This window comes from Vigna angularis, chromosome 1, assembly GCF_016808095.1.
Source record: "Vigna angularis cultivar LongXiaoDou No.4 chromosome 1, ASM1680809v1, whole genome shotgun sequence".
Taxonomy (NCBI): Eukaryota; Viridiplantae; Streptophyta; class Magnoliopsida; order Fabales; family Fabaceae; genus Vigna; species Vigna angularis.
In genome coordinates, this window is record NC_068970.1 from 55,841,266 (window position 1) to 55,985,444 (window position 144,179).

At 33.3% G+C, this 144,179-nt stretch overlaps 11 protein-coding genes and 1 long non-coding RNA gene across 28 annotated transcripts in view; 6 read left to right on the forward strand and 6 right to left on the reverse strand.

The window, feature by feature from the left end:
* The window catches only part of LOC108346471 (probable LRR receptor-like serine/threonine-protein kinase RFK1), a 14,345-nt gene extending 12,099 nt beyond the window's left edge, over window positions 1-2,246 (forward strand). For all 14 annotated transcript variants that reach the window (XM_052871947.1, XM_052871953.1, XM_052871946.1 and 11 more), the window contains 5 exons: window positions 336-454; window positions 551-761; window positions 1,051-1,285; window positions 1,368-1,518; window positions 1,649-2,246. In XM_052871947.1, the coding sequence (XP_052727907.1) occupies window positions 336-454; window positions 551-761; window positions 1,051-1,285; window positions 1,368-1,518; window positions 1,649-1,978 (1,046 nt within the window). In that variant the 3' untranslated portion in view covers window positions 1,979-2,246. The remainder of the gene's footprint in view (window positions 1-335; window positions 455-550; window positions 762-1,050; window positions 1,286-1,367; window positions 1,519-1,648) is intronic.
* A 529-nt stretch (window positions 2,247-2,775) lies between these two features.
* On the reverse strand, window positions 2,776-5,137 carry LOC108338983 (dynamin-related protein 4C). Its single transcript, XM_017576090.2, has one exon. It carries the CDS (start codon window positions 4,988-4,990, stop codon window positions 2,963-2,965), a length of 2,028 nt encoding a protein of 675 aa, XP_017431579.1. The 5' UTR covers window positions 4,991-5,137; the 3' UTR covers window positions 2,776-2,962.
* Window positions 5,138-16,578: 11,441 nt separating this feature from the next.
* Window positions 16,579-19,740, reverse strand: LOC128195035 (uncharacterized). Its single transcript, XR_008246589.1, has 2 exons — window positions 17,373-19,740; window positions 16,579-17,041 (listed from the first exon to the last, which is right to left on the reverse strand). It is a non-coding gene; the product is annotated as an uncharacterized LOC128195035 (long non-coding RNA).
* A 5,417-nt stretch (window positions 19,741-25,157) lies between these two features.
* LOC108325878 (dynamin-related protein 4C) lies at window positions 25,158-27,396 on the reverse strand. Its single transcript, XM_017558993.2, has one exon. It carries the CDS (start codon window positions 27,192-27,194, stop codon window positions 25,158-25,160), a length of 2,037 nt encoding a protein of 678 aa, XP_017414482.2. The 5' UTR covers window positions 27,195-27,396.
* A 2,823-nt stretch (window positions 27,397-30,219) lies between these two features.
* LOC108323912 (MACPF domain-containing protein CAD1) lies at window positions 30,220-36,067 on the forward strand. The gene is made up of 6 exons (XM_017556738.2): window positions 30,220-30,710; window positions 31,862-32,100; window positions 32,695-32,890; window positions 33,081-33,264; window positions 34,526-34,680; window positions 35,181-36,067. Exons 1-6 carry the CDS (start codon window positions 30,222-30,224, stop codon window positions 35,820-35,822), a joined length of 1,905 nt encoding a protein of 634 aa, XP_017412227.2. The 5' UTR covers window positions 30,220-30,221; the 3' UTR covers window positions 35,823-36,067.
* Window positions 36,068-39,563: 3,496 nt separating this feature from the next.
* Window positions 39,564-41,880, forward strand: LOC108325871 (protein NRT1/ PTR FAMILY 4.5). The gene is made up of 4 exons (XM_052871957.1): window positions 39,564-39,633; window positions 39,732-40,094; window positions 40,169-40,740; window positions 40,844-41,880. Exons 1-4 carry the CDS (start codon window positions 39,631-39,633, stop codon window positions 41,709-41,711), a joined length of 1,806 nt encoding a protein of 601 aa, XP_052727917.1. The 5' UTR covers window positions 39,564-39,630; the 3' UTR covers window positions 41,712-41,880.
* A 10,192-nt stretch (window positions 41,881-52,072) lies between these two features.
* LOC108325865 (protein NRT1/ PTR FAMILY 4.5) lies at window positions 52,073-55,541 on the forward strand. Its single transcript, XM_017558971.2, has 6 exons — window positions 52,073-52,141; window positions 52,216-52,354; window positions 52,704-52,921; window positions 53,588-54,031; window positions 54,146-54,273; window positions 54,561-55,541. The coding sequence occupies exons 1-6, from the start codon at window positions 52,139-52,141 to the stop codon at window positions 55,435-55,437; spliced, it is 1,809 nt and encodes a 602-aa protein (XP_017414460.2). The 5' UTR covers window positions 52,073-52,138; the 3' UTR covers window positions 55,438-55,541.
* A 9,590-nt stretch (window positions 55,542-65,131) lies between these two features.
* LOC108319291 (cyclic phosphodiesterase) lies at window positions 65,132-95,469 on the forward strand. 2 transcript variants are annotated; one of them, XM_052871958.1, is made up of 5 exons: window positions 65,132-65,233; window positions 91,026-91,145; window positions 91,735-91,953; window positions 94,459-94,904; window positions 94,985-95,469. In XM_052871958.1, exons 4-5 carry the CDS (start codon window positions 94,568-94,570, stop codon window positions 95,188-95,190), a joined length of 543 nt encoding a protein of 180 aa, XP_052727918.1. In that variant the 5' UTR covers window positions 65,132-65,233; window positions 91,026-91,145; window positions 91,735-91,953; window positions 94,459-94,567; the 3' UTR covers window positions 95,191-95,469. The 2 variants fall into 2 exon arrangements, with proteins under 2 accessions (XP_052727918.1, XP_017405859.1); XM_017550370.2 differs by lacking the exons at window positions 65,132-65,233; window positions 91,026-91,145; window positions 91,735-91,953 and having other exon boundaries at window positions 94,414-94,904.
* Window positions 67,148-70,738, reverse strand: LOC128195389 (uncharacterized). The gene is made up of 6 exons (XM_052872688.1): window positions 70,539-70,738; window positions 70,215-70,466; window positions 70,096-70,123; window positions 69,401-69,714; window positions 69,209-69,319; window positions 67,148-67,354 (listed from the first exon to the last, which is right to left on the reverse strand). The coding sequence occupies exons 1-6, from the start codon at window positions 70,731-70,733 to the stop codon at window positions 67,148-67,150; spliced, it is 1,107 nt and encodes a 368-aa protein (XP_052728648.1). The 5' UTR covers window positions 70,734-70,738.
* A 10,566-nt stretch (window positions 95,470-106,035) lies between the features above and the next one.
* Window positions 106,036-112,262, forward strand: LOC108319296 (floral homeotic protein AGAMOUS). Of its 2 annotated transcripts, XM_017550383.2 has the most exons (9): window positions 106,036-106,155; window positions 106,521-106,759; window positions 109,261-109,342; window positions 109,514-109,575; window positions 109,725-109,824; window positions 109,961-110,002; window positions 110,644-110,685; window positions 111,619-111,785; window positions 111,992-112,262. In XM_017550383.2, the coding sequence occupies exons 2-9, from the start codon at window positions 106,530-106,532 to the stop codon at window positions 111,993-111,995; spliced, it is 729 nt and encodes a 242-aa protein (XP_017405872.1). In that variant the 5' UTR covers window positions 106,036-106,155; window positions 106,521-106,529; the 3' UTR covers window positions 111,996-112,262. The 2 variants fall into 2 exon arrangements, with proteins under 2 accessions (XP_017405872.1, XP_052727919.1); XM_052871959.1 differs by lacking the exon at window positions 110,644-110,685.
* Window positions 112,263-118,038: 5,776 nt separating this feature from the next.
* On the reverse strand, window positions 118,039-120,407 carry LOC108319281 (GDSL esterase/lipase At1g29670). 2 transcript variants are annotated; one of them, XM_052871961.1, is made up of 5 exons: window positions 120,099-120,407; window positions 119,515-119,639; window positions 119,048-119,266; window positions 118,699-118,951; window positions 118,039-118,463 (listed from the first exon to the last, which is right to left on the reverse strand). In XM_052871961.1, the coding sequence occupies exons 1-5, from the start codon at window positions 120,349-120,351 to the stop codon at window positions 118,240-118,242; spliced, it is 1,074 nt and encodes a 357-aa protein (XP_052727921.1). In that variant the 5' UTR covers window positions 120,352-120,407; the 3' UTR covers window positions 118,039-118,239. The 2 variants fall into 2 exon arrangements, with proteins under 2 accessions (XP_052727921.1, XP_052727920.1); XM_052871960.1 differs by having other exon boundaries at window positions 119,048-119,293.
* Window positions 120,408-134,451: 14,044 nt separating this feature from the next.
* Window positions 134,452-141,692, reverse strand: LOC108325847 (GDSL esterase/lipase At4g18970). Its single transcript, XM_017558940.1, has 5 exons — window positions 141,440-141,692; window positions 136,648-136,772; window positions 136,182-136,427; window positions 135,833-136,088; window positions 134,452-134,660 (listed from the first exon to the last, which is right to left on the reverse strand). The coding sequence occupies exons 1-5, from the start codon at window positions 141,690-141,692 to the stop codon at window positions 134,452-134,454; spliced, it is 1,089 nt and encodes a 362-aa protein (XP_017414429.1).
* Between the last annotated feature and the right edge of the window lie 2,487 nt (window positions 141,693-144,179).

Below are 144,179 nucleotides of genomic sequence, written 5' to 3' on the forward strand. Positions count from 1 at the left end.
AATTCTTGTCATTGTTATCTCATTAAGGCGTCCTTAAATTAGGAAATATAATTAATACAACATCATGAATTTGTGTTCATTAATTTGAACTTCCTTTGCAAATTGCAATAATTAATGTCGTAATCAAATTGAATGGTATGCTGTACCTGAGTTTCTGACCTATGTATAGCAAAAAGTTTGCTGGGTTTCTTTTGATAATCTGTATGCATTCACTTATAGTATTTATGGTGACAAGTATGTATATTGGTACATTAGAAACATTTGTACTTGCCTCAAATAAATTCAGATATGTTGTTTCTCTGGAACATGTATTTTATGGTTGACTTATCCAACAGGTACTGAAAGACAAGATTCTAAAATGGGGACATTTACATTAGAACAAATTAGAGAGGCCACAGAGGATTTCAGTCCAGTTAACAAGATTGGAGAAGGTGGATTTGGTCCTGTATACAAGGTATTAGATTTGAAGTGAACTCCCAACTTTCTTCTAAGAGTAAAAATTTATGGTCATGCCTAGCATTTAAAATTCCAATTAACTATTGGATTGCAGGGTCAATTATTTGATGGTACACTGGTAGCAGTCAAACAACTCTCATCAAAGTCACGACAGGGGAATCATGAATTTTTAAATGAGATAGGCTTGGTATCTTGTTTGCAACACCCTAATCTTGTGAAACTTCATGGATGTTGCATTGAAGGGAATCAATTAATGTTGGTGTATGAGTACATGGAAAATAATAGCCTGGCTCAAGCTTTGTTCAGTGAGTTTCTACCCAGAAGTGTGAACTAATGTCTCTTTTTGTCTTCTGCCTTATCATTTATTAAATGTTCTGTGGGATAAGATCCCAAGTGGTCACTATGAGAAATCTCTATGAGATCTGATTAACTTGAGGAAGTTTGTCGTCATGGAAATTTATCCTTTTCCCTTTTTGTGGATACAAAATAGGGAGTGAATGTTATTTCTAATTGTTTTTCTTCCTCTTTTGGTTGAGAGAAACTAATTCAGTTATTATGATTCATATTGTTAAACTTTAACTTGTTTTTGCATAGGCTCAAAAGATCAACTTAATCTTGATTGGCCAACAAGGCTTAGGATCTGTATTGGCATAGCAAAAGGTCTTGCATTTCTTCACGAAGAATCAAGACTCAAGATTGTTCATCGAGACATCAAGGCTACTAATGTGTTACTGGATGGGAATTTAAACCCCAAAATATCAGACTTTGGGTTGGCTAGGCTTGATGATGAAGAGAAGACCCATATCACCACCCGAATAGCTGGAACAATGTCAGTTATCTCTCCTTTGATAATAAGACTAAAAAAAAGTTTTCTTGATCATGAATTGGACTCTGTTGACTTTGTTTTGCAGAGGGTACATGGCACCGGAATATGCATTATGGGGTCGCTTGTCTTACAAGGCTGATGTTTACAGTTATGGGGTTGTGGTCTTGGAAGTTGTTAGTGGGAAGAGCAATAACAATTACATGCCTAGTGATAATCGTGTTTGCCTTTTAGACAAGGTTATCTACTATTGCTTCAATCCCTTATCCATTTTTTGCATTATTATGAATCCCTTTCTTTGGTAGTTATGTAATCCAAATATCTGTACTTTCACCACGTAAAAGAGAGGTAATAGAATTTCCATTGCAGGCATGTCATCTACAGCGTACTGAAAGCTTAATAGAACTGGTGGATGAAAGGTTGGGATCAGAGATAAAACCAACAGAAGCAATAATTTTGATGAAAGTTGCTCTTCTGTGCACGGATGTATCACCTTCACATAGGCCTACAATGTCTGAGGTTGTAAGGATGCTCGAAGGAAGAGCAAGAATTCCAGATAAAATCCCACAGTCAAGTGACTTTAGTGAAGATATAAGGTTTAAATCCATGAGGGATATCTATCAGCAAAGGGAAAACCACAGTTTAAGTTCAAGTCAATTAGACAATTCAACAGGAGTTCTCACACTTACCTCGCCTTAAACATTTGGCAAATGATTTGGTGTTGGTTCATAACTTCTTTGTTGCTGAGAGTAATGCAACAACATGAGACATCCTTAGAGCATAGACGCTTAATCTTTTAGGGAAACCAACCTTAATGATCACTATTTTAGGACATAGTAATTTTAGGACCCCTCTAAAACTCTAACTGCTCATGGAGATATTTAAATTACTAGCTTAGTCCTTCAACTGTTTAGAAGTTTTCAGGTAAGTCTCTAAATAAATAAATAAATGGATCATTGGTAATGAATTTTATTTTCTTTGATGCTTAAATTTTTATAAATTAATCCAAAGAAAGAAATATTTTGCTTACTTAGACCTCACTAAATTTTGTTTTAATTAAGAAGTTCGCAAATAATTTAAGGACAATCTAACCTACATTCTACTATTTTTATTTTTCTTTTTCCCTATTTCATTTCGGGAAATTATTGAATGTTTCTAATCATTTGATTTCAAATGACATAATAATGAAGGGTTCATGAAATAAAGTAAGCGTGATTGGTAAACTCTAATTTGTTTTTCATGCAAGTGTTACTTCTGGGATTTGGCTTGATGTTTTTGCATTCATTTTTACTTGCGCACTATGCTTTTCTTTTTAAATTCTAAATCGACATGGTACTAAAATTGAAATAATGGCTGGTTAAGAAAAAGTTAGTAAAACCTTAATTTAGTTAGTACTGAGTGCTTTCTCTTGCTGTTTGTGAAAAAATGATCAGTATCCACGACAAGATTCAGCAATATTTATTTAGTGTATATTAATAGTAAAAATATATTAAAGATTGCACAAATGATTGTAAGTAAAAGATAAGACACAAAACACTGGGAAATAAACAGCAAACGTTCATTGATTTTACTAAAACGTAAATTATAAAACTCAAAGCATATTGCATAGTTCAACAAAAGGAAATAAAAAACAACTTAGACTCTTAAAGCTTCGGACTGAAAGCTAACCAACATAAAACACTTTTAAAAATCAGCATAGTTTCCGATGCTGTCTATTATATTTCCAACGGTTACCTTGCTCTCTCTGAGCACTCTCACACTTCTAGACAGCCTTTCCCGCTTCCCAGCGATGGAAGGCGACTCCTCCAACAGCCTCTCAATCCCACCACCACTTGGTGATAACAGATCTTTCACAATCTCTTTCTGCAAATCACAGTTAACAAGACGATGGATACTTAGCATCAGATGCAAGGCTATTGTATCTATTAGCCTTTTCTGAACTATTTTCCAGTATGAAATCATCCTCACTTTAAGGTCGAATGCTTGATTAAGAACAGAAAGTGGGTATTGTCTCAGATGAGCAACATCAATTCTTCCCACACCTTCCAGATTCACATGCAATGGCTGTTGCTGACTCAAAACTTCATTCACAAATGCTTCTTGCTGAGACATTAGCCTATTGTATTCTTGTGAAAACTCAGAATTACACGTGTAATCCGTGTATGTTTCCATTTCAATTGCTTCTTTAACATGATTACTTGAATTTTGCTTCTTCTTGGATATTAGAACTTGGGCAGCACGCTTTGCAGATACCAAAAGCTGATAGTAGTTATGACAATGACGAGTGATAACGGTAATCAACACATCCTCCAGATAGTCCCACACATTTTCAACAAAGCCTATAGGCATATTTCTAATACCACGGACTTTCTTCTGCAGAATAGTGAGAAACGCAATGCGAGGCATAAAATTCGGAAGTCCAATCCACTTTGCTTCTTCTAACACCTGTATCTCGTCCATAAGAAATTGCATGGTCTCATCACCATAAAGATCATGCGAGTAAGAATCTAACATCTCCACCAATCTAGCAGTGCAATGCATGTTTCTTTCCTCAGGATACTCATCAAATTCTCCTCTGAGAAGAATTTTTATGAGTGTTTCCCTCGTCAGTCCTACAATTTGCATAAATGCAGTCATGGCGTCAGCCACCGAAGTCAAGTTTGCTGGCAAATTTTCTAACTCCGACAAATTATTTGCCAGTTTCTCATTGATCTTTTTAATGATCTCAGGAAGAGTTTTTGAAATGCTCATGGCCTGGACTTGAACCAGTTTCTGAGCCAAAACTGGAATTCCAATAATAGACTTATCGATTTTCGAGAGCAATTTATGAGAATCAAAAAGCATCGCTTCTTGAATTCGAGCCTCCTCATAAGACTCATCACCGATTCTGTTTCTGACACAAACATAACCCAAACCGATGTTGACGTCATCAGCAGTCACTTTCTCTAGCAATCCCTCTGGAGACTTATCAGCCTTTGTCACCACAGCCAATGTTCTCAACCCAGTTTTGTCAACGCTCTGAGACATCCTAATGGACTCACAAGTAGTGAAATCAACACTGGCAGAAAGAACATTCAAGATGATACTTTCTTCTGGCTTTATGTACTCCATGATAATGTCCTTGATCTGGTCATAAATATTCTCAGGTTGCCCGTGAACAGGAACCCGGGTTATACCAGGAAGATCAACCATTGTGAGATCCGGAACACCATTCTTCTTCACCACTAAAGTCAAGGGGTTATTTGAAATCCCTTTGCCATGGCCAGCAAGCTCTTCGGTTGCACAATTGATGGCATGAGAGACGTTTGCTTCATCGGTCATGATGCTTTTTCCATTGTACTCCAACACAAGCTCTGGACTTGGGAGAGGATGGTTTTGGAGCCTCATGATCAAGGGTACCCTAGTACAAATACCTTGGCCACGTGGCAAGCTAATACCAGCCAAGGATTCAAGAACACTGGACTTCCCAGATGATTGATCACCAACAACTACAATGGAAGGAAGCTGAATTCCCTCCTTTGCAATGTTAAGACGCCTTAGATTTTCCATAGCATCCAGAACTGGACGTATCCTCTCATTGTACGAAGACACAATTGGTGCAACCATGGCAAGAGCATCTGGTTGTTCTACATGGACTAAGGCAAGTGACTCATTATTACCACGTTGAGAAAAAACAGCAGCATTATCGTTACGCTTTTTTCCTCCACCCATATTTTAGTGCAACAAACTCGAGATTTCAAAATTATGGGCTAATGAGGAAGTCCTTAGCTCAAGCGCATATAAATAGGAAACTTGGGGGAAAATGTAATGAAAGGAGAGTTTGAAATCTTAAAAGCACGTTTGAATATATTTAGCTTTTCTTGGGAATCGGAGTTAAGTTCAGTCTCTGGGGTCTTCCAAGTTTAGATAATCGAAAGATTCCTGCTAAATGCATGCTCTAATTAAATATTATGGAAAATAGTTCTGAAAAAGGGAGTTTCTTAAAAGAATTAATCGTCAAAACAATATATTATTGGGATCTTACATATGAATTTTCTTAAAAAAATTGAAGAACTGGTTTATATAAAAAAAAATCTTTAATTTAAATATAACTATGCAATTCTTATTGAATTCATATAATCAAAAGGTTGAAAGAAATTATATTAGATATGTTCTATAGCATACTGATTAAAATCTCTTTTCGTGCTCTTCTAATTCATCTGAGGAGGCTGTAAAGTTGTAATAATCATTCCCTATAAAATGTAAAGTTTCTATGGATAAAGTTTTTACTTCTGTCGTTGGGAAGAAAAACAATTTATTTAAATATGGAAAATGATGAATATGCGCTCACTTTTCAATGTTTTGGAAGTAAGATAGTCGAAAAAATATGGTGTGATTGTTCACATCCTTCGAAATTTATATTACCATCGTATAACTATTTTATCAATTTTTTATTTGATAATTTAATTTATATTTTAATTAATAGTTTTATTAAATATTTTGTTATTATTATGATTATAAGTTGCTAGATTTTGTTGGAGGCTAATGTTTGGATTGAATTAGATTTTTTTTAACGAGATTTTGTTTTTAAAATGTTATATCTATTATAATGGTTAAAAGGAAAACTAGAAGATAAAAATCGGTGCTTACTATTGTGTGGAGTTTGTGAATTGGAGTGTAGCTTTTATACAGCAATCAAATATTGAGTTGTTGTTGTGTGGAGTTTGTGAATTGGAGTGTAGGTTTTATATAATGATCAAATATTGAGTTGTTGTTGTTGTATGACTTATAACACATCTTTAATTCCTTCGATATAAGAATGATATATCATCTTTGATTAACCACTCTTTCTTTTTTTTTAAATGATTTATCAAGTAATAATTAATTTGTAATTGTTAGAATTACCTTTCCTATGTTGAAATTAGAGAAATCTGATTATGAAAGTAGTGAGCTTTACGAAAGATTACATGCCTTTTATATTGATTCTCAACTAACTATTAATAGAAATTTAAGCTAACTCTTTATGATGACAACAGACACCAATAATGTTTATCCACTACTCCATCTGCAACAAAAAAAACTTATTCATTATATCTCTGTTATTTCTGTTATTTGTACGGATATCTATTTAAAAATTACTTATTTTTAAACTTGCAAGTATTCATGGATACATGCCAATATTTAAAAAAATTTATAAGTTTTTAAAATAAAATTTAAATAAAATTATAAAAAATATAATATAAATTAAAATTTAATTTTAATTAAATGTAACCTGTTAAAATATAAATTGATTTTAATTTTAATTAAATTTAATTTATTAAAATATAAATTAAATATTTATTTTAACTTTTGCGAATACTCAGTATAATACTCATATTTAACCCGTTTATAAGTTGGTATTAAAATACCCTGTTAGTAATAAATATTCACAGATATCAAATATCTGTCGCGAATTTTATGTACATAAAGGATATTTTTGTCATCTTTGTAGCTTCTAACTATTGTAAGAATTTTAACTACATATTCTACTTACTTAAGACGTTAATTATTCATCTATGTCAACACTTACCCTTAAATCAAATCAAGTACTTAAGAGATACAATGTTAATCTTCAACCTCACGTCCCATATCTCATTTTTCAATATTTTAGTAAGCACATAAACAAGACGTAACACAGTCACCTTTAGCCTTATTCACCAAGTCTCAAAGGATTTTTTTTTAATTAGCTTTAGATGAAATGGAGCTCAAGCGTGGGATGTGCCTTTGAGAGTGCCTCGTGAGTCTTATGTAAATGGATGGATTATGATGGGGTTGTGCATTTGTGAGTGGAGATTGAATAAACAGAGAACATGGCGGTGGAGGCAAACAAGATTGCGTTGCGAGGGCCATTCTTTTTGGAAAACTTAGTTTTCAGATCTTCCCAAATCTCGCGAGCAGTGGAGGCAAACAGGATGTTGGTGACGATATCCTTGGAAACAATTATACAACTAAGAGATGACGATGTTGTTGGTGTGCGACCAAGATGCAAAGAATGATCAATCGAAGGGGGAGTGGAAGACTCCCATCAACTAACGACAACTTTGTTTTTGACATAAATGGCCACATGCATGACACGATTCCAAGTCACATCACTAGTAGAATGAGGCCAGGGCCATCAAAGTGATGCAAGAAGAGAGTATCTTAGGAAATGTCTTTGGGTGTTGGTGTTGGCAGTGTAAGGAGTGGCCATGACGAAAAAAAGAAAAAAGGGAAATAAATCAAGCGGAATAAATATGTTCTTTTGATACCATATTAGAATAACACAAACACAAAAGTTAAGATGAGGAGGTAGTCCAATTGGCTAGAGCTTGTTGGCATTGTAAATCATGAGTTCAATCCTCATCAAGTACACCTATTAGAATTATTTTTAATAAGCATGAAATGAGGTTAAAGTGTATAATTATATTCATATTATTAAGTCAGGTTTATGACCAATTGATTTCGTAGTTTAGTTGATTATAGTGTTTGTTCTAAATATATATAAAGGTGTGATGGGTTTCAATCTTGTCTAGTCCAATGTATATAATTTATATTTAGGTCTTTAAATAGAGGTCAGGAGAGTTAACTCTAATTATTATTTTCGTATAATTTAAACTATGGTGTGACTATATAATATTTGACTTTATTGTTTTGTAATGATTAGAGGTGCGTGTTATTTTTTTTTAGAGATGAATGATTATCCATATTATTTTAAGACTAAAAATATGGAAGTATCTAGTTTCTAAAACAAGTATTTTAAAACTGAAAATATGAACAAGTTTTGTTCTTGTTATACATAAAAATGTTTATGGTATTTTTATACCATATAAGGTATATGATATAATATACGCATAATATATGGCAATTGCCTTTTTGGTAAATTTATAAGGTATATTATATTGCAAATAAAAGTGAAAGTATTGGTTCATTAGTTTGCTATTTGTGGTTATTATATTTATTAGGATTAAATTATGTTTCCAAAATTACAACAATAAGGTTATATTATGTGTAATCATGTTTTGACTGTTAAAATATATAAGGTATATAAAAGTTGGATTTTTTTTCTTCTTTAGGTTTCCTTCTTCATCAACGGTGGTTTCTCTCCTTTTGAGGTTGAAGAAGAATATGGGTTGTAGATTAAAGGTGGAAATGCAAAGGAGAGACACAATTGAAGCTTGGAGTAGGTGCTACGTGTCTTGGGAAAGGACCTTCATCTTCATTTTTGTTTCAATTTCTTTTCTATCTCTTCAATTTGTAGAACCCTAAGTTTTCCACCATAAAGGGCTAATCCTTTTTGTTAAATTAGTTGTAAAACATGGAACTCTTGTGTAATTTTGTACTATTAATGATATATGTTTTTCCAATTCATGTTAGTATTCAATTTCCATGCTTAATGCTAGATGTGGATCCCATGCTTGATTTATGATTCTTGAGGTGATGGGAAATATCTTTAGAATCTAGACTTGAAATTGAATGCCTAATAAATCTTTCTGTCTAGGAATAAAGCTTGATTCATTAATAATTTTAGACTCTTGAACTTAATGCATGATTGTTTGTTGAAGATTCAAGGAATTGAAACTTGATAAGTTATCATAGGCTCAAAGTCACTAGGGATAAGATTTGAGTATGCTTATGAGTTGATTTTGAGATGAATATGAAATTGAGATGTTTTTCAATACATGAGAATGAAGTGTTTGAACTCTAGTCTCAACAAATTATAAATATTCTATGATACATTTCCTTGCATACCAAATTATTTGATAAAAGTACAAGAATGAGTTTCTTGTGTTTTTATTATCTTTTTGTCTAATTAAGTTGTGAATTGTGAGAGTTGTCAAGTGTTGCACAACTCTCTTGCGAGAGAATGATATTTATCACTTGCTATGTTGCGACATGTGCACTTACCGTTGGTTTTGTAGCCAAGAAGTTGTTGGACGACTCTAGCTCTTTTGAATTTTGTGTTTTAGGCATTGTTTGTGCTTTGATTAAGTTTTAATTTTATTTGGATGGTTTGAAATGATGATGACGAGTTTGAAGGGAATACATGCATGTGTTTGGTTTTGTTTGGTTGAGAAATGTATGAGTATCAATAAAAGGTGACAAATTTTTGAGAGCTGACCCTAAGGGGCCTTAGGAGCTAACCCTGAGGATTGCTAGTGTGGTATCTGGCAGAGCAACAAGAAGTGGTAGACTCAACAAAGTTGTACCGAAGGTGAATTTTGTCGACGAAACTTATGAGGAAAGTGATGGGAAGTGACACTTGTGTACTTCAGTATAAAATTTTTTAATGGTGCGAAATAAATGTTTTTTAGTTACAAATAAAAAAAATCAAGTGGTTTACGTAGTATCTTGACAGGATGCTACATCACAGAAACGTGAGAAAGGTGATAAAGTTTTTTTATGAATAAAAGTACAAAAGTAATTTGTCACATTACAGGAAAAAGGGAACCACTCCTTATAAGGAAGAAACAAAAATTAAACCAAAAACAAACAAGTTAAACTAAATTATAATTTAAAGCCAACCTAGCTAACACATGTCCAATAAGATTCAAGTTAAATTAACTTAGGCTAGAATGAATGAAATTGATATGTGCTCAACTCAAGTCCAGTTAACCCAGACTTGAGTTGCACTAAGTCAGTCCTAGCCTAAGTTAAGTTGAGTCGTATTAGGATTGTTGTTAGGAAATATTTACGTTGACAAAACCAAGAAGGGGGTGATTTGGTTTCTTAATAAAAATTATACTTTAAAATTTTCCCTTTCAAAATCAAAGTTACAATAAATAAAATTCCTTTATAACAACAATAGTTAAATCAGGAGAGTAGGGAAAGAAAAAAATGCACAAGTTATTTTATACTGGTTTAGATCAAAAGATCATACATCCAGTTGTTAATCACTTTTAAAAGAGAGATTAACTAGTCACTAAAAATAACCTGGGATTACAAATAAAAGTAAGAATAATTTAGGAAAGAAAACACAACTCTTGAAGCCACAAAAGATGAAACACACCTTTGATAATGCTAATTTTTACCATTATCTAAGCATCAATTTAGTAGCAAAATCAACTCCTTTCTAACTTATAACTTGTTAAATCCTCTTCTTTTGTCTTGTTTTCTGAATAATTGTGTTTTTGGCTACTTTGATGTACTTTCATCAATAATCCCTTATTTTGTAGCTAATAATGAGCTTGGAAGAGTCTCCAACAATGTATAGAACTGAACCAAGAAGTTAGCACGCAGAAACGCTCGTCAACCAACGAAAGAACTCTCACCTTGTGGACGACAGAGAAACGCTCGCACAGAGCTAAGAGGACGCTCGTCCAGGAGCTCATGGAGGACGCTCGTCTAGAGAGCTAAGAGGACGCTCGCCAGCGAGAAGAGGACGCTCATCCAGCGAGACACGCAGTGGACGCTCGTCCAGTGAGGACTCGCAGTGGACGCTCGTCCAGCGAAGACACGCAGTGGCGCTCGTCCAGCGTGGACGCAATGGACGCTCGTCCAGCGAAGACGCGCAGTGGACACTCGCCAAGTGAGAAGAGGACGCTCGTCCAGCGAGGACGTGAGAGGACGCTCACACAGCGAGAAGTGGACGCTCGTCCTGGACACACGAAAGGACGCTCGCACAAAAAGAAGAGGACGCTCGTCCAGCGATCAGGCGCGACTTTTCCAGAGAGGTTCACGCCCGGGCGCGCCAGGAGGGGCGCCGGGCGCGATTTTACAGAGAGTCTCGCGCCTGGGCGTGAGAAATGGGGCGCCCAGGCGTGACTTTCCAGAGAGTTTCACGCCCGGGCGCGACTGAGAGGGCGCCGGGCGCGACTTTTGCTGATGTGTCAGACTGAGCTTATTTAACCCTAAAACGCGAAGGGGAAAGGGTCTTTGGTTCTTTGGAGGTGCGATTCACTTCGAGGAGCTCATGGAGGGTGCGAGGAGCTTGTGGGAACATCTCCTCCTCTTCCTTTGGGTCTCCTTCTTCTTCCATCTTCCATGTTTGTAAGGTTTAGGGTTCTCCATGGAAATGGAGAACCAGATTCATCTTGTTAGGGATAGATGTAGCCTCTGAATTCTTGTGTAATTGTTGAATGATTTGAATATATATATGCCTTTTCTATCAATTGTTAGTATTCTTGTTTCCGATCTTAAAGCTTGCATGTAATGGAGACGTTCATGACTTGATTTTGGGGTTTCATGGGTTATGGGGATGTAAGATGAAATCTTGAACTGAAATAAGAGTCCTTGTGGTTCATTGATTCTAGGGATGGAAGATGATTCACATGTTGTCTTAGATCCTAGTTCTTAATGCGGGTTTGCTTGTAAAGTTATTTAAAGAGGAGGAAGATTTTAGTAATTAATACTCCATAAGAGCAAATTAGTGAGTGCTCCCTCTTCCTCTTGGATTCTCTTAGACATGGCTCTTGTTAAAGGTCCTATGTTGAGCTTGGATGGTCCTCCATCAGTCCCTCCCTCTTGAAAAAGATCTGTCCCCAGATCTTGGGAACCCTGTTGGGCATCTCCTATGAAAGGAATTAGATCACAAATGTTAAAAGTAGGACTGGCGCCATAACTTTCAGGAAGGTCTAACTGATATGCATTATCATTTATCTTCTTGATCATTTTGAAAGGACCATCACCTCTAGGGCTTAATTTGGATTTGCGTTCAGAAGGAAATCTATCCTTTCTCAAGTGAAGCCAAACTAAGTCTCCTTCTTTTAAGAGTACTTGTTTTCTCCCTTTGTTGTTGTATTCAGAATACTTTTGAGTTTGTTTTTCAATATGTGTTTTAACCTTCTCATGCAACTTTTTGATGAACTCCGCTTTAGAAAGACCTTCTTTATGAAGAAAAGAAGATGTTTCTGGAAGGGGAAGTAGATCAAGAGGTGTGAGAGGGTTAAAACCATAAACAACCTCAAAAGGAGAAAGTTTAGTAGTTTTGTGAACTACTCTATTATAAGCAAACTCTATATGAGGTAGATGATCATCCCAATTTTTAATATTGCCCTTCAACATTACCCGTAATAGAGTAGATAGAGACCTATTTACTACTTCTGTTTGCCCATCAGTTTGTGGGTGACATGTAGTAGAAAATAGTAGTTTAGTTCCTAGCTTAGCCCAAAGTGTTTTCCAAAAGTAGCTAAGAAACTTAACATCTCTATCAGAAACTATAGTTTTGGTAAACCATGCAATTTAACAACTTCTTTAAAGAAGAGTTTTGTTATATAGCTAGCATCATCTACTTTGTGGCAAGGTATAAAATGAGCCATTTTACTAAATCGATCAACCACCACAAAGATAGAATCAAAGCCCTTTTGAGTTCTTGGTAGACCTAAGATAAAATCCATACTAATGTCTTCCCAAGGGGTACTAGCTATGGGAAGAGGAAGATAGAGTCCATGAGGCATTACTTTAGACTTAGCTTGTAAACAAACTATGCAACTAGAACAATGCTTTTGGACATCTATTCTCATGTGTGGCCAATAAAATTTGCTTTTCAAAGTATGAAGAGTTTTATCAACTCCATGATGGCCCATGAGTCCTCCACCATGACTTTCTTTGATAAGAAGCTTGCGAATAGATCCTTGGGGTATGCATAGTTTTCCTTTATTAAAAAGATACCCCTCAGAAATATAAAATCCATCGAATGGCTTCTTAAGACAAGATGCATAAGTAGATGCAAAGGTAGGATCAGATTCATAAAGTTGTGTAATGTCATCAAAACCTAGTATTTGGGATCCTAGAGTAACTAGCAATGCATGTCGTCTAGATAAAGCATCCGCAACAACATTAGTACTCCCCTTTTTATGTTTGGACGTATTGAAACTGCTCAAGGTACTCAATCCACTTTGCATGTCGCTTGTTCAACTTTCCTTGTCCTTTAAGATACTTGAGAGATTCATGGTCAGTGTTTATTATAAACTCTTGAGACACTAAGTAATGCTCCCAAGTTTTCAATGCTCGAATGAGGGCATAAAGTTCTTTGTCATAGGTAGGATAGTTCAAAGTAGGTCCCCTAAGTTTTTCACTAAAATAAGCTATTGGATGACCTTCTTGTATAAGAACAGCGCCTATTCCTACCCTAGAAGCATCACATTCTACTTGAAAAGCTTTGGAAAAATTAGGTAAATGTAGAATGGGTGCATGTGTTAACTTATGCTTTAAGGTCTCAAAAGCTAGACTTTGTTTCTCATCCCATTTGAATGGCACATCCTTCTTCAAAAGTTTATTAAGGGGAGCAGCAATAGTAGAAAAATTTTCTACAAAGCGTCTATAGAAACCTGCTAGACCTAGAAAACTTCTTACTTCTCCCACTGTTTTGAGGATAGGCCATTCTTGGATAGCTTTGATTTTGCTAGGATCAACATGTACTCCTTCTTTCCCAACTTTGAAGCCTAGAAAAATAACACTCTCTTGACAAAAGGTACATTTGTCAAAGTTGGCAAATAAATGGTGTTGTCTAAGCAAAATCAATACTTTCCTCACATGATGAAGATGTTCTTTAAGACCTTTGCTATAAATTAAAATATCATCAAAGTAGACTACAACAAAACTGCCTATGTATTCCTGAAGGACATGATTCATTAATCGCATGAAGGTACTAGGAGCATTGGTTAAGCCAAAAGGCATGACTAACCATTCATAAAGGCCAAATTTGGTCTTAAAAGCGGTTTTCCATTCATCTCCTTCTTTAATTCTGATTTGATGATACCCACTTTTAAGATCAATCTTGGTGAACATGTTTTCTCCATGTAATTCATCTAGCATATCGTTCAATCTAGGAATAGGGTGCCTATACTTGACTGTAATGTTGTTAATAGCCCTGCAATCTGTACACATTCTCCAAGATCCATCTTTCTTAGGTACTAACAACATTGGCACCGCACAAGGGCTAAGGCTTTTCTGTATCCACCCTTTTCCCAATAAATCATTAACCTGCTTCTCTATCTCTTTGGTTTCTGTGGGGTTAGTCCGATAGGCTGGCCTATTAGGAAGACTGGCTCCTGGAATTAAATCAATTTGATGTTCAATTCCCCGAAGAGGTGGTAAACCACTTGGAACCTCTTTAGGAAATAAATCATCAAACTCTTTCAAAAGCTTTTGTAACCCCTTTGGATGAGAATCAAGTGGATGATTTATGGAAAGAAGTGCCTCCTTACAATAGAGAAGAAAGTGAGGTTGTCCAAGGAAAAGATTTGTGGAAGTGTGTGGTGGGACAACTTCATTGGTTGAGGCACTTGCAACCAAACTCAACTTCTTGTCTTTGGAAACTTTATTAGAGTAAAGTTTCTTCTCACCATCCAACTTCTTCTTAAGTATTATTTGATCCTCTCGCACTTGTGATGGTGTAAGAGGACTCAAGATAATCTTTTTGCCTTTATGTTGAATGGTGATCTTGTTGGTGACTCCATCATGCAAAGTCTGCTTGTCAAATTGCCAAGGCCGTCCAAGTAAAATGTGACCCGCTTCCATTGGAACAATATCACAAATGATTTGGTCTTCATACTTGCCTATGGAAATGGGAACACTTACTTGTTCCTTAACAACTATTCCTTCATCCTCTTTTATCCATTGAAGTTTGTAAGGGTTAGGATGAGGAGTAGGAGTTAAGCCTAGCTTTTCAACCATTCTAGTGCTACAACAATTACAACAAGAACCACTATCCACAATCATAGAACATGTTTTATCAAGAACTTTGCAGCGAGTGTGGAATAGGTTTTCTCGTTGAGTTTGTTCTAACTCAACATGCTTTGCCTCAAGGAGTCTCCTAACCATGAGAAGATCTCCATCGCAAGGTGGAGCGTCATGTTCCTCTTCAGATGAGGACAACTCAGACACACTAGAGGATGACTCCTCACTATTACTTTTATGTTCAAGGATATAGGTTGACTTTTTAAAGTGACACTCAGTTGAATAGTGTCCTCTGGCCCCACATTTGAAACATCTAGTCTCCCTACCCCTGGTATCTCTGGGTGGCTCTCTTGGAATTCTTTGTTCTTTTCCTTTAGAGCTTTCTTTTTCCCTTTTTAGCTCTCTATCTTTGCTTTTGAACTTATCTTGTGTCCTTTCTTGCTCTCTCTCCTTTGTTTCCTCATATCTTGGAAAGCTACCCTCCCTCTTAAGATCTCTCATATATGATGATGTGGAAGCTTTTCTCCTGTTTTGTTCTTCCACTCTCACACATAGCTGGACAAAATCTTTTAGGTCTAAGTAAGGTAAGAGTTCGACCTTATCTCTAATCTCATAGTTTAATCCACTCTGGAATCTAGCTATGGTGAATCTCTCCTCCTCTTTGATTCCTGCTCTCAACATGAGTAACTCTAATTTTTGCCTATATTCTTCAACACTCATGTTTCTTTGTTGAAGTCTATGTAGCTTGTCCATGACTTCTCTAGCATAATAGGCTGGGACATGTCACCTGTGTAAGGCTGCTTTCAACTCATTCCAATATTGGATTTTGTAGTCGCCATTCATCCTTTGGTCCCTTATGATGGATGTCCACCAATAAAGGGCTGCACCTTGAAAGGTTAAGGTGGCTAGGGTCACTCTCCTCCTATCATCTATGTTGTAGCATTCAAAAATTTGTTCAACCTTCATCTCCCACTCAAAGTATTCTTCAACATTATCTCTACCATAGAAAGGAGGAAGGTCAAGCTTAGGTTCTACATGATGTTCTCTATGGTTGTGATGTCGCCTAGGAGGGTGTTGATAGTGATCATAAGGTTGGTAAGTATGGTGATCACTATGGTGGGAATGATCATCTTGATCATAATTTTGCCTATGAGAGTGAGTTCCCTGTGTGTGCCTGCTTTGATTGATAGTAAGAGTGGCGACTATTTGCCTTAGCTCATTCAACTCAGTCTTGGTTCTATTGAGCTCTTCTCGCAACTCTATGTTCTCTTGATCTTGAGTGACATTACCTTGAACACTAGAGTGACTCATGCTTGTGAAGTAGAGAAATTGTTTTCACAATGATTTGAAAACCTTGCACAAGTATGAATCAAAACTTTTGAAAAGAGAATTTGAGGTGTTTTTGGTAAATGACTTCTATAGAGATTCTAAAGGTGATGAAACCGAATAGCTCCCAGGAAGGAGAGGTGAGTCACAATGGACAAGCTTAGAAACCTTGTCCTTCCTTAGCCAGAGTGTCTCCTGACGCTTCTCACCCAAGTTTCTAGATAGAAGTCTTTCAAAACCTTTTTGGAATGCAAAGATGTTATGCTCCTAGAAACCAAAAGAAGATTTAACTATGTGAAACGTGCTCCTAAGTATCACAGAGACTTAAAACATAAAAGACAATCAAGCAAGGAAATAAATGAATGGAAATGGAAGACAATGATAACCGGCCCTATGTGAAAGTGCAAGTGACACTTGGAGCCCCTTGACACACTTTCACTCTAATAAGTGGGAACTAACTATTACAATGTTGCTTAGTAGACTTGGAATTGCTTGGATAACATTTTTCCAAGTTACTTTAAGTTTGAGAAATGTAAAGCAATTAAACTTCAAAGGTTTCGTGATACAAAGCTGAAAAATGGAGAAAAATGAGCTATTCTATGTATACAAGGGAGGCTACCAAATCTGAATGTAGTTTAGCTCCAAAAGTATGTGAAATTTTTTGTGTGAAGGGTGGGGAAATGCTGCTGAAAACTGCACAAGAATGCAGCTTGGAGAACAACCTTTGTAGCCAATTCTACAAACTCTCCACTTCCTAGTATGCTACCCTCTTGGAGGAAGCTTGTTGGAACTTGGATCACCTCAAAATGAAGTCACACTCCACTGTCAAACACTGAAACCGTGAGGTGATGGAAAATCTGCTGCACTAGAAATTAGTTAACCAAAAACCAGTTTTTAAACATAGTTTGGAAGCCAAAAATGATGAATGCAAGTGATATACGGCTAGAAAAAAAGGTAGCACTCAAAAGGAACCTAGGATAGGGTCTAGAACAGATTATAAAAGCAAGAAAAGATTCAAAACAGTGAGGAAAATCTGTACTGTAAAACTGTTTGATGTAATTTCCAAATTGTTTGTCAAAATGCCACAAAGAACTGTAGAACTTTGTGTTTTCTGGTTTTTGATGTGTAAACTGGATTGCAGGGATTTAATTACCTTTTTCAGATTGGTTTACACCTGTGTAAGGATTTAATTGTGTTTGGGACAAGATCCCCAGCTTTTGCCAAACCAGTTTACAATTTGAATATAAGATGGTGGCTAAAAATATGACAACAACAGTATGAAAGTTGAATGGCAGTGAAGTCAACTGCTCAATGACACTTCAAGCAGCTTTATATCATCATAATAGGTGTGTCCAAGCACTCAATCAGCAAAGAAATTGACTGCTGTAAAAGATGACAAGTGCACTACTTAAAAAATGAGGAAAATTTGGTGATGCAGCAAGTCAATACCAATTTGGCTCAAAATTTACCATATGAACAGTAACCAACCAATTTCAATTCACCAAAAATGACTCCAAACTCAATGAAACTGATCTAAAACAGACAAGATCTCAATATGAGGTGTGCACTTGCATATTTCAAGTAAAATGATGGTTCAAGATGTGAAATGATACCTTGGCTATGAAAAGAGCAATTGGACAGTGCAAACAGGTTTTAAATGATCAAATGAATGTGTTCAAACAGTTGCAATGCACAGAAACATACACATGCTCGAAATCATAGTCAGAGTTGCTAATTATGCAGCAAAAAAAAACTACAAATCTGCATTAGAATTGAAAAAATTGCATAGAATCAAGGCTGGCTGGATCAAACAAGATAGAAGAATGGTCCTATGCATTAGATCTAGCTTAGAAAAGATGAGCTAGAAGATTAAAATGGCCTAAGACACAAGCAATGATATCAAGTACGGTGCAAAACTTGAAAGTATTGTGACATTACCGAAACAGAGTTTTAAACAACTCAACTACTCTTTTTGTGATTCATTGTTGATTTGTAACTGTTAACACTTGAAACATGTATAAATGCATCAAAGAAACTTGTCTCAAGTTTTACAATCAATAAATCTGAACAAAAAGGAGATGCACATGATGAAATCAGACATGCCTCGTATTGCAAAATCTGAAATTAAAGTTGGAGGAACTCAACCACACATTTTGCAATTCTGTGAGTATTGTGAGTTGTTATACTTCTAGCAATGCTTAAGAACATCACAAAAACTCGTACAAAGCTTAAGAATCACTAAATCTGAATCAAAACAGATTACAAAATATAAACCCAGAACTTGACTTCTTTTTTTTTGCAGAATTTGGAACCAAAAACAGTGTGCACTGCTGTTAACTCAAATGATCAAGCTGATTTGATGTCATTGCTTTATAGGATCAACATAGAGCTTAGTAGATGCACACGACTCAAAGAAAACGAAAAAAAATGAAGCTGAAAACAGTAGCAATTACTTGACGGAATTAAAACTGCAGTGATTTTCTGCACATGACTGTGATACAAAACGGAAATGATGAATTTAGATGAATTGGATTCAATTAAAAGAAGTGCACCGATTAAAATGAAGAACAAACACTAACGAACAGTGAATAGAATCAAACATTCACTCAAACACAGAATCAAACCAGAAAAACAAAATGGAACAGTGACATATATGAACAGCACAAGACGAAAAAAAAAACAGAGGAATGGATACGAGACACTTAGCTCTTGAAGCGTGACTGAAACGACTGGCTCTTGATGCCAAATGATGGAATCATCCTTGCAATTCAATCACGAGCACTTCCAAAACCAGAGAAGGCAGCGGTTAGTTGGATGACGATGAGGCACGGTAAGTGTTTGATGAGTGTTTCAATGAAAGTGTATGAGTGGATCAAGGAATCTCAAGCTCCGAAAGCCTTCCAAGAGGGAAGGAAGCTAGAGGAGGATGTGCAGAATAGGCACAAAGTGTTTGAACTCTGAAAGAATGTTTGGAGAAATCTCAACAGCATTTCATTATCAATTCAAAGTTGAATTTACAAAGGATGAAGCCCCCTATTTATAGATGAAGGAGAACTTCTAAGACGTGTTATGCAAGCTATTCTAAAGGCATGTGATGCAATGAAAGGAAGCTTGGGAAGCAAGCTAAGTTTGCCAGTTAAGCAGAACTACAGAGGAAGATGGAGTTGCTGTCTGCGGTGACGCTGGGCTGTACAGAATTCATGCATCTAAGCGGTAACAGCGACATCTTCAATTTTAGCTCCTTTGCTTTTCCTTGCTTGGTTACTCCTCCAAGTGTTTGCCAAGCTTTATTTAATGACCTACAAAACAATGTAAAGTTATTTAAAGAGGAGGAAGATTTTAGTAATTAATACTCCATAAGAGCAAAGTAGTGAGTGCTCCCTCTTCCTCTTGGATTCTCTTAGACATGGCTCTTGTTAAAGGTCCTATGTTGAGCTTGGATGGTCCTCCATCAGTTTTAGTGGATTGACTTTAGTAAATTGATAGAGAGGAGATAAAATTGGTTATACACAAGAGTGCATTGGTGAAAACTAGTCTTAACAATGTCATTTCATACCATTTCTAGTCTTTTCCATTTTCAAGTGCCTTCAATACCAAAGTCCAACCTTGTAATTACTTGTGAATTTATGTTTCTGCACTTGTTTGTAAATTGTTGAGTTGTTCTTGAGTCTAGATGAGTTGTTAATCGCACAATTCTCTAGTATTACGAGTCTCTTGGGAAAACAATACCTGGTCTTACCGGTTTATTACTTGAACGATTCAGTACGCTTGCCGAAATCGCCCAACAACTTCCATTGAAATCCATAAGGGAACAACAACTCCTTTAGTCTCACAAAGGATGAAGACACTTTTCTTGAGTAATACAAGAGATAAAGAAACACCTTTGAATCCATAAGGAATGAACACATCCTTTGAATCATACAAAAGACGAACAATTTTATTTAGCAAAAACAACAACACTCACTCACTTAAGATCACACTTCATGAAAGCTATTGCTCTACCCACACTAGGTTTTCAAAGCATTTCCATACATAGTTATAACCACTGATGAAGTACATGTAGTATGTCTCTTGGTTGGAGTAGAAAATATAAATTATGAAGAATTTAAAGATGTTAGTAGAAAATATAAACTATGAAGAATTTAAAGATGTTAATCCACGAATACAAGTTGATTGAAATAAAGAAAGAATTTAAGTTTATGGGAGAGTTTTGTTAAATAAAATTAAATTAAGAAAGGGGCTTATTTTGTAATTTTGAGAGAATTTTAATGTTGTGTTGTTTTGGTTAAATGTCAATAGTTATATTTTCTTTTTTATTGATATATTTGTCTAGCTGTGTGTTAACTTTCTGGCAAGTGTACCAAATCGTTCTAAGTAATAAACCGGTAAGACCGGATATCGTTTCCCAAGAGACTCGTGTAGCACTTTACAACCGTATAATAATTTAACTCACTTAGACTAAGAATAATCTCTTTTTAGTATGACTCAAGTACAATAAAATTCCAATTCATATATACGTGATAAAAATGAACTTCTTAGAGACTAAAAGATTGAAAGTGGTTAATGGATGATGAAACAATATGGATTTGAGATGTTGGAGAATGATTGTAATTACTACGCTATCATGCAAATGCACATTACTACTTCATCAATTGATTGTGTTTGCAAACCTTCCTATTATACTCAGACCCAATTCCTTGGTAGAAAGAGCCTAGACTCACTTTTGCAGTTCCAATCCCTTGGTAACCTAGAAAGTTCATCTGCATTACAATTAGAGGTTTATGACAACTAAAGGATCAAGCTCCATTCCTAGATACAATCTCCTATAGGTGTTAATTCCAGTTCAAGATCCACATAATATTTCTCAATATCTAGCAAATCTCATATTCATGCTATGGTTGATCAAGTCACAACAAGCTTTAAGAGAAGGAAATTAAACACTCACAATCAAATGAAAGAAGCTTAAATTCATTAAACTCTAGTGCATTTACATGAAAGTTTCGTAACTACATCATTCCCCAACAAATTGAAATTAGTTCTCCATAGTCATGGAGAACTTGAGCTTACAATGGAGAAAAATGGAAGAATGGGGATCCAAGGAGGAAGAATGGATAGTTTCCACTGCCCAAAACCAGCTTCCTGAGGTCCAAAAATGGTGTTCCAAGCTTCAGCCGCCAAGAGAGGAGCACCCTCAGTTACAGAATGCTTTAAATAGATCTAGGGTTCCAGGTCAGCAGAGGTCGCGCCCGGCGACCCTCCTCAGTCGCGCCCAAGCGCGAAGGTCTCGCAGAAGGTCGCGCCCAGCGCCCTCTTGGTCGCGCCCGGGCGCAAGGCTTGCGCAGAAAGTCGCGCTCGGCGCCCTCTTGGTCGCGCCCGGGCGCGAGGCTTGCGCAGAAAGTGGCGCCCAGCCCCTTTCTTCTAGGGCGCCCAGGCGTGAACTTCCTTCCCTGCTCCATCAGATCCTGCTTTTGTATCTTTTCCTTGCTCCCATTCTTGGTAATTACAATACTTCTCCAACAACTTGCAAATCGCCTACGAATTTGAGGAATTAATGACGAAAACTTAAATATAAAGCTTAAGCTAGACTTATTCACAAACTTAGATAAAAAGGGAGGATTAAACATGTTTCAAGCTTAAAAAGGGTAGATTTGGTACGAGAATTGGTTCAAAGATAATGGTAAAAATTACCGTTATCACTGTGGTATTTGTTAGGTGCAGCTGTTGTTATTCTACTTATAGAATATGACTAGATAAATAGTTTTATTCTCCTTCTAATTATTATTACGTTTTGTATAAATGATCTTTGGCATTTACGTGGCTATTAAAGGCATCAATACTGAATAAAAAGATCAAGACTCAATTTTACGAAAATATTAGAGTGTGTGTGACTTGAGATTTTAACATAAAGTGATAGGGTTCATCAACCTCAAAACCTTGGTGTTTTTATTACAACCGTCTAAATTGATCAACAAGACAAATTTGATTCTCCTTGATGTTTGTCTTTCTTTTTCGATAGAGGATTCATCAGAGAGTGACGTATAAATGAGATATTGTAAAAATATAAAGACAAGAGAGCTCGGCCATCCAGGTAGGAACTCGATTTTCTTTGAAGGAGTTTGGCTAGTCAGGTAGATAACACCAACCTCACGTGTGTGCTGCGTATGAAGACGACGCAACGAACTCACGAAACTTTTGGATCAAGACAAAAAGATGACAGTCGGGTAGACAACACCAACCTCACGAACCCGTGTGTTGTGTATGAAGACAACGCAACAAACTCACAAAACTTTTGGATCAAGACAAAAAGAAGACGACGACCGGGTAGACAGTACCAACCTCATGAACCTGTGTGGTGTTTATGAAGACGGTGCACTGAACTCATGAAACTTTTCGAATCAAGACAAAAAGAAGATGACGGTGAAGATTTGATCATCCACAAGAGGTGTTTACTCCAACCCCAAGATAGCCACAAGAAACAACACTAGAACCTAAGAAAAGACCACGGTTCAGAGACCAAGCTCTGATTTCATGTCAAATTATCAAGACAAGAAAGAGTATATGAGAGATTTATTTGCTTAAAATTGTTTGTTTGTATTCTACAATGCTCCTTTCTTAAATAGGCATCATAGAATATTTTTACATTAATATTGGAGATTGCAAGATATATGCAATAAAAAAAGGATTACATGAGATTTCCTATTTAGCAGAGTGAATATAGATAAATTTTAACAACAATCTATTAAAGGTAGAAAATAATAATCTAATAAAGACATAATCAAATACATTAACATATATGAGTCCAACCTATATAAGAAATTAACATCGCTCTTAAGTTAAAACTTTAAAGTAATGAATATTTGGATCTTCTTTTTAAATGACGTTTAATACTAATGTAGAATTTAGACTTACATTTGGAGTTCAAACATCCATACACATAGAGTAAGAAGCAATGGTGATATAAATAAAAAGTTAACGTTCAAAGATATAATAAGTAACTAAACTTTTCACAGAAATAATTCATTCAATAAATCAGTTTTGATGGTTTTAATCCTGGGATTGCTTGTTCTTGTTAAAGATATTCGTTTTCCTATTTACCTTTTCAGCTCCAGCAGTTGACATGAATATGATACCATGACAATTCTAAACGATGTCACTTTCTCTATAAGAATTTATAGTAAGATTTACCTTTTTTGGAGTATGAATATCTCTCTTCTCTCTTTAAAAGTTTCTTAGATTTTGCTATTAAACTTTTATACCAATAAATTCTTGTGTACAATTGTCAATGACATTATGTTCACAGTTCAAACATCTAAACCTCTTTGATTTGAAGACTTTGCCGCTTTTTCTAGTTGGTGGCCTGACCCCAACACCACTTAATCGCTAATTGAAATGTGTTTACTCTATCATGGTCAATATCAAGTTAGACAGTGAATCTCTGGTGTCAGTTCTCCTGATTATATATATGGAGATACCTAAAGGTCTAGCTTTATTAAACTCCTAGTTCAAACATTGATTGATGTTGTTTCCTTTTCTTCCATATTGATTTGTTATGTTACAATGACTGTCAAAAAAATTTCAGTTAATGCTCTTAAGGAAATCGCTAGCACGATGGGGGCCACCTATTGGGAGTTTGATAGTGATTATTGTTCTGTTAAAATGCTGAGATCAACACCAGATCCACCTAAAGAATCTGAAAGGAGAATTGTCAAGTGACTTTAGTGAAGATATAAGGTTTAAATCCATGAGGGATATCTATCAGCAAAGGGAAAACCACAGTTTAAGTTCAAGCCAGTTAGACAATTCAACAGGAGTTCTCACACTTACCTCGCCCTAAACATTTGGCAAATGATTTGGTGTTGGTTCTTAACTTCTTTGTTGCTGAGAGTAATGCAACAACATGAGATATCCTTAGAGCATAGATGCTTAATCTTTTAGGGAAACCAACCTTAATGATCACTATTTTAGGACATAGAAATTTTAGGACCCCTCTAAAACTCTACCTGCTCATGGAGATAATTAAATTACTAGCTTAGTCCTTGAACTGTTTAGAGGTTTTCAGGTAAGTCTCTAAATAAATAAAAAAATGGGTCTTTGGTAATGAATTTTATTTTCGTTGACTTCTTAGCTTAGTCTCTAATCCAAAGAAATCTTTTGCTTACTTAGACCTCACTAAATTTTGTTTTAATTCATGGACTTCCTAAAAAAATTCTCAAACAATTAAAGGACAACTTAATCTACATTCCACTATTTTTATCAATTATTAAATGATTTCAAGTAATTTTCAAGTTACATAATATTGAGGGGTTCTTGAAATATCGTAAGCGTTGGTAAACTCTAATTTGTTTTTCACGCAAGTGTTAATTTTGGATTTGGCTTGATGTTCTTGCATGCATTTTTACTCGCGCACAATGTTTTTCTTTTTTAGGATCCTTCACTGCTTAAACTCCAAATCGACATGGAACTAAAAAACTGAAATAATGGCTGGCTAAGAAAGTAAGTCAAAACTTAATTTAATTACTACCGAGTGCCTTACTCTTGCTGTTTGTGAAAAAATTATCAGTAACTAAAATGAGATTCAGCAAAATTTATTTAGTGTTGTTACAAAGAAAAGAGGAGAAAGGGTGAGAGAATGAGTAATGAATTACTTGCGGTGATGTATTAATAGTAAGAAAATTTAAAGATTTTGCTCCATGTAAAACCAATAATTGTCAAGAAAAATTCTCAACATAAAATCGGTAAGTATTTTTTAGTTTTGGGATAAATATTATGTACTAGGTAATAATGTAAGTATAAGATTAGACACAAAAAACACTGAAAATCAAGAGCATTATTTCATTGATGTTACTAAAAACAGAAACTATACTCAAGATACTTCAACAAAACCAAATAAAAAAACTGCTAAAGGTTCGGACTGAAAACTAACGAACATAATACACTTTTAAAAATCACCGTAGTTTCCAATCCTGTCGATTATATTTCCGACAGTTTCCTTGCTCTCTCTGAGCACTCTCACACTCCTGCTAAGTTTTTCACGCTTACCAGCGATGGAAGGCGACTCCTCCAGCAGCCTCTCAATCCCACCACCACTTGGTGATAACAGATTTTGCACAATTTCTGTCTGCAAATCACAGTTAACAAGACGATGGATACTTAGCATCAGATGCAAGGCTATGATATCAATCAGCCTTTTCTGAACTATTTTCCAATACGAAATCATCCTCACTTTAAGGTCAAATGCTTGATTAAGAACAGAGGATGGGTATTGTCTCAAATGAGCAGCATCAATTTTTCCCACACCTTTCAGATTCACATGCAATGGCTGTTTATCACTCAAAACTTCCTTCACAAATGCTTCTTTCTGAGATATTAGCCTAATGTATTCTTGTGAAAACTCAGGATTACACGTGTAATCCGTGTACATTTCCATTTCAATTGCTTCTTTAACATGATTCGTGGAATTTTGCTTCTTCTTGGATATTAAAACCTGGGCTGCACGCTTTGCAGATACCAAAAGCTGATGGTAGTTGTCACAATGACGAGTGATAACGGTAATCAATACATTTTCGAGGTAATTCCATACATTTTCTACAAAGCCTATAGGCATATTTCTAATACCACGGACTTTCTTCTGCAGAATACTGAGGAATGCAATGCGAGGCATAAAATTTGGTAGTCCAATCCACTTTGCTTCTTCCAATACCTTTATCTCGTCCATAAGAAATTGCATGGTGGTATCACTTTCAGGACAGCCATAAAGATCATGCGAGTAAGAATCTAACATCTCCACCAATCTAGCAGTGCAATGCATGTTTCTTTCCTCAGGATACTCATCAAATTCTCCTCTGAGAAGAATTTTTATGAGTGTTTCCCTCGTCAGTCCTACAATTTGCATAAATGCAGTCATGGCGTCAGCCACCGAAGTCAAGTTTGCTGGCAAATTTTCTAACTCCGACAAATTATTTGCCAGTTTCTCATTGATCTTTTTAATGATCTCAGGAAGAGTTTTTGAAATGCTCATGGCCTGGACTTGAACCAGTTTCTGAGCCAAAACTGGAATTCCAATAATAGACTTATCGATTTTCGAGAGCAATTTATGAGAATCAAAAAGCATCGCTTCTTGAATTCGAGCCTCCTCATAAGACTCATCACCGATTCTGTTTCTGACACAAACATAACCCAAACCGATGTTGACGTCATCAGCAGTCACTTTCTCTAGCAATCCCTCTGGAGACTTATCAGCCTTTGTCACCACAGCCAATGTTCTCAACCCAGTTTTGTCAACGCTCTGAGACATCCTAATGGACTCACAAGTAGTGAAATCAACACTGGCAGAAAGAACATTCAAGATGATACTTTCTTCTGGCTTTATGTACTCCATGATAATGTCCTTGATCTGGTCATAAATATTCTCAGGTTGCCCGTGAACAGGAACCCGGGTTATACCAGGAAGATCAACCATTGTGAGATCCGGAACACCATTCTTCTTCACCACTAAAGTCAAGGGGTTATTTGAAATCCCTTTGCCATGGCCAGCAAGCTCTTCGGTTGCACAATTGATGGCATGAGAGACGTTTGCTTCATCGGTCATGATGCTTTTTCCATTGTACTCCAACACAAGCTCTGGACTTGGGAGAGGATGGTTTTGGAGCCTCATGATCAAGGGTACCCTAGTACAAATACCTTGGCCACGTGGCAAGCTAATACCAGCCAAGGATTCAAGAACACTGGACTTCCCAGATGATTGATCACCAACAACTACAATGGAAGGAAGCTGAATTCCCTCCTTTGCAATGTTAAGACGCCTTAGATTTTCCATAGCATCCAGAACTGGACGTATCCTCTCATTGTACGAAGACACAATTGGTGCAACAACAAGAGCCAGTGATCGTTCTTCATGGACTAAGGCAACTGACTCATTATTACCACGTTGAGAAGAAGCAGCAGCCTTAGTGATCGCCTTTCTTCCTCCAGCCATATGTGAGCTTATGGTTGCGATTGATGAGGAAAGCGTAAGCTCAAGTTCATATAAATAGGAAACTTGGGGGAAAATGACATGAAAGGACAGTTTGGTATCTTAAAAGCACGTCTGAATTTATTTAGCTTTTCGTAGGAATCGGAGTTAAGTTCAGTCTCTGGGTCTTCCAAGTTTAGGTAATCAAAAGGTTCCTGCTAATTGCATTCTCTAATTAAATATTAAGGAATATAAAAAGTTACTTTTTTTCTTTAATTTTGAAGAGTTGTGTTTCTTAATTGGATAATAATAATCATTATAAGGACTTTAATTTACTTAACACTGTACGTCTTCTGAGATGTTATTAAAAGCAATATATTTCCATTGAACAAATGATAAATAAAAAAATAACTAAAACTATCATACATTAAACCTATAAGATGGTTGATTGAAGAAATATCCTCTATATATTAACCCTTTACATATTTTCCTGAATTTGAATTTGTTGATCTCATTGCAATGTGTAATTGTGGTAAATGATTTAGGTGTCATTCTAAGACACATGTCACAACTAAAATAATTAATTACATTATAAAAGTTATATTTCTGAATATCCATAATTACCTCAATCAAATAATTTTTTATTTTTAAGAATGAAAATAATGATAACCTTCTTACAATAAGTTAAAAGTACAATGTCCAGTTAAAAAGATTATTTTCGTTATTATGATTCAGGGTGGTTTAGGCTGAAAATTTTAGAATTTCTGTACAAAGTCATCAAGGTTTACAATAAATGAAAATGGATAATGCTTTTAATTATACATGAATAAAAAATTAGGTTAAAGAATTTTTTAAGTCTAACTTTGTCAGAGTAATATTCAACATTTACTATTGACTATTAATATAATTTCATAACTTAAATTACTTGAACACCAATGATATTTCGAAAATAATGATTGGAGATATTAAAGGAAGGATGATAAGTTTTATCACTCATATCTAACAAAATTGAGAAACAATATATAAAAAAGAGGTAAAAGAATATTGAGGTATATATTGAGAACTTTGAAATGTGTCCACATTCATAATTGAGGATGTATTAAAAAAAAATCAATGTTAGGTGTTCATATATTAGCTTAATTGTAGATGATAGTTTAAAAGAGTTTCACAATAATTAGTATTAAAAATATTATTAGATTTGTAAGATGTTCACTGTAAAAATAGTAAGGGTGCATAGAATTTTAATGTTATCACAAGATAAAACTCTACCTATATGATTAAGTAGATTCTTAGAAGTATGAAATTAGTTTATTATTCTTTCAATTGATTAGGTAGCAATGTTGGTGTATTTATTATTAATATTTGGTTTTTATTAATTTTAGAATTCAAAGATTACACAATTGGAAAATTGGAAAAGGAGAAGCAACATTTAAAATTTGTTCATCAACTCAATCACAACCAATGTTAGAATTGATAGGTTATGATTTCAATAAGATTTAATTGGATTTTATTTTGGTTTTTTGAAGTAATTTGTTAGAGGCAAATGTTTGGATTGAATTAGATTTTTTTTAAAGAGATATCTTTGTCACTTGTTTTTAAAATGTTCTATATATTATAATGGTAAAATGGAAATTTAGATGACAAAAATCGGTGTTTACTATTACATGAAGTTTGTGTATAAATTATATTCATATTATTAAGTTAGTGTTTCGGTTTATAAGGTTGAGATTAAGTCTTCTTACATAACTAGTCTCCAAATTCTCTATTTAGGTCACCTCTTTGACCTAATTATGATTAGTGTTGACCTAATTATGGCTCAATTCAATAATGACCAAGATTAGGGTTAACATGATTATTCTTATTACTAATCTTTCTTGTGAATTGACTGACAGACCGAACATTTCTCGATAGATCAAGGGGTATGTTGACCGCTCGGTCCGTGACTAATTGGATGGTCATAATGTGCACGGGCCCCAAGCCCGAGTACGTCTTTTGTTGAAGAGGTACAAAGGGGTTTGTTGTTGACGAAGATATGACCATACATGTTGTTGTGAGATGGATTTCGTTGTGTCGCTCATTCAGGAATAGTTGGTCGCATAGGCAATTATCGTGGCGGTTACAAGAAAATTTAACTGGTGCAAGTGGGACACATGGTTCTCTAGGACTTGTGCGCTTTCTTGAAACAAAAGGTCACATATAGCTGGTTTCAACTATTGAGATTCACTAGTGAAAACCACTTTTTCAACTATAAATAAAGAGTGGTGTCATTTTTCCATCGTTTCATTCACTTCTTAATTCTTAAGATAATAATGTTGACCATAGAACTTTGTTTGTTTGAGGACTCCGTTGGGAGGGGAGGTCGAAAGTATGTTGATTATCAAAGTCGTCGTCCTCCGTTGACAGAGGAGAGCCCATGCACATAAATAATAAGGCTACTCCGATCGATGTCGTCAGTGAATGGACAAGGTCGTGTGCCCTGTTGCCGCACATTCTAGGATATGATAAGGCTCCTCATAAGGTAGGGAACTATATTTCCTACTTCAACATTGGTTCATCCTTGGAGGATATCAGAGACTACGTTAATCTGGTGGCGGAAGCCGGGGTGTTTCAAGCTTTCCTGATCATGATTTGGTTCTTGACTTAATGAAAAATACTCAATCTAACAATTGATATAAGAATATTAATCTAAAAAAAAAAATTATTACATGTTTACGGTAACTTAAACTATTGTAAGAAAAGTAATTATCATATAAAAAATAGTTAAATACTTATATAACATAAAATAAATTTTATAACGTTTTCAAAATATTTAACCTGTAAATATTTTATTACATTCTTAGCAACACATTTTTAGAAAGTACAAAAAGTTAAAAAAGAATTTTTATTATTATGGTGTAATGGGGGAGAGGTATACGAAGCAATTGTGGACGGTGGCAAAAGCATTTGGAGTGACTTAATTGATAGTTGATGGGCCAGGCAAAAAATTCAAAAGTTAAGAAAATTGCAGTCAACTCCGAAAGAGGTCATAATAAAAAAGACGCGTTTTGAGAGATGATTGTTATTAAAGTCAAACGCACGTCTCTTTTGAAGAAAAGGAGAAGAACAGGCAGAACAAAAGCAACACAATCTAATCTTAATCTACTCTACCCAACAAGCCAAGAACTTCAGGTTCCATGTTGTTGTTGGACACATAAAACTGTTACTCAGAACCAATCAACACAACCCATTTCCTGTTCTTTCTTCTGTTCATCCCACCCACACATTTCAATGGAAAACCCAACACCAACACCCTCAGATTCTCTCACTTCTACCCTTTGCAACTCAATCCAAGCACTGGGGCGTGGCTTTGATGTCACATCTGATTTCCGCCTTCTATACTGCAAAGGGGCGCCTGGCTCCAGACTCGTCTATCTTGATGAGGAACATGCCACCGATCTTGTTCTCTCTCGTACTCTAGTTCTTCCTAATGTCCCTTCTGACATTTGTTGCTTCCCGGGGCAGAGTTCTATGGAGAAGATCCCTGTCTGCACCTTCCATGAGGTGATTTGTTTTTTGCAAGTTGTCGCGTTAGCTAGATTTTGATGGGGTGTAGTAGTTAATGCAGGGTTTCCCTTTCATCTCTCTATGTAGCTCCTTTTTTCTTTGCTATTTTGTTAATTTTATTTTTTGCTTTTGGGAGAGTATGTTTGATGGGGGAAACTTGCAATGACAGTGCTGTTACACTGTTCCTAGTTTCATGAGATAGAGATTATGGTGAATCTTTTCTGAATTGTATTTTCTTTTTGGCAAATCTTGGGCCAGTAGTTATGTAAACTGCTTATATTAAGTGGTGCCAGGGATTAATTTGTGATCTAGGGTAACGTTATGAAAATCTTGTCAGGGAGTTGGCCAAAACGTGCACTTTAAAAGGATAAGGCCTATTTCGTTACTTGAAAAAAATGGACCATTTAGTTCTAGCTTTGGATGCATTTTATATGCAGTTGTATGCTTTCCCATCATCAGCACGCCAGATTTTATCTTACAACCTTGTCATATTTCTACTATGGTCCTCTTAGTGGCACTAATTTTTCCATATGGTCCTCTTAGTGACACTAAATTTTGGAACTAGCATCTCAGCTCTAGATGCTGTTGAGATACTTCTAAAGATTATTCAAAGGATAGAATACAATTCTTTTTGGTGGATAAAAAAATTGAATTCATTTTTAAATGCTCAATTAGCTGAAGAATGATGTAGCAAATTATTCCAAAATATGGGAATCATATTGTAGTTGACAAGTTGGGAATTGGGATTTTTGTACTCTACTAGTAGAAACTGTTTCAAGACAGCTTCTTTAAAACATATTGCAGATTTAGCTTTTCTAAAAATTGTGGGTCACTTACAACATCAAATGAAGTTTGGACTGTCGTAAAACATTTTGGATGGGAAGAATCACTGTACAAGTGCAATCTGCTTTATTTGAGTTGTCTTCAAACATGAAATATAAGGAATTCCTTCTTTTCAATTTTCTTTTGTTTGTAACTTGTCAAAGATCTCATCCGAGATAAGATAGATGAACTATAGCTATGTAGTTGGTGTAGGAGCCTGTATTTTTCACAGACTATGTTATACTTGCATATTATAAACTTTGTGCCATGTTTCAACAAAATCTGACCATCTTTTTCTTTACTGTATTTGATAATTGGTTTTCCAGATGGCAAAATGTTTCAATGAGAAGTCAGGCCTGGCAGAAAAATTTCCACTAGGAAGCTTCAATTCAATGTTCAATTTTACTGGCTCCTGCATTGTCGATGCACCAGCCACGAAATCCCTTGCCATGGTTGGGTATTTCATTCGACTGTTTGAAGTTAAACTCACCAATCCAAATTTAGTCTTGAATGAAGAAATTAGGCGTTCTGTTCCTCATTCTTGGGATCCAGCATCCTTGGCTAGGTAATCATGTTTTATTGTTTGCTGTAAATAAGTTTTATTCAGTTGGTACTTTATTATAGAAAATGGCTTTGATTTGGTATTTTTGAGTATTTAAAATTATGTTTGTTCTGTATTTTTGAATACTGAGAATTTTTCTGAGTAGATTTTATGCATACACGCATACTACCAAATATGCACTTGTGTCAGGTTTCACTTCTTGCATTAAAGCGAAGGAAAAATGTTTTTTTGACATAGTTATTGGTAGTGGACAATAGTGCTGTTATCTTGGGTTAGCTCTTTCCAGTCCTGGCCTTTTAGGCCCTATTTTGATTAGATTTTCTTTCCAACTTACTTTAGTAATTCTAAATCCTAAAACTTTATTTGGAAATCAATACTAATTCATTACTGAAGTTGTGATTACCATTTCAACTGTTAAATGCATTTGCCGCTGCCTCCCAATATTTTATGTACTGGACACAGAAATTTACCTAGTTGTGGTACAATAACAGTAAAGATTTGTACAAGCCAGTTTTGTAATTTGACTTGTATATTTTTTTGTTAGATTTGATGTGCAGGGACAAGTACTAATACAAATTTTCTTTCCTTTCGTCTCAGTTTTATTGAGAATTATGGTACCCATATTGTTACATCAGCAACAATTGGCGGGAGGGATGTCATATATGTCAGGCAGCACCAATCATCTAGTTTGTCTGCCTCAGACATTGAGAACTATGTAAAGGACATTGGAGATGATAGGTTTCATGATGGAAAGAATATATCTGGTCCTGGTCCTTTAAAATACAAGGAGAAGGTTTGTATAAGAAGTGCCTTTTTCCCATTATTACCCACCAAGCACACAATATTTTTCTACCTGTAATTAGGTGTTCAATTTCTTCTTTATGCAAATTAGGTTCTGGCATATTGGTTGCATCATTTTTTTTTCTCACTACTGCACTCTCTATCTCATTGGCTACCTTTTAGTCACTAATTTCTTGCTGCAGGATGTTACTGTCATTTTTAGGAGGAGAGGCGGGAATGATCTTGAGCAAAATCACTCTAAATGGGTGGAGACTGTAAAACTGGCACCAGATATCATTAACATGACATTTACTCCCATTGTTTCTCTTCTTGAAGGAGTACCTGGGGTTAACCATTTGACCCGTGCCATTGATTTATATCTTGAATGTAAGTTCTAATCCAAATATTAAATATTAAGAATGGTGTTAACTTAATTTGTTGGTTATAATAAGTATTCAAAGGTAATGCACTCTGTGACCTACATACAAGCTGTTAAATACATAAACTTTGTCAAAACACATCTAGATTTACTTAAATGCCTTAAATTGGTAAACTTTCAGGGGCATGTTAGTTTGTCTAAATATACATCAATGTCTCAATTAGTAACTATATTTTTCCAATAAAGTTTATTGTCTAATGAGTAAAATAAATATTCTAGAAAACTCACCAAATAATAACTAAATCTTATGCCACCAAGTGAGGTTATTAGAATCAATTAATGCCTTTGGGCATAAAAATCCAATATTTCAGTAAAGCTATTTAAACAAGGTATTTTTATTGGTTTATTGGTCTCTCCCAATGTTTTCTTCATTCAACCTCTGCTACTTTTGATAAGCTATCTTCAGTTTGATCCACTTTGTTCATTGGAGAGATTTCTTAACCTCAACCAAAACAGAAAAGTTTAAAATAATACATAACTAAATTTATAAAAGAAACAACTTGTGGATAATTTGATGACTTTTACATTTTAGATATGCTGCCCCATGTTGGCTTGTCAGTGATGGATATTTATTAAATTCATTCAAATTAGTCTTTTTTAAACTATTCATTGCTTAAAGTGAGTACCAGATCATGATGGAGATTTAATAATATTAAGATGATGGATATAGCTTTCATGAAGACAACATTTTGAAGACTTTCTCTCTTGCCTGTGTATATGATGTAGTCCCCATTATGTTTGTGGAAATTTGAAAATTGTCATTTTCCTATATTTGTTATCTTGGACTTGCATGTTAGATATATTATCTTTATTTTATATTTATCTTTACTTATTTTGTTATTATTTTTTATTTGTATTTTGGACTTAGTTCATATTTCTTATATTTCTTCTATTATAAATAAAGGACTTATGTATATATTCAACACAAAGAAGATTAATTCCATACATAATTTTTACTATATTATATTGTGGTATACAGGATTTCTACCTGCATTGTTAGAATTTTGTAGTAATTGTTTTTCGATTCAGTGAATCACAAGACTAACTATAAATACACAGACTGGCTAAAAATAGACTTGAAATCTAAGGACATTCACGTCTAACATGATTTCAAGACAAGTTTGACAAATAATACTGAAAAAATATAGCTGTATGTTTTGGGCTGTTTGATATAGTGTATATAATTCACATGTCTGCTATATCCACCAGACAAACCACCCATCGAAGATCTACAGTATTTCTTGGATTTCCAGATAGCTCGAGTTTGGGCGCCTGAGCAGAGTAATCTACAAAGAAAGGAACCTGTCTGTCCATCCCTCCAGTTCAGTTTGATGGGACCAAAACTTTTTGTTAGTTCAGATCAGGTAATTTTAACTAAGCTTGATTGAACTCATCCAAATTAGAGGGCGTGTGGAAGAGCTTCTGTGGAGCTTATTTTAGCTTACGAAAGTGCCTTATAAGTTATGACCTTCCTATATGTTCTATTTGACTTATTTGAAGAAGCTTCGTAGAGAACCTTGTCAAAATAACTTTTTTTTTTGAAAGCGCATTTCAGTTAAGTTTCACAGTCACAAGCATATGAATAAATTCTCATGTAGTAAGTTCCTTTTGTATAAGTACTAAAATAAGTTCTTTTCCGAAAGATGCTTATTCACAAGTTTCTTATGCAAAATATTCGTGGAAGTCTTAAAACTGACTTTCTATTCATAATGGAGAGAATTAAAGCTATTTATCAAGATGGCTCAGATTCCCCTGCGATCTACTGATAGTATTGCTATCTTTAATAGTAGCAATAGTTTTCCACAATTAATGTCATTTAATAATTCAACAGTTCTAAATATTTATGATATGATTTGATATGCAGGTAACAGTTGGACGCAAGCCTGTGACTGGACTGAGACTTGGTCTAGAAGGCAACAAACAAAATCGACTTGCAATTCATCTGCAACATTTTGTCTCCCTCCCAAAAAATCTTCTACCTCACTGGGACACACACGTGGCCATAGGTGCTCCCAAGTGGCAAGGTCCAGAAGAACAAGACAGCCGTTGGTTTGAACCGATCAAATGGAAGAATTTCTCCCATGTAAGTACTGCACCAATTGAGTATACTGAAACTAGTATTGGAGACCTCTCTGGTGTTCACATTGTCACTGGAGCTCAGCTTGGTGTGTGGGACTTTGGAGCCAAAAATGTGTTACACCTCAAGCTCCTCTTCTCCAAAGTACCAGGTTGTACGATAAGACGGTCTGTTTGGGATCATAACCCCTCCACTCCTTCTGCTGCACAGAGGCCTGATTCTTCGTCATCATTGACAAAGAAAGGCTCCGATGACAAAAAGGAGGATACTTCAACTCACATAGGAAAACTGGCAAAAATTGTGGACACGACAGAAATGTTTAAGGGGCCTCAAGATATTCCTGGCCATTGGTTAGTCACAGGGGCTAAGCTTGGAGTGGAAAAAGGGAAAATTGTACTGAGGATAAAGTACTCTTTACTTAACTACTGATTGGTTTTTTCTTCTTTTATTGTTTTGTTATTTTTCCCCTCCTTTCCAGCAGAAACTGTAGTCTAGCATTCTTTTGCACAGAAAATCTTTTGAATTGCTTTTTAAGTAGATTTATTTGTCACTCAGCAGCTTAGTTGATATACTTTGAACTCAATTTTGTTTATTTATTGTACATAGTGATATTGTTGACTGATGTTCACATTTTCTTATATAATATACCTTTTTCCGCCGGAGGATTTGGATTATTTTGTTGACTAGCAGACATGAAGAAAGAAAAAGGAAAAAGCTTTGCATCAGTGAAAAATCTTATGAATTTTGATTGGATAAAAGTCTCTCTGGGTGTGAACTAAGAGGAAGTTCAATGGAAGATCAGGGTAAGGTTAGAAAGAGAGATCGATTAGATTCCACCATAAATATAATTTTTTTATTTGATATTGTTTTCAATGAAAATATCAAATGGGTTAATAAAACTATTACCAAATTATGTCAAAGATAATTATTTCTACAACACAAGTTGATTCTATCAATAATATATTTATTAATAAATTTACAAAAGATTTATTTTTTCAGAAATACTTTAAATTATCATCTTTTATTTTATTCATTTAAAAACATCGTCACTCTAAAATACTTCAAATCCAAATTATATTTATTTTATATAGTAAATACAATTTATATTATCATATATGTTATTTAAAATTTTATAGACTTAAGATAGAAAGGATATTTATACTCTTTATTTGGAAGAATTAAAACATTTGCAAACAAATTCTATTGATATAAATTGTAGAGGTTTAGGTAATTTTATTTTCTTTGATTATGGAATTACAACTAAGGTGAAAAGAGGATTTTTTATTTATAAATTTTAGTTTTTGATAAAAATCTAAAAGGTGATACTAATTGTTATTTTTCTGAAATGTGGATCCATTAAAAAATGGTAAACTCGTGAGGCCTAAAGAATTTAGCCTTTTATAGTTTCTTTTTCTTTTTCACTCCTACAAACTTTTGGGTATTCATTTTGAACAACTTTTTATTTGAACAATGATACTTGAACTTTTAAGCAACTTATATAGCTATAATTTCTTTGTCCCTTTCTTCTTATAAAAAAATTATACATATATTTTTTTCTGATTATCATTTGAGTTCCATTTTTTTTAATTCAATCCAAAATAAACGCATGTTTTTCTTTAGCTACGCATCTTGTTTTAGTTATCTAATTACAATTATTAGATGCATTTGAATCCAATTACAGCTATGATGTGCAGTATGCACAAATATACAAAATTGCTATTTTCTGAATTAATCATATATATGCAGTATGCTATAACATGGGGCTTTACCCATCCATTATCAAGTTCCATACCTTCATTTTAATTAATACAATCTCATAATCAACTTAATCATCAGTAAAAAAATTATAGCTTATTAATTATAGGATTAACCAAATGTCAAGCGTATAAAATCGACTAAGCTGATATATAATTCCTTCGTATGAATAATATAGTTATGTTTTTACATACTGAAAATAAAATATAAATACAGAAAACTTTTTTTTTAAACTCCGTAGTATTAAGAAATGATGAAAGGTTATATCATTAGTTGAAGTTTTATTTATTCCTTTATTATAATCTCTAAGGTTTTTCATGCTTGAAAAAGAGCTGTTTTAAGAGTTACTATATTTATCATTTAATAATTTACTTCTTTTTTATTTGTTAATTTTTATTTTTATTTCTATTTATAATATTTTTTTCTTTTAAATATTATCACTTGGTTTTAGATTTGATTTTATTTAAATTTCAACTCTAAATCTTAATTCACTATTCCAAACTAAAAATGGTCTTATAGATAACTTTAATTTTGAAGTAAATATAATTTTAATTTGATCTTATTTAATATAAAACTATATATTAATGATAAAACCATCTATTATTCTCCTTAATTTGTTTTCAGCGATAAATTTATTTAAATTTACGAGTAATAATACACTGCTAAAGAAAATAGTAATATTTCATCCGTCGGTACAGAAGAATAATTTAAATATACTCCCATTTAATTATAAATTATTTTCTTGCAATAAAGTTGTTAACTTTTGTAATACTTTTTTACATTGATAACATGAAAGAAAAACACACTCAAAATTACAGGGAGTAATTTTCTATAAAAATTAAAAGTAAAATCATAAAATTTCTAGGATAGAAGAATAAATAAATTTTCTATAAAATTAAAATTAGTTAACTTATAGAAATTAAGTTCTTATTCTTTTTGTTTTTAACTCATACATAAACAACCTTTTAACTTATAAAAAAATATTTTTATTTATTTATTTTCTTATTTTTCTTATATCATGAAAAAAATGTGTTCCGTAATTATATCTAATTACTCATCTTGACAGTAATACAAGTAATTTGCCGGCTGGCTAGCTAATTCTATTTGTAATTGTTTCAAACACCATGGCTTCAAGTAACAAGTGGGGTTCTGCTATACCCTACCTCAAAAAATAATCTACAAATCAAATTATTGGAATTTAATTCTCATCACCATCATTGAACTTTATATATTGTATGATATGTCAATATCTGTTGGCACTCTTTTACATTTTATGTAAAATGCAAGAACAAACTTTTGACAACATGGTACACTCGGTTTCTAAGTTAATGTGTTTATTGCTGAGTCAGTGTTACTAAACAATTTGTCTTCAGCCAAATGTTTATTTTTAATAAACACTCTCCAAAGAAGGAGTTTGAGTGTTCTATATTTTAACCTTGAGTGTGTGCCAACTATTAAGACAGTGCCTTGGAGTTGTTCAAGAAAGGTGGAAAAAGTTAAATAGAAAAACTCAAACGTTGGGAAACTCTTGGATGGTTTCCAAGTCTTTTTCTTGCTGAGACTTGCTTTGCGACATGCATCCATCATCTTGAGTGATTCAAAGTATTAGCTAAACAGTTGTACTGTTGAAATCTATCATGCAAAGATACTTTAGTTTATGTAATGTATCTATGTTTAACATACATATGTATTCAATCCTTTAGGATATTTTCTTATCACATCCAATAATTCGAATGTCTCTAAAAAGGTGAAATCTAAGATAATTTAAATATTTTTCTTTCTTTCATTGATATGTTTTTTAAAGATAAAACCGTGATATATCTTCACTTAATACTGTGATTGTTCTTAAATATATCACTCATTAATTTAGATTCACACAATAATAATATGTTTATTATGCTTTTAAGAATTTTTATATATCTCTCAACATATTTATTATTTTGAAAATAAATGTAAAGACTTATCATAATAGTTTGAAATCCTACTAAACATGCTTAGAAGTAAAAGCAATTAACAGTAGTATTATTCTTAATTTTTTCTGATTTCATTGTTGAGATTCACTTTGCTACGATCATAATAGTTTTGAGTGAATTTGTAAGAGGTGGTTTCACACCAATAATATATATATTTTTTCATAGGATAGCCATTTTGTACTCGTCATTTTGCATCTTGCTGATGGCAATTGAAAACTACCTTCGAATCTTCCTGTTCTCGAGACGGCGAATTCCATGCAGCTCAATTTCGCAATCGACCAAAAACAGTGCATTCTTCAGAACTGGTCATTATCAAATGAATGACAGTGACCTTATTAATTATGAGGCATTTGGAGTGTACATAATTATCTTTTACTCATACATTGCTCAATTAGTTGGATCATGAATGTATATATATAAGCGATGAGAATGGTCTTTCCATGCTGTATTTTAGTATACACTACTTCCATTTCTTTTGAATTGGCTATTCAAAAATTTTCATCAGAATCATGGTACTATATTTGCTTTGTTTACTACTACATGCATGCACCGATTTTTAGTTTCTTGCATGCCCCTTGCATATTCATCTCATGTCTTCATTTGCAAGCAGGAAAATCGAGTTGCTGATGGGAATGTAGAGAGGATGCAGCGGGAGGGAGAAGATCAGCTGGTGGTTGAGGGAAAGGTTGATTGGAAAGGAAGAAAAGCTTTGAAATACAAACATGGAGGGATGAAGGTTTCATTGCTGATAGTTGCAGCATTTGGTATGGAGAACATGGGAACTCTGTCACTGGCAGTGAACTTGGTATCATACTTCAATCAAAACATGCATTATGAACTAGCAGATGCAGCTAACATGGTGACCAATTACATGGGTGTTAGTTACATGCTCTCCATTGTGGTGGCCCTTCTTGCTGACACTTGGATTGGCAGATACAAAGCCGTTGTCATTTCTGGATTCTTCGAGTCTTTGGTAAACTATCTCAACACTCTTTTTCAGTGATTCAACACAACGTAGTAATATTTATCAAGTGAATTCTGTTGTAGGGACTAGCATTGCTTACAATACAGGCACACAAGGCTAGCATAGAGTCACCGGTTTGCAACGTGTATGTGAAAGGTGGAGGTTGTGAAAAGGTCAGTGGGAAGCTGGAAGCTTTTCTCTTCATAGGGCTCTACTTGTTGGCCTTTGGCAGTGCAGGTGTGAAAGCTTCCTTGCCCTCACATGGTGCTGATCAGTTTGATGAGAGAGACCCTAAAGAAGCAATGCAAATGTCCAACTTCTTCAACTGTCTCTTCTTAGGACTCTGCATTGGTGGTGCAGTCAGCTTAACGTTTAATGTCTATATAGAAAACAATAATGGCTGGGTCTGGGGCTTCGGAATCTCCACAGCTGCTATTGTTTTCGGCACCATAATCTTTGCCTTAGGGTTACCACTATACCGAATTCATGTTGCACGCATAACAAACGGAATCATGGAGATATTACAGGTCTACGTTGCTGCAATTCGCAACAGAAACCTTCCCTTTCCTGCAAATCCTAGCCAACTATATGAGATTGATAAGGACAAAGAAGCTGCAGTAGAAATAGAGTATCAACCTCATACAGATATTTACAGGTTCAATCCCACTTCATGTCTAAAATTAGTAATAGTTGATGCTTCTTCTGGCTGCTATATTGTATATAGCTAGTTTTAAACACATGAAATTTCCTTTGCACAGGTTCTTGGACAAAGCAGCCATCCAAAGGAATTCTGATGTTGAAGCCGAGAATCAAAAGACTCCAAACCCATGGAAACTATGCAGAGTGACACAAGTGGAAAATGCCAAAATCATTCTGAGCATGCTCCCTATATTCTGCTGCTCAATCATAATGACCCTTTGCTTAGCACAACTCCAAACCTTCTCTATTCAACAGGGCTCCACCATGAACACCAGGATCGCCAAGCATTTTCACATCCCACCTGCATCCATACCAATCTTCCCAGTTGTCTTCTTAATAATTTTTGTCCCTTTCTATGATCGCATCTGTGTGCCCTTTCTAAGCAGATTCACTGGTATCTCCACTGGGATCACGCACTTGCAGCGCATAGGAGTTGGCCTAATACTCTCATCCCTCTCCATGGCAGTTGCAGCAATCATAGAGGTGAAGAGGAAAGGAGTTGCAAGAGACAACAACATGCTTGATGCATTTCCAGTACTGCAGCCATTGCCATTGAGCATATTCTGGCTTTCTTTTCAGTATTTTTTATTTAGCATAGCTGACATGTTTACCTACGTGGGACTTCTTGAGTTTTTCTATTCAGAGGCACCAAAAAGCCTTAAATCCACGTCTACATGCTTTCTGTGGTGCGCCATGGCCGTTGGCTATTTTCTGAGCTCCATATTGGTGAAAATCGTGAATAGAGCAACCAAGAATATTACTGCAAGTGGAGGCTGGTTAGCAGGGAACAATATTAACAGAAACCATCTTAACTTATTCTACTGGTTACTTTCCATATTGAGCTTGATCAACTTCTTCGTCTATTTGGTCGTTTCAAAGAGGTACAAGTACAGGCCTCAACACTCTGCAGTTACTGGCGGCAGATAAAGGTTTAACTTAAATATGATTAATGTGTAAGAGTGAAAATTACTGTGGCTTCTACTTTTCTTTCTTTTGTCAAATGTATAGAGCTGCACATTTCTCTTCCTTGTACTGTCTTCATTTAGAGCCCTAGTTTCCAAGAAATTCGAGTGAAGTTTTTAATTTACCTCAGTCATATCATTTCTATATCTTTATTTTTATGAGATGTTCTAAAAATTAATGGAAAAAAACAAAACAATCATGAAATGTATCATTTTACAAAATTGTGTAAGTATAAAAAGTTATATATGAAAAATGTGTGTTAAAAGTATTTGTTTTCATTAAAAAAGTATGTGTTAATGACGTATTTTTTCATTAAAAGACACAAAATAATATATAAATAAAATTAACTTGCATGAAAAAAAAAATGTATGAATGCTCCTTAGAAACGTTAGTTGGTTTCTTTTACTATCAATATTATAATAAAATATAAATAATTATTATAAATATTATATATTATTAATTATTTAGGTTTCAAATATTGCATATGATTAATTTCTTTTTCTTTTCAGCTAGGCAGTATATCTTTGTTATTATATATAATTTTCACTTTTTATACATTTGATTACTCAATGAATTTTTTATATTAATCTTATAGATATGTCAAGGACTCTTCTGAGTCGCTGAACTCATTAAGATATATGAATCAATACCTATATTGAGAAGTTTGTTTGTACACTTGTATGCTTCTTTAAAGGTAGTAATCCTAAAGTTTATGCATCTAATTTGTAGAACACCTTCTCCATTTGTTTCTTATGTACTAAGGTACAATTTTGTGATTTCTGTTAACAAAATAGAATGGCCACCCTTTTTCCAATACACGTTTTATTGCAAAAGTGGTTCCAATAAGCTCAACTTCAATGACACACACATTGTCAATAAAAGTAGTGAAACCTATAATTCACCCGTTCCACAAAAGATCCCAACAGAGGCTGTAGAACTAGGTCTACTCCATCAATGTTGCATTTGATCATCCCAATACTAAAAGCCTCTAATGAAAATTCTAAATTTAAATTTTTCTCTACTAAAAATATGTGAATAATGTTAGTCATAGTTAAACATTATGAAAGAAAAAGTTTTTTGGGTCCACTGAAAAACAAGCTATTGTCACTTAGTCAAAATTGGAATTAGTGTCACATCCAAACTTTGATTCAATTTAGTCTTCCAATTTTAAAAATATGTGAAATTTAGTTATTTTAATCAAATTTAACTCAAAAACATGTTTGAAATTTTAAATAAACTTAACAAAATTTGATTAAAAAATTAAACTCACATAGTTAAAAGGATGGATGATTAAATGATCCAAAATTTCAAAAAAAAAAAAACTAATTTCAATTTTTGCGTTTGATTCTAAATTCTAAGCATTAATAGCTTTGTTTGTTCTAAAAAATGTTGTAAATATTTTCGTCTCGGATTCAAGAAAAGATTCTAGTAGTGAAAATGAATCAATAATTCTAGAAATGAGAGTTCTTTCACTACACAACTATTGTATTAGATTCCTAACTGATCTTTTATTAGATTGGATTAAGAATAAGTCGGATAGGAAATTCCATTTATAGGAAGAGAAAAGGAGAAGAAAAATCTGCTATACAGACGGATTGAATTAAAAATTGATGAGTGCTTTCACATTTTAGCAATATTATTTAGATAAATTAGATTTAATAGTTTTAATTTAGCTAATTCGCTTTCGTAATATTAAAAAAAAGTATTCTTTATATTTTCATATTCTATATTATAATAAAATGAAAAAGTTTTGATTCTAAAATCGAATTAAAAAGAATTTTTTTTATAAAAATATATTTAACATTGCGTTATATATCAACTCAAAATCTTAAATTATTAGTTAAGTCTTTGCAATGTTATTTAAGATGTTCACTATTTAATAGGAAACATTTTACTCAGATTTAGACTTCAACGACTTAGTCTCTTTTATATTATACTATATATGAGGAACATGTACACTTTTAGCATAATTAATTATATTATTTATCATTCTTTAGTCTATAAATATTTCTTCTTATAATTTAGTTTTAGCATAGAAATATAAAAGAGAAATTAATTAGAAATAATCTTAATTATTTTTATTTTTATTAATATTGATATTTTTTTAAGTATGTCGATGAACGCGTAAATTTGAATAAAGTGTTCCCAAATATAAAGAATTTGTTGGAAATATTTCACAATATTTATTTGTATCCAACATGAGAATCCGTATGCACTGCAAAAAATAAGAAAATAATGAGAGACTCATATACCAGCAAATTATTTTTATAAATATTTTTTATTATAATTTCTCCTTTTATGTTTTAGTAATTGTGTTTTATTATCATAATAGTTATATTAAATTTGTAATTATATGTATTATTCTTTTGTTATCATAAAACGTATATATATAAATTTTATAGCGTCTATGCTTTTATTAGTTTATGAAAAATAGTAAAAGTCATGAAAGTTTGATAGAAGGATATTGTATTTCTTTGCAATGGACAACTACAAAATATGGTCGCTGTTAAAAACAAAAAGATTTATAAATTAGTTATTTTAATTTAAAATCAAAAGGCGTTTTATTCTCAATTTTTTAATCTCTTAAATAGTAATTATTATTTTTATAATAATTTGATTTAAATTTTTAAATCTAAATCTCGATGAAATATTTCAAATTAAAGATGTCGTTCTTTTATAGTAAACTTGAATTCTAATATTGTTGTAATTTTAGGTCATCTTAATTTAAAATTTTAGCATGCTATTCTAATAATAAAGATTGTTGCATTTTTAAAAGTTTTATACATGAAATTTTAATATAATAAAATATTTATTATTAATTATAAAAAGACCGAAAAATAAATTAAAATTACACTATATAATAAGGTAATTTATCCAATTAAGTGTTGAGAGTCAACTCATTATAGTGCGCTGGTCTTTAGCAGCCTTAGCCGGCTAGTTATGTTGAATTTGTATCAGATTGAGACATCAACAGTGGCTCCAAAAAACCAACAAATGGATCTGCTACCCCACCACAAAATATAATCAGTAAAGCAAATTTAAATTATTCTAATTTTAATCGTCATCAATATATATATATATATATATATATATATATATATATATATATATATATATATATATATTTATGTGAACACTTGACCATTTACTCTTTTATTTAGATTTTATTTAAAATGTAACAACAAAACTTATTTTCTTGTAATGATATTCATGATACACTTTTTATGTTAATTTATTGCTCAGTTAGAGTGCCCAGGATTTATTACAAGAAATGGGCAATTAAACAGAAGCACTAACTATTAAAATTAACTATTTTTTTGTTGTTGTTAAATTTGATTTTTATATGATTTATAGTTTTAAAAAATAGTCCCTATCTCATGACTTTCATATAGTAGTATGATTGAGATTTAATGTTTGGATAGTTGTTAGAATTGAGATACGGAAAATTTATAATATATAAGCTATGATATATAAGCGAGTATTAAAATCATCTTATAAACTAATTTATAAAAAGATGAATTAGATTTAAAATAATATCATATTATTATAGTATTATATTTTTTTATATGTACTAATTTTAATATTTTAAAGTATATTAATTTTTTAATATATTTTAATAAAAGATTGAAAAGAAAAATCTAACACGTGTATTTCATACATATCCATTAGGTATATTTAGTGTTTCCATTGTGATTGGTGCGTAATAATGAATTTTGGAAAAATTTTGAGTGAAGAATTGAAAGTTATTTTAAGTGTGATCCAGGTCATAAGATGTCTTTTTATGGGACCACAACAGGTTTACTTCATCATTACATAGCTAAATAGTCTTTAAATAAATAATTTTACTAAAAATTTTAATAAAAAAAAAGCTTTATAAGTTTCATCATGGAATTAACAAATTTCACAATCTTTGATGTGAAATTCACTTTCTTTTTTTTTTTTCTTTTAGCGAGGGCGTTCCATTTCACTAGTATATAAAATAGTGACATAATTAAAAATAGAACAATTAAACTAGTATATTTACATGCTTTGTTAATTATTAAATTTACGTGAATATTTTTAGAAAGGTCAATTTTTAATCATTATATTAAGTATTTATTGTCTTAGTTTTAATTAATAACTCAAGTAAACTCATAAGGATGATTTTAAAAAACAAAAGGAAGTTATCAATCCTTCAGAACAAACAAAAAGAAGTTATGATGCAATGTAACTAATTATTGGGAGACAACATATAATTGGCACTTTGTGAAAATATAAATAAATTGGGAGATAACATCTTCAACTAGATATGTCGTAAGGGCGGTTAATCTTCTGGTTTTATTTTTTCTATGGATGTTTTTTTATATTTTTATTAGTATTGATATGTTACATGAATTATAGCAGTGGTAAGTATTTTTTTTATTAACTTTAAATAAAATTTATTATATTTAATAAATTATTTAAAAATTATATATTTTTACAATATTCAATGTATTTATATCAATTATGTAAATAAAGGAAGATTACATACATATGTGTATTGTTATTAGTAAGAGTTTAAAAAATTGTGTTTTAGAATTAATAATGTGTTTAAAGTGTATTCTTATTCGTAAGAGTTTAAAAAATTATGTTTTAGAATTAATAATGTGTTTAAAATGTTGACTTGAGTATTTTAATATTAAAAGTTTAAAATATAAATAAATTTTTTATAATACAGTTTTATTATTTAAAAATACATATCTCTTAAAAAAATTCTCCTAGATCTTTCTTTCTTCTCTTAGAGGTTTTCTCACCTTTTGTTCATTTGTTTGAAGATCGGAGACGACTAGAGTGATTCTTGTGGTGACTTTTTCATTTATGTCCAATCAATTTTTTTAATAGAGTAAGTTGGTTTTTTTCCCATTTTCTTGGTCTGTATGTTCTTTTTGTGCATGTGAATCATCTTGGTTCGCATGTGTTTGAGTCTTCTATATGAGTCTCTACTAATGAATGATTCTAATGATGTGTCCTAATCGTTTTTGTGTGGTTCCTAAATATAGATAGGACATCCTCATATGCTTCCTCAAGGATTAGTTTATCTGTCATACTTTTCGAAGATTGGGAGATCAAAGGTATGAGAGTCTCCATGATAGCTGGTGTAAAAGGCAGCAGGTCATCCATGTTGATTATTTGCACGAATGGGTTTTCCTTGCTAGGCCCCGTGTTGTCCTCGTGGTCAGTCTTGCATGAGTCTTCTATAGGTTTAGTTGTGGCAGACTTAGTGAGGTTGGGTTGGTGCATGGGACACTGAATGTTGAGTGCTTTGCTCTTGACGCATGACCGCATTCTCAGCCTCGAGGGATCAACTTCTCATCATAACTCCTTTGCATTTCCTCCATATGGTTTTGTATGTTCCTCATCATCTCTAGCTGGTTCTGTTGGTTCTTTAACTCTTCTATCGCGACGTTGCTCATCATATTCCTAGTAGTCATCATAGGGGTTTTGTTCGTTGAATACTCGACTTCAAGATGGGTGCCAAAATGTTTTTGGGTGTAAGGTTGAGGTCAACGGTCCAAAGTCTGGTGAGTCGTTTGGGGTCCAAAAGTTGTCTTGAAGTCCAAGTACTAGTGCTTCCACTCGGAGGGTATCTATAGAAGGCACTTTGATACCAAAGTCAGCTTAATATTGATAATTCAAATATTAATAGTGTAGTAAACGCAAATCTCCTACTTCTTTACCTCAAACATATATTTATAGATTTTTTAGTGGGCTTTTGATTAACATCGGCCGAATTACAACCAATTGTGAGTAATCACACTTTACTTCTAAGTTAGTCAACATTAATATTAATTCTCCTTATTCATGACCGACCGATTCATTTCCATGACTATCCAATCTTGATTATGGCTCGCATGAATCAAGTAAAGGCTAATCGTCCAATCCGTAGTTGACCAGACAGTCATACAATACGATTGCAAATTGTTTCTAAAATAACATAAAAGATACAAAACCATGACACGTAATATTATTAAATCTAATACAACGTGCATTGCTATATATAAATATCATTTCTAATTATATGCAAATAGTTTGAGTGATAAATGTAACATCCCAAATTTAGTAGTATAAAACCACTAAAATAAGAGCTACAAAGATGATAACTTATAAAAGAAACTTGAGATTTTTTTATAGAAGAAATATCTACACTTAAAGAATTTCAAGAGCTATTTATACTGTTGCTTCTCCGTCACTCCCATGCTGAGATAATTGGAGATATGTCCTCCGTAAGCATCGCAAAAGAGAAACATACACAAAGATAAACAATAAAAAAAACAAGGGTAAGCTAGAATACAAACAATTAATGATATATATATATATATATATATATATATATATATATATATATATATATAAACATTTAAACATTATACACATGATACACATATCACACCAACCAACTAAATACTTTATGCATGACTATACTTTGACTAAAATGTTCGGACTTAGAACGAATGTCGAGCTATGGCGGGTTGTGCACTTGTGGTGACTTCTACTGCTTTACAAAGTCATTGCCAATGGGTTTTACCCTACCACACTCACAAGGTTAGTTTGTTCCACGTCTTAGATCATACTGGAAGCACCCAAGACTAAGACCTCCTACTACTCTCACCACATGTGTCAATCTTCTATATGTGAGAATGAATGACCATTAGAGTGTCAGGATAACCCTCAAGACTGAGCTCCCTGCATTCAGAATAAAGATACTTGAAACTACACCAAGAATTCCACCTTGGAACTCACTTTCACAACTTTGAAACACTTTGAGCCCACATACATCTCTTCAATTTTACATTGCATAATAATACATGAAAATAGTGATCATACATTAAATAACTAGAAACACCATTACAAGTCATTATGAGTCACATAATAACACAATTTTTCTTTATAGAAACTTGGTACTTACACTTAGGCAAGGAAAACATCTTTAGAACCCTCACCAACAGCTCCAGAAGGGTCCAAAACTCCCAAAACGATCTAAAGAACGTCGAAAACGGACATCTAGAATCTTGAAAACTCTTCAACCAGGTTTAGTGGTGATTTTCGAACAACAATAATCGATTATCATATGTGATAATCGATTATTGTCGAGAGCTTTGAAGAAAATATGACCCTATGACTAGAATTATCGATTATCAAGTGAGATAATCGATTATTCTTATCAGTATTTTATAGCAACTTGATTTTTCTGGTTTTGACGCATCTTAGACATATCCAAATGATCAATTTAGAATCTGTAACACTAATATTGATATGAAAACATGTTTATAGATGAAAGTAGAGTATTGCATTGATCATTTGGATAGGAATTAGATGTGCCAAACCAACTCAACAACTCAAAACCCCCAAAATGGACTAAAAACCAACCTAAGATGCAATTCTCACCTTCATGACAGATTTTCACTGGTTTGAACCTCTATCCAAGTCCTAATTAGTCTCATAACTTGTTTCAAACTATCCAAAACAGATTAAACCCCTTACTTCAAAATCTCACTACTTAAAACCCCATTTTTACACTAAAAACACTCTAAACTTCAACTATACACTACCTTTTCGTTACAGATCAAATTTCAATCACATTATACCTCCAACAACTCTTAATTTACCTCATGACAACACCTCAATAACAATTTTCCCACATTAGCCCCAAATTCTCAAACTCACATATGACCCCCCCCTCCCTTCCTCCCCTTTTAGGCTTAAAACTCAATAATTTGACTAGCTCTCACTCCAAGCACTTATGTTCAGTTTTCAAATACCAAATCAACATTATCACACACAATCATGACAACATAGAACATCAATTTCACACCATTCCAATCATACACACATCATACTATCAAGATCACAAATTAACATACATACTTATTTATCAAAATCATCTATAACTCAAAGAAACACTAAATTTATAATACCAACACAACTAAACTTGGTCTAGCTTCCCTTACCTTATACTGAAGCAACGAAACTCTATAAACATCGAACTCTTGCTTAGAGCTCAAGGAACTCTAGAAACACAAACAAAACGTTGAACAAATATCAGAGAGAGCCCTTAGGACCTTTGATCAATAGGAAACTAGGAAAGGACATTACAACTCACATGCGACAAGAGATCATTAAGCATGATCTCAATTAAGAACAAAAAGAGAAAAAGGAGCCGAAATTTACTTGCTCTATTAAAGAGATTGATCGGGTAGAAACATAGACATCGTTGTCATGGTTGATTAAGTACCTCCTGATCGTCAAAGAGATGACTTAGAAATTAGAACTCTTAGAAAAAAGGTAAAGAACTCTAGAAAAGTGGTTTCTAGATAGATGATACATTTTAAAATAATGAAACTCGTTTATAACAAAATTATTTATAATTAAACCATTTAATATTAAAATAAGTGAGTTTCACTATTTTTAAACTATTATCACTTTTAAAATACCATTTTATGGAAAATACTCTCGAAGGTCTCACTTGCAATCCTTCAAATGGTTGGTGCAAGAAGTCAAAGTGCAACTTTTTCTTAGTTCAATTTTTCTATTTTTGGTTTTCCGTCTTTCATGTGTAACTAATTTGTTGCAGTTAAGGGATGAAAAACCCCAAACCCGAGCTAGATAAATACAAAATTTTTCTATAATTGAAGTGTAGTTCTTTTAAATTGATTATTCATCTTTGTTTTGTTTTTGATGCGTCTATATTACTCACTTTTAGTTGATCTTGGATTTCTATAAATGATTGAAAAATTGTAAAAGTAATTAAATTTTGGATAAACCTTGTATAATTTGTGTACGTTAAGGGTGAAAGAGTTCATTCCCGTTGGACGATATCATAACGGAATAATTTTTTAAATATAATTATCATATTAACATAAAACAAGATGTCTTAGTGATCATGATTCATTATAATATTGTAAATATGATATCATTTACGAGATACACATTTTTCATTGATTACTATATTTATTATGTATCTTATATATTTTGTTAAATTAAGTGTCAAAGTAGTGTGATTAAAGACATCCTCATATTATATAATAAATTTTAAATTTAAGTTAACTCTACAAAACTAACTTATAAGATAAGGTTTGTACTTACTTATATTAAAAAGTCGTTTTATCTCTAATTGATAGACATCTAATACATCCCATTCAATTAGAGATAAGATGATTTTATAGTATATAAGTAAATGTAAACTTACCTTATAAATCGATTTTATACTAAGTTTTCATTCAGTGATTTATATCAATGTTGAATCCTTTTGTTGAAGTCCTAGTGAATTTTGGTCCATGAAACAAACTAAGGAATGTTTCTAGGCATACAAATATGTACAAATTATTGGGGGAGGGGTTGTTGTTACAGTCTCTGTAGAACTTAGGAGATTTTATTTTTTTGCAAAGGCTGTGAGAGTATAAGAAGATGTTAACGAACCATTCACATCTACAAGACTGACAACTAAGTACAAATTGCAGAAACACCAGAAGGACGTTTATTTCTTACAGTGTTTCTTAACGCAAGAATTCTATGTCTGCATTCCTTCACTATCATTATAACAAAATTCTTGTGAGTAGATGATTGATGAAATAATATGTAAATAGATTGTTTTGGAAAACATCTTTTGTGATTGTATCAAAGTTACTATATGGTATTTGTTTATGCATGTAAAAAGTGTACATATTGTAAGATGATATCGTGTATTTACCTGTAAAAGGATTAGAACACTTCAAATGTTCTACTTTAATTTTATCACATATTTTGCTTATAAAAAGAAAAAAACAAAAACTCGAGAAGAACTTTAACTTAAAATATCTGCGCGTCGACAACAAAGGTCCTTTTAGCAACATTTGAAAAATATCGCTACATAGACAAGTGTAGTATAAACTGTATATGTTGGGGACTTAGCATTTTAAAAATATATAGTAATAATTGAGACATTTTTGTAAAACTTAAAACAAGTGGAAGAAAAACTTGAACTTAGTCATATGTTGTGACGAATGCTGATATCCTGAGATGATAAAAGACCTTGTGACGTAGATAATTAAATAAGAAAGAATTTTGTACTCTTCATTATGCTTCTTGTGTTGATGCTGTTAGAAAACTTGCTTAGAATCTTACTGTGGGAGAGTCGGCAAATTCCATGTAACTCAATTCGCTATCAACCAAGAACAGTGCACATTCTCCTTCCGTAGAACTGGTCATCGGCCAACATATATGATGGTGACCCTATTATGAGTCACCATCGCTCATTTGGTGAGTGCATAGTTATCTTTTATACATGTAAATCTCTAAGGATGAAGCTTATATAAGGAAGATAATGGTTTTATAGTGTTATACCATACTTCTCTTTCTTTTTGAATTGGCTATATTCAAAACTTTTCTGCATAGCCATGGTATTTCATTTTTATTTTCCTTTGTTAGTTATATGCATAGCATGCCACTTATTCTGATCATCATTTGCATGCAGGAAAATCGTGTTGTTGATGGGAATGTGAAGTGGATGCAGGAGGAGAGAGCAGAGGTGGTTGATGGAAAGGTTGATTGGAAAGGAAGAAAAGCTTTGAAGCACAAACATGGAGGGATGAAAGTTTCATTGCTCGTACTTGGTAAGCTAGAACAAGTGCAGTATGAGTTCACGAACATTTTCCTAAAGAGTAACATGAAAATGAAACAATACAAATTAAGGTTTGTGGATTAACCAAGAGCAAGGAATATGAATTCCATCTTCACTTTTTCTCTTGGAGTCAAAGTCTAGTTAGCTGCAACGTGGGAGCTAATAATTGCTGAAGTGATACCATGGTTACTTATACCACTAAGAAAAACCAAACAGAAAAAAGAGAAATCCTTAATTGAATGATCACTAACCATGTAACTTTCATTACATATATACTGTGATATGTTTGATGCTTAAATAGATTAATTAATTGTACATAGTGTATTTGGGTTTGGATGCAGCCGCAATTGCTATGGAGAACATGGCAACTCTATCACTAGCAGTGAACTTTGTGTCGTACTTCAATGGAATTATGCATTATGAACTAGCAGATGCAGCTAACATGGTGACCAATTACATGGGTGTGAGTTACATACTCTCCATTGTGGTTGCTGTTCTTGCTGATACTTGGATTGGCAGATACAGATGTGTTGTTATTTCTGGATTTTTTGAGTCATTGGTAAGATCCAAAATTACCTTTCCTTTGCATAATAGTACAACTTATTAATCATTCATTATATATATTACGATTGGGATGTTAAAAAAACACATATTTTTTCAAATATGACTGTGAAATTACAAGGTTTGATAAGGAATAATGGCCCTTTGACTCTAAGAGTATAGTGGGAAGAGATAGATAAAAGGAAAAGAGAACAATGAGAGAAGTAAAAGACGAAATGATTGGAAACGAAAATAAAGATAAAAATAGTGTACTATAAATATGAAAACCTGAGTGTGTGAAAAGATATGTAGCCACTGCTAAGTAAGAAGCGTAACTAAGGAATTGCGTATTGAATCGAATTGCATCGTAAAGTTGATTTTAGTGTGGAATAGAACTGATTCTTCTGGTTTACAAATAGTTTTCTATATTTATTTCACTGTTCCAGGTGCTCATTTTACTGTAATGTGTGACTCACTATTTCTATACACGTTAATTGTTCAGCAAATTCTTCTTCCACCTTCATATATTTTCGTCCACTATCTTATGAGTATATAAATTCTCATTTTTGTCCTTTTATATAAAAGTATAGTTCCCAAATGAGTTTTGTGGATGAGCTCAAAAGCTCTTTTATTCTGGCTCATTAAAATCTTAAACAGATGAGTAATGTTGTGAATTATAATGTAGGGACTATCATTGCTTACAATTGAGGCACACATGAGAAGCCTGAAGCCCGATATTTGCAACGTGTATGTGAAAAATGCAGATTGTGAAAAGCTGAGTGGGAAGCAAGAAGCATTCCTCTTGATTAGCCTCTACCTGTTGGCATTTGGCAGTTCAGGTTTGAAGGCTTCTCTGCCATCACATGGTGCAGATCAATTTGATGAGAGAGACCCCAAAGAAGCAATGCAAATGTCAAGCTTCTTCAACAGTCTCTTGTTAGCAGTTTGCATTGGTGGAGCAGTGAGCTTAACGTTTAATGTCTATATTCAAGACCACAATGGTTGGGACTGGGGTTTTGGAATCTCCACTGTTGCTATTCTTCTCGCCACCATAATCTTTGCCTTTGGATTGCCACTCTACCGAATTCATCTTCCCAATACCAAAAACGGCATTATCCAGATCATACAGGTTTAGATAGACTACACAAATTCTTGATATCTCTGTCTAAGTACTTCAAACTTTGATCATTGTTGCATTGATCAAACTGTTTGTTTTAAATTGTTGGCTTCTATTTTTTTACAGGTCTACATAGCAGCCATTCGCAACAGAAACCTTCCCCTTCCTGAAGATCCTATGGAATTGTATGAGATTGAACAGGACAAAGAAGCTGCAGTGGAAGTAGAGTATCAACCTCATACAGATACTTTCAGGTTTAATCTCACTTGTGACTAAAATTAGTGATATGTGCATATTTTACTTGATGAAAGCCAAAGCACTAACATGATACATGGTTAGAGTAAAAGGCCTTAGATTTCATCTTTTATAAAATAAAAGCTTCTTCTGCCAGCTATATATATATATATATATATATATATATATATATATATATATATATATATATATATATATATATATATATATATATATATATATATATATATATATATCTATATCACTCCAATTCCACTGCATTTAGTTTTAATATTCTTCTGCATAGGTTCTTGGACAAAGCAGCTATTCAAAGAAAATCTGATGTGCAAGATGAGAAACAAGAGGCATCAAACCCATGGAAACTATGCAGAGTGACACAAGTGGAAAATGCCAAAATCATTCTGAGCATGCTCCCTATATTCTGCTGCTCAATCATAATGACCCTTTGCTTAGCACAACTCCAAACCTTCTCTGTCCAACAAGGCTCCACCATGGACACAAGCATCACCAAGCATTTTAACATCCCACCTGCATCCCTACCAATCATCCCAGTTGCCTTCTTGATCATTATAATCCCTTTCTATGATCGCATTTGTGTTCCTTTTCTACGTAAACTCACTGGTATTCCCACCGGCATTACTCACTTGCAGCGCATAGGAGTTGGCCTAATCCTTTCCTCCATCTCCATGGCCATTGCAGCAATCATAGAGGTGAAAAGAAAAGGAGTTGCTAGAGACAACAACATGCTTGATGCATTGCCAGTAAAACAGCCATTGCCACTGACCATATTCTGGCTTTCTTTTCAGTATTTTGTATTTGGCATAGCTGACATGTTTACCTACGTGGGGCTACTTGAGTTTTTCTATTCAGAGGCACCAAAAGGGCTTAAATCCACATCGACCTGCTTCCTCTGGTGCTCTATGGCCATTGGCTATTTTCTAAGTTCCATGTTGGTGAAAATCGTGAACACTGCCACCAAGAATATTACTGCAAGTGGAGGTTGGTTAGCAGGGAACAATATTAACAGAAACCATCTTAACTTGTTCTTTTTGTTCCTTTCCATACTCAGCTTCATCAACTTCTCTGTCTATTTGTTCGTTTCAAAGAGGTACAAGTACAGATCTCAACACCCTGTAGTTATCAGTGGCAATTCAGAGGACTGAATACTAACAGTTCTTCTGGTTTAACCTTTGAAATAATGTTAAGGCTTATTGAGATGAGTTAAATTGTGGGGTCAATAGTTTTTCATTTTTAAATTTAAAATGATTAGTGTAGGATTTTATATTTCTATTTCATTTTGGTATGAAAGTGGTGTTTTTGTGATTTAATATTTTAAGTTAAGATATTATGATTGAAGTATCTAAGTTAATATTTTGTTTGAGAATTTTTGAATATAATAAAATAAAATTAAAAAAGGAAAAAATAAGTTTAATAAATTTTCAACTTTACTTAATAGGAGAAGTATTTGATTTAAATTTGTTTTTCAATACACTAATGTTAAAAAAGAAAACAAAATTATATATATATATATATATATATATATATATATTTGTGAAATGAGTCTTTTTTTGTTCTTTTATAATATCAAAATATCATCACTCTTATAATAGTTATCGGTTCACAATTAAAGATACATAGTACCTCATAAGATGTTTCAATTTTAATTTGATTTATAACTCATGCGTTAATTTTAAACTCCTTTTAAATTAAGTTTCATTTTATTGGTGTTTGAAAAATCTCTAATACTCGTGTATTTAATATATGAACATTGGAGGAAAAAATTCTAAAACAACATACCAACAAAACACCATAGTAAACTAACACATTTAAAAAAAGAGTAAGGAAAAAAAAACAAGTATGAGAAAATTTTAAATATGTAATAAATAAGTTATTTAAACAAATAGCTTTCATATACTAACGTGAAGATCAAGAAATTTTGTTCAATTAAAAATTGCATGATTAAATTTTGTATGAAATTTATTTTGTTATACATGTATATTGTCTTCTTTTTTGTCATCAATCATTACTTAATTACTCACAATTTCTATAAAATCCAACCAAAAATTATAATTATTCATATTTATTACAATCAACAATTCAACATTAGTCCACACAATTCTACTCCAAAATCTCAATCACATTTTTGTAACATAGTTTAATCAAAGGCATATATCTAGACACTGTTTGGAAAAGATTAGTGTATTGAATGGACTTATGAAACTCTATATCTGTCATACTTGCTTTCAAATCCTCTAATGTCCCAACATTCAAAACCAATGTCTTCAACCAAGTCATGAAAGGGTTAACCCTACTAGCTACGTAAGTATGATCCTCTTTTATATCATATTATGTGTCATGTGAAGCCTCCCTCGGCTCACACTGCCTAGATATCTGACTCTATGCGAGTGAGATACTAGTTGAGTCAAGATAATTGTTAGTGAAAAATGACAAGTGTATTAGTTGCACGTAGCAAGTAATAAATATCGTTCTTTCCACAAGAACTTGTACAACACATAACAACTCTCACAATTCACAACTCAATTAGACCATAAATATCATAAAAACATAAAGCAATTTTTTTTTGTATTTTTATGAAACAGTTGGTGTGCAACAAGAAATTTAACCTAAAGTATTTACAATTGTTAAGACTAAATTTCATCCACTTCATACCCATTTATACACAATAATCTCAATTCTAAATTCATGTCTAAATCAACTCACAAGTTTACTCAAATCTTATTCTTAGCGCCTTTGAGCCTATGATAACTCATCAAGTTCTAATTCCTTGAATCCTTAATAAGCAATTATGCATTAAGTTCAAGAGTCTTTAAGATTACTACTGAATCATGTTCTATCCCTAGATACAAAGGTATTTAATTTCAATTCTAGGTTCAAAAGACATTTTCAAACACCTCAAGCCATGAATGATCAAGCCACAAGAAGTATTAAGCATAGAAATCAAATACTAACTTTGAAATGAAAAAACATATGTATTAACATAAAAAAATACATAAGATTCAGTTTATTGCATCTAATATCAACAAACAGAGTTAGTTCTCCACGGTGGAGAACCTAAGGTTTACAAATTGAAGAGATAAGAAAGAAATTGAAACCAAATAGAGATGCATGCCCTTCCACAAAGTTCTTTGCCTCTACTTCATGCTCCAATCACACTTTCTCTTCGCATTTCCATCTCGAATTCTTAACCCATCTTCCTCTTCAACTCAAAAGGAGCAAAATCACAATTGATAAATATTGAATCCCAAGGAGGAGAAGGGAGAGCTTCCCAGCACCCCAAATAGCCTATAAGGGTCTCTCCGAGTCGCTCTTGGTAAAGAATGAAGTGTGGGAAGAGAGAATTCCAAAAGCCCTTGCAAAACATGATTAAATACGCACTTTTGTGTATTAGGGCTAACAAACTCGCCCAACAGCTTCCTTCTCACCTACTGAAGCCTAAAACGATGCTCTCCGACTTGTAACTTGTTGGGCAAGTCATATTTTTTCCTAGCAACTTGAATACTAGAGGTTTGAGTTGCCATTTTTGTCCACCAAGGAGCTAGCTCGCCCAAAGAGTCAGTCTGGCACCCAATGGTGATATTTTTTTCGTAGGGGGGCGGTTTATAGTAATATAACCCTACAGGTGAGTCTTTTCTTAACATTTACAACATTGGGTACGATTCTTTGGAGTGTGTATTTGTCTAAAAATCACTCTTTCTTATCCAATCATGCTTCCTTGAGTTTCAACTTGTTTTTCTCTACCAGAATTGCTTCTTATTAACTTATTTTACACATTCAAAATAGAGATTAAAGGTAAACAAACGTAAAACAACTAAAATACAAAAATAATGCAAAACAAGATAAACTTGAGGATTAAATAAGATAAAAACTATAGAGAAGTTGATTTTACTAATTGAAACAAACACACAAAATAGGTCAAAATAAATGTTATCGATAGTCTCATCCCCCAAAGGCCCCGCCAATACACTTGAAGTCAACCTAGGTTAGCATTTCCCCTTAAAAATAACTAATTAGACAACTATATGATACTAAATTTTCACAAATAATCATACATTATAACATAACCTAATATAATCCTAAATATAATTTCTGGCATCCAAAGAAAAACTATTTAGTAAAATATCAATTACTTTTTTTAGAAGAAGTTACTACGCGATGCTTGGTAATCGTTGCCAATGATGATACAACAAAAACTAATTTTAGTACAACGTAAGATATTTTCATTTAATTTTAAATGATTTTCATCCCCATCTAACCATCAATCACAATTTTCCCAGGTCATAAAACACATTTTTCATGAATCAAATAAGGTTTAGATACTAGCCAAGTTTTAATTAGATTTTCTATGCTTCAAATCTAGTTAAGGGTCATAAATAAAATCACCTTAGTACATCAGAAACACTAACATTATCCAAAGAAATCACTCAGTTACATAATCGTAGAAATCACACTCATTCATCAAAGTTTTTACTAAGTTAACTCTTTAATCACCATTTTCATACCAATTTCATAACATTATCAATATTAACCATAATTCAACGAGTCCAATCGAAAATTTCACCTACACTTGATAATTTCACAATACATAACAAATTTTCTTCCTCACAAATTTCTTAACTTTCTCCATACAAAATAAAATATCACAACTACTAACATTATTTATTAAACTTACATTTATCGTAAGGAATTTTCATGCTTTAACAACATTCTTTCACTATAATCATACCACCATTTTTATCTTTCAACAACAAAACAATAAATTTACAAGGAAATTAGCTTCTATCAAGAATTGATCTATATAACTCTTTTTATATTCAATTCTAACCTAAAGCCCCAACCCTCTCAATACCATTACAATTATGCCTTAACATGTTCTCAAAACATACTATATAAATTTTATTTAGCAAAGTTCTTACAGGCTAACAACTCAAATGTTTCATTATCATGCAATACACCATAAACTAAAGCATGTCCTTACCAAGAACAATATAGAGCATAAAAACAAAAACCACAAAGTTACATTCAATTAGACTCCCAAACAATTTAATTTTTATGTAGATTATAAACTCTCAATTTAAATAAATTTAAATGATTAGTTTTCCTCAACTATTTGATGACCTCCTATAATGGCTCTATTATTCTCGCACACAATCCTAACTCAAAGCATCCTCTGTCTACACCAAAAAACATAAATTTGACGATTGGATTATATCACTCAACTTATAGGAGGACATAAACTCCGTTTGGGCATAAAAACACTACATGCAACCAAGAGAAGTTACACGCAATCAAATCAAATTAAAGTTCAAATGAAGAAAAAAATTGACTTACTCAAACAAATAAATTGATGGGGAGCTTTTGTAGTATTCACTAAGAAGAACACTTCTACGATCTCCAATCTTTAAAGAGATGAAAGGTGTTGAATAAACCAAATGGGTAGGACCCATTAGTGGTGGAAAGTTGGAGAAATTGTCTCCAACACATTGCTTGATTTACGGAAATGAAGTGCTCCACTACACCAACCATTTTTTTTTCTTGCATCTTTCTTCCTTCATAAATAAGGAATGCAGCGTGAAGATTCAAATATACAGAGAAGCAAAGCCACTCAAATTTGAGTGAGGAACCATAGGAGAAGAAGGAAACGTGAGAGAGAAGTGAAGCCACAGTTGTGTGAGAGAAAAATAGAGAGAGTCTATTTTGTAAGTGTGTGACATAGAGAGAGTTTTGTATACCATCCGAGAGGGTGAGATTAATTGAGAGATCCTCAGAGAGTGAGAGAAACACTGTAATCCTACTTTCATAGTGGAGATATTTTTCTGGACTAGGTCCCGTGGTTTTTTTTCCGAGAGGATTTTCCACGTTAAAATTTCAGTGTTAATTTTCTCTTTTCCTACGCTTTAATTTTTACGCTTCCGCACAGTGCCCATTTTGGGGTTCGCAGAGGAGGGAACAAGTACCGCTGTTTCCCAACAGTGGTATCAGAGCTACCGGTTCAAAAAAAGTCAGAATCCTGTAAAACTCAAAATGGAAGGAGACATGTTCAAGCTAACTGCGGATAATTATTCCTACTGGAAGCCGATGATGGAAGATCATCTATACTGCAAGGATTTGTATGAGCCGATCACAAATCCGAAAATTCCAGAAGGGAAGGCTGAAAAAGATTGGGAGATTCTGAATCGTAAAACAGTGGCTATGATTCGGAAATACATCGACAAAAGCTTGTTTGAGCATGTATCGACTTATACCGATACGTATGAGTTATGGACAAAGCTTGAATCTTTGATTCAAAAGAAGACTCCCAGAAATAAAGCTCACCTTGTCAGACGACTCGTAAAGTTGGAGTACACTGACGACCAGAATATGATCGAGCATCTCAACACCTTCAAAGGTATTGTGGAAGCATGATTGTTGCTCGAGGCAAGAAGGAAGGCTCCTTGTACTGCATGCAAGGAAAAATATACAAAGGAGAGACGAATGTTGCTCAAGAAGAAAGTAAGGAGTTGTGGCATAAAAGACTGGGCCACATGAGCGAGAAGGGATTAGAGATCCTCGCAAAAGATCATCTCCAAAGTATAAAAGGACAACCACTTGAATTATGTGAAGACTGCCTAGCAGGTAAGCAGCATAGAGTATCTTTCCATAAATCTGATAATAGAAGTAGAAGAGAGCATATTTTGGATCTTGTGTATTCAGATGTCTGTTCAACATCCGAAAGGTCCCTTGGTGGTGCTCAATATTTTGTTACCTTCATTGATGACCACTCCAGAAAATTGTGGGTCTATCCATTGAAGAGAAAAGATGAAGTTCTACGAATCTTCAAGGAGTTTCACGCCTCTGTTGAACGTGAAACTGGTAGAAAGTTGAAATGCTTGAGAAGTGATAATGGTGGAGAGTACAGAGGTCCATTCGAGCACTATTGCAAGACTCATGGGATCAGACATGAGAAAGTACCTCCCAAAACACCTCAAATGAACGGTGTAGCTGAAAGATTCAACAGAACGATTGCCGAGAAGGTCAGAAGCATGTTGTCTCACGCAAAACTTCCCAAGACATTCTGGGGGGAGGCAGTGCTAACAGCAACTCAATTGATCAACTTATCACCATCAAGACCATTGAATGGTAAGATCCCAGAAGAAGTATGGTCTGGTAAAAAGGCCTCATATCGCAACTTGAGAGTCTTCGGATGTAAGGCATCAGTTCACATTCCGAAAGATGAAAGAGCAAAGCTCGATGCTAAGGCGAAAGAGTGCATATACTTTGGTTCTCCAAGAGATGAATTTGGTTTCAGATTATGGGATCCTACAAACAGAAAGATTGTTCGAAGCAGAGATGTGGTGTTCTTTGAAGATCAGACAATCCAAGACATCAAGAAAGTGGAGAAACCAACACTTAAGCTGATAAGTGATCAAAGCCCTATTGTGATGAACAACTCAGGGGGAGAGACTCATCAAGCTGAGCCAAATCAGGAGTTACAACTTGATGAGATGACTGAAGAAGCAGATCAACCTAATCTGACGGTGGAAGATCAAGCAATTGAGGATGCTCTACAAGAATCCCAATTGAGACGATCAACAAGGCAGAAGCAACCGTCAAGAAGGTATTTTTCAGATGAATATGTTAATTTTACTGATGAAGGTGAACCTCAAAGCTTTGTAGAAGCAATGAAGACGAAAGACAAAGACAAATGGTTGCAAGCCATGGAAGAAGAGATGCAATCCTTAAAGGAAAATCAGACTTATGATTTGGTAGAATTACCAAAAGAAAGAAGAGCATTGCAGAACAAATGGGTGTTCAAGCTCAAGAATGAAGAGAACAACCCAAGCCCAAGGTACAAAGCACGAATTGTCGTGAAGGGGTGCAACCAGAAGAAAGGAATAGACTTTGATGAAATTTTCTCACCAGTGGTGAAGATGACATCCATTAGAGCGATTCTCGGTCTGGCAGCAACACTAGACCTGGAGATTGAACAACTGGACGTCAAGACAGCATTCTTACATGGAGACCTAGAAGAAGAAATTTACATGAAGCAACCAGAGGGTTTTGAAGAACCAGGCAAAGAACACTTGGTGTGTCATCTGAAGAAAAGCCTCTATGGTCTGAAGCAAGCTCCAAGACAATGGTACAAGAAATTTGATTCCTTCATGATCCAACATAATTTCAAGAAGACCTCCGCAAACCATTGCGTGTTTGTGAAGCATTATGAAAATGGTGAGTCCATCATACTTCTCTTGTATGTTGATGATATGTTGATTGTAGGGAAGGACAAAATTAAAATAGCTGCTCTCAAGAAGGCATTGAGCAAGTCTTTTGCCATGAAAGACCTGGGTGCGGTAAAGAAGATACTTGGAATGAAAATCTCTAGAGATCGTTCTAGAAGAATGCTATGGGTATCTCAAGAAGATTACATTGAGAAGATTCTCAAAAGGTTCAACATGCACAATGCCAAATCTGCTCGTGTTCCAATTGCTGGACATTTCAAACTTAGCAAGTCGCAATGTCCAAAGAATGAAGAAGAAAAGGAAGAAATGAACAAGGTACCCTACTCTTCTGCCGTGGGTAGCCTTATGTATGCAATGGTTTGTACAAGGCCAGATATTGGCTATGCTGTAGGAGTTGTGAGCAGATACCTGTCGAATCCAGGAAATGAGCATTGGGAAGCTGTTAAGTGGATATTGAGGTATCTCAGAGGATCTGCCAAAAGAAGCTTGTGTTTTGGCAATGGAGACCTAAAGCTAATCGGATATTCAGACTCAGACATGGCTGGAGATGTCGATTCAAGGAAGTCAACATCAGGTTATCTGATTACTTTTGCAGGGGGAGCTGTTTCTTGACAGTCAAAACTACAGAAATGTGTGACATTGTCTACTGCTGAAGCAGAGTATGTAGCAGTGACTGAAGCCTCTAAGGAGATGCTATGGATGAAGAATTTCCTAAGTGAATTAGGACATAATCAAGATGATTATGTGGTAAACTGTGATAATCAAAGTACCATCCATCTAACCAAGAACCCCATGTTCCATTCACGCTCGAAGCATATCGACGTGCGGTATCACTGGATACGAGAAGCGCTGGATGAGAAGAAATTGAAGATAGAGAAAATCCATACAGACTTGAATTGGTCTGACATGATGACTAAGTCAATACCAACCAAGAAGGTTGAAGACTGTTGCCAAGGTGCTAGTATCTTGGTACCTTCAAATTAAGTCAAGAAGGGATGGAAGACCCATTTTGGTTTATGGGGGAGTTTTGTTGAATAAACCAAATGGGTAGGACCCATTAGTGGTGGAAAGTTGGAGAAATTGTCTCCAACACATTGCTTGATTTACGGAAATGAAGTGCTCCACTACACCAACCATTTTTGTTTTCTTGCATCTTTCTTCCTTCATAAATAAGGAATGCAGCGTGAAGATTCAAATATACAGAGAAGCAAAGCCACTCAAATTTGAGTGAGGAACCATAGGAGAAGAAGGAAACGTGAGAGAGAAGTGAAGCCACATTTGTGTGAGAGAAAAATAGAGAGAGTCTATTTTGTAAGTGTGTGACATAGAGAGAGTTTTGTATACCATCCGAGAGGGTGAGATTAATTGAGAGATCCTCAGAGAGTGAGAGAAACACTGTAATCCTACTTTCATAGTGGAGATATTTTTCTGGACTAGGTCCCGTGGTTTTTTTTCCGAGAGGATTTTCCACGTTAAAATTTCAGTGTTAATTTTCTCTTTTCCTACGCTTTAATTTTTACGCTTCCGCACAGTGCCCATTTTGGGGTTCGCAGAGGAGGGAACAAGTACCGCTGTTTCCCAACAAAAGGTGATCAAGGAATTGAAGAGAAAAGCTATAGAGAAAATAGGGAAAGAGTTTCAAACATGGTTGTTGTGTTAAGAAATGAGAACTCAAGTTTTTATAATCTTTTTATAACTTGTTAAACATAATTTTTTATTCCTTCTTCAACTTTCATACTGCTCTTAAACTAATTTCCTAGATTCTCACACCAACATAATTCAATTCGATATTTTCCAATTTTACTTATGATCAACTTGATTAACTTTCTTAACTTTGACTTAAGTTAATCCTATTCATCTTGACCTAAGACTACATCAAACATGTTTAGTCTCTACCCTACTTGACCTGGACTGGATGTGACCAAACTTGATCAACTTACTCAACATAAGTCATGTTAGTCCTATTTAACTTGACTTAAATTGGACTCAACTTGATTAATAAAATTATATATAGCAAAAAGACAAAAGTAAAAACACATAAGATTATGGAATAATTTGATATTAGGAAATATATATTTCACTAAATAAGGTTTTAGTTAAATGTGAAAGGTAAGAAAAATATAATAAATAATTTTAAAAATAAAAAGAATAAGTTAGGTATAGAGTAAATATATTTAGAACTATATATTAGTTAATATTTTTTATATAAATATTCTTTCTTGGAATATTTTCATTAAGTATAATTTAGTTGATATTAATAATAAATTTAAATTTTTTTATTATTAATAATATTAATTTATATTAATTTATATTAATATTATTTAGAATAACTTAACTGAATAACTAATGTTGTAGTAATTTTAGCAATAGTTATTTTATATATTAACATCTGTATTATATTATATTAAATTTCGTTTAACAATATTTAGAATAATTATTTGTAATGTAAGTATATAATGAGTAGTAATTAATATAAAATTAAAGAAATGATTATAGGATATAATAATTATGTTGGGAGAACAAAAAGGGAAAATAATAACTTTCAAACATATGAACACGTGTATCATCTTATGACCATTCACTTGACCAACTACGCAACACAGCCTCTGTTCTCCTTTCAAAAAGGAGAAAACAAAACAAACAATTTGGGATTCCAGCAGCCGCAAGCGCCTCTTCCGTGCTCATTTAAAAGGGCAGCAAATCTAGCAAATTGCGATTTCAGGTTTCGCTCAATGCAGTTCTCTAAATTTTCTGTATTTACTGTTTTTTGTATTTTCGTTTTCTGTATTTTGCTGTTACTGTTTTATTGATTTTGAAATTCTGAATTTACTGTTTTTACTGTTTTTACTTTTGTGTTTAATGTTTTACGTTTTCTGTACGTTTAATGTTCCTGCGTTTATTTTATTTTGATGTCTTTTACCATTCGGTTTTTACCGTTTTGAATTTTACTTCACAGTTTTTAATTCAGTTTTATTTAATTTCCAGTTTTATTTAATTTTTAATCACAACCACAAACACCATCAAACCCCCCATTACGTGTTGATCTGAGACTCGAACCACAATTTGGTCCTTGAGAGACGACCTAGGAGTCACTTCCTAGCACTATACTGCATTATTTAATGCACCTCAAATTTGTATGGGCCGCGAGAACCCTCATCAATATGTCTTGGCTTGACTCTTTTTGATGATTCTTGATTGATACGCATGTTCGAAAGTGATAAAGGCATTTTGTTGTTGAGCCTCTAGAGCCAGATGAGCCTACCCTATTTTGATCCATTGATAACCCTTTTGAGCCTATATTTTTCCCCATTTCTTTGTTTTGAAGCTCATACACCAGCCGTAAGTGAAAAACCATGATTACCTTAACCTTAGGGAATTTTGGAGCTTTGGAATTGTTTTGGGAATAAGTGTGGTCTCCTCGGAGTTTCAGATGAACTGACTAGTGAGTCCTCTTCTTATCGTGTTTTTTGTAAATATGTGGTGTATCTTGTCTCTTGAAATGGTGTGCTGAATAGAGTAAAGAAAAGAGACAAAATGAAGAAAAATTGTGAATAATGGAGTCAAGAAGAGGATGGAATCAGAGGTTGTGGGTGTGTTTGAATGTGTTTACATTTGTTCCACATTGCTCCTCTGTTACTTATGGTGTGTAGCTTCTTATCCAGATATATCCTCCCTTATCCTTGGCCCTATTACAACCATGAAAAGACCTTTTGATTTGAACATGCGTATGTGCTTGAGTGTTGATATTAGAGGTTTGCCAAGTCTATTTGTGTTTTCTTTCTTGAGTGCATTGAGTGACAATGATTTACCTTAAACACGTGAGAGAAACACTGATTGTGTGCATTTGTGAGACTCTGTTGCTTTTGACTCATCTCTTGAACTGATTGACTGTTTTCCTTGTACTGAACTGTTTGGATGATTCTTTGAGTATTTGCTTTCATTGACTCTGTGTGGGATTCTGCCTATACCTTTTACTGTCCATAATTTGTGAGAATCCAGATTTTGTGAGAATTGTGTAACTATGTTTCTATCCTTGTTAGTCTTTGTTTTCTGTGTGTTGATCAAAGAAGTAGAACCACTCACGATTTTATTCCCCACTCAAGGTTTTATTTTGGCATTTAGTTGATGCTTTGGGGGCAAATTCACGTCCATATGGGAGGAGCTTCATGATGCAAGATTCTAACTCTCTCTTTTTTCCACTTCACACATAAGGTTTTATTCTTTCATTGATAAAATAAGCTCACGGCCAAGGGCCAAGGGGTCCATTCATCACTTACAAAATAATATTTGGAAGAGAGAAATGCATTGACAGACCCAAGTAAATTCCAGCTGGAAGAAGTAGCGCACGAGAGATTGAAGTAAGTGAGTGATGGTTGAGGATTTACCCCTTTCATTATAGAAGCCATGGTGCAGCAAAGATAAAAAACACACGGCCCATGGACAACTAAGCATTCAGCAAAACATATGTTGGGATAAAAAGTGGGAGAAGCCATTGAAGGGAATATTATCCTCAATGGAAAAGCTTGACACACGGACATGGAGAGGGGGCCACGACTGAACGGAAGAGATTACTCATGGCAGGTTGTTTTTTTCCTTTAAAAATGAAGAGGCACACAAGGGGAGAAGGAGACGGACGCTACACAGAAGTTTTTCTTTTGGCTGGAGTTCTCTGAAGAAAAACAAATTGGTTGGAGGGCAATGAGAGGAGGAATGCGTAAGCTACCACCGAGAAAGAAGTTTTGGCTGAAGTTTCATTGAGCACGGTCTCCAGAAGGGAATAGAGCTTAGCTTGAATAGGTTTTTCTTGTATCTTAATGCTTGAACTAAGAATCATTTTATTATTCTACATATTGAAAAGCATTAACGGAAGAAGCTTTGTTCCTTTACTGTTAACGTTTTTATTTAATATCATCTCCACTAAGAATTGTATTTAAATCACTAGTACAGTCAGGGGAAACGACATCGGTTATTTTTGTGTATAGGCACCGGTTTCTGAACCGAGGCATATTCAGGCGAGGTAAAAAGTCTAACACTTTTGATCTCGGTTGTGAACCGAGGCATAAACTCACCCCCTACTGCCTCGGTTCATTTCTAACCGAGGCATAAACATTTAACGTTTTTTAATTTATTTTTTTTGTAGCACATTAGGCCTCGGTTCTTCGTAACCGAGGCATAAAGTTGCACTCTACTGCCTCGGTTCATGCTACAACCGAGGCAGTAGATTGATTTTTTGTTTTTTTTTTCTCCTCCGCTACACATTCTGCTTCGGGTTTGACCATAACCGAGGCAGTAAGTAGGCTTTTGACCTCGGTTTTTACCAGAACCGAGGCATATAAGTACGTTTTTTTTAAAGTGGTGTCTGTTTCTGCAACATTCCCAATCACATAAACCTGCATATCTTTTTATAACCAGAACAGTCCAGAATATTACAGAAACATATATTTTAAATGAAATTCATATTAAAACATAAAATATATTGAATGGAATCATAAATCAAATTCTTAGAAGCATAAATCAATCCAAAATGTAATCATAAATCAAGTTTCAAGCATAAATCAATGCAATGTACATGTTCAATTTATAGTAACATAGAAAAGCATAAAACAACTTAGAAACATAAACTTAAAACTTAGTATATCCTAATATCTACTACATACTATTATATAAATGAATTAAATATCTTGCAAGTGTTTTCCTCACAAGTTGGGTTGACTTCTCTGGAATTGAAGTAGTCCTATTAAATCTCTGCATAAAGTACAATGATTTCAATTAGTGTATATGAAATCCAAATATAGAGAAACTTAAAATTCAAACCTAAATATTACCGTTTTCCATCCAGTGGTGTAATGTGCACGAATGATGGTCATCATCCAAAACATAACGTAGTAACCACATTCATATGACCCCATTTGTCTATTACACTACAATATATCATCATAATTATAAAATGTTAAGTAACATCATTTGAATGGAAGCAAATGTAACAAAGTATGGACTAAAATACCAAACCTTAAGAGAAACCCATGCAAGCTTTTTAGCTGTAGCAGTAGATCTCCCAGATAACATCATATGTGCTGCAAGGGAACTATCAAAAGAAATTCTTTTAGCATACATTTATATAAAAAAAATGAGCAGACATTGAGATTCTTACCAATCTACTGCATGTCTAAGAGGGCTGGGAGGAGACTTATGCAATGAATAAAACCAAACAGCCGTGTTCTCCGGTACGGAGATCACAAGTAGCTGCCAATGACACCTGAAATTGGTAATAACTTATGAATGATATACCAAAATTAATAAATGAATGTGTTGAAGTTAACAAACTTCACTTACCCATGTATATAAGGGAGAAAATATATCTCCTTCCCCGTTCCAAAGCAGGTGGTGATGTATGTCTGGATATCATCAAATTTATTTCTCTCATGAGTCATAGAAGGGTCAATGAACCCATATACATCGTTGAACCCCTTCTTGTTACTAACATCAAACAGATACCTAAAATGAAGAAATAATATGATGTAAGTAAGTTCATAAAATACCAATATATATAAAAGTTTTCGTAAACTTACATCATCCACAGCTGAATGAGTGTAATATTAATTTCATCTCTCCCTGACGCAAGCTCCCTAACATCTTGCTGATGCAAGTACAATGGGATTTGAGATTCTCTTCCAAATGTAGTAGAATCCCAATGTACATTCATCGGCACCTCTGAAATGAGTTTAGCAAGGTCGTCTAACGCACCAAGAGGGTCATCCTCAGATAAATGAGTCTTCTTCGGTCTAGGACTTCCCTCTTGACCTATCTGCTGTTAAATGCAAAAATGGTTGTTATAACGTCAATTAGAAGTAAATATTAAAATTGAGAAGTATATAGTACGAGTGTTTACCGGGGGATTAGATACATGACCAACCAAATGTCTAGGCCAGGCGACAAAGGACCTAAATGCTTCTTCCACAGTGAAGAACTCATCTGTAGGCACAGGAAGAACGACATCTGCTATGACAACTTCATCGACCGTGACCTTGACCTCATCTTCTGCAAGCTGTACCCCATGCACTACAGTGGCTGTCTCATACACTGTACCACGAGCCACTAGCATGGTCCCAGTATCAGAGAGAATATATAACTCACATGGACGAGTGTCATCCATGTCGTCTCCTGGGGCACCGGCAGCTGAGCAACTTCCTTTACCGCTTCTACCTATCAAATTAAATGTTAGTTTATGCAAAAAGTAAATTAGTAAGCAAAAATAAATAACCTTACCTTTAGGGGGCACAACATGTTCTGCTACAGGAGATGGTGGAGGACGATTGCCATAATCCTCATAATGCTGCTGGAACTGGCGCGCAACCATTTCAGCAACTTCATCATATAACTCTGCTCGAACCTTCTTTGTGATCTCCTGTGTCATCTCTTTTCTTATTTCCTCCTTCATCTTTTCATATGAATATGGACGCGAGGAAGACCCAAAAAACTATCGTATGCCTATGCCAGTCCCAGCAGCACGCACCCGTCCTAGATGCTCAGGTCGTCCAATAGTTGTGGCAAGAATATCTTGACGACCTTCTTGTGTGAATTGACCTTGGGAGCTCTGCTCAACCAATGAGTCCTATAACATAACAAAAGTTCAAAGTCATTTGAAATAGCTATGTAAGATATATAACAAAATTAATGTAATATAATAAGAAATGACATCTTACAATTCGTTCAGATATTTCTCTGGCAGACTCCGAAGTGTAGGAGCCCGATGGTCTCATACGGGCTAACTTCCACTTGTCGTGCCGAGATGGTGGTGAAGGAGGAGGAAGAGGGTCATCACCCTCAGAAAGTGGAAGTCTACTATCTGACTTCTGCTTCATTATTTTCTCTTCAAGCTTCCTATATCCACCACGAGACAGGAGGTGTGGATTTTTATTCTGAGCGCTTATTCCCTGTGCTTTTGACCTTTTTTCCTGTGACAAAATTAAACAATTGTCATGGTAAATAATTATGAAGGATGAATTGAATGATTTTACTACACTTACCTGCCACGCCTCAGAAGAACGAAGCTCTACAAACTGACGCCATGTTTCTTCGTCAATTGCTGAATATTTGGAACATGGATTTTCATTACTTTTTGGTCCAAATATATATCTAGACGTCAATTTTGTCTTAAACCCTCGAAATCTTTCTGCAATTGCAGATAAACACCTATTCCTTAAGCTCTCGACGTTTGGCATATCAAATGTTATCTGCAACAAAGAAAGTAATAACCTTATCACAATACAGATTTATCAATAATGTGAATATAGAATTTGGAGCAATATTGCTTAACTTACCAATAGATCTTGCCAGATGAGATTCCGATCAGCCTCAGAAACATGGTCAAAGGATGGAGTAAGTATAGAGATACGATCACGTGCTAGTACTCCAAGGTAAGACCTAAATACATCTGCATTTGGGCCAGATGCAACTCCAGTGACCACGTCAATAATGACAGGTGTCCTCTCACCTGCATTTCTTCTAAGTATTAGTTGTCGTAACCTCGTTGCTCCTCTCGTCCGTCTAGAAGTGGTGGGGACTTCATCGCCTGACGAATGAGGTGACTCAGCCATATATCTGTCACAATAAATAAGATGAAATATAAATAAAACACTTACATATATTACTTAACAAAAGCCATAAAAATTTAAACAAACATGAAATTCATACATAATCATATGGATTGGTCATATATATATTCCCTCATTGTGATCTTCTCGTATTGCTTGTATATCATCAATTAGAGGGTCGTCATCCAAATTTATTGTCGTTTTAAATGGATGGTTGTCAGCGATATGAATATTACTTAAATTCTCTTCTTTATCTTCAATTTGCCTTTTTCCTTGGAGAGCAACATACCAATGGTCAGATGCAGGATCTTTGACATACAAAACCTGACTTGCTTGATATGCCATGATGAACGGTTCGTCTCTATAACCAACCTTTCGAAAATCAACAAGTGTCATACCAGATTCATCTATTTTGACACCACTCTTATTGTCTACCCACTTACATTTGAAGAGTGCAATGGAAAACTTAGTGTAATCAACTTCAAATATCTCTTCAATTCTACCATAGTATCTCATGGAACCAACTACAGGATTTTGATCTTTGGATGTGGAAAACTGTAGCGACTCAGCTTCTAGACTAACGCCACTATTTTGAACTGTGCTTTTATCATCCAAAGTTTTCGTATAGAATGTGCAATTATTAATTTCGTATCCTGTACAACATACAACATCAAACTTCAAGCCATTTGCTAACCAGAACAAAGTCTCAGAGGACCGTGATTCTTTCGAAACTTCAGATTTGAACCAGGACAAGAATGTTCTGTTATGCTCCATCAACTGCCATTTCTCTGATTATCGTGGATACTTGTCCCTTACAACGACTTTGTGAGCTTCCAAAAATGGGATCACTTCATCTGTGTTGTTTAATATGTATAGATGTGCTTGCATCAATTCTTCACGACTTTTCGTCACCACATTCACACCTCGGATGCTTTTACTTGTAGAATATCTACTCAACCATGATGTCCGAGGGACTCCTATCGGATTTGCTTTAGTCATATACTCAGTGCAAAACTCAATACTTTCTTCAGCAATATATCTTTCAATCATCGAACCTTCTGGACGATATTGATTTTTGACGTACCCTTTCAAAATCTTCATATAACGCTCAATGGGGTACATCCATCTTAAGTATACTGGTCCACACAACTTTATTTCTCTGACCAAATGAACAAGTAAATGCACCATGATGTCAAAAAAGGATGGAGGGAAAAACATTTCTAGTTGACACAAGATGATGATAATTTCGCTTTGAAGTTCATCTAACTTTGTAGGATCGATGACTTTACTACAAATTGACGAGAAAAATGAGCACAATCGAGTTATGGTCAGCCTAACTTTTTTGGGCAAAATTCCACGAATTGCCACTGGTAACAACTGTTGCATTAAGACGTGGCAATCGTGAGACTTAAGTCCAACAAGCTTTAAGTCCTGCATTGACACTAAGCTCTTGATATTTGAAGAGTATCCTTGTGGTACCTTGATACTCTTTAAACAAAGACAAAAACTTATCTTCTCTTGTTTGGACATTGTGTAACATGCAGGGGGCAAATAAGTACGTTTACCAATCTCTCTTGGTGCCAACTCTTCTCGGATTTTCATGTCAACCAAATCCAAACGCGCATTCACTCCATCTTTTGTTTTTCCCTGGATGTTTAGTAGTGTACCAATCAAGCTATCACAAACATTTTTCTCAACATGCATGACATCGATGCAATGTCTAACATCTAACTTTGACCAATATGGAAGATCAAAGAATATTGATTTCTTCTTCCAAGGGGTCGCTACAGAAGACTTCTTCGACGTTTTCCCAAATATATGATGTACTTTATTAACTTTCTCAGCAACTTCAAGTCCAGTAAGTGGAATGGGTGCATTGTCTTTCTCTTGTTCTCCATTGAATGCTTTCTTTAACCTTCGATATGGATGATTAGATTGTAAAAATCGCCGATGACGCATATACACTGTCTTCCTTCCGTGTTTTAATTGTTGAGCTGCAGTGTTTTCTTCACATATAGGACATGCTTTATGACCCTTCACACTGTACCCCGACAAATTACCATAAGCTGGGAAGTCATTAATGGTGCAAAATAACATGGCATGCATCATGAAAGTTTCTGAAGCAAAGGCATCAAATATTTCAACCCCACCAACCCACAACAACTTCAAGTCTTCAACTAGTGGCCTTAGATAAACATCGATGTCATTTCCAGGCTGCTTTGGACCAGATATCAACATTGACAACATCATGTACTTTCTTTTCATGCACAATCCAGGAGATAAGTTGTAAATTATCAGTATAACGGGCCAACAACTGTGATTGGTACTTAAATTACCAAATGGATTCATTCCATCAGTAGCTAAGCCAAACCTAACATTTCTACATTCTTCACCAAATTGGGGGAATTCTTGATCAATAATTTTCCATTGCTTTGAATCAGCTGGATGACGAAGCAGTCCATCAGTTGTTCTCTCGTCTGCATGCCATCTTAGGTTTTTAGCGTCTTTGGGATTTGCGAACAAACGCTTAAGTCTGGCAACTAGTGGAAGGTACCAAACTACTTTCAAAGCAGAACCATTCTTTTCTGTGTGACCACCATCTTCACCGTTGGTTTTTGACTTGTATCGTGATAACCCACATTTTGGACACTTTATCAAAACTTCATTCTCATTCCTATATAATATGCAATCATTCGGACATGCATGTATCCGTTTGTATTCCATACCCATCGGACAAAGAATTTTTTTTGCATCATAATTACGATTGGGTAACGTATTTCCATCTGGCAGCATTTCACTCAACAACGACAACAATTCTGTAAAACTCTTATCACTCCATCCATTGCTCGCCTTTAAATTCATGAGCCTTAACACTGCTGACAACCGTGTGAACTTAGTTGAACCCGCATACAAAGGAGTCTCCGCATCAGTCGACATCGTTTCATACACATGCGCTTGGGCAAAAGCTTCTGCGCCAACATCGCGGATCATGTCCTCTAAGTTGTCTTCTTCTACTTGATCTTCTATATCCATTGTGGAATCATAAACATTTTCAGTTGGAAAGTCTGTTAATTCGCCGTGCCATATCCATGTTGTATAACTTCGTATGAAACCATCACAGATAAGATGTTCCCTAATATCACTTGCGTTCAACTTCCTCCCATTCAAACAGTTCACACAGGGACATCTGAACTTCACTTCATTATCACCACTTGTACTCGCATTACGTTGCGCAAACTCTATAAATTCTTCTATCCCTCTCTCATACTCACTGCTGATGCGCGGTAAATTAATCCACCCTCTATCCGTACGCATCTTTACTGAAATTGTTTACCACATTTCAATAATCTTGAACGATCACTTTGATCGTGTTTGTATTGAAGGTGTGACCCTATCCCATTCAAGAAGATTCACTTTTTTTAGTTTATTAAACATATCAATTTTAAACAACATATGTCATATTTCACGAAATTTTGCTAGCATTTCGCATTGGTCTTCAGGTTACACGAAATGAAAGTGATTATAAATCACAGTCAAATATGCACCCGAAGATCAATACAAAACACACCGACAAATTTTCGTGAAATTTAAGAAATGTATATTAAAATTGATATGTTATAATAAACTATGAAAAAGTTATTACTCTTCTTAAACTGTCCAACCGGACAATTCAAGATTCAATACTGTAAATTATTATTACCATCTCCTATATTTTCATTTGTAAAAAGTATGTTTGTTCAAAAAATCTGGAGATAGTATATAATTTTTGTATTGAATCTCAAACGGGAATCTAAGGCTAATTAAAATCGAAGGATATCTCATACACAAAATAGAATAACAAAGAATACAAATTTTATGCCTCGGGTGCTTTTATAACCACAGTAGTATCATGTATAGGCACCGGTTCTTCTAAAACCGAAGCATATTAGACGCATTCTAAAGATGTTTTTTTTACTAGTGTTATAAAATAATTGATTAATTAGTGTTATATTAATTGTTAGAGATATATGAAATTTTTATAACAAGGTTAATATATTTAAAATCAATAAGTTAACGATAACTTATTTGACTAGCTTATAAGATGTAATTAACTAATAATGTCCCGGTATTTAACTAATAAATTAACTATTAGCCTATAAACATATAATCTATAAGTTATGAAATTCTAAATTAACTATTTTATAATCTATAAGTTATGATATTCACGTACTCATTAGGCTGGAAAGAAGAGTGCCCATCTTGTCTTATTTGGTGAGATAAATTTAAAAAGGATGATAATGGGAGACAAAAGGGAGGAGGCGACAAGCATAAATTCCCTGTCATCAGATAGACCCACGGCTGGAATGGTATTGAAGAAGAAGACAAGATTAATTGGCAAAAATGGAGGGCCCTCACCGTCTTTTCTCACATCCAAGGAGCTCAGCAAATGTAAAAACAAAACCAACGTGGAGGTGGCTGGAAGAAACACAACACACGGTGCATTCATTATTGTAAGCATTACATGATTTAGATGGAATTAAAGGGGGCCACCACTTGTTGGAAGCTCACGGGTTTGGGAGGCCAGCAATTCACGTCCTGAAAGATTGGCTATAAAGGACCAGCAGGCAGAGAAGAAAAGGGAGTAGATTTTAGTAGGAATTAGGAGTAGTTTAGGACAGCCCTGGAAGAGGCTCTCGCCTCTTCCTCTTTCTCTTCCTCTCTGGATTTCCATTTTAAACAAACACCAACAACCTTCGTATTAGACAACTATGCCACAGGGCATTCTGGCTCTCAAAATCAGTACATTAAATCAGTTTATAATTTTCTCTTCATATATATCAATGTTCTTATTGCACCAAGTCTCAAACAATATACCATTCTCAACATTTATTCCAACTCAAAAATCAAACACAAAATAAAGAAGGTTTGGACAACTTACCGTGCAGCACCAACGGCAGGGACGAAGGAAGCACCAAAGGTGAGAAAGACGATGACGGCACAAGCAAAACCAAGGACTCCCGGCGGAGCGGCGGTCACGGTGGTGGAGCCAGCCCTTGGAGACAATAACGTCCGTGACGGCAAAGGCGGAAAACAAAGGCCTCTGGGAAGAAGACAATGGCGGTGCAGCGCGAAATAAATGAAGAAGAAAATAAATGAAGCAGCGTGCACGAAGATGAAACGAAAAAGCCTCTGGGAAGAAGAAACCGTGCAGCTCGAAGAAGAAAAGGAAGAAGAAACGGTGCAGCGCGAAGAAGAAAAGAAAGGGTCAGAACTTAAAAAAGCTATACTACCTCGGTTGACAGTAATACCCGAAGCAATAAGACACTACCACCTCGTTTTTTAACGTAACCGAGGCATATAGTGTAAAAAACTGAAGCTTATATGCCTCGGTCCCTGGGAAAACCGAAGTCTAAAAGGGATTTCACACCGGTTGCAACCTACCCGAGGTCGTTCCTCTTGACCAGACTTGACCTTTCTGCTTCGGTTCTGCGCGCAACCGAAGCAGTATTAGCTTTTCAGACTTTTTGGCACCGGTCGTATCCGAACCGAGGCCTATACTGTCAGCAAAGTCACATCTGGCAGGCGTGGCAGGCGGAGCAGGCAGGCGTGGCAGGGTGGAACACACTTTTTGGCTTCGGTTTTGCCTATAACCGAGTCAGTAGGGTGCTTTAGGCACCGGTTTTGATTCAACCGAAGTATATACGTTGATACGCTTAGTGTGGTGTACAACCGAAGCCTATATGGCGATTTCTAAGTCTCTTTTTTTACTAGTGAATGTTTGGTTTAAAACCTTGAGTGGGGAATAAAACCGTGAGTGGTTCTACTTCTTTGATCAACGTGAATTGTCCATGGGCCATACTATTATTATTTTGTTGTTTTTTTTTTCATGTGCAGCTCTTCCAAAATCTAATGGTTGCTTACCACGTTGCAAGCCAACTAAAAGAGTGTGGCAGCCCCTTCTTCGTCAATCAACGAACGTGCAAAAGTGAGAGGGGCCCCTCCAAGTTGTGGTGTAATTGTGCTTTTCCAAATGAAAGATGGATGTGTCTTAAGTGTCCTTTCACGTGTTGTTGCTTTAGCCAAGACACCACTTTGTTGCATTTTTTTTAATGTGGTCGTGAGCTTCCTATGAGCCATACATTACTTCTATTGAATGCACCTCTTTTAAATGAATCTAGCCATGACACTTCAACAAATCAACACCTCAATACTAAGTGTAAATTAAAATCAATCTTGTGCCATCACCGTGCTTGCTTCTCTCCAAATAAATAACACGGTGTACAAATGAATGCTCTTTCAAATGTCCCAAAATTTTTCTTGCAAAATAATTAGCTCATATAATTCAAATTAGTTAAAATAAGAATTTCCGATCAAATTAAACACAATTAGGAAAAACAGAATAATACCAGACATTTTAGCACAATTCCTTGATTAAATTCGGTACAATAAGGTAAGTGAAGTTGATAAAATATTGATTCATCACACCTGGCTACAAACTTCATCACGTCTTTCTTCATTCCAGCCTAATACAAGGACTGGGCTATGCGCCTGTAAGTTTGGTAGACCCCTGAGTGGCCTCCAGTCTGTGTCACATAAAATTCGGCTATCAATTTGGGAATCCATTTTGATTGCGCCGACAGCACCAATCGGCCCTTATGGTGTAGCCTCTCATGTTCTAGGGTGTACGCAGGGTGGGTATTAGGGTCCCTCTTTATATCTTTCATTACTCTCTGTAAGATGTCATCAATTTCTACTTCTCGCACCATATCCTCAAAATCCTGCCAGAAGGGTCTGGCCACCATGCCTAGTTCTTTTCCTTCATCCTCTTCCCCTTTATATGTTCTAGACAAGGCATCTGCAACTTTATTTGCAGCCCCTGATTTGTAAACTATATCGAAGTCGTATCCCAACAACTTTACGATCCAATCCTGTTGATTTTGTGTGGTAATACGTTGCTCCAGCAAATGTCAGAGGCTTTTTTGATCGGTGTGAACGATGAATTTCTGTCCGACGAGGTAAGGCCTCCAATGTTGTATGGCCAACACTAGAGCCATCAATTCCTTCTCATATATTGACTTGCTCAACTTCCCCTCGGATAACGCCTTGCTAAAATAAGCTATGGGTCTCCTCTCCTACATCAAAACTACCCACACTCCTCGATCGGAAGAATCACATTCGATGTGGAAGGGCTGCTTAAAATCGGGCAGTGACAGCATGGGTGCTATCGTCATAGCCTTCTTCAACATCTTCCAAGCCTCCTCCGCCTCCGTGTTCCAAGTAAACCTACCTTTCTTTAGCAGCTCCATCAGAGGTCTGGCGATTTTTTCGTAGTCTCTGACGAATCGCCGATAGTATCTGGGCAACCCCAAGAACCCTCTCAAGCTCTTCACTGTTCTCGGCCTTTCCCACTCCACTATGGCCTTTATTTTATCGTCGTCCATTTCCACGCCCTTGCTTGAAATGACATTCCCCAAATATTTAACTTAGGTTTACTCAAATTCACTCTTCCTCCAGTTAGCCACCCATCGTTCTCGCTTCAACGTCGATAGCACGCTCGCTACATGCTCGAGATGCTCTTTCCAATTACGGCTGTAGATCAGTATGTCATCGAAGAACACCAAGACATACTTTCGCAAATAGCGCCGGAGAAGACTATTCATTGCGCTCTGAAACGTTGCTGGCACATTGGTGAGTCCGAACGACATCACTACGAATTCGTAGTGCCCCTGGTGTGTTCGAAAAGCCGTCTTCTCAATGTCCTCCTCGTGCATGCGTATTTGATGGTATCCGGCCTTCAAATCAATTCCTAGTATTATTTCCACTACCCCGAGCTCAAAAAGGTAAATTGTTCTACAATTTTGGTGCCCCCCAGCTCCAATACTACTTGGTCATAGCTCTCGCTAATCTTTTTCTTCTGACCGTCCCCCAAAGTTACGAAATAAGGTTGGGTTTCCCTTACCGCCATACCCAGTTCCTCCACCAAACATCGGCTGATAAAGTTGTCAGAACAAGCACCTCTCTTTGTCCTATTCGCCCCTTTAATCTCATTGTTTTGGGAGTACTCAGGCCCCCCGTCAACAGGGCCGATAATTCCATGCCGGCGATATTCACTTATGTTTCTGTTTCACCTCCTTCTTCCTCCTCATCGTCCACCATGATCAACATTTGAAGTCCTCGTTCTGGGCATCGATGGCCCGGGCTAACGGACCTCCACATCGGAAGCATTTTCCCTCCTCCCTCCTTTTCAATTACTCAGAATACGGCAAGCTATGTGGGCCCTGTTCTCTTCCTTTGTCGGTGGTTCTGGCGGCGCCACCGCTTGGGGTCGTCTCCCTCCTCACAGACCCGACACTCTCAACAATCCCCCCTCCTCAGGTTCTACGAGTCCCTCGGTGGATCAACTCGTGTGACGACGCCCGCCAATTGTCCCCACGAATTTTGATTTTTGAAACCCGATCCTCCTCCCGTCTTCAGCAGTGTACACAATTTTTCTACGTCCCTCGCGACCCGCCTCGTAGTCATGAGATCTGGGGGATCATACGGCCTCACGTGGTCGCCCACCTCTTCGCTGAGGCTCGCCATAAAGTATCCAAGGATTTGCTCCTCCGGAATCTGAGTCGTCTGACCCACTAGAACCTTGAAATCCCTGATATAGTCCTCCACTGCCCCTGTCTGCCTGATCGCCGATAATTTCTCATACATTGTTCCCCTCGTTCCTCCTCTAAATCGAATTCCCAAAGCACTCTTCAACCCTTCCCAAGAATAGTTCTTAGTTTTCTCCCGCCAGAATCAGAACCAACTTCCAGCGTACCCCTCCATACTGATGAACATCAGTTGCAACTTCTCCTCCTCTTCTACCTTCTGCACCTCAAAAAACTTCTCTACCCGACTAATCCAATTCCAGGGTTCGCCCCCTTCGAACACGGGAAGCTCTACTCGCTTCCGCCAATTGATCATTGTCACCGTTCGTCCTACTCCTGGTTGTCCTCCATCGCCTCCTGACCCTCCTCCGTTATCGTTTACAGACGATTCACTGCCATCCCGGTGCTGTCCCCTATTGTCGTTCTTGCGATCTCTCAAGATTGTCAAGATTGCTTGAATATCTTGGCGCATCATCTCGCAGTTTTGCCTCAGTGTTCCAGTTTCATGCCGCAAGAACACTGTCTCAGCCTTCGTTTCTGCTATCGCGACCTCCACCGCTTCAATTTACCCCTCAACAGTCACCAGTCTTCCCTCCATTGCCATCGAACGTCGTTGCTCACTTCTAGTAGATGCGGCAGGTCGGACCAATTGATAGGTTTCCAATAGCGAAAGCTAATCAAGAACACTCCTCACACAAGCAATAGAGAAACACAGAAGAGAAAAAGAATAGTATCGTGTATTATTCACAAAGAATTAAATACGCAGCAATGATACAAGAGGCTTAACCCTCCTCCACAGGACTTAACCTATTAACCAACTAACTGTCCAAAAAGGTATATCTGCCAACTAACCAACTCCTATTTATACTAACACCTCCTCAGCTCCCTTAACTGTGCGAATGTTAAGTACCCACAACTAACCCCTCTAACTCGCCCTCTTATTTCTCCTCTCATATACAATCCACCCCTGTTTATCCTTAGGTCTATCATACACATTCAAAAATATCAACAGATGCACTCATACAATCATCACTCATCAAAGAATCAGCATTAGCATAATTTAATGCATAATATATATCAGTAAAAGAAGGATTAGAGTATACAGAGGTGGTAGGACACTCAATCTCTTGAAATTTTGTGGCAGCAGCTACCGTCAGTGGTGCTTCAGTAATTGCAACTCCTTTATCCTCTTCAACTTTCCATGTCAGCTTGTTGACAGCAGCTACTAACTGAGCCACTTGAGTGGTCAGTCCTTGAATTTCGGATGTTGGAATCCCTTGCTGCCATTGATCATAGAATTTTGGCTGCCATGGCTGCACTGATTAGAATCATTCTTGCTTTGGTTCGACATATTGGTCCCAGTATACGTGTGGCAGTTGCTGCTGCATAGGCCATGATTGCTGCTGGAAAACTTGATTGGCTGGCTGCTAAAATCCTCAGGAATAGGCTCATAAAACATGTCAAATCTTGGTGGTTGAGCATTATAAGGAAATGAGCAGTTATCATATTCAGAATAGTAATTCATGCTTACGCAAGGCTCATTGGAAGGAAACCAATCTGACCACTAAGACCTCTAACACTCTAATACTAAACTCGCCGAGTCCCCGGCAACGACGTCATTTGTTAAACTCGCTTTTAGTCGCATCAAAGCCAACAAAATCAGTTTCCCCACCGATGTAGTAAAGGGATAACCAAGGATCAATCCAAGGACTCAACTATGATTGTGTCTAAAGTGTACAGTTTAGTCTTGTATTTATTCTATTTACTAACTACTAAACAGGTGGGGAAAAGAAATGAAATGAAAACAATGAAATTAACAGTAAAGAATTAAAGAAAATAAAACTCTAATATGAAACCTAAACTAGACTAAGAAACTACCGTAAAAGAAAGAACCTAAACTACTAAACATTGCTACTGCATAATAACAGAACCTAAAACTATAAATGCAAAATTTAAAAGATGCAACTAAACCTACAAATGAACAGTATGCATATACTAGACTACAATATGAAACTGAAATACATTGAACTATGCTAAACTCTCAATAAATCAGAAATGAAATCAATCAGAATAAAGCAGTACCAAAAATTAAATCTAACCTAGTCTAACTATCATCATAAAGCGAATGAGAACAAAATTTAGAATTTAAACAAAGCAAAGTCAGTTCCTAAAGTCTAACTAATAAAAAGCAAGATAGTAATATCAAAGAAGAATTGAATTCATAGGTGAAATGCACATTGGATTGAATAAAAGAGTGCTTAGAGTTCTCAGGAAGACATCCTGATGATGTGAATCCCAATCCAAGGTATTCTAGTTCATATTTCAGAACTGTAAGTTGACTCTTTCCACTAATTTATCCAACTAATGCACAATTTCACAAGAAACAAAAATACAAAACTGAAATTGGACCTAGTTTGATAATTATGAAGCTTAAGATCTCTCAAAAAGACCTCTTGAAAATCTAGGCCCATCTCAGGGTCCTATTACATCCAAACAGATGTAATATTGTGGATGTTTTCCTTCAAAATTATCAAACACGATTCAATAACAGTACACAATCACACATACTAGAAGTGTGGGGGTGTGATAACTCTCAATATTTTTATCTTTTTCTGTGTTTAGAAATCATTCTTAGTTCATTTTAGTTTCTTATTGTTTATAATTAGGTTAATTTTAGATTTTTCTTTTAAATTTGTAGTTTTATAAAATTTTAGTTAAAATTAGGATTTTAGAAGTTACTTCTTACCTTACTATTAATTTGAGATATTAGTATTTTATTTATAAACTTTGCTAACAGATTAACATTGGTGTGCATCTTGAAGAATCATTTTTTAGTGAGATCAGGTAATTAAAATCTTCAATCTCTTTCGCAGTCGTATTCGAGGTTGTTCTTTTTATTTCATTGTCTACATCTTAAAAACACCACACATCCTCAATATACAAATGAGAATAGAGTTCTTAAAAACATTCAATAAGAGATTAAAAAATGAAGAAACAGAAGTATAACGTATAGGATAGGATTAGGTGGCAAAATAGGGAGATAATTATATAATTTTATTGTTCACTTTCACCAAAATCTATCTTTACCAATGAGTAATATCAGACTTTATATCTAACAAAAACATTATGAACCAATAAGAGGTCACTTTACAGAAATATGTCCCTGAATCATGTAAAAGCAGATGCTATTAATGCTATCTTATGATCATATCGTTATACAGATGTCACGCTTATTTGTTGAGGTATTAAAAAACTAACAAGTTTATCCCATCATCTCCTTTGGAAATTGAAGGATTAATTGCGAAGGCAAATATAACTGCGAAAAATATGCAAAACCCAGCCACTATAACCTCTGTAACGCACAAGAAATCATGCTTGTACCCAAACACTGCTTCAAGTAATTGTCTTATGCTCATCTTGTTCCCATCGGAGAGCTGCACCAAATGATTGTTCTAGAGAATGTTGGGACAAACAGATATCGATATCACGGATGTCATCCGTTTAAGAAGTAAACGCATATCCACATCCGCTCAACTTAGAAGTGATATAGAATGGTCTTAGATGACAAAAAATGACTAATCATTACATTCACAGAAACACACGACCAAATGCAATGTAAAGGTTGGGTTGAACCAAAATGCACATGCAATCCTCCATTAGTTTATGCCTGACAAGAACACAAAAAGCTAAAATATTAAGAATACAAATTTTAATAACACTAAAATTTAATACATGGCACACGTTATATGCTTTCAATCTAATAAATATTCTCATTTTCATTAAATACTAAATATTCCCTTCAATTAAAACAACACATCACTTGAAAGAGACACCGAACCCAGAATTTCAGGACAAAAGTTAAGCATAAAATCGACATGCATGAATCCAGAAGTAGCATTGGGACACAAAACAAACATCAGGTGCAAAAATCAATTACAGAATCACAAATGCAAAGCACAAATCCTCATTCTCAAAACTATTTAACAAAAAGACACAAGAGAGAAACTCTGATAGGCATAACAATGCCCAGAACCACCGCACCACCACGGCATCACGAACACACAACCAAGGGACCAAAACGGAGAAGAAAGAACGAATGAAGTGGAAACAGATATGGAAAAGAGAAACGAATATGGAGAATGGGATGGGAAGAAACGAACCTGGAGAGAAAGTGAGGAAATGAGAGTAGGGGGTGGGGCTGCCGGCTGTCAGTAAAAATGAGAGTAAGGGATTTAGTGTTTTCATAAAAAAAGAGTAAAATAAGTAAAAGATTAAAATAAAAAGGATAGTTTTGTAATTAAAAAAATTGGGGAGGTGTAGGGAATGGTTGAGGTGGTGGAGGGAGTAGCTCTCTTCTTTAATTGCTAAACTTCATTTTATTTGTGGATTAATTTTTTCTGCAGATTGGGCCTTGGTCAACTGGGTCCCAATATTCTTGGTTAGCAGAAGCAGCTTTGGGTTGATTGGAAGCTTTGGGCTGATTGTAACTGGATTAATTGGTGCTGCTTTGGATAACTGGGTTGCTGTAAACGCTGATAGGCCGCTGCTGGATAGATTCCTTATTGGGCCACTACTACTTAAATAATTGGGCTTCTGTTTTTGAGATTGGACTGAGACTTTTTTATTGAGTGGCCGCTGGAATGTAATGCTTTTGGGCTGTTGTTGAAATCTAATTGCGCTTGTGATGACGAGAATGGGCTGCCGCTGTCTGATGCTGCTGCCACGCTTGGAGAGGTTGGGCCGCTGCACTTCAAAGTTGGGCTGGCTTTCCAATTAAGAAACGCTGCGTTTTGGCAGCTTGGGGCTGATTTAATTGAGCTGCACATGGGGTATTGCTCCCTCCACCACCACACATTTCTCCCTCCACCTCCCCAATTTTCTTTAATTTCAATTATATCCTAAGATTAAAATTTTTTACTTTTATTATTTTACTATTTTAATTTATTTCAAACTAGTTCTCCTACTTTACTCCGCGCACCCAATCTTTCCATCTTCCATTTCTGTTTAATAATTTGTCTTCCGTTTTACTCTACAACTCCATTTGTTTTTTTCGTTTCCCTTCTCCTCCTCTATTTCTTTCTTCTTCATTTTCCTTAAATTATTAAAATACATTAAAAATTTATTCAAAAATAATAAATCAAAACATTTAAATTAAATTATTAAAATATATCTAAAATAAAGAATAAACTAATAAAACAAATCCTAAAATAAAAAACGTTACCTTTAAACGGATGTGACCTCCTCTCTTAACATGTGCTTCACACCTGAAACCCACAGAAAAATCCCAAACTGAAAGAACCCTAAAAACCTAAATCACCACTATGACAATCTCTACAATCTTGCTCCTCACCACCACCAGCACTAACGCGAACTCGACCAACCATTCAGACCTTCATCTCGCCACCATAGAGCATCAGCAGTGCTACGGAGGAGAAGAGGCGAAACCCTATCGTGAAGAAAGGAAAGGGCTCGAACCCTAGCGTGACCCTCCTTGTCGCCGTCGCGTAACCTGTCTCCATCAACCTTCGTCTTTGTGCTTCTCAACCATCAACAGCCCGAACCTGAAAGAAGAAACCCCCAATTTCCAAAACACTAATCCTTAATTTTTAATGAGTATTCCCTAAATAAAAACACTCATTAATCAGTTTACCATATTTTAAAATTTAAAATGATATAAATATCCACGTAGTAATCTCATACTATGCCACGTTGTAAGTAAAAGACACCTCAACATGTCATATTGCAAGAAAGTTAACGTCGTCCACAACAATTAACGACAAGGGCATTGTTGATTCAATTTTACCAAAATAGGGACCTAATTGAGAACTTTCAGAATACGAGGACCCAATTGATACGAATCCGCATAAATAGGGACCTCTAAATACATTAAACCTAAAACTTACCTCTAAATGCATTTGTTTTCTTGGTTTTTGCTATGTGAACATGGGAAATGTAATTAACAGAATGGGGAAATTAAAGAATATTTCTTTGACTTCGGAATGCACTTTTAAAATGTGTATAAAAAATTGAAAAAAATCTAATTTCATTTTGATAGCCATGCTTGATAGAAAATAGATTTAAATTTGTGGTGATATAATAGAACAAAATAAATGGCAGGCAAAGGCTGAAAACAATAGGATTGAGGTAATAATTTCTGCTATATTGATGAAAGCAATGCAGTATGTTTATATACAACCTATTGCCTATGAAAGGACAAAAAAGAATAACAGAAAAATATAATAGAGGGTACAACATGAGTGAGGTGTGTGTGACCTTTATATGTACCACCTAACAGAATATAAAGTTGTATAAGAAAAAAGACAAAAACTGTACAATATGGGCTTTTGTATTTCTATTCAATTGGGTTAGGTTTGCTGGTTTGATTGAGCTTTTGTGGAACCTTTCTTTCTTCTTCTTTTAGCCCCTCATAAGCTGGAGGTTTGAAGATGTCAAGAAGCTCCAGCTTGGATAAATTGGAGTGAAATAACCATGGAGGGAGCGCTTTAGTGAAAATATCTACTAACTGATGGGATGATGAAACTGGTAAGAGGTGCATGAGACCAACAAGTAATTTTTCATGGACAATGTGACAATCAATCTCTAAATGCTTCATCCTTTCATGAAAGACTGGATTGTCTTCAATATATAATGCACTTTGGCTATCATAATAGAGGATAAAACGCTTAGTAAGAGGAATTCTCAAATCACCAAGAAGGAAAGAGAGCCATTGAAGTTCACAAGTGGCAGAGGCAAGTGCCTTATACTCTACTTCTGCAGAAGATCGAGAAATTGTAGATTGCTTCTTGGCTTTCCAAGACACTAAAGAGTTGCCAATAAAAAAAATAACCAGTGATGGAACGCCGTGTATCAACACATGTAGCCCAGTCAGCATCATTGAATCCATGAAGCTGTGTTGAGGACTTGCGACTAAAAAATAAACCTTTTCCAGGGCATCCTTTTAGGTAGCAAACCACTCTCAAGGCAGATTGAAAATGAGTCTGAGTTTGTGTTACCATGAATTGACTGAGCTATTGGGCTGCAAAGACTATATCAGGTCTTATGCTGGTTAAATAGATGAGACGTCCTACTAATCATCTATAAGACAAAGGATCAGCTAAAGAACCGCTAGAGTCTTTATAAGCCACAAAGAATCATTCATTGGAGTGGAAGAGGGTTTGCAACCCATGAGGCCAAACTCTTTAATAAAATCCAAACAATACTTGCGTTGACATATAGAAATTCCTTTTCTAGAATGAGCCACCTCTATTCCCAAAAAATATTTCAATTGACCATGATCCTTTATATGGAAATGAGAGTGAAGGGTGGTCTTAATTTTAGTAATTTCAAAAGCAGAATTTCCAGTAAGCACAATATCATCAACGTAAATAATAAGAGCAGTGAAAGCAGATCCAGAAACTTTGACAAATAAACTATGATCAGCATGTGCTTGAAAATACCCAGAAGACAGTAGTAGAAGAGATAATTTTTCATACCATTTGCGGCTTGCTTGTTTCAAGCCATAGAGAGACTTTTTGAGCTTGCAACAATGATTAGTAGGATGACCAGACAATCCAGGAGGAATAACCATATACACGTCTTCTGATAGGTCCCCATGGAGAAAAGCATTGCTGACGTCGAGTTGGTGCAAGTCCCAATTGTGGATTGATGCCAAAGCTAGAAGGACCCTGACAGTAGCCATTTTTACGACAGGGGAAAAAGTTTCTAGATAATCGACCCCTTCAATTTGTGAGTACCCTTTCGCAACAAGGAAAACTTTATAGTGTTCCATAGATCCATCAGGTCTTCACTTAATTTTGAAAACCCATTTGCATCTGATGGGTTTGATAGAGGGAGGTGTCAGAACAATGTCCCAAGTTTTGTTCTGCCTCAAGGCCAAAATTTCGGCTTGCATGGCCTCCTGCCAGCAATGTTGGGTAACAACCTCTTGATATGTCTTTCGTTCTTCCTCTCGATTAAGACACATAAGAAAGATAGAATAAGAAGAGGACAAGTGAGAATAAGTGACGACAGACTAGAGAGGATACAAGTTCTTTGAAGGGGATTGGTTAGAATCCTTTGGAACAATGGCCAAATCACTGGAAGAAATGTTGCAATAATAATCATCAAGATAGGTTGGGCGAGTAGTGACCTGGTTTGAATGTCGCAGAGGTGGAGGGGAATTTGGTGGTGATGATGAGGGAGAGGGTTGATGGTGCGGTGAAGGAGGGTTGTTGATTTGTGATAAAGAAGGTAAGCTAGGGCAAAGAGTGGGATCTGAGGAGTCTATAGGCTCATGGTGAGTGGGTGATTCAAAGGGAGGGTGGTTGGAATAGTCTATTTCAAGTTCTGGAAGGGTTTGAATATGAATTGGGCCGGTGTCATGGTCTGGGAGTGCATTGGTAGTGGATGGTGAAGCTGGACAGGGTACTGAAAAAGGAAAAAAGTCTCATTAAATGTAACATTGCGTGATACAAAAATTTCTTTGTTGTTGATGTCAAAAACAACATAGCCTTTGGTTCCTATTTGGAAGCCTAAAAAAATCTCACGTCTAGAGCGGGCATCAAATTTTTGGCGAAAAGCATTTGTTGGTGCATAGCAAAGGCAACCAAAAATTTTAATTATAGAAAAATCAGGAGGTTCTTTGTATAATAATTCAAAGGGAGTTTTATTTTTAATAACAGGTGAAGGAACACGGTTTATTAGGAAAACTGCATGTTTAATAGCATAAGACCAAAAAGGTTTGGGAAGGATAGACTAAAACATGAGGGCCCTAGCCACATTAAGAATGTGTTTATGTTTTCGTTCGAAACGTCCATTTTGTTGGGGGGTATAAACATAACTTTTTTTTTATGTAAAATGCCCTTTGATGAAAAATAATCTCTTTGAAAAAATTCAGGTTCATTGTTAGAACGAATACACTTAATGGTGGTATGAAATTGATTTTCAATTAAGGCAATATAGTTTTGAACATGTTTTTGAACTTCTTCTTTTGATTTTAATAAGACAACCCATGTAAAACGACTAAAATCCTCAACAATAGTTAGGAAATATTTATGACCATGAAAAAAGGGTTTAGAAAAAAGGTCCCCAAATATCCATATGAATTAAATCAAATAAATTGGAAGATGTACCAATACTTGGGGAATATGGCAAACGTTTTTGTTTAGCTAAATGGAAAATGTCACAATTGTCATCAACATGTTTAGAAATAAAAGGAAAATTCATGTGTAAAACTTTGAGACGTTTCTCCGAAAGGTGTCCTAGCCTAAAATGCAAAAGGTTGGCGTTGTTGATGGGAGGGGTAGTGAAATTACTGATGAAGGAGGCTTTATGTGATGTCAAACTCGCGTGCTGGTTGATGTCCAAGTGATAAAGGCCTTGTTTCAATTTACCCAAACCAATCATCTTCAAGGACCCCATTTCCTGTATATAACAGTGGACACTAGAAAAGGTGAGAGAATATTTTTGAGAAAGAATGAGTTTAGAAATAGAGAGCAAATTAAAATTGAAATTGGGAACAAAAAGAACATTATGGATTATAAAATTTGGGGAGAATTGAACAGAGCCCGAAATATGTGCAAAGACAACAGTACCATTGGGTAAATTGATTTGGACAGGTTTAATTTTAGAATAATTAAAAAAGGAATCTAGAGAGGAGGTAATATGATTAGTCATCCCAGAATCAATAATCCAAGGAGTTTTATTTTGTGGATGTGTGACAGGGATAGTGTGTATTGGACAAACAATGATGAATGTGTGGTTGTGTAAAGGATGTGGTGCAAAAAACAAACAAAATACCAAGCTTAGAGTTAGAAACATGTATTGGACCAGTTGGTGAAGACACTTGAGTGATGTTGGCCCGAGAGGGTTGGACAGGACTTGTACCATAGTATCAGTAGGTGGCGGCTGGAGAAGGTTGATTGAAGTTTGATATTGGGCCTGGGTCAAGTGAAATCTGGATCCATTAGAGGAGGATCCTTCAATGGAAGGGTTGTGGCCATTGTTGTTGGTTTCTTGAGCCACATTGTTGGCAGAAGCAGTGTCATCAGGTTGATTAAAGCGAGGACGACTTGGACATCGTGGATGACCCGGTGGGTACCCATGCTTGCCATAGCAAGTTTCAATAGTATGGCCGGTGCGGTGGCAGTATACACACTTCTTGTTGGAAGCATTGTGTGTATTGTTGCCTATAGGACCTCTGGGAGGAACTTGACCATTGCGTCCCTTACCATAAGAGGCGAATCCGGAGTTAACAAAGGCATTTGGTTCTTCTTCTCCATGGGAAAGCAAGTGTTGACGTTTCTGTTGCACTACCATAGAGAAAACACAGGATATAGGCGGCAAAGGGTCCATAAGAAGGATTTGGGAACGAATAATAGAAAATTCGTCCTCCAATCCTTTGAGAAAACGGATAATAAAGTCTTGTTGATGATATGTCTTGGCAGAACACTGATATTCTGGAAATGGGCGATAATTATCAAGCTCCTCCCAAAGGGTTTTGAGGGATGTGTAGTATTCGGATACAGGACAAGAGCCTTGCTGTATGCCATATATTTCTTCTTAGAGCTCTACAATACAGAGAAGATCACTCTGAGAAAAGCGATCTCTAAGATCATCCCAGATAGCAACAACACTTTCAAAATAGATGACACTTTGAGCAATAGATGGGGACAAAGAGTTAAGGAGCCATGACATGAGTAAAGTATTACAACGTTCCCATGGAGTGGGCAAAGGATCAGTAGCAGCAGCTTTAGCGATAGTACCGGTGAAAAAACCCATCTTATTTTTAGATATTAGGGCCATGCGAATGGTACGGGACCAAGAATGGTAGTTTGAGCCGGTCAGAACAGGGGTAATGGTAACAGAACTAGGCCCTTCACTGGGATGAATACAATATGGACTGGAAGGGTTAAGACTAGGATCTGCATTACCACCATTGGCGGTGGTTTCAGATTCAGAATGAGCTTCAGACATGATGAAGAAAGGAAGGTATTAGCAAAGCTCCAATTTTTCGAAAAATGTTTGGATTGAGCATAATTTTCACTAATTAATATCTTTTATTTATTATTATTATACTACTGTCATTTTATTAAAAATAATTGTATTGGTTTTTATTTAACATTATTACACAGATTTGAATTTTGACCTCTTTTATACTTTATATATTTTTTAAAAGTATTGATAATGATGAATACTTGCTTAAAGTAATGAGAAGAAAAAAATAAATATTTAATAGATATATTTATTTTTGTTACACGATTTCATTGGATTTGTTACTAAATCTGGATTGAAATTGCAGTTGAGTTGAGAATTTTGTGATTCGTCTGAATGAATGCATTTTGGTTGAAACTGGAATTTCACAAAAAGGGGCTTAGCTCTTACACTCGGTAGTGATTTGCAGCCTCAACAAAGTTTTTCGGTAAAATCTTCGAAAAACTCTTCTTCAATGAATACTGTGAATAATTCTTCCTATGGTATTTCCTCTTTCTCTAGGTATCCAACATCTATCATTCTTGACATAAACAAATTGGGAAACAAATTGTGTGTATGTTATAGTTATAGCCTCTTGGAATTTTTTGTTGCACTCCATCCAAGCTGTAAACATGGATTATGTAATGCTTGGTTTAGAAATTATGTCATCATGTCGTCTTCATCTTTAAAATATACACCATGTTCACCTTGAAGATGGAAAAAACAAAATCTTTCCACTGCTAGAACAGGAAAAGAAAATATTCGCCAACATGCTTCACATGGAGAGATGTATCTACCTCGAAATTTTGTTTGATCTCATATAATGACTGAGATAATGAGTAGGCTTGAGTGTTATTAGGAAGAATAGCAGCAATTATTCTGTCATATCCTTTGCTGATGTATTTGAATAAGAACTTGATTGAAGTACTTTGATTACATCATTCAACATTGATATGTACTTGATTCTTTAATAACAACATGGGGTTATAAGTAAAATTTGATTTTGGAGGAATTAAAATATTATGTTTTTTCTGCAGAGAAAGTTTGACAGTGAACAAAGTAAAAATAGGTTTTGGGAAATCTCAAGCTTGAACCTAATTGTAGTGTTTGATTTGAAGTGAAGATCATTAGTGTTGAGTCTAATGAATCCAAGAACAGAGAAGCTGGTGAAAAGGCTCATGATTGTAGCCACTGTTACTACTTCCTATTTTCTCCTAATTGCTAACTATGGTCCTAAATCCAATGTTGTTGACCTTGTAAGTTTCTTCCTTTTTCTCTCATATATATAAACATGGGTAACTTATTTCTATGATTTCTTCCATGCCCAACATGGTTTTTCCATTATATTTTTAAATTCCTACGTTGGTTTTCTATCTCTTGATGCACCATTTTCAACTTGTTTTTCTTTGTTTTTAGTATCTCTTGCAATTTTGAATTACGTTAATTGGTTTGGAGTTGGCTTTGCCTATTGATTTTCCTTATCTTTGCAAGGTCTGATGAATGGTTTGTTTGAATGAACTTTACTTTATGCATTTGTGGAGAGGAAAAAAACAAGTTTTTTATAGGTTGAAATTAGATTAGTTTATGCAAACTAACATGGTGAAAATCATTGATTTTTCCTTCTTATAATTCTTTTCCTGAAAGTGTTGATAGAGAAAATGAACCATATAGACTAAAAAACATGTGCTTTTGATACTTGTTTGATGATTGTTAAATGGAACCAAACTTAGATTGTCATTGTGGATGGTTTATGTAACAATATGAAATGGCTTGCAAGGAAGACAGTGTCAATCAATATCTATGTTGCTTTTTTATTTTTGTTATTGACTTAGATATATGCCTTGTTTAAGGTGATCTCCCACGTTCAAAGAATTGTCACACAATCAATAGTTTAATTGTTTCAAGTACATAAGTAGTGTAGGATGTTATTCAAACCATATTATGTTAACACTCTTTATTTAATACTTCCATTTAACAACCTTAAAATTTTGTTAATATTACTTTTATTAGTAAAACGTAATATTTTTTTATTAAAAGAGGTTGTAAAGTAGAAGTAAGAAAAGATGGTGTTAAGATATAATTTCCCTTTCAATTATCCTGAGTCTTTTGCGTTGGTTGTGTAAGATGAGAGTGGATGTGTGAGTTTTGAAGTTGAAGTGAGTAAAAATGTACATTGTATAGCAATGAGAGTTGAGTGTTATAAGTCACAAAGATCCATAAATCAAAAATATTATAATTTTAGATTGAAAATATGAAATTTCTAGTTTGATTAGTTTCATGGAAAAGATGTCTTCTAGAAGAAAAAAAAAAGACTTTAATAGTTCATATCCGACCTAATAGACATGTTAAAGAGTACGATCCAATAATGTTCTTTAAGTCTCTTTATTATGGAACAACTCAAATCTACGTCTATTTGGGTCATATCCATGTATCATAACCAATCTCGGTAGTTTGATATTATGGTTATTATTTATCATTTTGTTATTATTTACTACATTGTTATTATATGTGTTAAGTAGGTATTATCTCAACAGGAACATAGGCCTATGATCCATCTTTATCCTATAAATACAATTATATTTTTCAATGAATATTCACTTCATAAACATTCATACCTAGTGAGCTTGGTCAAATGGCCACTCAAGGAGCTCATCCGTGTGGCCAATCTGTCTAAGAGCTCATTCAAATGACCAATATACTTAAGAGCTCGACCGAATGACCAAACTACTTAAGAGATCGACCGAATGGCTAATGTACTCAAGAGCTTGGTCGAATGGTCAATCTACTTCAAAGCTTGACGAAATGGCCAATCTACTTAAGATTTGTTGGTTGAATGGTCAATATTCCTACATAACTCAACCAAATGGCCAAACTTTATACGAGTTCAGAAGAATGACCAATCCTTCTACAAACACGACTAAATGGCCCAACCATATCATGAGCTCGGTTGAATGGGCAAACCATCTACAAATTACACAAGTCAGTCTAAGCCTGACTAAAGATCTTACATGATCATATATTATATCGATAGTTTTGTATTATAGTTATTATTTATCATTTCTTTATTATTTACTACACTATTATTATATATTTAAGTATTATCTCAATAGGAACATAGATCAACTATCCATATTGATTCTATAAATACAATTAATATTTTTCAAAACATATTCACTGCATAAATATTACTCACCATATTTATAAAAAATTTAATTTTTTTATTGATTTGAACGTCGAAAAATATTTTACAGGCGAAAGAGTCTCTTTTTAAACAAATGAAACTCTCAAAGCTATTGTCAAAATTTTGTCACAGTAAATCTACACTCAATATTATTCGAGTAACAATCCTAATATTTCCCATTTGCATTGCCCCTTATCAAATGATGCACCTAATAGCATCATTGAGTTCTTACATGTATAAGGGTACATCAACAGACCCAAAATATTACATTCTGCATACAAGAGCAGCAAGCTTTACAACATATCTTCGTATAAGAATTAAAACTTTGACCCTCCATAACCTCATAATTATAGTGTTTATATTCCCTCTCAAAGGAATTGTTGTAGTTCTTGAGCGTAATATGTCTCTGTTATCTATTGCTATGTTAATGAAGATACTTTGGTTTGTTTGGTTTATTAATTCAGATACAAATACTGACAAAATGTTTGGAATGGAATTATATATTATGTGTTTTTTTTTTCAAAAATGATTTTTTTTCTACACAAATTGACTTTTGTTTTTTAATACATTGCCTTGGAAGCTGGGAACTGTTTTCTAATTTTTAGCACAACTTGCAAATCTGAATCAAGCAACCGTAAATCTAAATCCCAATCAATTTCCACCCAATTTCATTCAATTTAATTTCGATTATGGCAAGCGAGGCCGTGTATTCAGTGTGGGCGATTCCACCGGAAGACGTCGACGTCAGATGCGCCAACGTCATGACCGCTCTCCGATCTGACTTCGGCGGGCCCCACTTCCAACCCCACATCACCCTCGTTGGAGCCATCAAACTCACCGCCGATGACGCCCTCGCCAAGATCCGATCAGCCTCCCAAGCCCTCAGGCCCTTCAACGTCACCGTCGACCGCGTCGCCACCGGCACCTTCTTCTACCAGTGCGTCTATCTCCTCCTTCGCCCCGATCTTCACCTCCTCGAAACCAGCGCCCACTACTGCACGCATTTCGGCTACGCCAGCTCCACCCGTAACTTTCCTTTCACTCTCCCACAAGAGAAAGAAATTTCTTAGTTTGAAACGTTGATGATTCGATTCCTGTTTCTGCAGCTTACATGCCGCACTTGAGTCTTCTCTACGGAGATTTGAGCGATGAGGAGAAGCAAAAGGCTCAAGAGAGGGTAAATGCCATTGATAACGCACTCGCTGGGTTGACCTTTGAGATAACTCGTGTTGCCTTGTACAAAACCGACACTGAAGACAAAACGCTCAAATCTTGGGAGAAAATTGCTGAATGCACTCTCACTCCAAATTAGCTTCTCAACTTCAATGGCAGTACTTCTTGTTTCTTCATTTCCGTTTTATTCCCTCGTTCTTATGCTGCTTGCTTTGCAATTTCCATATTCAATGCAGAATAATGAAGGCACTGATACTTCAAATATTTATCGTATTCAGCCATTCACAAGTGTAAAATAACAAAACTATAAATGTGTTTACTGTCTAGTTTTTGTGGCCCATGATTGTGAAGCTATTAATCTGTATAAGTTTTGTAGTGGCAACATTATTCACCCTTCTTCAAAGATTGTATTTTCACATGATTCCTCTGAACTAGCTTGATAACTATTACATTAAGTTTTAAGTTATGTTGTAACATGAGAAAATGTTTGGAACACAATCTTTCATGTTCTATTTCAATCTAGTCTTTTGTTGGGGACATTCGTGTAAGTCTCCTCAAATATATACATCTCATTTCGTATTTGGTTGTTCTCATTCTCAAACTATTGAGACCCAAGTTAAAGTACGCTACTAGTTCGAGTTTGTATATGCCAATAGCCTTAATGTAAGTAACACTAGGTCTCTTTAGGTACTGCTAGATACACCAATGTGTATTCCGGAGAGTTTCACTCTCCTCATTATACTCCAAGGGCAGGACTAATAGAAGAGAAAAAAAATGTTTCCATGAGGAAGAACTGAGAGGGGGCAGTTGCAGTGATGTTTGATGGGGGTAAAGCTCCGTATGAGTGAATCTGGTTTGTGATTCATGGTTTGATTTTAGAACACTAATATATGAGCTCATTCCTAACACAGTCTTATCTGTGCATACGACCAGGGTGTCATGAATAAGTACTGTGCAGTAGTTCTTATGGACGAGTCAAAGCACAAAACAGAGTAAAGCTACTCTCAAAATATCCATATACCATCATTCCTGTATCTATTTTGTTTATGCATGTTTCAGGTTCGGGATTTTTTTTTACACTAGATAGATGCACCATTTGACAACTCACTTCTAGGGATTATTTAGTTATTAAAAATGTTAATTTATGTATTTTTAAAGAAAGAGAGATTAAAGGGTAAAGTAGTGAATGTACAATGTGTAAAAATTTGTTGGGTATCAAAATAACATTACCTTTCAGGTTATAGAATCGATCTTCAAGAAAGTATAAACTGATTTGACTTATAAAATAATTGTATAATTTTTTTATATTTTATTTTATGATAAAAGTAATTCTTTTATGCCCATTTAATTTAAATATCGACAAAGTCTTCAAAACTCAATTCGTCAGTCATGTGGGTGTGGCAGTGTGGCACGTTACTTGAACTGCTACTATTGTGATTATTGTTAAAATTAATAATTTTGTTTAATTTACTGACTAATAAACTAATAAGTTGGGTATATTACATTTTTTACTGGCAGATTTAAGCAATAGAATAATAAAATTTAATCACTAAGGTAACTAAATGACTATACCAGCAGTGCCAATAACACATCAAGGAAAGGAAACTTTTCTTAGGAAACTTTATTAAAACGAGCATATAGAATTAGGTTAACTAATATTTCTTAGAAACTTAAATCGAGACACACACGAAACTTAAGTCCATGCAGGACAAAAACTTATACGAGTATTATGAATAGATATTATGTTAATTATTATAATATTTGTTGCTTTTTACGTATTATTGATTTGAGGGCAGAGCCAAAAAGACATATTTGGACAGACAGAGTAAAGACGTTACAGAAAAGAAAAACGGAAGGAGAACATCTAGGCTTTATAAGAATAATGACGTCTTTCAATTCTTGTGTCCATGGAGCAATGTCAGTATCATAATAAATGAAAATTATGATAATAGCTATAATAACTTTTAAGAAAATATTAGCTGTTGTAGGTTGATTTAAAATTTTCTTACTGACATGATTAACATTTTCTTTGATTTGTAAACTTATTTGACCTTCAATGGTTGTGTAAAAATATTTTTTACTTGTTTAATGTTGCAATAATTAATTTTTACTTCTTTTTTTCTCAATTATCAGTTTTTTATATTGTGAATGTATAATAATTGGTTGTTGATTTGAATATCTTAATTCACAGATCCTAAATCCACCGTACTATCTTAATAAGTGGGATTCAATACATATATTTTTTCTCGTTTCTATATCTTTACGCTATCACTATCTATATATATCCAATTAGCTTAACAAAGCAGGGTTGACACCAGATTTAAAATAAACATATTTATGGCCTTAGATAATTGATGATATGCATAAGTGCATCTAGTTCTCCTCATTTGTTTGATCCAGTAAAATATGCAGTAGGAAATGGATATTCTGACCTTCAACACACGAGAACTTATAAGTAATAACACTCTCTTATTATTATAATAATAAAATAAAATTTACATTTACTTATATATTTTAAATTACTTTTATTTATATTTGATGTCGACTTTCAATATCTGTCTTTTGGTCAACATTTTTCTTCTCTCTTTTGAAATTTTCTTGACCTTAAGGCTTTTTTCGCTTCAATAAAAATGATTGTTCAAACGATTTGTTACAGACGTATTTGAGTTATAATTTGTGTTTGCATTAACGAATTTAAAAGGAAGTATGAGCGAATACTTATGGGATGCAGTGCATTAGCCATCTGCGCTGATGGCATGCGATTTAAGTTGATTATGTGTGAAAAACTCATTTTACCTCTGACAATATTTCATTTAAAACAAGTTAAAAAAACATGCAACATGATCAAATTGATTCTAGGAAGAGAAAGAATCAATTCCAATTGATAGTAATATATAAATAACGGATATGCATTACAGCTTTGCATTACTATTTGTTCACGCGTATTCTGAAACTTCGTCCATGCTTTCTTTACCAAGGCAGAGATTCCTAAGGCAACAATGGAGATTCTTGACTCAAATTTAAATGTCATTTTGACTGGAGCCATGATCATTATATATGCACTTCTTGTTGGTTATTAGAAGGTGTATGTAATATTATTAAGGGAAAGAAACTGTTTTCACCCAAGCGCTGGCTTTGTGTGTAATTTGTGTGTTTTCCAGGACAAGCTAAGGGAAGTAAGGTTTAACTGTGGTGGATAGAGTCTTCGTGGGAGTAGTTTCCGGTGAGTCGTGGTTCAACGAAAATGCTCGTGGTTGACAGTTTGATGATGCAAGTTGTAGGGTACATGATAACCTCCTTGGTGGCGGAAATGGCGTTGAGCTTGGTGTCCTTCAAATACAGTGTTGTTTCATGTAAATCTTTTTTTGCAAATCGTCTTTGAGCAATGCATTGTTGACATCCAGTGGAAAGGTCATTGTTGGAGAGCCACTACAGCTATAAATAAATTAACAAAAGTCATCTTTTCCACGGGAGAACAAACATATATGGACAGGTCAAATACAATGATGATAAAAGGGAGGTAAGAAGAGACAACACTGGAAGAAGCCATAAATAGGAGAGAGAAATCATAAAAATCCAAGATTCTCTAATCAAGACACTTAAAAAAGGAAAAAGAGCAACTTCGATGCTCTGAATAACTGTCTGAGAGGAGATGGGACGTGTGACAATGCACGATGAACCTGAAAGAGGAAAATGAGCGACCTTGACGCTCTAAATTGCTACTATACATGACACCATGCACGACGGAAAAAGGAGCAAATCCACAACTTCAAAAAGCACTGAGAGCGCGTAGGAGTTCCGATGAAGGCGTTGATGACATGGTGTTCGTTTGGCCGAGACGATAAAAACCATGTGATCGTCAGTCAAAACTAAAACTCTGGTAATGGCTACAGTAGAGTGGTAGATGGCGTTGCCGGTAGTGGTAGATGGTGCTGCCGCTGACAACGGTGGGTGTAGTGGTAAAGACAACAAAAGTTTTTTTTTCTCAAAAGAACCTTAGACTCTAGATACCATAATGAATATAGTGAAAACTATCTATAAGATTAATCTCCCTTGTGTTGAATATAGACAAAGGGTCTTCTATTTATAATAGAAGAAATATGAGCTAAGCCCAAAATACAAATAAGAAATAATAACAAACTAACTAAATATAAAAGATAAATATAAAATAAAGATAATATATCTAACAACCAAAATGGACATTTTGATAGTCTTCATTTTTTATCAATTAAAACATTATTTTTTTATATCATATTGCTCAAATCCTACACAAACTTTACTTACAATATTTACTTTCAAATTTACTCTCAATCACATCCAAAACTTTTCAAAAAAGAATACCCAATTTAGTCTAAAATCTCTTTTAATTTATCCACACTAGTTCAACCAAGGGAAACGACAGCAGTTGTTTTCGCTTATAGACAACGGTTCCGCAACCGAGGCATATACAGGCGAGAAAAAAAGGGTAGGATTTTTGCCTCAGTTTTGAACCGATTCAAAAAGGATTTAGATTATGCCTCGATTCCCAAACAACCGAGGCAGTAAAGTGTTTTTAATCTCAACTGAGATCGTTTCCTGGTTATGTTTTGTTTTTTCTATGCTCTTTTGCTTTCTCTATTCCTTCTCTTTTTAATCTCAACCGAGTCTAGAATTCTTGATCAAACATAGCAAGAAAGAAGCTCATTACCATTGGCAACTAAAATATAAAGATAACATACTAAAAAGAAAAACCATCCACATATGAAACTTGCTGCTGAGTTCTCACTATTCAATGCAGCCACAAATTTAACAAATAAAGTACATATAAACAGAACCTATGATTGTGCTGGAAAAAAGAAGGAAAGAAGATATGAATGACAGAAGGAAGAAAACAGATAGAAACACAATTTTGAGACAAAAAAAATAATATGTGGCTTGATTATCACGAACCAGTGGCACCTAAACTCCATCAGCGCGTTCTCACTGCCAAATCCTTTGATTATCACGAACCAGTGGCACCCAAACTCCAACCTGCATTAACAACCCAAATTTTGAACCCCAATCAGAAGCCCCTGACGGAGGTGCAATCGGAGCTCTCCAATAGGCTTCAAATATGGACGCGCTGCACCTTTCGCGAGTATACAATAGAGGAGATCCTGTTGGCCACCAACAACTTCTCCGAGCGGCTGAGGTTGAAGTCTGGCGGAGATTGGAGCAATGTTTACCGGAGACGCTTCAACCACTCCATCAAGATGCTCCCTTTCTTTCTCTCTCTTCTTTCCCAGCGAGCAATCAGAAGCCGTAGAGCAACCTAAGAAGCAGAACACCCAAATCCATTTCGCCATCCACCTGCATAAACACTATCTTGACCGATTAATCGGTGGAACCAAGGTTTTAAACGGTGGAAAAGAGGAATGAACAGAGGGAAACAGGTTTAATCGGTAAAAAAGTGGTTTTATGGTCGCTAAGGCTGAAGAAAGGTAAAATATGGAAGAAGAATGTTGGATCTGTGAAGGAAACTAGACTTACAGTGCGGAGGAGAGGTGGATCTGTAATGGAGGTTGGCGATGAGGAGATGCGCTCTCTCGAGAGAAACTGGCTCGCGAGAGTGCGTAGAGACGCGGCTAACCGCCACCAACCGCCGCTACGTCCTTGCCGCTCCATGAGAAAAGAGTTTCCACCATCGCAACATCGTCGCCGCTGTCTTGTCGCACCGTCGCGCTGTCTCGTCACACAGTCGCCGCTCTCACCGCCATCGCACATCGTAGAGAAAAAGGAGAAGAGGAGAGTGGTGCTAGGTTTTTGGGGAAAATCATTTTTCTTATCTCGCACCGTTGCAAAGGCTAGGTTTTCTTTCCTTTTTTAAGGTCCAACCCAAGCCCATATGCCTCGGTCCATCTGCCAATCGAGGCAATATCTTTGCCACGTGAGGTTTATGCCTCGGTTCACCCTGCCAACCGAGGCAATATTATTTTTAGACACCAGTTGCTTAACAACCGAGGTATATACTATTTTAAAAATTATGAGACTGCCACTGCGTTTTGATACGCTTCAGTTCCAGAAAAACTGAAGCCTAATGTGCAAGTTAAAAATATGATTTTTTACTAGTGTCACTTCTTTTTGAAATCCATCCCTTCAAGTGAGCACGTTCTAAATATATATAATTTCTTCTTCCTTTGGTCATTAAAATTATCGCAACACCTTTTCTTTTTCTTTTTCTTTTCATTTTGCTACACTCAAATATTTAATCTTCTTTTGTTTACTTTTTCGGTTTAAGATTTTGTTTACATAGTTTTCAATGTTTCCTTGTAATTTAGTTAGAAGCATGGTTTCTGTTTCAGTGGGATTCAATTATTATACTCATCACATAATCAAACTTCCTCTCAACTTGGTCCTAAGAAATTTCTCCATTTTATTACCAAGAATAGCATTTAACTCATAATATTCACCAAATTCGTAATTTAACACGTGAAAAAATTGGGAGATGTTGCAACTTTAAATTTTGGTTCTTTTCTACTCATTTGCAAGATAACTTCAAAATATCCCTTTCACATTTGTCTGTTTGGGCATGTATGTTTCATTTTTCAAGAATCTGAGTAATCTAGTCATTGGAGAATATTAACTCCGCCAAATATTATGTAATTTCGGATGTATGACCATCATCTTTTCTTGATAGCTAAAAGTTAAATTCGTATCTAGTTTTGGACCGAATCATATTATATTATAACTGCTGATCATCTCTCTCAACTGAAAATATGCTATATATTTTTTTTAACACAGTGAGAACATTCTTGTTCTATATATCAGTCACTAAATATTTTCTCTCATTCCTTAACAACGGAACTATAAAATTCAAAATGATAACCACAAACGCACGTGGAAGGGAGGGGAAGAGAACTCTCAAAATGTTAGAATTATCGATAAATTTAAGCAACAAAATGATAAAAACTTAATCACTAAGGCAAGAAAAAAAAAAGCCGTTTCCAACCCTTTTGACCATTGACTCATGTCATGTAATAACTATTGAAATTTTATCGATAAAAATAAATCTGGTAAAACAAAATTTATTTGACAAATTTTATTGAAAGATTTTATAATTTAAATTATTGATAAAAATATTTGTTAATAATGAATTTTTCGATAAAATAATACATAAATTATAATTTATATTACAAAAAAATATTTTTAACGGTAATGTATTCAACGGTAAATTTTATTGATAATATATAATTCTTATTACTGAGGAATTTTTAAATGAGTGGTAAATTTCTCACAAAGTTTGATAAAACTGATTTTGTAAATTAAAGGGAAATGAGTAAGAAGAAGAAGTGAAAGAGAAGGGGAAGGAGGAGAGGAGAAGCTGAAATCGGTGATGGTAGGCACAACAACTATAATGGTCGGAATTAGAAGACAAGGAAGAGAAAGAAAAAAAAAAGAGAAGGAATCAAATGTGATGGCAGTGACAAATGTAACAGCAGTGTCGACGATGGTAGAAGGTGAGGAAGGTGAAAAAAAGAGGAGCAGAAGATGTAGAAGAAAAAAAAAAGAAAAAAACTAAATGATGACATTTATTGATAGATAGAATTCATCAATAATTAGTGATAAATTTGCTATTTATTGATAAAACTTATTGATGACCATTTTACAAACAAGTTTTTTATCTCTATAATCTATCGATAAACTAAAATGACCGATAAACTTTTGCTATTACAACCAAATTGTCTGTCGTTGGTTAGCAATTTTGTTATAGTGCTAATTTAAAGTGTTTGAATTAAAAAGCTAAAGTTGTATATTGATGAGAAGAAAGTTAAGAAAGGGAAAATAAGAGGAAGGAAAGAAATAATTAAAGAGACAGGAAGTTAAATAGTATATGAGTAGGTTTGCCAAAAAACAGCATTTGATCTGGTTTGAAGGGTTCGAGTTTTAGTTAGAAGATGATAAAAGTAGAAAAGAAGAGTTAATTAATAAAAGCTAGTGGGAGTTAATTAATCGGAGGTTATGAAGTTTGTGGGTAAGATAGAACATGTGCATTGTACTGTGAATGGTATAGATGTCTAAGATGTGTTGGCAATAGGGATGGATAGGTATTGTGTGGCAGAATGAGTGATGAATAGACGAATCTGTAGCCACTAGACAATTTCACTTGCTATGTCCAATCAAGTTATGTTTTGTGAGAGTTGAGAGTTGGGGTATCCATGCTAAACTCATAACCTATTCTGAAACTATGCACAAAAAAGGAATTCACTCAAGTACCTATCATCAATTCAACTATTGTTAGAAATCACTCCATTTCTCTTTTTTCTTACATTCAAATCCTACTTATACTTTAACATCCATTCTTCTTCTTCTTCTTCTTCTCATTAAACCATTTTCTCCTGTTGCTTAATCAACAAGACAACTTTCTTCATTTCCTAATAACTTTTTTTTTTCTTCTCTAGTTATTTAAAATTTTAATATGCATGATAATTCTCAGTCTGTCTAAAGATATCTTAAAATAGAGAACTGGAATTTAGCAATCATATATATTAAATACATTAGCAGTAAATATTTGGACATTGTTATCATATACTTGAAATTTATTACTTTTATAATAATTATATAGATACCCTACCTTCTTATTTAAAATGATTTATTCAACTAACAATGTGATTTTTAAGAATTTAAGATTTAAAGATGATATTTTTTTCTCGCTGAAATGATTTTGAAAATTTTCTTTTCTGTACAAAATAAACATTTTTTAAAAGATAAAAGTTTAACTCTAACAAAAAAAATCTGTAAAATTTACAACTTCATATGTAATCTAATTATATATTACGAGAAAGAAAAAACTTCAACATTGGTTAAGGATAAATTACATTTAACTTAACTTTAAAATATGGATAATGATTGTGATATTTTGTTGGACTTACAAAACTGAGATATCCGAATATATTATTTTCACTTATTTTTTTTCCTGTTGGGACGTAGTCCTTCTAACATAAAGCTCTATTTTTTCAATTGGGATGGAGCGAAATATCTATGAAGACATTCTAATACTTAAATATTAAATCAGCAACATGTAAACACAATAAATATAATAATTAAAAAACATTGTGTATTACGTAAATGGTATTTATAATATTCTACTAGATCATTACTTTGGATGAGTTTAAATTAATTAAGTCTAAAATGTCTTAATACTTTATTAATGTGTGTTATTTTATCTTAACACGATAATTCTCACTTATACTTTACATTTATAATCAAATTAAACAAGATAAGATGGGAAAAAATAAAATAAATAAATATATATGGATGGCCCACATTAAAGAAGCACACCAGCTGTAGGAGGATAGAGAGGATGAATTGTCACATACTTTTCCATTGGGTCACCACAATGCATTGAGGTACAATACAAACATAACAGTGACAAAAAAATGTCCCCAACATTAACTAATACAACTCCAACATTAAATCAACAAATTCATTAAGGAGAGGTTTAATGGTATTCATTAAGGATTACAAAACCTTCAAAAGGGACTAAAAAGAATAAAACTTTGTTGTATTGTCAGTTTGTTACAAAAGTTAATATCATCATACTCCCAAGAATGAGAATTCTTTGACGGACTTTGTGTGTAGCTGTAGCATACCTTAAATGGAAAATTAGCAATATCATGCATTAAATATACCTGCAAGTTCAACAAAAATTTTACTTGCTACAACAACACTTTTTATTTTGTAATCATGCACTGCACCCTCTTTTTAAATTTTTATTTAATTCTTTCCTGTGTGATTTAAAAAAAAATATAATTTTTTTTTGTAATTAAAGTAAAATAAAAATATTCAGCAAAGTTCTAAAAGTCACTAATTCTTTTGCCAAATGAAAACTGAGCATCTGTTTCTGACTTAGAGTACATTTATTGTATACTGATCTGCGTATCACTTACGTAACTGTTTGCAAAAAAAGGTTGCTTCTTTCTTGTAACTTTAGAATTATTTGATTCACTAGCATTTTGTTAAAGCATAAAAAAACATATATTTACTTATTATAGTTTTTAATTGTAGAAAAAGTTTCAAAATTTAGTTTATTTCTCAATCATCATGCTATTAATGTAAACTATTTACCAATTTTATTAATATTTAGTGTTGATATGTTAGAAGTTCATTGGACTTTCTATATATAATTTTTTATTCATAAAACTTTAGCAAATTACGTAATTTAACTCAGACTAACAACGATATCAAAAGTTTAATTAGTTCATTCCACTCTTAGAGTACATTGTATATTAAGACACTAATCAATTCACAACATATACAAAATTAAATGGAACACGCAAAACATCATGTATATTGTACAAGACTGTTGTATTCTTAATAAATTTCTTTGTAGACCTTTTTTTTACAATGAATTTTCAATATATATCTTTTACTTCATAGTTTTTTTTTTAATTTAAACTGAATTATATGTAAAAACCAATGTTATTATGCTATAGATAACACAAAAATACTCATTACTGATAGACAGTCTCTAAGACTATGAGAAATTTTGCAACAGTTACAGTTGCAGCATGAAGAACTTTTAGTCATACTTGTTCACATTTTTCACTGCAAAAATTTAAAACCTCACACCAATATGTAAAAGAGTTTCCACTGACTGAATCAATGAATCATATCATGAAATATCTCTTGTGCTATGTTTGCAACTTCGCTCCACGTCCCTTTCACCCCATTAATAATCCTTTCCACCACACCCTCTCTCTCATGCCCTACTACTTCCCTCACTCGTGAATCAGTTTTTTAAAAGTGAAAAATATTGTTAAGTTAAAGTTAATTTCATTCACCTCAAGTGATTCAACGAATTAGAAAAAAAAAAAAAGTTAATAAAACATATACATACAGATGCAGATTTTTGTGTGAGTGTATACACACTTTGTTTCATATGCATAAACCATTATATTATAAAAGAAATCTTGTTTTTCACTTTATAAATACCCATCTTTGGCCAACTTGCTCTCATTTTCTGATATCTCCTGCTTGATCTGCTAAGTGGAAAAAAGAGAGAAATACACACACACACCATGCTGCTAAGGGCTTGAACCTGCTCCCCTGTCCTGAATATAACTTCTCCATTTTGTTTCCTCACCAGGTTAGTGAGCAAAATACTCAAACATCACCTAAAATCCCTTCTCAGTGATTCACCACTTTTTTGGGGTCAATCAAACATATTTTCCCTTGATACCAAGATTTGGCAACACAACTATAGCTAGATTGTGAACTGTTATCATTACAAGCAAAGGAAAGTTTGAAGCTAAATATGTACATATATATAGCTAATGATTTAAAAGTTGGGTTGAGGCCTTTAGGGGTGCTTCCATTTCTTGTTTTAACACTTTAGATTCTTCCTAACCACACACAAATAGCTGAAAAAGATCAAAGTTTACTTAGTATTTTCTGAAGGTTGTCTTTTTTACGAGGACAATCAGTAAGATGATGATGTTTTACTTGATTCAGCTTCCAGTCATGGCTTTTCCAAACCAATCCATGTCATCGGTTTCTCCCGAGAGAAAGATGGGAAGGGGGAAGATTGAGATCAAGAGGATTGAGAACACCACCAGTCGACAAGTTACCTTCTGCAAGCGCAGAAATGGCTTGCTCAAGAAGGCATATGAGTTATCTGTGCTTTGTGATGCAGAGGTTGCTCTCATAGTCTTTTCAAACCGTGGCCGCCTCTATGAATATGCTAATAACAGGTTTTGCTTCTTCTTTGTTTTCCATCTCTTCATTAATTCATACCTTGGGCTATTTCAAGCTTTATTTATGTTCTTACCAATTTTTTTCCTTCAGTTTTTGCTGCTTCTTTTGGGAATGTTAAATTTATAATTTTGCCTTTGCTAAACAATCTTTTGAAGCATTTTGTGATGAAGAAGCTAGGGTAGAGTTAATTTTTCTTCTTTTCTTCTTCGTCTGTCTGATTTCTGTAACCAAGGTTCACTTGTCTTTGTTTATTTTGGCCTTTTTCCTTCTATGAGCTTTTAAGCTCATTCTCCTTCTCTATTTTTTTTTTCTGTTATGACACTTATATTCCCAGTTCTTGATTTGGTGGGCACACAGATCTGGTGTAATAGATTGATATAGAAGCACTATGGTTGTTAACTTGTTGCAAGAGGAAAGGATTTGGGGATGCTATGAAGGTCTGTGATATCAGCCAATCCCTAAAACTAGTCCTCTTCAACTTTTTGTTTCCTTTTTCTCCTTCTATCACTTCCACTCCTCCTTTCTCTCTCTCTTTCTTTACCCATCTAACAGCTAAAGCTGTCATGTTTCCATTAGCCTAAGTCCAAACACCTTGGCACTTCCTTAATAATAAACAAAAAGAAAATATCACATTACAGTCTCAACAAATTAATTATCAACGACTCAAAGACTTCAACTGAAATAAATAAGCGAGTAAATATAAATTAAAATAGCTATTTTTCAATCCATTACAACAAAATCTTCTCAGAAACATTGGGATTTGACACCCCTTGCAAGATCTCAGTCTGGGTTAAAAGTAACCCTAGAAATTAGGGTTTTATTACTGACCGAAACATAGTTTAGCGTAACTAAGCATAGGGGAAGGGAAAAGAAACAAAGAAACTGTTTTGGCATCTCAGCAAGACAAAAACGTGAAAACAGTCAAAGTTAATCGCACAACATTTATTTCTCGCTGATTTGTTTTAGGAAATGAAGTTTTGGTAACTATGGTTAGGGCTTTTCAAGGAATAAGGAGGGGCTAGAGTAGGATTTGTTTGTCTTTGTAGAAAGAATCTTTGGACACGTCACACGGGATTTTTGAGTTCTCGACTTTTGACAGAAGGTTTTAACTAAGTCATACTTGGAAGTTGGAATTGGTATATCTTTAACTCGTGCATCTGATAACCCTAAAGTTGGATCTTCTACAACTGGGAAACTCTCTCCTCAGCCTAGAGTAAAAATTCTTTTACATAGCTTTGAAACAGCAAAAGACAATTGAAGAGAGTGATGAAACAATGAGCGTCCGAACTGGCTCGTCATAATTTCACTGGTAGCTGTTGGAGCCTTTGCATTTGCTCAAGATCTTACACTTGCATATTTGTGAAAGTTGTAGACTGAGAAAGAAAAAGAAAGAGAAGGGTTTTCTTGGCTTAATGAGAGAGAGTGTGTAAGTGAGGTAAATGGGGGCAGAGACAACGTACGACAATTTGAGATAGCCAATGAGAGACTTCTGAGCATTTTGGCTTCTTCCATGCAATTTGAAGCGTACAATTACTGCTCCTGCTTCCTGATAATTGCAGTAGCTGAAATGAACGGCTGTGATGGACACACACTTTCACACAGAAAAAACTCAGAAAAGAAAATTCATACTTTATAACATGATACACTGTACCATATGACTTTAAAAGCTAGCACCAAAAATTACATGGTTATTACTATAGTTTTTTTAAATTCGTAGAGTTGTGTTCTTTAGCTATATCGTGGGTCAAATGAAAAAAATGGATTTTTTTAATAGAGATAAAACGTATTTCACTGTTTTGTGTATACATCAAGGAGTATCCATGATTGGAAAATATTCTTAATGCTAACATGGGAAAACAAATTAGAAGGTTAGAATCGAGGTGGGCAATGGGGTGTGGCTGAGAGCATTATCCACTGTGAGATGGGTTTCCTTTAAGTTGCAGAGAAAAACTATGTCTAGAAGTGGTTGAACCAATCATATTGTGGGAACCTGTGCCACCGTGGCAGCAGCACCCAATCATGGCTCGAGGATATTAAGGTATCATCAGTTCATTGAAAACTGGAAAGCTTCTGTTTCTTGTTATTTTAAGATTTTATTTTTATCACATCCAATCAGACTTTGACAAGGAGATTTCTGAGAAATAGATAATCTGATTTTGCTTTTTGTTGCCTTCAAGGTTCAGTCGACTGAACCAGTTGGATGATTTGACATTCATCCATTGCCAAACTCTATGGTTAATCTCCAACTGATCCAACACACTTTTCCTTTTCCCTTTTCTGTTCTTTTATGTGTGCACAAAGTAAGAAACATACGTGTACATTTATAATCTTGTAACATGAAAGTTTGTGAATGTATATAAGATTTTTGTTTTTCATAACGAGGTCATAATCTTGCAGAATATTAAATTGTAAGTGATCTTATTGCTATGATGAAAACCCTTTTGTTCATTAGATGGCATTTTCATATAAATTGTAAGTGTTCTTATTGTTATCATAGTGTCAAAGCTTCAATTGAGAGATACAAGAAAGCAAGTTCAGATTCATCTAACGGTGGATCTGCTTCTGAGGCTAATGCTCAGGTATTATTAATTCCTGCTATAAACTTTTTCAAGAGAGCTATAAACTAAATCCCTCAGCTTTATTTGAACCTAATTATCGAAGCATAAACATCAAACATCTTGCAGAATTTTTTTTTGAATGAAATTGAAATGAGTAAACTAACTTTTCTAACCATTATTTCATAATTTCAGTTTTACCAGCAAGAAGCTGCCAAACTGCGAGTTCAAATCAGCAATCTGCAGAATCACAATAGGCAAGTTGGATATTCATTATGTATTAAGATTACGATACTAGAAAAGTTTCACTGCTATAAAACAATATGAACATATCTTAAGTATTTTAATGAATATTTTATTTACAATTAGTGTTGTTCAAATATGGTAATAATGTTTTGAATTGCAGGCAAATGATGGGTGAGGCTTTGAGCGATATGGATGCCAAGGATCTCAAAAACCTAGAGACTAAATTAGAAAAAGGAATTAGCAGAATTCGATCAAAGAAGGTATTTCTGTAACAAGAAGTTTCTTTCTATACATCCTTTTAAAGAATAAAATATAATCTATATTTAGCTTGTTAGTGTGGTGTTCTAATTTTGTCTTCTTTTCTTTTTTGTGATACTTTCCAAACACGTACGTCAGAATGAGCTGCTATTTGCAGAAATTGAGTACATGCAAAAGAGGGTAAATGTTTTCCTTACTCTTCAAATTTTTAAGGTCATTTTTTTGCATTATTTGTCTTTTTCTGCAATATGTCATTGGTTTTGAAAGGTGAATACTATATTAGTTTGTGATTTCATTCTAATTGCCTCCACATTAAAACTGAGTGTGTGATTATAATGTATAGGTTTAGCCCAGTCACCTCAGATAGGTTTCACAAATATCTGAATTATTGGGTCTTTTCAGATGTTTTGCATCTGTTTATTTGTCAGTTTCCTTTCAATTTGGTCAATTTTGGAGGTTTCCTAAACTAGTCCTTTGTGGAATAGGCTATGAACTTTGAACATTCATAAAACACATTAATATAGAAATAACGTTATTATATCATATGAACTAGAAGTTCGTATGTACAGCAGTAATCTTTGACCACTGTTGAATTTATGTCTGTCATTTCTATGTGATTTTTTTTAGGTTTTGGATTGCAGTTTGGACAATTTCTGTAATGAAAGTTTGGCTGACACTATTTTTTCCTTCTATTCCTGTTGTTCCTTAATTGTTCAAATTCATATATACGTGCCTGTAATTTATTTTTTTGGGAGGGGGTAACAAAATTTCTTCTATAATGGATTTCAAAGCATATAAGGTAACTAAAATGTGCGTTACAGGAGACAGACTTGCACAATAACAACCAGCTTCTTAGAGCAAAGGTTTGTCACATGGCACTCTATGGTTAATTTTTACTCTTTCTTATGTTTTTTTTAAGAAAAATTATTCATGTATACCAAAATGGTTTAACACTTATTAGGAAGAGAAATTCCAAATGAACTCTCCACAACTACCTCAGAAGATACCATGTAATAAGTGGTATTAGGGGCTTGTTAGCAAATTTAGTTTCAGAAGAAAAAAAATGTTGTTACTTCTCTTTGTACTCAGTTTCTTAAAATAAGAAGCTAGAGACTGTTTTGGAGATCAAGGATTATTATAAAGAAACACTCTAGTGTAACAATATTATAATTTTATTTAAGTAATTTCTCTTTTTTGAAAATCAATATCACGTACTAGTTTATTATGCAAAAACTTAAATTTATTCCACATCAAATCCCTCCGAGATACAGAAGCAATATCAGAATGACAAAAACACATGCAACCTTTTTGTGTTAAAAACCGACATGCTTTCAAGCCTTGTTAGGAATATCCTACTAACAAGAAGTACTAAAATTTTGCAGATCTTCACTTCTAGGAATATTTTTTATAGTACTAAGCAAACACTAACAATTATCATTCTAAACTTGATCTGCAATAATATAAAGTTGGTATTTTTTTCAATATTAGAAACACTAACAATGTTAGAAAAATAATATCTGTCTGTCAGCCCAAAACTTAATCTGTTCTTGACAATTAATAGTAGTATACATGAATATTTATAGACCTCATTTCATTCACACGATTATTTTATAAAATGTTATATTATAGATTTGTCCTCCTATCTTATGTTTTTCTATGTTGTTCTAAAAATTGTACTAAAGTTTAATACTTATATATTAGGTGTTTCTGTATTATTTTGCATTACATTTTAATAGAATATTTAGTATAGTGAAAATATAATGTGTTTGTGATTATTTTTTGGTTTGAGAGTGTAGATGGCAGAAAGGGAAAGGAGTGAGCATAATGTTAACGTGTTGTCTGGAAGCACAAGCTACGAATCAATGCAATCTCAGTTTGATTCTCGTGGCTTCTTCCAAGTCACTGGATTACAACCCAATAATAACCAGTATGCTGGACAAGACCACATGTCCCTCCAATTTGTGTAAGCTTTCTCTCTTGCAATACCAACATGATTCACTATATAACCTTTTCATAAATCACATATGGTTTATAAAAAAACTCTCAAAAATATTTATCCAAACATACTCAAAATAATAAATCTGATGGCTTTACACAGTCTTATATCAGGTCCAAATATACAAGAAATGAAAACCCTAAATCTAATTACTGTTCCTTTATCTTGTGCAGTTGAAGAGTTTAAGGTTGAGAAGGATAAAGACTAAGATTTAGTATTGTTATTCGGTATGATCTGTAGGAATGGTGATGCCTAGGGAATATGCAGAACTGAAGAGGTGAAATTAATTTAAGTATTCCCCTAATATGTTGTGACTTTGTAGACTTTAATAAGGTACCCTACTATAACCATGTGAAAGGTTCTATGGACTGTTAGTGTGTATACTGATACTCTGAATACAGAGATTGAACCATGGCATATTTGTCAACTTTTGTTAATTTTCCATTCAAATAGTCTTTCTTATATATCTTTTTCACATTTCACTTACTATGATTTCAAGGTCTTTTACATGCAATTGTTCTTCTTTCTTTTCAATTATTTTTGTTTTCTTAAATGTAAACATATCTTTTTATTTTGTTTCTTTTAAGAATTCGATTAATGGATTTTTTTTTACATTTTAAAGTTTTCTAAATTTTTATATAATCATATTTTTTTAGTTTGATTTATTTATTTTGATAATATATTTTTCTTATAATATTTTATATGCTAAAATAATATTTTAATGTATTCATTAGTAATATAAAAAAAATGTAAAATTTTTTTGAATAATTTTTATTATTAAATTTATATCTGATTCTTACTTGTTAGTATTTAATATAATAATAATAATATAAATAGATAAAATTATTTAAAATAATAATAGTAATAAAATCGCATAAAATTTAATAATAAAACTTATTTAAAAATTACATAAAATTAAAAATATTTAAAGGGAAGCTATGACATGGCAAGAAACATAAAAGTTAATGTGAAAGTTATAGTAAACAACAAAATACAACAATAAAAAGTAAGCTTTTGTACTAGAATAAAAATCTAAAAAAAAATATGGGTTTTGAGGGTAATAGCAAAGAACTCAAATCTTGATCATTTCAAATCTGTCATTAATAACTCAATCAGAATTATTGGATTTCGAAGCTTTCTTGGACTTCAAGGACTTTAACTTCTCTTGACTCTCTATAATAGACTTAAAGACCTATTGAACTTCGACACAGACTCCTTCAACCTCTCTTCCTTCAACCTATGTGGGGAGCTTTTTCGAACTCCAATTAATAACCATAGACCGTTCGGTTTGGGAGTTTGTAAACCTACTTCATACTCTGTAATGCTTGTAAATGCACAATATGTCAATTTTGTATGCCAGTTTTCTTGTGGAATGTCACAATTCGAAGATTCGTAGGTTTGCGGAGTCTTCTTTTTCTAAAACAGGCTCTTAAAGTTTTTAAAATTGATATAATGATGTACAATTTGATTATATATATATATATATATATATATATATTTATTTTAATAATATATTTTTCTCTAAAACAACATTTTAATGCCTTCATTAGTAATATAAAAAAAATGTAAAATTTATTTAAAAAAATTTTATTATTAAATTTATACAGATTCTTCCTTATTAGTATTTAAAATAATAATAATATTATGAATAGATAAAATTATTTAAAATAATAATAGTAATAAAATCGCATAAAATTTAATAATAAAACTTATTTAAAAATTACATAAAATTAAAAATATTTAAAAATTTTAGTAATCAAATTATTGAAATAAATATTTTTAAAATATACAAAAAATATCAACATTTAATGTTATTAAAATAAATATCTTAAACTACACAAAATTATATAAAAGTTAGTAAAATTCATTAAACTAAATTGTTAAAAATAATTTAAAATAAAAATATGTTTATTTACAACCTAAAAAACAATTTAAAAAAAACGAAAAAAAAAAGTGGTTAAAGGTTGATAAAATTTAGTTATAGTTCTAAATAGCATTAAAATATAAGAAATTCAAGAAAGGGAAAGACAAGCAACAAAAAATAAAAAAATTAACATTTTAACATACAATAAATTATACCTTCTTTAAAATATTTTTCTTATAAAATTTATGCGCATTAGAACTCCTTTGAAATACAAAGTCTACCCTATGAAGAAAATTATTTGTTGAGATTATAAGTCATAAATCATATATAAGTTAAAACTTACAAGTAAGAAAGCTAATAACTTCGTCAAAGCTGAGATGATAGAATATTTTATTTGTTAAATATATATACTTTTATAGTAGTACAAAATATTATATAATTATTTTTTTTAATTTAATTCCGATTTGTAGTTGTAAAATACTTATAAAAATTGATAGCCGAAAGTTTATTTGATTGCAGTTTTCACAATTGTTTTGCTTCCTTGATTTTCAGAAACATACACATGATTCACTAACATCAAAAGTTCATGTGTGGGTCTTACAACATGTTAAATGGTATGAGTTCAAACGTTACAGAAATGTAATTTAACACATAAAAAATGTTTCACAAAAATATATTAATAATATACTATATTTATTATTTTTAAAATTTAAAAATCAAACTTTATTCAAATTTAAAAATAAACAAATTTCAGTTTTACTTAATTTATATTTCATTTTAATTTTCATAAAAGTTTTTAAGTCGTTAAACAGTTTTTTTTATGCTTATCCACAATCCACACCCGCATGGAAAAAGTGAAACAACTATTTCTAAAAATTAAAAATAAGATTTTTGGTGGATTCAATTGAGATTTCAAAATATATTTTCAAATTAAAAAGTTGTATAGATTTTAAAAGGTCTTACAAGAATTCAATGAGGTTTTTTATTGATGTTTTTATGACTTGGATTTTAAAAGATTCGTAAAATCATAAGATTTAAAAAAAACAATTACGAATTTAAAATCATTTTGAAGGATTAATGAATTTTTTAAAAAATCATAAGAAGGTTGTATTTTATATTTTACAATTAAATGTATCTTTACCTATTATTCTATTCTAAAAATTTCTGTGGATCACAATACATTTTATACTAATTAGTAATTTTGAAAAAAATGTGAGAAAAAGTGCATGCTCAGTATAACGTTGGCATAGAGCGAGAACTTTCATAGGGAGTGTGATTGAGTGTTGTTGTTGTTCGCATAAAGCGAAAACTTTTATAGGAAGTGTGATTGAGTGTTGTTGTTGTTACTGAGTTGAAAGCATGTCATCCATTCAGAGAAGGTGTTCATCCCTTGTGGGTTACAGGAGGAGTGAGTTTCATCTCTTGTTGTAACAAGAGAGGTGTTCTGACCTTTAACTTGCTTATTTTCTTTGTGATTGTAACAGTTTGTTGTTTTAGGCTAGTGAAGCGTTAATTCTCAGTTGAGATTAACAACTGGATGTGGGATTTGTTTGATCCGAACCAAGATAAAAATTACCTGTGTAATTTTCTCTCTTCTTTAGTCTTTTAATTTGTTTAAATTGTTTTAAAGAATTTATATTTACGTAAAAAAATTATTAAAAGAACGATTTGCGATAAAAAACCAATTCATCCCCTCTTGGTTTGTTGAACGCGTTAACCATTCCGCTGTGCCGCTCTAACAAGTGTGACGAGTGGATTGAGATAATTAGAGAATTTATGGTTGTTTGAATAAACTATTTTATATCGAGTTTTATTTTATAATTAAAATTGAATTTTGATTTATTTTTCTTAAATTGTAATGTTAATTCAAACAAAAACAAACTACATTAATTTGGTGGCTTGGTTCTCAGACCAAATTGATCACCACAATCATTTTGTTTTAAATCACCATCTTAATCTTTGGCAAACTAAGTTTAAGTAAAGTGATTAGTAGAGATTTAGAACTACATGAAGGGAAGGTAGCTAAGGCAAAGACATTGAAAGTGAGGTGTAAGACCCGAGAAAAATAATAAATAAACCAAATTAAGTTTTGATGTGATTATGTTTTGGTGAATAAGTAAACTGATTGATAGTTTTATTTATTTATTATTGTAATTTGTGATATACAAATTTAATATACTTTTCTTTAAATAAATGTGGTTAAAATTTTTAATTAAAAAATAAAATGATTTGTTATTTAGATTTAAAGAATAACTTATCTCATTTAGTAATAGTTATATATATAATTGTATAAATAACATTTTTAAGTGGCACATTTGTTTTGTTATTTCATGATATATTAAAACAATTGTTTTATTTAAGAACCTAAAATTATAACCTTAATATGGTTTGGGTTAGTTATAGTAATATTATATAGAGTATATAATATAAATTCACATTTATATGCAGCGATAATATATAAATAAATAATTGTATTTAGGGTTGTTGTAGTGTTTAAATATTATTGTTAAATAATAACAACAAAATATATTTTCAAAATAACTATTAAAGTAAGATACACAACGAATAAATAATGAAATTTGGATTAAAAATATAATATCAATACATAACTAATTAATTTTTTGTTTATCGACCTCATGATATTTAGTATACATATATCTAATGTTGTAGTAGCTCTTTGACTTCTTGGTGTGAAACTCCTTGTTTCTTTGTTGTAAATCTCTAATAAGAGTAAACAACTAATTATCATATAATTATAATTAATAATAATAGTAATAATAATTTATCACACTACCATACCTGAACAAGAAATTGAAAAATATAATTAAAAATTTAGTTGTGAAATGAAAAAATAAATAAAACAGATATAAACTTGTATTTGTAAATAAATTTGTAGATTAACTCGATCTACACGAGTTCAAACAATAACAAATATTTTGCAACAAATATATGTTTAAGACCTAACCCCATCAAACTATGCACATTGATAATTTAAAACTTAGTATACTACACAACCAAACCACATTTTTAAAAACATTCTCACGCAACTCTTCTACTTAGAGAAGAATAGTAAATTCATACTCCTTAGTTGATTAGGCAAATGAAGTATAAAACTCCCATATATGATAAAAATGAGAAAAAAAAGATACATAAAACCAATTATAGGGAACCTAACTCAAATTTCGTATGGGTCTATATTCATTTATCATATGCTGTCTCTTTAAAAATAGGATCTCATCATTATAGACAACCAAACCAAACTTTTTAAAACACAGCCACCCAACTCTTCCACTTACTCACATATCAATAAGAAATTCATACTCCTCATTATTGATTTAAACATATAAAATATAAAAATCCCACATAAAGAAAAAGAGAAAAAAGAAAAAACCAATTATGATAGGTCTATTTTGATTTATCATTTGTCGACTCTTCAAAAAATTAGGTCCAATCATATTGATAGCCGATTATAGTAAAGAAACTTATAGAAATTATAAAGAATTTATAATTAAATAAAAATAAAGTTATAATAAATAAATAGTAGGTTCGTTTAAACTTATCTGTAAACTGATCTTACATCTTTTATCGCCAGCACTTGGTGTTTTATTCATTTTGCAACTTACAAGTGTATTATTTTCAAATTATAAATGTTAATTAAAATAATTGACAGAAAAATATATAAAGACTAAATTTATAACATTTTTTTTATTATCACTGATATCCACTCTTTATTACTTTAGTAGAACGAGAAAAGTTTTGACTTTTGTATGGAATAAATTATAAACATGCTAAGACACAAAAACACACTCTTACTTATAAGTGACTAAAGATCGGCAACTAAATTCAGATTTAATAGCTAAAATATGATATAAGTATGAAGTAATTAATTTAAATAGAAATATTTTTTTATCAAAGATAATTTAATATATTTCAATATTGAATGAAAAAACTATAAAATAATTCATCCAAGTTAAAGAAAAATTGAAAAGTATTGAATATATATATATATATATATATATATATATATATATATATATATATATATATATATATATATATATATATATATATCTTTGTAATTTGTTAAAAAAAACTATGATTTTTTTAATGTTATTTGACAACACCCGTTATCTATTAAAGCAATAAGGAGTAAAAAGAAACGTGATAATAAAAAAATTTGTAACTATAATAAATTTTATAATATCTAATGTGTAATTAAAAAATTGTATCCTGTTTTCTACAATTTTAAATTAAAAAATTGTATCCTGTTTTCTACAATTTTAAATTAACAAGTACATCGAAAATGACAGAAAAAGTATTACACAAAATAAAATAAAAATAACAAAACACATGTGATAAAGAAAAATAAAAATGCCATGCATTATACTAATTAAGTTCTTGGTGTACAATGGTGGTGACCACGTTGTAACTTCATTATAAATGAAATTACAGAGAAATGAAGATGACATAAATATGGCAGTGTGTATACTAATGACAGAATTAAAAATCAAACTAAGTCTAAATTTTATTGAGCTCTAAGTTTCCAAGACTTTTTCTTTATAACTTGACAAGGTGGCTGATATCCATTGGGTAGGCAGCTTTGGTACTTACATCGTTATAAGCAATTGCTGTATTGGCTTCGTTGGCGAAATCACTTGGATGATATGAATCAAAAAATGGCCTTACATTTCTGTTCTTGCATGGCTTCTCATTTGGGATACACAGCCCATTCGACCCAACTTTGCAGCATGAAACAACATCAACAAGCCCTGCCTTAACATCTGCTGCCACCAACCAAAGTTAATATATCTCTAAACATTTCATTTTTTAACCACATTCATTAACATATTATAATATTGTAGAAATTGCATACATGCATTTGGTTCAGTCATAGTTTTAAGTAAATTATACAAAATCCGTGTATGTATGTATATGTTGTCAGGTGCTTTATCAAATATATCAATAGACTCCTTTGGTATTACTATAGCTTTGGGTATAAGAACAAAAGATTGTTACCTTGGACGTTTTTAGTCGTTCCAGTTAATATCGCTTTAACAGTGTCAATAAAAATAAATTTAGAATCAGGGAATTCTTTATTGAAACGATCAACTAATGATTTAAGCTCGTCATTGAAAGTGACTACTGCATCATTTTCCTCTTTTACACATAGTGATCCAGGTTTTCCACGTGCAGAAATTTCTCCTGGAATGCATCCTATGGGGAGTAATCCAATCAAGGCAAACTTCCTTGCTCCAAGTGAACGCAACTCCTACACATAGAAACAAACAACAGAAGTAGATAACATCATATTATAAATCTTATGTTATGGAGCTAGATTTGTACAATTTTAGGTAAATATTTATACCATTAAATTCCTTGAATATTCTTTGACAAGGGCCTTGGCAAACTGGTCAGTTGAAAAAGTTTGACTTGAATTGTAATGCTCTGGCAGGAAGTAGTTGTTTATGTAATCATTGCTGCCTATACTAACATAATATAAGCACTTGTTTAGGTGTTCTTTCGCTTTGTCAGAATTCCTAAGTTTCATGGTGATCTTGGAAACTATGGCTTTGTGGTTTTCCACCTGCATTTTCAACGAAAAATGCTCACCCTGCAATACCAAATTCACCAAAAGTAGGTTTTCACTCTGTGAAGACGAGCAAAACTTAAGTGTAAGAAAATCATAAGTGACAGTTTCCACTGATGTCAGAAACTGGTTTTCCTCTAATGTGGGTTCTCCGATTTAGAGAACTGGAGAAAGTAAATCAAAGTGAAGGTAAAGATGATGCAACATATAATTAGAGAAAGTAAAAGAGAGTGAACTATATATACCCAATGCGTGCCTGTCTCGTTGAGAATCCCTGATGCAGCTGATGCGTAATTCACGCCTTTCATTATGTCTGAAACAGACGTATTTGCAAAGGGGGGAATATATCCGTCGAATCCCAAAATCTCAGCTGCAGTTACAAAATTTTAGATCCAACAAAAACGAAAATGAATATATAACACCAAAACATATCACATTAACCTATTCAATGCATTCCTTTCAACCCAATACGACAAAGTGTAAGATGACATCTCCAGTTTCAGACAAAGTATGTCTGTGTTTTTCTCTTTTTAATCAACCAAGAAATATAATAACAGGTACAAGAAACACCAGAAATACAAACAAAAACATCAGTTATAACCATAGGTTTTTGAAACAGAAACAAATAACACAAATGCAAGTTGAAAGACCACGTCAGTTACAACCATAGGTTTCTTGGAACAAATATATAAGATTGGCAAGGAGTATCCATATCTGTGACCAATAATATTTTAAGAGAAGGTTTTGAATATTTAGTGAGAAGATGAAACAAAAGTACATAGTAATTTTTGGGAAAGAAGAATATATATGTGGAGAATTGAATTATTACTGAGTACGTCAACAGCAGTACGGCCGTTGGTAAACCTTCCAGTGGGGCCGTTTGGGAAATCAATACCATAAGGAGGATAATTAGCTTTAGCATCAGTCTTTAGATTGTTGTTATTTCCACAATCTGACAGAGAGTCTCCAAATATGAACAAACCAGGTACTTGGGGATTACCAGCAACAACGCAATGTTGTTGCATGGTCATTGCGCTCAAAAGGAAAACAGCCACTAACCATAACTTGGTTTCAGAAGCCATACCAAAGATAAAATAAACAAGGGTTTCAATCTTCAGATCCAAAATTCTAGTGGAGAAATCCGTTGAAATATTTTGTCTCAGTAACACTTTGAAAGGCCATATAAATACGTTGATTTTGAAGAGTCAATTTCATGCACATACTATTTGAAAATGACGGGCGCCTAAATCAACAAAAGAAGGTATAACTATAAATTCGGCATGCCATGCCATGAGAAACTTTTCAATCTCAACAAAATATAAGTTACTTAACATCTCCATTATATATTATATATGCGTGAATTAGAGAAAAATATTATTGAAAGTGTTACCTATGAGAGAGTTACTATTACGAGTATATGAGAAATGTAACAAAAAACCTTTAAAAGAAAAATTTTGTAGGTTTTTTTTTTCTTTCTATATAATGGTTGTCTCACCCGATGTCAAAAACTGATCACAAAAATCACTTCTTTTTTAATCTCCCAATTAGACGGGAAAAATAACTACATTGCCTAACTTTTGAGAAATGTAGAAATTGAGTTCTAAACTAAAATCTAAGGATTGGGTCATGAAAATATATCTGAAACAACAAAAATTAGTAAGAACAAGCATTAAAACTGAAAATCATCATATGAGTTGTGAGATAGTGAAAATGGGTTTAAGGCAAAACTAGAAACATGATTCTTGGTCTATAGTTTCAGATTTTTGGAGCCAATTAGTTTATTGAAAACCATCAAATCAAGTGGTGACATTGCACTCCTCTGCTATGATCCTGAAATTAGAAACCAATTCAAGAAAAAGAGGGAGAATATGAATCTATCAACCAAACATCATGAAATGAATTTGATATAGGATGTACGAATATGGAAAACGTAAAAACTGATAAAAGGAAAACTATAACATGGCAAGAAACATAAAAGTATGTAAAGGGTTATACTAAACAACAAAATACAACAAAAGTAAACTTTTGTGTTAGAATAAAAATCTAAAAAAAAATGGGTTTTGAGGTAAAATCAAGAATTCAAATCTTGATCAAATGGGTTTCAAATCTTTGTCACCAACTATTCCATCAGAATTATTGGATTAAAATAGTCACTGTGTACTCTTAGATTTTAGTTCTGAATCCAGAAACCAACTCTAGATAATAGGCAAAGATTGACCCATTTAAACAAGCAAGACTTCACTGCAAAACTGGAAGTTATGTTTGATAAAACCAGAAAAATGCATAGAACTGGAAATTGAGATCTTAAAACGCATGAAAGATTGGTGATAAAAAATGCTAATCAAAACAATAAAAACTCCAAATAGTACAAAAGAAAACTTAAAAATCAATGTTAAATCTGAATAACGAATACCAGATAGAATTTTATGATTGCAATCACTCGAATGGTGAAAGTAAAATTTGACTTTCTGGGATCCTGCAAATAAAAAGATTGTTCAAAGCAGAAATGTAGTGTTCTTTGAAGATCAAATAATCCAAGACATGAAGAAAAGGGAGAAACCAACACTTAAGGTAAGAAATGATCAAAGTCCTCTCTTATGGTAAACAACTCACGGGAAAGACTTCAGATTGAGTCAGATCAGGAGTTACAACTTGATGAGATGGTTAAAGAACTTGATCTGACATATCAACCTAACATGGAGCTAGAAGATGAAGCAATTGAGATGATCAAGAAGACAAAAGCAACCGTTAAGAATGTAATTTTCAGATACTACAAGAAAAATCGCTGTTACATATGGTCAAAATTCGTATATAAGCTCAAAAATCCGTATGTAATGATGAGTTACATACGAATTACATACAGACAAAAATTTGTATGTAATGTGATCGTAGATAACTTTACACACAGATAAATTTGTATATAATTACATACGAATGTTACATACGAATATTATATATGGATATTACATACGGATATTACACACGGATATTACATACGGATATTACATACAGATATTACACACGGATTATACAAGCAATGTAATTCCCTAAGATGAACTTAAAGCACTCCAATAATACAATCTCATTCTTTTACTAATGCAACCACATTTTTATTCCACATTTAGCATAATTCTACACCAATGCTCACTTCGTTTAGAAACAAAGAGCTTACCTCCACGCTACAAACTCCCTAGACGAAGACAACCTCCTAAGACCACGGTAGGGGAACAAGGGAACAATGTCCACACCTTTGCCCTAGAGTGCACTTCACTTGATCTTCGACGCACCACTACAATGGCCTCCGAAATGCAACGTACAAACAAGGCATCACGACAGCGCCCATTTGCGAAGTGGCTGAACGAGACACTTACCAACTCTGCGAAGGATCCTCTACGAGTCAATGGCTCTGCGTCGGCGCATGAGGGAAGGAGATGGACGCTCTGTTAATAGCCTCCAACAAACCCTTGGTCTCGAACAAACCCTCCAATGAAGTGCCCATGTGCGAATGAAGTGACGATGGTCAACCCCTACAACCACAAAACGAAGCGCCACCAAAGACGGGGTCTGCGAATGCCTGTGCGAAGGAGGGAGACGACGTTTGTGAATGAAACCTTGCCAAGAAGGTTCGAAGCAACCAATTTGGGGGAATGCTGGTGAGGGTTCGATGGCTCGAAGAAAGAAAGAGAAAGTTCTTTGGCTCGAAAAATGAAAGTTGGGCGAGGAAAACCCAAGTTTTGTGATTTATTACTCGAGCATTTTACTGACAATTATATATCATTCGGTATGTTAATTCACCAAGTCATTATCGACAGCCTAAAGGCCTTCAGTAATATTTCACGAAAACCTGACGTTTTCCTGGCGTGACTAGAATTGAGGAAATATTAACCTCCATTAAACCATTCTTAGAGAAGCTACATTTTTGTCTAATAAATAGAAGAACTTGTGAAGAGTTGATCATCCACTTCCCAATAAAGAAATCATAAGAGATGTAGAGAGTTGTTCTTTGTATTCTATTTGAGAGAAAGAAAGTTAAAGAAATCCTCAAAAAGAAATACTTTGTAATCCTTTTATAATAATTTTTTTTACTAAATAAGATACTGTGGTTTTTCCATGAGGGTTTTTCATGTAATTTTTTTTATATCATCTTCTTCTCTGTTCTTTAATTTTTTTTCACTTTTGCATAATGTTAATTTTTCATTTTAAAAAAAATATCACAGTTTCCCAACTGTATGCTATTAGGATTATTCCAAAAAAAAGTTTTACAAAACCATGATTATATCAATACTTAAATTAACATATAGAACCAGATTATTCATCAATTTACTCTATTTGAATAAAACAAATAAATTTTCACCCAGTTAAAAGTTTCAAATCAAAGTTTAAATTTGCCACTCAATTATAAATTTCATTATTATTAATTGAACAATGATATTACATCCATTTGATCAATAAATTAGGGATATACGTCAATCATGTAAAGTTTACTTTAAGTATTTTCTTTTTATAATGTGTTTATGCTTTTATTTGGATTAATAAAAAAGAATTCACTATCACTTTATCATTTCTAAACAGAAAAGAATTTATAATACATTTTTGTTAACACTAACTAAAAAATTGAAGTTTTAAAAGCACGTAGCAGCTTGCTTGTGAAAAGATTGTAATAGAAAATTCGATAGGAGCTGGCGAACTGTGAAGGCAGAGAAAATTAGTCTCCCTTTCAACACTTGTCAATGGAATACGATTTCACCACCATCAATCAAGCCTCTTATCACGATCATCTCCATCGGTTACTCTTTTCATGAAACCACCCAATTAGCTTTCAAAACCTATAGCAGTGTCATATCATAACTGTTAATTATATAATTCATCATTCTATTTTATAATAATTTTCTTCTATTCAATTTATTTATTATTTTCACCCAAAAACAGATAATTTAATAATTAAGGATGGACGTTCTATGGACCAACGGCCTAATAATTAATTGTTGTGATCTTTAGGTAATCCTGTCATATTATTACTATGTATTTCAATCTCTCTCTCTCTCTCTCAATATATATATAAATATATATATATATATATATATATATATATATATATATATATATATATATATATATATATATATATATGTATATGTATATGGTCTCTATTGCTCTCCCTAATGTGGGAAAATTAGGTTGTACATGTGATTAGTGTATTTCTTCGACCTAATACCTAAGCAACAACTACATATACCTATGAAAGGTTCTTTTTAAAATATATATACAATGGTGTAACTCGTAATTTGAAATATGCAACGTATTAAAAACTCATTAATAAATAAAAGAAAGCATTTGCAACACATTAAAACATCGAGTCACTAACTTCTTTTTTTTCAACAAAAAAAATTGCGCGCGTACACATACATATAATATATATAATAAGAAAACATTTAGGATTCTCTAATTCATTTATATAATATTTACAACAAGAGGGTGTTAATTTAACTCTTAGAACATGTTACCTACACTAAATACAAAATTTTCCATCACTTCAAATAAATTTTCAAATAATAATTAATTTTAATGACAAAATATAACTAGTCATAACTAATTTGGATATTAATTTATAAACCAAAATTTATTAATAATTAAAATAATTTCAAAATTAGTTTCTAAATTGATAATGATAGTGAACTGATATTTAAATTTATCACTAGTATTAGCTATAACGGTTTTGATTACCAAAAGAATTTATTTTTAAATTGGTCTTTAACTGTGACTAATTTAAATATCAATTCTTTTATAATTAAAATCTTGATAATTAATGTTAATGACCAAGAGAACAATTCATTGTAATGACTAATTTAAAGACCATTTTATAAACTATTGTAGTTGTCAATAATTTTTAATTTATAAATTGGTATCTAACTTATTGATTAATTATTTTTTGTCATTAAAATTAGTTATTATTTTAAAAAATTCTTTTTAGTTTTTAAAGATTTTCTTGTAATGTAATAAAAAAATATAGAAAATGTATACAAATGTCCTACTTTAAATTTAGTACCAAAGATATGTTATGTTTAGGAAAATTGAACTATTTTCAAGTTTTGTAAAATTTTAGAATTATTGACAGTTATGTGTCATATGAAAAGAACATTCAAAACGTATTCTCTACTCTATTAGAATTGTTATATATCCTTAGAACCTCTGATGATTCACAATTATTTTTAACAAATATCTTTCACCAAATATAGACAAGGCGATTAGCATTATTATCAAGACAAAATCTTTGGATTATTCCTTGAATATATGGTATCATTTCGCCCCACTTTGAACTCAAATTACCTTCATTACCTTACCTTGACCTCCACTTTGAACTCCTGTTTTTGTACTAACAAATGTTCTTCCTCTTAATCTAATTTACTATTGAACGTATACACATCAAACTTCTTGCTCTACTCTTTTGAGCTCAGATGCATCATCTTATGCAATGAATACTATCACAATGTCTTATCTCGTCACTGACTTTGTATGAGTATAAGGCCTACTATATATATTTATATATATATATATATAAATAACAGGAAACTTCTTCGTATACAAACTTTCAACACAATAAATGAGTTATAGAAATAATTTAACAAAAATAGCAACCATTACTTTTGTAAGACTTTAAAAAAAAATCCTCATTTAACATTTAAGATATATGCTATACCAGATGGACCAGACCGTCATAATGTCACGAGGGTGGTTAATCTGGTCGAACGATTCTAGAATTATCCTTGTTCGGACCGAACGATCGAGAGCGAATGACTGGAAAAATTCTGTAAATTATTTATGCAAAGATTAAGTAAGCAGTGATTAAAGTCATTGGGTCATAATTAACATCTCACTAATCTCAAGTACATAATAAAAACTATAAATACAAGATATCGCATTTATTATGCATTTACTACTGTTATATTGAATTACCGAACGGTACACATACTCCCTTTAGCATCGGAGAACCTTTAACAAGTACACCTCTGGACGGAAGAGCGAGATAGAGGATCTTAAAACAAAACTGGACAGTGGAAGAGCAAATTGTGAAAGTGTTTGGTGACTCGACCTTGCAACCGAAACACATGCTAAAACAATTTTTTTCTTCATAAAGTGTCTCTTTATACAACTCAATATAATCCTCTTTATGAATCATGTTGTGTGTATTACAACAAAATAAGTGACATGGAGCATTGTTTAGTGCTTAACTCAAGACGAATGAGAGAATTTTTACATATCTTATTCATCATACAAAGACTTTCTTTATTAATAGACTAAGGTTTAATTCTTGATCAAATACACATGTACTATCGTATCACTTAAGATTTTATTAAATAATTTAACATAAACAAATGTAGAATAGAAATAAAAAAACTTGAGACCTTTTTAATATTTATATAATTAACACAAATATTAGTTATTGAGTTAGTTTATCCAATTGTATTTAAAAGATATATAAAATTATTTTCCCATTTAGTAAATTTTTACACTTTAAATACTGAATTTGTATTTTCATAGATTTTAATTGGATAGATAAGTTTTTATCCTACATTAAATTAAAAAATCATTAAAAATATATAAGATTTTATCCCCTTCTACACTTTCAACACGGATTAATGAGTCTTTGTTGTATTGTTTTAAGAAGGTAATTATATCAAAACAAATATAATATTCTTTCAATAAAATCAATCAATAAGAAAGTTTGAAGGAATATATATACAATTTCTGAAAACTTAGGTTCTTGTCATCAATAATTCTGGAAACCAATTTTTTATTATACAGGAAAAGAAACACGTGTATTAATAATTAGTTTATTCAATTTATTGATTTTTGAACATTCTTCTAAAGAAAAATCGCAAAGTTGATAAAGATAGAGAATTTTTTTTAGTGATTATATATATATATATATATATATATATATATATATATATATATATATATATATATATATATATATATATATATATATATATATATATATATATATATATATATATATATATCGTTTTTTTTTCTTTTCAGTCTTGAAGTTTCGTGCAAGTTTTAATATCAAAGCTGAGCTAACTATACGTGACTGCCTTCATTCTAACAGCTTCTTAGTTAACCAAATCATCACTTACATTTGAAAGGTACTATTATGCACCTTTTTTCTGCTTTAAGTTGCTTTCAGCATTTTCTGTTTCTCTTCTACTCTCATCTCCAACCAAATACAACTTTCATTTATATATTCTCCCTAACATACTTTCAATAATTGGTAAAGATTTATTAAAAAAATAATTTAAAACCATGCTTTTATTGAAAAACTGCAACACACCTCTCCTCTTTTCCAGAGTCACCAATCCAAGAGCTTTTTGGAATAACTAATCAACAAAGTTAAAAAAAAAAAAAAATACTCACCGAAAATCGGCGCCCCACTAACGACAACCTGCCACCACCGCTCATCACAATCACCAGTTACGAACCACCGTCAACCACCACCAAAGTAGCCATACTCCCCAAAACCAAGATACCAATTCAAACGATTTATTTACACAAGGGTATATATGGAATTTTGAATTTAAGGGAGTGCAGCTTGAAAACATGGGATTCATAAAGAAAGTTCCTTGAATATATCATTTAATGTCATCATGCTCAAATCAAACTGGTCCAACCAATCATGGGCTGCTTCTTTCTACTCCCCATTAAATTTCTTTCTACAGCTCTTCAAATATATAAATTTCCTGATTTAGCTTTCAGAAATACACCAGAACAATTATGAAAATATCGTTCCTAGACCTCTTTTTAAGGATGTATATAAAACAAGGTAGCTCCAGCATATTTGCCTTACAAGTGATCTATTATTTGCTTAAGTGTTTCCACAAAAAAAGGAGGTTATTTTAGGGTTAAGCAATGACAAATATGGTTGCTATATGTGATAAGAGAATTTGGGTTACATTCAATTCATCTTCTACTGAGATCCTTACTAGAGTTGGCCAAATGAAAAAATGTCATGGGGCTTGTCCCACTATTAAACCATTTTAGGGCACAGAAACCGATGCAGAAGAATCTCGAACATATACCACCACCATTCACAACATATCTCTTAAATAATCTGGTGGTGGATGATCTTTCCCAAACTATACATTTTATCTAGGGAAAAAATATATGTGAAGAGACAAAATATAAAGAAAATATAAATAAAACAATATAATAAGAATAAGATTGATAATCATGAGAGAGTGTTAATCCCCTTGAATAGTCAGAAACAACACAATTCCCTTTATGCTCACTATGTAGGTGGAGCAGCGGTAGGAGGAGGTTTAATAGACACTCCTAAGGAGAGTTGAGACAGTGCAGGACATGCCGAGAGCAAACACACACCATGTTGGAGAAAATAAACCAATCAATATTATATTTTCTGTCCATGACATGATCTATCAAATAAATAATAACGATTCAGGACATCATCAACATTAAAGGCTTCCATCCTATCCGATGGGCAAAAAAGAACATGATTCCATCACCATGCGGTGCACGTAACAATCAAGCCAACCAAAGAGAAACCGAGTTTACTGTAAAAAAAAAAACGTGACACAAATAATTGGCACACAATTTATTCATAATCTCCTCCTCCAAAAGTTATGTTGAGTCTCTTTATTTTCTTTGTTTGATTTAAGTTTATTCTTAGGTTTACCTTTTCCATATTTGGTACACAATTTACCGAGCCACTTCATTCATTGTTGGGACTGAGTTCTCCATGTATACACTCTCTACGTCTAAACTCTTTGTCATCAAGAAGATTCCACACTCTTCTTTGTACCTTTAGCAAGGCGATTTGTCTCTTCATTTGTCTCAACCTGGCAATACTTTCAAATGTGACCGGTCTTACTATAGTTGTAGCATTTCCTCGATCTATAGTATTTTGCATAGTGGTCATGCTTGTCATACTTAAAAAACTTCACTCCTAACCGATCGCCTCGGCCTTTTCCTTGTCCTCGACCACGCTAATTTTACTGATTGGTTTGCTCTGCGCTATCATCTTCAAAATTACCTTGACCACATCCACTTCGTTTTTGGTCTCCTTGTCATTTACCTTCAAGACCACGGCTATGAGTATTTCGAGTATAATTTAAGTCAAATTGTGCTTGTAGTTCTTGATCGTCGAGTTTCTTCTTTCTTTTTCTTCCTCAGTTCGTAGGTCTTTAATGACCCAACTGACTCCTCAATAGTGAGTATTGACAGATCATTTGTCTCTTCAATAGTGACAACAATACTTTCAAAATCATCCATTAGATTTCTTAAGATCTTTTTTGCAACCCGACTAGGAGGCACCTCTTCTCCGTTCATTCTGAGTTGGTTGGTCATCTTCTGCACTCGAGCTATAAACTCGGTAACTCCCTCCTTTTCATCCATCTCCATATGTTCAAACTCTCTTCTGAGAGCTTGTATGTCACCTTCATAATTTCCCAAACTTCTTTTGTTGATGTAAGAAATGTTATGCCTTGTTTCTCAACACCAAGAAGGGGAGGAGTGAATTGGTTTTCAATAAAAATGCTTTCTTTTCTATCTTTTTGGAAATCTTTAGAATGATCTTTAACGCACAACACAATAATGGGAATAATGCAGTAAAAGAGTTAAAGGATAGAAAACAAACACAATCTTTTTATACTGGTTCGACCTCAATACCTACATTCAGTCTCTTCCAATCAACCTTAGATTGAAAGACCTTCCACTATAAAGATTTGAGTTTTTACAGCAAGGCTTTACAAAGAACAACTCTCAAATGTAATCTCCTCTCTAACTCACCAATCTAATATAACAAAAACACACCCTACAGAAAGAACAATCCTCATCTCTGCAGTACCCCTTTGAGACCCTTCTCAAAGTCATAAGAACCACACGTTCTTCTTCCTGGCAACACACACAAGGAAACCACAATCACTTGATTGCAAAACAAAGTTCTAATCATGAAAGAAAACACCTTAATGTGCAGTAGTTGATCAGCCAATAAATGTCCAAAGCTATCCTTCAAGAATCCTTCAAAATCTACAAATCTTTTGTATCTTGATTCTTGGAGAACATGTGCACCTGCAATAACTCTTTCTCGACTCACTGATATCAAATATGAAATTTCAAACGATCAAAAGTTTTTAATGCAAACAGCTACGCGTCAATATATAGATTTTCCTTATGTTTGACACTTTAATCGAATACAAAAATATATAATGTAATCAGTTACACTTTTAATAGAGTTAAACCAGGATTACATTACTATAGATTTAACTGATTAAACAAATAATGTAATCGATTGCACATGAATGGTAAGTCAAGATATTTGAAAATATGATTGCTATTACAGTTAGGACTTATCATTAAAACAATTTTCAAAGTATATCATACTTAACTGATTACGTAAACAATGTAAAGTTATACACTTAGACAATTTTGATAACTTTTTCTTCTCAAAACTCATCACAGTACATAGCAAACAGGTGTTAGCAAAGACACGAGTTTTAATCGATTATACGTTTAATGTAATCGGTTAAAACTTGTAGTTTGCCATAGTTTAAGCATTAGCTATCTGATGAACTTAACGGATTACATAACCATTGTAATCGGTTAATTCATACAAATTTTCTTTGTGCAAGTGGTTTTAACATATGAAAACATAAGTATGCATACAACAGATGTAAACACTTGTATGACCATAGAAAGTATGCAACCCAAATAGTTTAGGCAATATATGTCATAAACACAAGAAACATTTCTATTGTTGTCATAGAAACATATATGTCTTGTCATCATCAAAAACCAAACTCATTAGTGATTGGTTTAGCATTCACATTGCCCCCCTTATCAATAATTGACTTTGCATTAACTATTTTTCTGGAACCCCAATTCATCTATTGCATTATACAAAAAAGTATAAAATCAATTTATCTTTCACATGTGTCTTTTTCAATGCAACAATCTAGGATGTTCATCATTTGTGGGTTCATTATACTTTTTCCCCATTATGTCCCATACATCTTGGGATCCAAGAAGAACCTTGATCTGCAAAGACCAATTATCATTATTGATCTTTTCTAACAAATGTGGCACACTCATTTTGTTTACTACCTTTGTCATCTCTCTCACAAAACACTCAAGCACTCACTTTCTCTCATGGTGTTTGACTCTCCTACTCTTTATTATAACTAAATCACTCTTATGTGAGTTCTCCTTCACAGGCTAACAAACACAAGTTTTTCAATCTCAACTGAAGTATTTTCATGGTTGTATATTGATGTAGAGCACTAATTCAACATGAAGACTATTAATTTCGTTTACTAATTTCATCCCGACGCTAAAATGAATTCAATTTTTTTCTTATATGAATTTTCACAAGAATCTTGTGCATAACAAGTCAACATTTTTGTTTGTTTTGGATTTTTTTTTTTTGAATATAAAGATGAAAAGTAGCAACAATGGATGAAGTGAAAAATAAAGGTGATTGAACACAAAAGGATATAGATGTGATGACCAATGGAAATACAGTAAAACAACAAGAACACCAAAGTAAATTGAAAAAAAAAATTATCTAGAAAAATGAAGAAACTTGTAACAAAAATATATGAAAGAAGTGACTCAAATTGCAATAATTAACACTAGTTTAACCATTTTTGTTTGCAACCTATTTTTTCACAATTTGTCACCCTTTAAAATACAAAATAAACCTATTTATATTTTCTAACCCTTCCTTAGACGGTTACAAAATTTGAATTTAAATTTCAATAAACTACAACAAGTAACTACTCGAGAACTACTCTTAACAGTTAAAAAAATTCACGTGGTTTGAGCAGTTATCATCCACTAAGCCTTTAGGTCGATTATTGCTTTGTTCTCTTGGATTTGCTTTCTTATTGTTATCAATAGGTATCTTTAATTCATGTTTCCCTTCAATCAATGTTTGACAAAGGATAATTAAATGGTTTTTAAAGAGTTACATAACATTCATCTCATAAAGAAGTTCTTGGTAAAATCATTTTTAACTACCATCGTTTTTATAGAATATAATGCTCTCTAGTTTACACCTAATAAGACTTGGAATGCACCAGACAACTTTCAAATATTCTTGAAACGTATTTTCGTCCACTTACATCATCTTGTGAGGTTTTTAAGCACTATTAACTTTCGTTCCTCGATCTTCATAAATTTATGCTTTCAATTGATCAATTAACGTAATTTAAATAATTATTCACATATAATTTACCTTTAGTGTCAATCTCTCAAAACTATGATTTTTTTTAATGTTGTTTCGACAACATCTTTTATCTATTAAAGCAATAAAGAGTAAAAAAATTGTGATAATAAAAAATATGTAAATTTAATAACTTTTATAGAATCTATTTATAATCTATCCTTTACTAATGTGTGATTAAAAGATAATAGTTTTTCTACAATTTTTAATTAAAAGTTTTTTTAAAGACCAGTAAAATAGTAAAGAGTATTGTAAGATCCTAAAAAAATTAAATAAGTAAAGTAATGAAAATGATTAATTAAATTTAAATTATAGTTTTAAAATAAATAAAATAACCAAGTTAGATATTTCATTTGGTTAGAGTATTTGGATAATATTTGAAAAGTATTGGATTCAACTCTCAATAATGTACGGAAGTGTGAGCAATAGTGTTTGACCTGATAGGTGTTTAATTACTAAGTTATATGGGCGATGGTTAAATTGCGTTACTGATATTTTAGTGACGTGGAATGGTCCTATTAATTTAGGGTGTTACAACTATAACAAAAGTCATAGAAAAAGTATTACAGAAAGTAAAATAAAAATAATAAAACACATGATAAAGAAAAATATAAGTGCATGGCATGCATTCTTCACGTTAACTTTTTGGTGTAGTAAAAAGAAGAATACATATATATATATATATATATATATATATATATATATATATATATATATATATATATATATATATATATATATATATATATATATATATATATATAATTAATCTCTTTATTGTTGAATATACACATATAAATATATTTAAAATGTAAAGAAATAATAAGCTAACTAAAGATAAAGGTATGATATTTATTTAAAATATTTAATAATATAATATATCAACATTCTTTTCAAGTTGGTGCATCTAAATTGTATGTATAAAACTTGTGACAAATATAATCAATTCTCATTCTTCGTAAAGACTTGGTGAAATATTTCTTTTTTTAATTGAATGATACCAAATTGTTAAAATTTTGCAAAGATAACATAGAAGACAACTTACAAACCCAAAAGACTCTTCTTGAGCAATAAATCTGATAGGTTGTTCCATATAAATCTCTTGCAAATGTCGTTAAGGAACACATTGTTGACATCCAATTGATAAATATGTCATTGTTGAAGGGCTATAAATAAACTAATAAAAGTCATCTTTATCACTAGAGAAAAATTACATATAGATGGGTCAGACGCACCGATGACAAGAGAGAGGTCAGAAGAGATAGCAACAAAAAAGTCATAGATGAGAGAAAACCTAAAAATTCAATATTTTTTAATCAAGGTCATAAGCACATATCCTAAATGAGGAGAAAGAGATAACTAGGCGCTCTGAATTTCTGCTAGACAGGAGACAAGACTGTCGCTACACACAGTGAGATAAAGAGCAGATCCACAACTTTGAGAGACAATGAGAGCGCATGGGAGTTTTGATGAAGGCTTTGTTGACAACACAATGATCATTTGGTTGAGACGATCAAAATTGTGATTGTCGATCAAAATTAATGTTCTGGTGACGTTGATGGCGACGTACCACAACGACTTTATTGGTAGTAGCAACGTCGTAGTGGACAAAGGTGACAATTTTTTCTTTTTTAAAGAAAAACAAACTTTAAATATCATGTTCAATATAATAAAAACTATGTATAAGATTAACTTATCTTGTATTAAATATACATAGGATAATATTAAAAAAAATAACAAACTGATTAAAAAAATTAAAAATAAAATATCTATTTAAGATATCTAATAATATAATATATCTATACAATATTAATGGTGACACTAGTTGTAACTGACATTATAGAGAAATGAGATGACTTAAATATAGTAGTGTGTACTAATGATAGAATAAAAATCAAACAAGTTTACATTTATTGAAGTCTATAGGTTTTATACTTTTTCTTTATAACTTGACAAGGTGACTGATATCCATTGGGTACGCAGCATTGGAATTTGTATCTTCATAAGCAATTCCCGCATCGGCTTGGTTGACGAGATCAATAGCATGAAATGAATCAAAAAATGGCCATACATCTCTGCTCATGCATGGCTTCTCGTTAGGGATACACAGCCCATTCGACCCAACTTTGCAGCATACATCAGTACCAACCACTACAACAAAATATAACATTAGCTTTTATATTCGGCCTAATCCACTCCTGTACCATGCAAAATATTAATTTTAAAACACTTTAAAATATAAAATTACTTTTAATTTTTTTATTAAATAAATATTTCTATTAGGATAGATTAAACGAAAGATATTTCTATTTGTTTTTAATATTTATATTTATTTAAGTTAAGATTAATTTAGCATACACTGATTATAAAAAAAAACTAAAAATAAATAAGATTAACATTTGTTTGACTAAGACTAACTTATTTATTTTTAATATTTTATTTATTTAGCATCAGTTTAATTATAAAAAAAATAAAAAATAAATAAGTTAGTGTCTAGTGAATGTTAATTATAAAAAATATTAAAAATAAATAAAGTTAATGTGTACATTATTTTTAATTTAATGACCTAGATTTAAAAGTTTATAATTTTTTTTCTTACTTTCAATATAAATCTTACCACATTGATCTTTTTCATTCATAATCACAAATCATCGTGTTTATATATTTCTTCCATACTTATCTCCCGTACTTACATTCATCTTCTTCATTCATACATATCTTTTTCATCCATACATTCATCTATATTTGTTCTCATATCTTTCGTCCATATTATTCTTCCTTCTCCTTCTCGTCTCTTTTCTTCATATTCAATTCTTCCATCCACGTTCATCTCCCGTATACATATTAATCTCTTTCATCTATTATATATATTTTTTCATTTATATTTGTTAATACATCTCTATGAACATTTATCTTTTCTGAAATTTTCATAATTGCATTAACGTATGGGATGATGGGTCTTACTCCTTTCACATTAGTACATCTTCTGGAACTGAATCTCCTCTACTAGGAATATGTCTTATACAGTATAGTGTACTTGTCAGAAGTGGTCATTGGACAATCCATGTCACCTCCAGACAATCAACTTATGAACATTTTCATTATACATTTTCATTTCTACTCAATATATTTCCACTTGAATCATATTATAATACAGTAGAAATTGCAGACATGCATCGTTTGGGTCAGTTATAGTTTTCATATATATATAAGTAAATTATACAAAATCAATGCATGTATATGTTAACAGGTTTATCAAACATATCAATTGACTCCATGGGTATTACTATAGCTTTGGCTGTATAAGAACAAAAGATTGTTACCTTGTACGATGTCCTTAATCGGTCCGGTTAACATCGCTTCAAAAGTGTTAATAAGGATAAATTTAGAATCAGGGAATTCTTCATTGAACCGAACAACTAATGATTTAAGCTTGTCATTGAAAGGTACCACTGCATCATTTTCCTCTTTAACACAGAGTGATCCAGGTTTTCCACGTGCAGAAAGTTCTGCTGGAGTGCAGCCTAAGGGGACTAATCCAATCAAAGCAAACTTCCTTGCTCCAAGTGAACGCAACTCCTGCACATAGAAACAAACAACAGAAGTAGACAACATCATAATAAATCTTATATATGGAGCTAGATTTGTAAAATTTTGGGTAAATATTTATACCATTAAATTCCTTGAATATTCTTTGATAAGGGCCTCGGCAAACTGGTCAGTTGAAAAAGTTTGACTTGAATTGTAATGCTCTGGCAGGAAGTAGTTGCTTATGTAATCATCGCTGCCTATACTAACATAATATAAGCACTTGTTTAGGTGTTCTTTCGCTTTGTCAGAATTCCCCAGTTTCATGGTGATCTTGGAAACTATGGCTTTGTGGTTTTCCACCTGCATTTTCAACGAAAAATGCTCACCCTGCAATACCAAATTCACCAAAAGTAGGTTTTCACTCTGTGAAGACAAGCAAAACTTAAATGTAAGAAAATCATAAGTGGCAGTTTCCACTGATGTCAGAAACTGGTTTTCCTCTCATGTGGGTTCTCCGATTTAGAGAACTGGAGAAAGTAAATCAAAGTGAAGGTAAAGATGATGCAACATATAATTAGAGAAAGTAAAAGGTGTTAGCTATGTATACCCAATGCGTGCCTGTCTCGTTGAGAATCCCTGATCCAGCTGATGCGTAATTCACGCCTTTCATTATGTCTGAAACAGTCGTATTTGCAAAGGGAGGAATAAATTCGTCGAATCCCAAAAGCTCAGCTGCAGTTACAAAATTTTAGATCCAACAAAAACGAAAATGAATGTATAACACCGAAACAGATATCACCTTATTAACCTATTGAATGTGTTCCTTTCAACCTAACATGACAAAGTGTACGATGACATATCCAGTTTCAGACAAAATACGTCTGTGTTTTTCTCTTTTTAATCAACCAAGAAATATTACAACAGGTAAATAAATATCTTGGAATTATGGACCTATATAAAAATTTATTGATTATTACAAGGATTTATAATAAAATAAAATCTTAAAGAAATTAACTTGATAAACATTGGTTAATAAAGGAGATTTAGAATTTTGTCTCTGGTTATAAGGTTTTCTCACGGTTAACCATAAAAAAAGAGTGAAAGAATAAAAAAGGACAAAGAAATAGATTGGAAAAAAGAAATTAGAAAACAAAAAGATTAAAGAATGTATTCTTATTAGATCTATGTTAGTATCTCTATTTATGTGAATGTGTGAGAATCCTAAACCTTAAGATTTGATAGAGTAATTTTCTAAAATTGAATTAGGAATGTAGGAAAACTACACTGATTTACATGTGGGATGAGAGCACAAGTTGTTAAATTTATGATTCTCCTCGTATGTTTTAGTACTTTTACATTTGCTCGCTACATTTGTTTAAGTCTTTAATATGTTAAATTACCTTGACTGAAGTAAATAAATCTAATTTCACTTAGGTGTGTTAGATTTTGATTTGGTTTTCAAGTTGAAAAGTTCGTTGCCACTAAAGTTAGTAGCAATGAAAAATCTCATTATAGAACTTAGGAAAGGCCAACAGACTTAGCTTAAAATAGAAAGTAACATTAAGTATGTTCTTCCCAAATAAAAGAATGCACAAGAATTTATGAAATTTTAGGAAGAGCGCTTTCAAACTACTAACAAGTCTCTGGCTGACATTAATGAATACCTTAACCATAAGTTTGATGGTTCGCATACTATGCATGAACACGTGGTCAAGATGACAAACATTGTATCAAAACTCAAGTTTCTTAGAATGAAAATGCATGAAAGTTTTCTTGTGCATGAGTATTGTCCATTTTAGATGACTATAACATCCTGAAAGACAAATGGAATTTGCATGAATTGCACAATATATTAGTTCAAAAGCACACTGTTAATAGTTGATTTTAAGTGTTTTTATATCTATATTTTTGTGAATAAATCAACTCCTTCGTTGCTTTTACCTTGTTTTCTCCTCAAGTTCAGTGTGCTTTCATGTTTTCTTGTGCTTCAGTTAGTGTGTGCTTGTTTATCTCTAACCTTTAGTTTAAGTATGTAAATTAACTCAATAAGAAGACATTCTAGTGAAGAGAAACAAATTAGAACTCAAGGAAACATGTTTTGGATAAGAAATTATCATGTTGTTAAACTACCTAGGGTTGAGCCCCATAATTGTAAGGTTGAGCGCCACCAGCCTTTGCACAAGTAGTGCTAAGCGATGGATAATGGCTCTAAAGTGATGGTTTGACAAAAATCCCTTTTATGTTTTAATTGATTTCACTAAGCGGTGGCATCACTAGCATGTCAAAATGGGTTACTTAAACATGTTTATCACAAGGCTTTGGACATTCTCTTCCTCCCTCACTTCATTATTCACCTAAAGCGACTGAGTAAGGCCCTTAGAGGTTGTTTGGGGTGCTGGAAAGCTCTTGCTTCTACTTCTTGGGTCTTCAATCTTTACCCATGGTGTTTTGTCCCTCTTAGGGTTTATGAGGAGAGGACGTACGAATTAAAGGTGCTGATGCAAACGGAAGATGCAATTGAAGTATGGAGTAGTTGCCAAGAACCTTGGGAAACGGGATGCAACTCTCTTTGGTTTAAAAATTTTTCCCTATCTCTTCAATTTGTAGAACCCTAAGTTCTTCACCATGGAGGGCTATCATATTTGTTGAGTTTAGATGTAAAATACAAATACTCTTATGTAAAATTGTGTTAATATATATATATATATATATATATATGTGTGTGTGTGTGTGTGTGTGTGTGTGCTTTGCCAATTCGAGTTAGTATTTTGATTTGTATGTTTAATATTTGTCTTGCTTGATCACCCATGGCTTGAATTGTAATTCTTGATATCTTTGGAAATATCTTTAAATCTACACTTGAAATTAAATACCTAATGATAATGCTTGTACTTAGGTATAGAACTTGGTTCATTAGTAATCTTAGACTCTTGAACTTCATCATGATTTCACTTGTTAAGGATTCAAGAGATTGAAACTTGATGAGTGATCATGGGCTCAGGCTCTAGTGATAAGATTTGAATAGGTTTGTGAGTTGATTTTGACTTGAATATGGAATTGAGGTATTTGTAAATACATGAGAATAAAGTTAATGAAATATAATCTTGACAATTGTAAATACTCTATGTTACATTTCATTACACATCAATTGTTTGATAAAAAAAATAGTTTATTATGCTTTTGTGCACTTTATTTTCTGATTAAGTTATGAAAGGAAAAATTGTAATGTTTTGCACAAGTCTATTGGGAGAGAACAATATTTATCGCTTGTTACACTGCGATCGGTGCATTTGTCGTTGGTTTTGCAACCAACAGAGACCAAACTAAAAAACTTAAGAAGTCATTATGTTCATTATGTGAGAAAACAAGGAGTTGGAAAGAAAGTTTGTTAAGAAACATGGAACGGATAAATGACCATTAAAAATTGACGAGTACTTCACTAAAATCTATAAAAAAATCACAAATGTCATTTATGTAGGAAGTCAAAGCATTTCCAAAAGGACTTCCTAAAAAGTAAAGTTTAGTTCAAAAGAAAGGTGAGCATAATGCTTATGTATGTTTTGAATCAACATAAATGAAGTTTCCTATAATTGAAGTTTTGAGGATAACAATGAACCTATAGTAGAATAACCACAAGAAATAGTATTAAGAAGAAAAAAGGAAATTTTATTATTTTGAATGATTATATGGTTTATTTATAAGAGTTTGCAAATTACTCAGTTTCATTTTCAGAAGTCATTAGTGTTGATCATTTAAAAAGTGATTAAATGCTAGGAAACATAAGCTTAAATTAGTGACACATAATGGTGTATAGGACTTGTGGAATTTCCAAAGGATGTAAGAGGTTAGGTGTAAAAAGGTCTTTAAGATTAAGTGTAACTCTCATATCAATATCAAATGTTACATGACTTGATTATTGCCAAAGGTTTTACTTAGAAATATGATATTGACTATATGAAAACATTTTTGTTTGTTTCTTAAGAAATAGTCTTTTAGAATGATAATGGCATTAGTAACTCATCATGATCTTGAGTTACATCAAATGGATTTTAAAACTGTCTTTCTGAATGGGAATTTAGAAAAGCATGTTTATATAGACCAATTAAGGAGTTCATTGAAAAAGGAAAGGAATAATGTAAACTTAAGAAATCAATGTATGGACTTAAACAAGCTCCTCAACAAGGTATCTTAAGCTCAATGATATTATATTGTATTAGTTGGATATAAGGAAAACATTGTTGATCATGTATATATTGAAAAGTTACTAGGAGAAAGTTTATAATTCTTATTATGTATGTTAATGATATCTTGCTTGTGACTAATGATCTTGGTCTACTAAGTGAGACTAAGAAGTTTCTCTCTAACAACTTTGAAATGAAAGATATATGACAATATGTGATAAGAATATAAATATGCTATGATAGATCATAAAGATGGTTAGATTTGTCTTAGAAAGCATATATTAATAGTTTTTAAGAGATTTGGGATGGATAAATGTTTAGCATCTCCCATTTTAAAAAAAGGAGACAAATTTAGTTTCATGCAATGTTCAAATAATGATTTGGAACGAAAACAAACGGAAGATATCTCTTATGAATATGTTGTTAGGAGTTTGATATATGTTCAAACATGTACAAGACTAAATATTAGCTTTGCAATGGGTATGCTTAGTAGATAGCATAGTAATCCAAGAGTGGATTATTGCAAAGTTGCAAATTAAATTTTAAGAAAATTGCAAAAAATAAAGAATCACATGCTTACTTATAGGAAATGTGATCATCTTGAAGTGACTGAATATATACAAATTCAGACTTGGTCGACTATGTGGATATAGGAAAGTCCACATTTGGCTATGTATCTTTTAGCTAATGAGTGATTTTTTATGGAAAAAGTTATCACCCAAATTATTCGTTTTTTTGTTTTTCATGTAGAAAATATAAGCATTGATTATACATGGGAAATGTTAATATTATTATTAATGTTTATTTGACCTCTGAATTTATTAACGGATAAGTTTATGAAATTTGTGTTTCTTTTGTGTATAAGTTATGATGAAAATAAATTATGTTACTGTGTTAAATAACAATATGTTTGAACTTATTATAATTTTTTACTATAAAGTCATATTAAGAAAGGATAATATACATATTTTATAACCGTATTTTAAATACAGAAACAAATAACACAAATGCAAACTAAAGACCACAGATAACAGATAACAAATACAAAGTATGTGTATGCATGCACAATTTTTTTACCTTTATCGGAAGGTGTATCTTACGTGAGAAATAATATGTTAAGGTTAGAGAAGGTTTTGAATAGTTAGTGAGAAGATGAAACAAAAGTACATAATAAATTTTGGAAGAGAAGAATATATATGTGGAGAATTGAATTATTACTGAGTATGTCAACAGTAGTACGGCCGTTGGTAAATCTTCCAGTGGGGCCGTATAGAGAATCAATCCCATAAGGAGGGTGATTAGCTTTAGCATCAGTTTTTAGATTATTGTTGTTTCCACAATCTGACAGAGAGTCTCCAAATATGAACAAACCAGGTACTTGGGGATTACGTGCAACAACGCAATGTTGTTGCATCTTCGCTGCGCTCAAAAGGAAAACCGCCACTAACCATAACTTGGTTTCAGAAGCCATACCAAAGATAAATTAAACAACAGTTTTCAATGTTCAGATCCAGAATTCTGTTGAGAAATCCGTTGAAATATTTTGTCTGAGTAACACTTTAAAAGGCCATATAAATACGTTGATTTTGGAGACTCAATTTCGTGCACATACTATTAGAAAATGACTGGCACCTAAATCAACAAAAGAAGGTATAACTACAAGTTCGGCAGGCCATGAGAAACTTTTCAATTTCAACGAAATTACTTAACATCTCTATTTTATACTACAAACCTGGGAAAATATTATTAATTATTGAAAGTGTAATGGAATGAGAGAGTTACTATTACGAGTATATGAGAAATGTAACAAACCTTAAAAAAAATTAAGTTTTGTAGTATTTTTTTCTATATAATAGGGTTGTCACTTTATAATAGAAACAAAGTTGCATATTAAATAAAAACAAAAAATAAACATGATTTTATATATATATATATATATATATATATATATATATATATATATATATATATATATATATATATATATATATATATATATATATATATATATGTCTCTTAATAAGAAACTCTTTTAAAGAGGTATAAAAACAAATCCGTTAGTCACAAAAATCACTTCAATTAAGTTCTAAACTAAAATATAAGGATTGGAACATGTCAAGGGTCATGAAAATATATCATAAACAACCGAATTAGTAAGAACAAGCCTCAAAACTAAAAATCATCATATGGGTTGTGAGATAGTAAAAATGGGCTGTGAAGGAAAAAAACGAGAAACATGATTATTGGTCTATAATTGATTCTTGGAACCAATTAGTTTATTGAAAACCATTGAATAACATTGCAATCCTCTGATATGATCCTGAAATTAGAAACCAATTCAAGAAAAAAAGTAAAATAAATATGAATATATGAACGAGGCATCATGAATTAGATTTTAACGGAAAGTGAAATGAATTTGATAGCATATGTTCTTAGGATATTTATCCTATTATCATCTATATTTATGTCGAGGATTATCCTATTTATTATATGATTATATTGTATTAATGGTTATTCTATTTATCATTTGTGTTTAGAATTATTCTATTTATTATGATTATATTGTGTTTAGGTTATTTTTATATTAATTTATTTTTATAAATAAAAGATAATGAGAGAATCAATCAAATTCTTTAAAATTATTTTACAATTTAATTTTAAAGTGTATGATGAATATGAAAAACATAAAAATCGATAAAAGAAAGCTAACGTGTCAAGAAACATAAAAGTCATAAAGGGTTACAGAAAATCCAAAAAGAAAAATGGGTTGAGGTAAATTAAGAATTTAAATTTTGATCAAAAGAATTTCAATCTTTGTCACCAACAACTGAATCAGAATTATTGGATTAAAATGGTGACATTGTACTCCTTAGAGATTAATCCTGAATCCAGAAACCAACTTTAGATAATAGGCAAAGATTGACCCATTTAAACAACATTCAAAAGCAAGACAACTTTAAATGATGTTTTATAAAACCAGAAAAATGTATAGAAGTGGAAACTGAGAATCTTAAAACGCATGAAAGAAATAGTGATAAGAAAATGGTAATCAAAACAATAAAGATAATCAAATAGTACAGATGAAAACTTAAAAAATCTATATTAAATATGAACAATGAATATAAGATAGAGATTTAGGATTACTCCAATAGGCTTCGAGGAATTCTTGCTCACACTGTAGTCTCAACTCTCCAATCTTTTTTTTCCAGCCACAACAACCAAATAGTTATACCAATATTTAAATAGATATAGAACCAGATTATGTTAAATTATTTCTAAAAACACATATCACTAACATACAATAAACCGTTTCATAAGTAAAGTAATTCTCAAAATCCTTTACATCAAAAACATGGATTGGTCATAATTAATTAATTAAGTTATTTTAATAAATAAGTTAATAAAACATATTGATTTTAGAATTTGTTATATATATATTTATATCAATAACCCAAATTAATTACTAAGGTTATCCATGAATATATATGTAGCTTGTATCATGTATCCTTTTACAATACTTTGAATAGCTTGATCCGTTACTTTGTTTGAATAAAACAAATACAGTTTCACCCTTTTAACTAGAGTTTGAAATCAAAGTTTATATCTGCCACTCAATTATAAATTTCATTATTATTAATTGAACAATGATATTGCATCCCTTTGATCAATCAATTAGGGATATACATCTTTACTTTAAGTATTTTTCTTTTTATAATATGTGTCCATGCTTTTATTTGGATTAATAAAAAAGATTTCACTATCACATTATCATTTCTAAACAGAAAATAATTTATAATACATTTTTGTTAATTAAAAATTTAAATTTTAAAAGCACTTAGCAGCTTTCTTGTTAGAAGGTTGTAATAGAAAATTAGATAGGAGCTAGCGAATGAGTATTGTGAAGGCACAGAAAATTAGTCTCCCTTCAACACTTGGCAACCATCGGTTACTCTTTTCA

Excerpts from the sequence above, each read along its gene's own strand:
- LOC128195389 (XM_052872688.1), bottom strand. The coding sequence starts at position 70,733 with ATGCCAAACGTCGAGAGCTTAAGGAATAGGTGTTTATCTGCAATTGCA. Across the intron at positions 70,467-70,538 it reads GTTCTTCTGAGGCGTGGCAG|GAAAAAAGGTCAAAAGCACA; the intron begins GTAAGTGTAGTA and ends ATTTTGTCACAG. Across the intron at positions 67,355-69,208 it reads TTTCAGAGGTGCCGATGAAT|AATAATAAAATGATTCTTAG; the intron begins GTACATTGGGAT and ends TTCAATATGTAG.
- LOC108325878 (XM_017558993.2), bottom strand. The coding sequence starts at position 27,194 with ATGGCTGGAGGAAGAAAGGCGATCACTAAGGCTGCTGCTTCTTCTCAA.
- LOC108319291 (XM_052871958.1), top strand. The coding sequence starts at position 94,568 with ATGGCAAGCGAGGCCGTGTATTCAGTGTGGGCGATTCCACCGGAAGAC. Across the intron at positions 94,905-94,984 it reads CGGCTACGCCAGCTCCACCC|CTTACATGCCGCACTTGAGT; the intron begins GTAACTTTCCTT and ends CTGTTTCTGCAG.
- LOC108323912 (XM_017556738.2), top strand. The coding sequence starts at position 30,222 with ATGATTGTTATTAAAGTCAAACGCACGTCTCTTTTGAAGAAAAGGAGA. Across the intron at positions 32,101-32,694 it reads GATCCAGCATCCTTGGCTAG|TTTTATTGAGAATTATGGTA; the intron begins GTAATCATGTTT and ends CTTTCGTCTCAG. Across the intron at positions 32,891-33,080 it reads CTTTAAAATACAAGGAGAAG|GATGTTACTGTCATTTTTAG; the intron begins GTTTGTATAAGA and ends TTCTTGCTGCAG.
- LOC108325865 (XM_017558971.2), top strand. Across the intron at positions 52,355-52,703 it reads AGTTTCATTGCTCGTACTTG|CCGCAATTGCTATGGAGAAC; the intron begins GTAAGCTAGAAC and ends GTTTGGATGCAG. Across the intron at positions 52,922-53,587 it reads CTGGATTTTTTGAGTCATTG|GGACTATCATTGCTTACAAT; the intron begins GTAAGATCCAAA and ends ATTATAATGTAG.
- LOC108338983 (XM_017576090.2), bottom strand. The coding sequence starts at position 4,990 with ATGGGTGGAGGAAAAAAGCGTAACGATAATGCTGCTGTTTTTTCTCAA.
- LOC108325871 (XM_052871957.1), top strand. Across the intron at positions 40,095-40,168 it reads CTGGATTCTTCGAGTCTTTG|GGACTAGCATTGCTTACAAT; the intron begins GTAAACTATCTC and ends ATTCTGTTGTAG. Across the intron at positions 40,741-40,843 it reads CCTCATACAGATATTTACAG|GTTCTTGGACAAAGCAGCCA; the intron begins GTTCAATCCCAC and ends TCCTTTGCACAG.
- LOC108325847 (XM_017558940.1), bottom strand. The coding sequence starts at position 141,692 with ATGGCTTCTGAAACCAAGTTATGGTTAGTGGCGGTTTTCCTTTTGAGC. Across the intron at positions 136,428-136,647 it reads ACGAGACAGGCACGCATTGG|GGTGAGCATTTTTCGTTGAA; the intron begins GTATACATAGCT and ends TTGGTATTGCAG. Across the intron at positions 136,089-136,181 it reads AATATTCAAGGAATTTAATG|GAGTTGCGTTCACTTGGAGC; the intron begins GTATAAATATTT and ends TTCTATGTGCAG.
- LOC108319281 (XM_052871960.1), bottom strand. The coding sequence starts at position 120,351 with ATGGCTTCTGAAACCAAGTTATGGTTAGTGGCTGTTTTCCTTTTGAGC. Across the intron at positions 119,640-120,098 it reads TACTGCTGTTGACGTACTCA|CTGAGATTTTGGGATTCGAC; the intron begins GTAATAATTCAA and ends TTGTAACTGCAG. Across the intron at positions 118,952-119,047 it reads AATATTCAAGGAATTTAATG|GAGTTGCGTTCACTTGGAGC; the intron begins GTATAAATATTT and ends TTCTATGTGTAG.
- LOC108319296 (XM_017550383.2), top strand. The coding sequence starts at position 106,530 with ATGGCTTTTCCAAACCAATCCATGTCATCGGTTTCTCCCGAGAGAAAG. Across the intron at positions 109,576-109,724 it reads AATCTGCAGAATCACAATAG|GCAAATGATGGGTGAGGCTT; the intron begins GCAAGTTGGATA and ends TTTGAATTGCAG. Across the intron at positions 110,003-110,643 it reads TTGAGTACATGCAAAAGAGG|GAGACAGACTTGCACAATAA; the intron begins GTAAATGTTTTC and ends TGTGCGTTACAG.